The 117,723-nt window shown below is 39.1% G+C and overlaps 2 protein-coding genes and 1 pseudogene across 4 annotated transcripts; all 3 read left to right on the forward strand.

Moving 5' to 3' along the window:
* The first annotated feature begins 5,316 nt into the window (after positions 1-5,316).
* Positions 5,317-19,188, forward strand: RWDD2B (RWD domain containing 2B). 3 transcript variants are annotated; one of them, XM_030915542.1, is made up of 6 exons: positions 5,344-5,480; positions 6,500-6,570; positions 15,255-15,481; positions 15,569-15,636; positions 15,752-16,114; positions 17,206-17,701. In XM_030915542.1, exons 3-6 carry the CDS (start codon positions 15,275-15,277, stop codon positions 17,438-17,440), a joined length of 873 nt encoding a protein of 290 aa, XP_030771402.1. In that variant the 5' UTR covers positions 5,344-5,480; positions 6,500-6,570; positions 15,255-15,274; the 3' UTR covers positions 17,441-17,701. The 3 variants fall into 3 exon arrangements, with proteins under 3 accessions (XP_010363236.2, XP_010363237.2, XP_030771402.1); XM_010364934.2 differs by lacking the exon at positions 6,500-6,570 and having other exon boundaries at positions 5,317-5,480; positions 17,206-19,188; XM_010364935.2 differs by lacking the exon at positions 6,500-6,570 and having other exon boundaries at positions 5,317-5,480; positions 15,752-16,130.
* Positions 19,189-25,007: 5,819 nt separating this feature from the next.
* LOC104663664 lies at positions 25,008-25,462 on the forward strand (annotated as a pseudogene).
* A 5,983-nt stretch (positions 25,463-31,445) lies between these two features.
* LTN1 (listerin E3 ubiquitin protein ligase 1) lies at positions 31,446-99,177 on the forward strand. The gene is made up of 30 exons (XM_010364936.2): positions 31,446-31,636; positions 37,457-37,660; positions 38,154-38,252; positions 39,491-39,721; positions 42,705-42,757; positions 43,764-43,944; positions 53,536-53,709; positions 54,292-54,482; positions 55,399-55,534; positions 57,841-58,650; positions 59,116-59,157; positions 64,328-64,517; positions 65,644-65,883; positions 66,789-66,942; positions 67,831-67,975; positions 68,356-68,542; positions 71,937-72,096; positions 73,054-73,158; positions 78,014-78,156; positions 79,957-80,092; positions 80,294-80,438; positions 81,621-81,834; positions 82,319-82,556; positions 82,889-82,963; positions 84,950-85,136; positions 90,311-90,482; positions 91,376-91,596; positions 94,349-94,543; positions 96,034-96,201; positions 96,832-99,177. The coding sequence occupies exons 1-30, from the start codon at positions 31,595-31,597 to the stop codon at positions 96,892-96,894; spliced, it is 5,301 nt and encodes a 1,766-aa protein (XP_010363238.2). The 5' UTR covers positions 31,446-31,594; the 3' UTR covers positions 96,895-99,177.
* The last annotated feature ends 18,546 nt before the right edge of the window (positions 99,178-117,723 follow it).

Below are 117,723 nucleotides of genomic sequence, written 5' to 3' on the forward strand. Positions count from 1 at the left end.
GTTAGCCACGATGGTCTCGATCTCCTAACCTTGTGATCCGCCCGCCTCGGCTTCCCAAAGTGCTGGGATTACAGATGTGAGCCACCGTGCCCGGCTAACTTTTGTATTTTTGGTGGAGACAGGGTTTCACCATATTGGCCAGGCTGGTCTCGAACTCCTGACCTTGTGATCCGCCCTTCTCGGCCTCCCAAAGTGCTGGGATTACAGGCGTGAGCCACCGAGCCCGGCCACGAGAGTGAATTTTTAAAGCACAACTGAAAGACAGTGTCAAACATAAATTGCGGGAGAGGAGGGAATTTTCAAATATTTACTGTTCATTCTTTGAAAATTTGTAAGTGCAAGGCCGGGCGCGGTGGCTCATGCCTGTAATCCCAACACTGGGAGGCTGAGGCGGGTGGATGACCTGAGGTCAGGAGTTCGAGACCAGCCTCGCCAACATGGTGAAATTCCGTCTTTACTAAAAATACAAAAAATTAGTCGGGCATGGTGGCGAGCGCCTGTAATCCCAGCTACTCGGGAGGCTAAGGGAGGAGAATCGCTTGAACTCTGGAGGCAGAGGTTGCAGTGAGCCGAGATCACTCCATTGCAGTCCAGCCTGGGCAACAAGAGTGAAACTCTGTCTCAAAAAAAGAAAATATGTAAGGGCACACTTTGTGCCAAGCGTTCCCTCAAATGAATTAAACATAGTCCTCTCTGCCCTGGAGTCTTAGTTCAGTAGAGAAAGTAGTAATCGCTACCAAGGGTGCAAGGGTGGGGGGGTTGCAGATATCTATAGAAAAATAGTCAAAGAATGTAAACAGTTCACCATAAAAAAACAATTAATCGCCGGGCGCGGTGGCTGAAGCCTGTAATCCCAGCACTTTGGGAGGCCGAGACGGGCGGATCACGAGGTCAGGAAATCGAGACCATCCTGGCTAACACGGTGAAACCCCGTCTCTACTAAAAACTACAAAAAACTAGCCGGGCAACGTGGCGGCGCCTGTAGTCCCAGCTACCCGGGAGGCTGAGACAGGAGAATGGCGTGAACCCGGGAGGCGGAGCTTGCAGTGAGCTGAGATCCGGCCACAGCACTCCAGCCTGGGTGACAGAGCGAGACTCCGTCTCAAAAAAAAAAAAAAAAAAAAAAATCATAAAATAAATGTCTATTGTTACTAATGAGATCAAAGGAGTTTAAGATGGTGGCATACTAACCACCAGAGTAACATTTGGTTAAATTTGGGGGAAAACTAGCTCTCTTGCTTTTTACTGCTGAGATAAATTTTTTTGTTTGTTTGTTTTATTTTGTTTTGAGACTGGCTTGCACTCTGCTGCCCAGGCTGGAGTACAGTGGCACGATCTCAGCTCACTGCAACCTCCACCTTCAGGATTGAAACGATTCTCCTGCCTCTGCCTCCTGAGTGGCTGGGATTACAGGCACATACCACCCCACCACACCCAGCTAACGTTTGTAGTTTTTGGTAGAGGTGGGGTTTCAGCATGTTGGCCAGGCTGGTCTTGAACTCCTGGCCTTAAGTGATCCACCTGCCTCAGCCTCCCAGAGTGCTGAATTACAGGTGTAAGCCACCGCGCCCAGCTTAGTTTCATCTTTCACTTTATTCTGACAACATTATGACATTAAAGTCCAAGAGATATTGGGCTCGTCCTTGTTTGGTCTCTGGTGATCTAGATGAGGCAGGACTGAGCCCCTCGAATGTATTATCTCAAAAAGTTAGTAGCAGCTACTATGCAAAGTTCCAAGGCTCAAGTTAAATCCTGGGCATATCCACGGATGTGTGGTAGGGCATAGACTCCAGCTCTCATGCAAGAAAGAACAAGAGTGGGATGAGATAATTTTTTTTTTTTGAGGCGGAGTCTCGCTCTGTCGCCCAGGCTGGAGTGCAGTGGCGCTATCTCGGCTCACTGCAAGCTCCGCCTCCTGGGTTTACGCCATTCTCCTGCCTCAGCCTCCCGAGTAGCTGGGACTACAGACGCCCGCCACCTCGCCCGGCTAGTTTTTTTTTTTGTATTTTTTAGTAGAGACGGGGTTTCACCGTGTTAGCCAGGATGGTCTCGATCTCCTGACCTCAAGCGATACTCCAGCCTCAGTCTCCCAAAGCACTAGGATTCTAGGTGTGAGTCACCGCATCCAGCCTCTATACATGCTTTAAAAGTCACTTCCTTCCAGTTACAGGGCAATCTAGGTAACACAGTCATCTGATCACTCACATCACCTTACTTTACTTCTCTGTCCAGCAATTATCCACTATCTGGTAATTTTCTTTCTTTTTTTTTTTTTTTTGAAACAGAGTCTCACTCTGTTGCCCAGGCTGGAGTGCAGTGGTGCGGTTACAGCTCACTGCAGCCTCAGTCTCCCAGGCTCAAGCAATTCTCGTACCTCAGCCTCCTGAGTAGCTGGGACTACAGGCCTACAGGCACAGGACCCCACATCTGGCTAATTTTTGTATTTTTTGTAGAGACAGGGGTCTCTCTCTGTTGCCCAAACTGGTCTCAAACCCTGGGCTCAAGTGATCCTCCTTGGTCTCCCAAAGTGCTGGGATTATAGGCATGAGGTATTATGCCTGCCGTAATTTTCTTTTCTTTCTTTTTTGAGGCTGAGTTTTGCTCTTGTTGCCCAGGCTGGAGTGCAATGGCGTGATCTCGGCTCACAGCAACCTCTGCGTCCCGGGTTCAAGCGATTCTCCTGCCTCAGCCTCCCCAGTAGTTGGGATTACAGGCATGTGCCACCATGTCCAGCTAAGTTTTGTATTTTTAGTAGAGACAGGGTTTCTCCATGTTGGTCAGGCTGGTCTCGAACTCCCAACCTCAAGTGATCTGCCTGCCTTGGCCTCCCAAAGTGCTGGGATTATAGGTGTGAGCCACCGTGCCCAGCCCATAATTTTCGTTTATTTTTACCTTTATGTTTAGCCCTCTTCATCCATACAGAGAAATGTGCAAATATAAGGTCTTTGAGAGATGCAACATCTTTGTGTTGTTCATGGCTATAATTAGTACCTGGAAGTGCCTGGAATATAGTAAGTGCTCGATAAATATTTATTGAAAAGAAATAGTCATGAGAAATAAAATGCTGTACAAGAATGTTCGCTGCTGCTTTATTTATAATAGCCAAAAAACTGAAGATAGCCCAGGTTTCTATCAAAACAAGAATGGAACTGGTATATTCATATGATGGAATACTACTGAGCAATCAAAAGAAACTGATACACATGATAACAGATGAAAATATTTCCCTGAGTGAAAGAACCCTTACACAAAAATATCTATTGCATGACTCCAACCATATGAAGTTCTAGAACAAGAAAAATAAGTATGGTGGGGAAAAAAAATTAGAACAGTGGTTACCTTTGGGGAGAACTGGGTGGGGTCTAAGAAAGGGCATGAAAGAACTTTATGGGGTGATGGTAATGTTCTATACGTTAATATGGCTTGAGTTCCATAGGTGTATGCATTTAAAAACTCACGTGTATTTAAGGTATACATTTCATTTTTACCTTTAAAATCCTTAATTTGGGCCGGGGCACGGTGGCTCATGCCTGTAATCTCAGCACTTTGGGAGGCCGAGGTGGGTGGATCATGAGGTCAGGAGATCGAGACCATCTTGGCTAACACGGTGAAACCCTGTCTCTACTAAAAATACAAAAAATTAGCTGGGCGTGGTGGCAGGCGCCTGTGGTCTCAGCTACTTGGGAGGCTGAGGCAGGAGAATGGCGTGAACCCAGGAGGCAGAGGTTGCAGTGAGCCGGGATGGCGCCACTGCACTCCAGCCTGAGCGACAGAGCAAGACTCCGTCTCAAAAACAAAACAAAACAAAACTAATTTGAATGATGTACATTAGAGATACTTAGAAGCTACTGTCTGCAGTTTACTTTGAAATGTATGAAAACAGATGGATTGATGGGATATGTGACAAAGCTGGTAGAGTAAAATTCTATACTCTCCAGGTCAGTGTTTTTCAACCTCAACACTATCAGCATTTTGAACCAGCAAATTTGTTATTGTCAGGGGATGTCCTGTTCATTGTAGGAAGTTGAGGAGCATCCCTGGGCTCTACCTACTCCATGCCAATAGCATCCTTCCAGTTGTGACAACCCAAAATGTCTTCAGACACTGCTAAATAGAGGGGAAATCCGTCCTTCCCCTTTCTCTTGAGATCTGCTCCACTGTAAAATTCTCTCGACTTTGCTTTACACTTGAATTTTTTCATAATAAATGTTGTAGGAAAAAATAAATTATGACATTGAAAAATGCTCATGAAACACCATGCAGAAGATGTAGTTTATGAACACCTACAATACATACTGTCTTTTTGTTTAAAAAAAAAAAAGCGGCGGGGTTGGGGGGGGAGAGCTAGCAGTGATATTTAGTATTGCTAAATGTCAGTGTCTACAAATCGTATCTATGACACTTCTAAAATGAATATTATAAAGTGTATTCCATATAGTTGGATTGGGAAGAAAAACATTTCCAATTACCCTCCTGTCAGCATCTCCTTCAAACTACCCTTTTATTAAGAGGGATAAATATGCATTCACACGGTTCCTCCCAGGTTGGTTAATGGGCAAGAACACCTAAGATAGCCAAGGCCACCATGCATCCAGGCTCAGATCTCCCTAATTGCCCTCCTCCTCCATGATTCAGGGACAAGGAGGATCACCGCTGTGTGGGAAGATACTAGAAATGCAAAATTTGGAACCCCGCCCCTACCTACCGAATCTTGATCTGCATTTCAACAGGATCCCCGAACTATTCCTAGGCACGTTCGAGTTCGAGGAGCATTAACGGACCAATTCTTTGTCCCTGAAAAGTGCCCACTATACTGACAGTGGCGGCCGCTGGGAAATGACAACGGGGTTGGCATGGAGAGTTATTAAGAAGAAAAACTCCAGCCGGGCGCGGTGGCTCAGGCCTGTAATCCCAGCACTTTGGGAGGCCAGGGGTGGCGGATCGCCTGAGGTCAGGAGTTCGAGACCAGCCTGGCCAACATGGTGAAACCCCCGTCTCTACTAAAAAATACAAAAATTATCTGGGCATGGTGGTGGGCGCCTGTAATCCTTGCTACTCGGGAGGCCGAGGCAGGAGAATCGCTTGAACCCGGGAGGTGGAGGCTGCTGTGAGCCGAGATCGCGACACTGCACTCCAGCTTGGGGGACAGAGCGAGACTCCGTCTCAAAAAAAAAAAAAAAGAAGAAAACTCTGCGACTGAGAAGTACCTAGCAGGGACAAAGCATTCCCTATGTCGTTCCAGGTGCGTACACAAACACTGGCGGACCCGGCGCCGGACAGGCCAGCTCTAGCTTCCGGCCGCCGCCCTGCGCGCGCATGCGCCGCGCGCCGTGTTTTTTTCTGGTAGGCCGCTAGCTGAGGCGGTTTGTAAGTTTTGGGTCGCAGTATACTAGAATTTTGAGGCTCCCTTCCGATGAAAACTGAGCTGTCCGTGCAGCCATGGAACCCGGGTTACAGCAGTGAGGGGGCCGCGACTCAAGGTGAGTCTCGCCTCAGCGCCAGTGGCGAGCGCCACGGGGGTTTCCCACGCTGCCCCGCCGGGCGCAACTCTTTGGGAACGTTCCCGGCATGACTGCCCGCCGCCTCCCCTCACTGCAGGCGCCCATCGGTCGGTTTGGACCTCGGCGTTGCTTCCCGGCTTCAGCAGCCCCCCTCCAGCCGGGGACCTCGCCCCGAGGGCAATCAGGGTGCGAGAGCGGCTGCGTGCTGGGCATTCTTCCTGAGAGCTTCGTGGCTTGGGTCGCGGGGTGCCGTGCTCTGTTTTTCAAAAAAAAAAATCTGCAAGGAAAAGATATTCCACTCAGAAATATCAAGTTTCAGTCTACATTCTCTTAAATATATATATATATATATATTAAATAATAGTAAAGGCGAGGTCTCCCTGTGTTAGCCAGCTGGTCTTGAACAATTGGGCTTAAGCAATCCCCCTTTCTCTGCCTCCCAAAGTGCTGGGATTACAGGCCTGAGCCACCGCGCCCGGCTGCAGTCTATTTCCTTACAGCATTCGCTGAAATCTTGAGTCATAAAATTATCTTGAGGGTTTTTTGGAAGGACTGAAATCTCTTAAGCGAAAATAATTTGGCAGATAAATGACCTGTGACATCACTCCCGTAGTTATCCATTCAAGAGTCCCTCCGTCCCGTACTTGTTTGCTATTCCATTTTATCTTCGCTACCTCCAATTCGATAGGACCCTCTCCCGACTTTGCTCACTCCCTGGGAGCCTTTAAACAAATACATAGCTCCAAATAAGTGTGGACTCCCAAAATTATATCTGTAGCTCAGTCTCTTGTAGACTCCAATTTAACAGGTGCTAGACATCTCTATTTAACAGGTGTCTTAGTAGGCACTTCATTACTTCAGCTCTCCATGAAGCTCTCATGGCACGCACCGTCCAAATAAATGGCACATCCATACTTTCAGTAGCTTAAAGCATTGGAGTCATTCTTCCGTGTCTCATGTAATTCATCTGTAAATTCTGTTGCCTCTGTTCTCTCCAGTATCCAGAACCTGAAGTTTACCAATGTGACCACTATAATCCTATCCAAGCCACCATGGTGTGGGGATCTTCGTAAGTCAAACCTCTCTTGTAGCTCTTACGTATCAGTCGGGATAAAATTCGAAATTCTGGCCATGCTTAACTAGTCCCAACATAAACTGCCCCACATTTCTTTACTAAACTCTTTCATTCCCCCTGTCCCCAGCTCACTGTGTGCTGGCCAGCTGCTCTAGCACCCTCCTACCTCAAGGCATTTGAACATGCTGTTCACTTTCCCTTGAACACTCTTGGCCAAGAAAAACACATGGCGTCCTTTTTCAGTTCCTTAAAGTCTCTTCCCTAGTCACCTTAGGAGAAAGGCCTTTCCTGACAACCCCTGTGCAGTCTCACCCCCTGCTGCTTATTGTTTCCCTTGTCCTTGTTTTCTTCACGTTTCTTCACAGCAGTTATTTACTGGATATAAAAATTCTTTTTTGTTTTTTTTGAAACAGTCTCACGTGTTGCCCAGGCTGGAGTGCAGTGGTATGATCTCAGCTCACTGCAACCTCCGCCTCCCCAGTTCAAGTGATTCTCCTGCCTCAGCTTCCCTAGTAGCTGGGACTACAGGCGTGTGCGACCACACCTGGCTAATTTTTGTATTTTTAGTAGAGATGGGGTTTCATCATGTTGGCCAGGCTGGTCTCAAACTCCTGACCTCAGGTAGTCCGCCCATCTCATCCTCCCGAAGTGCTGTGATTACAGGCGTGAGCCACTGCACCTGGGCTGAGCATATAAATTTGTTTTTGATATCATGGTATCCTCCCACTAGTAGAATTGTTTTATTACTTTCATTCATTGTTATCTTAGTGCCAATGCTTGAACGTAAGTGCTTTAGAAACATTTGTTGAAATGATGACCAGGCCGGGCTTGGTGGCTCATGCGTGTAATCCCAGCACTTTGGGAGCCCAAGACAGGTGGATCACAAGGTCAGGAGATCGAGACCATCCTGGCTAACACAGTGAAATCCCGTCTCTACCAAAACTACAAAACATTAGCTGGGCGTGGTAGCGGGCACCTGTAGTCCCAGCTACTTGGGATGGGAGGCTGAGCCAGGAGAATGGCGTGAACCCAGGAGACGGAGCTTGCAGTGAGCCAAGATCGTGCCACTGCACTCCGGCCTGGGTGACAGAGCGAGACTACGTCTCAAAAACAAAAAATAGTAATAAGCGGCCCGACACCGTGGCTCATGCCTGTAATCCCAGCACTTTGGGAGGCCGAGGCGGATGGATCACAAGGGCACGAGTTCGAGACCAGCCTGGCCAATGTGGTAAAACCCCATCTCTACTAAAAAACCCAGAAAGCAGAGGTTGTAGTGAACCAACTCTGCACTCTGGCCTGGCAGAGCTAGACCTTGTCTCAAATTTAAAAAAAGGTTTTTAAGTTAATAATAGTAGCAAGTGCCGGGCGCGGTGGCTCAAGCCTGTAATCCCAGCACTTTGGGAGGCCGAGACGGGTGGATCATGAGGTCAGGAGATCGAGACCATCCTGGCTAATACGGTGAAACCCCGTCTCTACTAAAAAATACAAAACCTAGCCGGGCGAGGTGGTGGGCACCTGTAGTCCCAGCTACTTGGGAGGCTGAGGCAGGAGAATTTTGTAAACCCGGGGGGCGGAGCTTGCAGTGAGCTGAGATCCGGCCACTGCACTCCAGCCTGGGCGACAGAGCGAGACTCCGTCTCAAAAAAAAAAAAAAAAAAAAAAAATAGTAGCAAGCACACATAAAGTTTACTCTGTTGCCAGGCACTTTCCGCAAATTCTCATCTAATCATCACGGCAACTCTCTCATCCCAGTTACGGAGTTGGGGAGACTAAAGCACAGATAAATTAAGCCACTTGCCTAAGGTCGTGCAGTTGGTAAGTGGCAGAGCCTGGAGTTGCACCTTGGCAATCTGGTAATAGAATCCAAACACTGGTAACAGAGCCACTCCAACAAAAAACAAAGTAAATGCACTTCCTCTAATAACCAGCCAAGAAGTTGTTTTCTGTGTTTCTCAACTCCAAAACAGACTAGCAAATACGTCTATGGAATTCCAGTAAGTCCAGGGATTTTAAGTATGTATGAGGATTTTGTTAAAAAAAAAGAAAAAGGGCTGAGTGTGGTGGCTCACGCCTGTAATTCCAGCACTTTGGGAGGCCGAGGCGAGTGGATCACAAGGTCAGGAGATCGCAGCTATCCTGGCTAACATGGTGAAACCCCGTCTCTACAAAAAATACAAAAAAAAAAAAAAAAAAAATTGCTGGGCGTGGTGGCGGGCACCTGTAGTCCCAGCTACTTGGGAGGCTGAGGCAGGAGAATGGCGTGCACCTGGGACGCAGAGCTTGCAGTGAGCAGAGATGGTGCCACTGCACTCCAGCTTAGGCGACAGAGCAAGACTCTGTCTCAAAAAAAAAAGAAAAAACAAAACACCACCACCAAATGTTTGTACGATATCAAGTTACAAAAGTGGGATATAACATTGTACGAAGTCAGTGGTTAGCAAAGAAAACATTGTCATGAGGCCAGGTAAGGTGGCTCACACCTATAAGCCCAGCACTTTCGGAGGCTGAGGGGGCAGGTGAATCACCTGAGGTCGGGCGTTTGAGACCAGCCCGACCACCATGGTGAAATTCCATCTGTATTAAACACAAAAAATTAGCTGGATGTGGTGGCGCATGCCTGTAATCCTACCTACTTGGGAGGCTGAGGCAGGAGAATCACTTGAACCTGGGAGGTGGAGGTTGCAGTGAGCCAAGATCGCACCATTTCATTTCAGCCTGGGCAGCAAGAGCGAAACTCCGTCTCAAAAAAATAAATAAATAAATAATCTGAAAAAAGAAAACATTGCAATAAAAGGAGGGAGGAATATTTACAGTTCCAACAGTTATTAGAAAAGGAAAACTTCAAATTAAACATTAATAGATGTATTAATAAATATATGTTAATATATGTATAAATATTATCATGGCTACCCACCATCTTCTATGATACTTTAAATGCTTATATTTAAACTACTTAAATTTGGGTGATTACATGGCAAAGCAAGGAATCCTGCTCTGTTCTGTGGAGAGGAGGGCTAATGTCATTTGGCCTGGAAAAACCTGTTCTGGAGACAGACAGAATACTGAACACCCCTCTTGGAAATTCACAGTGCTCCATATTGGGATTTAACAAGACTCTGAGAAGTCACAAATAAGAATTGTGCCCATATAATCTATCGCCTAATTAGGATTGCTTTTGCCTAGGATAAATACCTAAACCATTTGGGGCCGGGCATGGTGGCTCATGCCTGTAATCCTAGCACTTTGGGAGGCCAAGGCAGGTAGATCACCTGAGGTCAGGAATTTGAGACCAGTCTGACCAACATGATGAAACCCTTTCTCTACTAAAAATACAAAAAGTTAGCTGGGCGTGGTGGCGAACGCCTGTAATCCCAGCTATTCAGGAGGCTGAGGCAGGAGAATCACTTGAACCCTGGAGGCGGAGGTTTCAGTGAGCCAAGATTGTGCCATTGCACTCCAGCCTGGGCAATAGGAGCAAAACTCCATCTCAAAAAAAAAAAAAGGTTGGGTGTGGCAACTCACACCTGTAATCCTAGCATTTTGGGAGGGCAGCACAGGTGGATCACGAGGTCAGGAGTTTTAACATGGTGAAACCTCATCTCTACTAAAAATACAAAACTTAGCTGGGCGTAGTGGCCTGTGCCTGTACTCCCAGCTACTCAGGAGGCTGAGGCAGGAGAATTACTTGAACCCGGGAGGTGGAGGTTGCAATAAGCCAAGATTGTGCCATTGCACTGCAGATCCGGCCACTGCACTCCAGCCTGGGCGACAGAGCAAGACTCCGTCTCAAAAATAAAATAACATAAAATAAAATTAGTGACAAAAATGAACCTTATCTATAAAGGAAAACAATTCAAATGAGAGTGATTTCTCATCAGTAACCAGAGAGGCTAGATGAAGAGGCACAGCATTTTTCAAGTGTTGAAAGTAAAAAACTATTAGGCCAGAATACTGTGTCCAGTGAAAGTATTCTGCAGAAATGAAGGGGAAATCAAGACATTCTAAGATGAAGGAAATCTAGGAGATTTGTCACCAGCAGACCTATCCTAAAAGAATGGTTAAAATAGGTTCTCTAAACAGAAAAGAAATAATAATAGAGTTATTATTAAAGAAATATAATTTAGACCTATTTTATTTTAGTTTAGTTTACTTTTATTTATTTATTTTTTTGAGACAGAGTCTTGCTCTGTTGCCCAGGCTGGAGTGCAGTGGCACCATCTCAGCTCACTGCAACCTCCACCTCCCGGGTTCATGCCATTCTCCTGACTCAGCCTCCCGAGTAGCTGGGACTACAGGTGCCTGCCATCATGCCCGGCTAATTTTTTGTATTTTTAGTAGAGACAGGGTTTCACCTTGTTAGCCAGGATGGTCTCAATTTCCTGACCTTGTGATCCACCTGCCTTGGCCTCCCCAAGTGCTGGGATTATAGGCGTGAGCCACTGCACCCGGCCATTTAGACCTATTTTAGACCTGTTGAGACTGAGATGCTCTCTGCTGTGTGGTTTAATGTGTGCCCCAAAGTTCATGTGTTAGAAACTTTCTCCCAATGCAATATAGTGTTGAGAGGTGGGAACTTTCAGAGGTGATGAAGGGATGTGCAGGGATATAACAAACAATGTAACCTTCCTGTCATCAGCGTTCCAGAAGGAGAAGAGAAACAAGGCAGGGTTGAAAAAGTTCTCAAAGAACAGAGCCCTCACGAATGGATTAATGGTGTTGCTGCAGGAGTGGGTTAGTTATTGTGGGAGTGGGTTCCTGATAAAAGCATGTGTTTGGCCCCTTCATCTCTCTTGCTCTTGCTGTCATTCTCTCTTGCCCTCTGCCTTCCGCCATGGGATGACTCAGCAGGAATGCCCTTGCCAAACACAGGCACCATGCTCTTGGATTTCCCAGCTTCCAGAACAAGAAGCCAAATAAATTTCTCTTCATTGTAAACTATCCATCTCAGGTATTCTGTTATAGTAACAGAAAATGGACTAATATACCATCCAATAGAAATATATAGATATAGTTAAATTTACAAATATTGGGGCTCAAGAATTTGGAACATCATAAGAATTTGAGAATTGTGGACATTTAATATTCAATAATACTTGGTACCATGAGACAGTAGAGAAGATAGAGGTCCCCAACTAAACCTTAAGGGATGCTAACATTTTAAAGATCTTGCTTGGCGATAGTATAGTATGGTATATAAATTATACCTCATTAAAGCTGTTAAAAAAATGTTATAAACATATCGTCTTTTTGTGCGTTAATCTTTAATTGCAATGCAATTACCATTTTTTCTTGTTTTCAAAGCTTAACAAAATTATTCTAATGTTTATATGTGAGAAGAGCCAGGAAATACCAAAAAAGAATTCTAGAAAAGAAGAGTGATGGCTATGAAGAGACAGAGTAGGAGCAATTTACTAACCCATCATAGTGATTTGAAGAGTTGAGTATTAGCTGGGTATGGTGGTAGCATGACTGTAGTCCCAGATACGTGGGAGGCTGAGGCAGGAGGATTGCTTGAGCCTAGGAGTTCAAGGCTGCAACAAGCTGTAATCGCACCACTGCACTCCAGTCTGGGTGACAGAGTGAGATTCTGTCTCAAAAACAAAAAAGAGGATTAGGATATGATGTTATAGACAGATCAATATAACAAAATGGAGAATCCAGAAAAAGACTCAAATACATATAGGCACTTAACATATGTTGAAAGAAGCATTTCAAATGTATTATAAGATGTAGTGGTACAAATGGCTAGTTAACTGGAAAAACAAAAATAAGCTGGAAACTTCTGTTACCTTTTAAACTGAAGTATATTGCAGATGGATCAAATATTTAAATGCAGAAATTGAAAATGTATTCCAAATTGAAAATAGAAGTTTTTTTTTTTTTTTTTTTTTTTTGAGACGGAGTGTCACTCTTTTTGCCCAGGCTGGAGTGCAATGGCGCGATCTCAACTCACTGCAACCTCTGACTCCCAGGTTCCAGCGATTCTCCTGTCTCAGCCTCCCAAGTAGCTGGGATTACCAGTGCCTACCACCTCATCCAGCTAATTTTTTTAAAAAATAGAAGAATTTTAAAATAATCTTGCAGTAGAGAAATCCTTTCTAATCAAGATATATTAGGCTGGGCACAGTGGCTCACGCCTGTAATCCCAGCACTTTGGGAGACTGAGGCAGGCAGATCACCTGAGGTCAGGAGTTCGAGACCAGCCTGGTTAACATGGTGAAACCCTGTCTCTACTAAAAATACAAAAAAAATTGGCCAGGCATGGTGGCATGTGTCTGAAATCTCACCCCTTGGGAGGCTGAGGTAGGAGAATTGCTTGGACGCTGGAGGCAGAGATTGCAGTGAGCCGAGATTGCGACACTACACTCCAGCCTAGGCAACAAGAGTGAAAACTACATCTCAAAATAAATAAATAAACAAATAATAAAAAAATACAAAAATTAGCTGGGGGTAGTGCCGGGTGCCTGTAATCTCAGCTACTTGGGAGGCTGAGGCAGGAGAATTGTTTGAGTCAGGGAGGTGGAGGTTGCAGTGAGCTGAGATCATGCCAGTGCACTCCATCCTGGGCACAAAGTAGGACTCCATCTCAAAAAAGAAAAACAAACAAAAACATAAAGCTTGAAACTTGTAAAAGAAGAGATTGATAAAAGGAACTATGGTTTAGGTTGTTTGTTCGTTTGAGACAGAGTCTTGCTCTGTCACCCAGGCTGGAGTGCAGTAGCATGATCTTGGCTCACTACAACCTCCACCTCCTGGGCTCAAGCCATCCTCCCACCTGAACCTCTCAAGTAGCTGAGACTTCAGGCACACACCAACACACCTGGGTAATTTTGTTGTATTTTTAGTAGAGACAGGGTTTCATTATGTTGCCCAGGCTGGTCTCAAACTCCTGGACTCAAGCTATCCACCCTCTTCAGCCTCCCAAAGTGCTGGGATTACAGGTGTGAGCCACCGTGCTAGGCCAAAAGGAACTATGTATTAAGAATTTTCCTTTAAAGAAAGAAGCAGGGGACTGAGTACAATTGTAAACTTCTGTTCTGTGTGGCAACTTTGTGGAAAGCAACTTGGCAGTATCTGTCAAAACTAAAAATGTACCTGTTGATCCAACAATCCACCTCTATAAGTTTATTCTTGAATACACAGTATTCAGTTTACCATACTATATATATAAAAAGAACTTGCATTATAGGATTGTTCATATTAGTAAAAATGTGGAAGCAACCCAAGTGTCCATCAATAGGTAAAGAATTAAATAAGTTATGGCATATCTACATGATTCAGTATAACAGCCAACATTTACAAAGAATGAGGTAGGCCACTATGTGTTGACAGTGAATGGATCTACAAAATATATTTGGTGGGGAGGGAGATAGGAAGTAGGAGGAAAAAGTATATATTACCCCCTTGGGGTACTTTTTAAATATATATACTGTATATATCTCAACATTGTACATATTTTTACATTATACCAGCATTTTTCACATGTATATGTATATATATGTATAATGCTTAAAATGTTTTAATGTTAACAGGGGTTACTTAAGCAACAGGACAATTAGCATTTATTTTCTCTTTATGTTCCTTTGCTTCTTAAAAACTAATAAATGGGCTGGGTGCAGTGGCTCACGCCTGTAATCCCAGCACTTTGGGAGGCCAAGGCTGGTGGATCACGAGGTCAGGAGATCAAGACCATCCTGGCTAACATGATGAAACCCCATCTCTAGTAAAAACACAAAAATTAGCCGGGTGTGGTGGCGGGTGCCTGTAGTCCCAGCTACTTGGGAGGCTGAGGCAGGAGAATGGCATGAACCGGTGAGGTGGCGCTTGCAGTGAGCCGAGATCATGCCACTAAACTCCAGCCTGGGTGACAGAGCGAGATTCTGTCTCAAAAAAAAAAAAAAAAAAAAAAAAGAAAAACTAATAAATGCCATGCACAGTGGCTCATACCTATAATGCTAGCACTTGGGGAGGCCAAGACAGGAGGATTGCTTGAGCCCAGGAGGTTGAGACCAGGCTGAGCAACATAGCAAGACCTTGTTTCTACAAATAAAAAATGAAGTCAGGCGTGGCAGTGCATACCTGTGGTCCTAGCTACTCAGAAGTCTGAGGTGGGAGGATTGCTTGGGCCTGGGAGGTTGAAGTTGCAGTGAGCTGGGATCATGCCACTGCACTCCAGCTGGGGTGACAGAGCTAGACCCTGTCTCAAAAAAAACTAACAAACAATATTTACTTAAAAAGAAGAAACTGACCATTCACATAATCAAACTCTCTGACTTATTCTGTTCATTCTAGATTTCAACCAGTCATATCCTCTCTTCTGGCTACATTATTGATACAGCTTTTTGACTACATAATTGGTTTACTTTGATGAAATTGCCCACTTATGGTAGCTCAAAATGTCCGCTTAACTATCTAGACACAGAAGAATGTGGTGTCTACTTACTATTAAAAGTTTTTTGTGTTTGTTTTTTTATAGATGGTCTCAGTATGTTGCCCAGGCTGGTCTTAGCATAGGACTTAGCATATTATATCTGAAAGTAGAGTAATGGGGAAGAGACTAATTAAATTGTACAATTTACGAAGAAATCAAATACAATTTTAGTAAGTGCCCTTGTTGATGTATTCATTTCTTCTAAGATTGCATATGTAAATTGTCTCTCTTGTTTTTACCTCTTTAGAAACTTACACATGTCCAAAAATGATTGAGATAGAGCAGGCGGAGGCCCAGCTTGCTGAGTTAGACCTGCTAGCCAGTATGTTCCCTGGTGAGAATGAGCTCATGGTGAATGACCAACTGGCTGTAGCAGAGCTGAAAGATTGTATTGAAAAGAAGACAATGGAGGGGCGATCTTCAAAAGTGTACTTTACTATCAATATGAACCTGGATGTATCTGAGGAAGCAATGGTAATTCAGTTTTGCTTTTGGAAGGATTGAAACATGTTGAGACTTAAAACATTGGTTAGTGCACTTTTTCTTCTTCTCTTTAATCAGGCGATGTTTTCTCTGGCCTGTATTTTTCCCTTTAAATACCCGGCAGTTCTGCCTGAAATTACTGTCAGGTACGTTACAGAAGTTCTGGCCAACTTTAGAGGTCAAATTAATCTGAGAATAAAAGCAACTCTCGAATTTGTTTTCTGTTCCAAGACAATTATTTTCTTATATCTTTTCTGTTAGATCAGTAATATTGAGTAGATCCCAGCAGACTCAGCTGAACACAGATCTGACTGCATTCCTGCAAAAACATTGTCATGGAGATGTTTGTATACTGAATGCCACGGAGTGGGTTAGAGAACACGCGTCTAGCTATGTCAGCAGAGATACTTCATCTTCACCCCCCACAGGAAGCACAGTCCAGTCAGTTGACCTCATCTTCACGAGACTCTGGATCTACAGCCATCATATCTACAACAAATGCAAAAGAAAGAATATTCTAGAGTGGGCAAAGGAGCTTTCCCTGTCTGGGTTTAGCATGCCTGGAAAACCTGGTGTTGTTTGTGTGGAAGGCCCACAAAGTGCCTGTGAAGAATTCTGGTCAAGGTTTGCTTTCACATATGTATGTGAAGTCATGTCTAAAATTTTAATACTAAACAAGATACAGGCATGTGCTGCCTAGTGATGTTTTGCTTAACAATGGACCACACATAAAACAGTGGTGCCATAAGATTATAATGGAGCACATGTAGAAACCTGATACATGGCACTTGATCTTCCCACTATTGAATATCAGAGTGATATTCAGTAATCGTGCTGGGACATTTGCTTTTCTATATGAAAAAATATAAATACTAAAAAAGTTCCATCTAGGTTTGTGTAAGTACACTCTACCGTGGTGGTACAATGACAAAATAGCCTGAAGATACATTTCTCAGAATGTATCCCCATTGTTAAGCAACACATGACTATTAGAGATGTGGAGATAAGTATGTCCCAGGGGTTGTATCTTTATGGGGATTCAATCTCAAGTTGATGGATATGGCAGAAATCGCATGTAGTCAGCATTTTCCCCCTCACCTGACAAGTGCATATAGGAGACATTCTGTAAATATACACTGAATGAATTGAGCTCCTGCCCAAGACACTATGACCCTCTCCACTTCCATGGATCTGATCCTTCCCTTATCTTAGTGATGCTGCAAACTGTATGCCCTATGAAGTAAGGGGCTTTCTAGAAGCACTAGAATTGCCACCAGTCTTCTCATTTCTCTACTGATATCCTAAATGAATTTCTGAGAAGATCCATTAATAGTTTGGGATTCAGTAATTCCTATATTTCTAAACTACTGATACAAGGCCGTAGTAAGGGCAACAAATGAGTTTGGGGATGGGATTATGACCAGAATCATATTTGATTAAAATAAATCCCTCTGAGATAAAAGTAGATTTCTTGGGTGGGGTGTGATGACTCACACCTGTAATCCCAGCACTGCGGGTGGCTGAGGCAGCATATCAATTGCAGCCAGGAGTTTGAAACCAACATGAGCAACATAGCAAGACCTGTCTCTACTAAATAAACAAAAGTTATAAAAATTTTAAAAAGTAGACTACTTCTAGGAAAAGTCTGTTTTATAACTTCTGTTTTATGTGCTCTATACATTTTGAAAATGTTTACTTTGGAAATTTCTTTTCAGACTCAGAAAATTAAACTGGAAGAGAATTTTAATCCGCCATCGAGAAGACATTCCTTTTGATGGTACAAATGATGAAATGGAAAGACAAAGGAAATTTTCCATTTTTGAAGAAAAAGTGTTCAGTGTTAATGGAGCCAGGGGAAACCACATGGACTTTGGTCAGCTCTATCAGTTCTTAAATGCCAAAGGATGTGGGGATGTTTTCCAGATGTTTTTTGGTGTAGAAGGACAATGACAGTAAGAGTAGTTGAAAGTATCTTGTCACTGTTGGCCTTCTGATTTTTTTCCCCCACTTTTTCTCGAAAGATTAAGTAATTTTATTTTAGTTCCATTCTAGAATGTTGGGGAGTGGGGGACAAGAAAAAATAGTATAGCTGAAATGCATCTGTTAAAAATGTCATGATTGAAAGCAGAACTGAGTTTCAAATTATAACCTTAAAATTGTTGTTAAATACTTCTTCACATATCAGTTGCCCATTTTGAAAAAGAAATTATCCACAAAGGTAATGTTGGTGCTCCAATTTGCCAGCCATTCCCAACCCCCTTCTCCCTTACCTGCCTTCACTAAAGAACCCAGAAAAGCTAATTGCTCCCCTTTCAGCCTCTGTTGCAACTAACAACTCTCAGTGGCCTCAGGACACAGCTTTGGCCTTGGGAATTCTGGGAAAACTTTGCTTCCTGATTAAAGAAACATATGCAGCTAGGCCACCTCCTCCCCCTCTTACTGCCATAAACGCCAAAGTGATGGCTGGAGCTGGAGGAGTTATTTGAACTACGACAGAAGGAAGGACCAAGAGAACCACGAAGATGCCAGTTGCCACATTGTTGAGCTGCTGACCCAACACCAGCCGCTGCCTATCTCTAGACGTCTTTTTTTTTTTTTTTTTTTTTTTTTTTTGAGACGGAGTCTCGCTCTGTCGCCCGGGCTGGAGTGCAATGGCCGGATCTCAGCTCACTGCAAGCTCCGCCTCCCGGGTTCACGCCATTCTCCTGCCTCAGCCTCCTGAGTAGCTGGGACTACAGGCGCCCGCCACCTCGCCCGGCTAGTTTTTTGTACTTTTTAGTAGAGAGGGGGTTTCACCGTGTTAGCCAGGATGGTCTCGATCTCCTGACCTTGTGATCCGCCCGCCTCAGCCTCCCAAAGTGCTGAGATTACAGGCTTGAGCCACCGCGCCCGGCCATTTATCCATTCTCAAAAGAACTTTCTCATCACAAGATTGGAAAATCTGTACTTCCCTGGCTTAGTATGACTTAATCATAAACGTCTAAATTTGACTGATGTCCCAGGAAAGAAAACTTGTAAAACTACTCTGTTGCATTCTGTGTTTGTGACATTTGAGATCTGCATATTATGCATAACAATCTGGTTTTTAATATAATGTACAGAGACGGAACAAGTTTTAGCGGTTTAGCTGCCCCTTTAGCTGCTTAAAGTAATATATGCATCATCTGCCCCCTTTGGTGGTAGGAATGTCAGATTCCATTCTCTGTAGGGTATTTCGTACAAATCTGTTAGTCACTGGAGGAATCAGAAACTACACACACAACTGGTCCATCTGGCTGTCTGGTGGCAGCAGAGGACCTGGGATTTCCAGGGCAACTGACAGGGCAATAGAATGGGCAGCAGGGAGGAAATCTGGGGAGGTACATAAGATTTAGGTCCAATAGAAGCACTGTGCTTTAAATACCATTCTGACCCTCATTTATGTTTAATAACCTTTATATTTAAGATCTATCCACATTGCCTTCTTCCATTTTATTTCTTCAGATTTCTACATTGTATTACATAATATATGCTATCTTTCACTTACTGATTCATTTTGTGATAAGCATAGTTTGCCTCCAAGTTTTTACTAACTTAATGCATTGTCTCTCACCCCAACTCCATTCCTCAACCAAGTCTGACTGGTCAAGAAATATCCAACACCTGGTATCAACCTGCGTGCTAGCAAATTAATAAATAATAAATGCTTTTGGAACCAATTTATGGAGGTCCTCAAAAACTGGGTGGTGTGTTTAATGGTAGGTCAAAATTTGGCAAAAATAAATGTACGGAAAGCCATTTCCAGAATAAAAAAATGTCAGAATACAATATGCCAAACAAATCTTCTAAATTACTAATCTGATGAATTGTTGATGCTTGTTTAAAAAGTTTAAGCCCTACTCATGCCTCAGCCTTGTCTGAGGCAAGCCCAGGAGCAGGGGCAGAGCATGAGTATACAAAACAAGACGAACTGCAAACTCCACTTCAGAAAAACTTCACCTATTTATGTATCAAAAGGCTGGAGTAAATGCAAAACTAAAGCTCTGAAAAACTCTATTTGACAAACTAGCTTTCAACTGCTAGTAAAAAGCCTAGAAATTGGCTGGGCGTGGTGGCTTATGCCTGTAATCGCAGCACATTGGGAGGCCGAGGCAGGCGATCACCTGAGGTCAGGAGTTCGAGACCAGCCTGGCCAACATGGTGAAACCCCGTCTCTACTAAAAACACAAAAATTAGCCAGGCATGGTGGCAGGCCCCTGTAATCTCAGCTACTTGGGAGGCTGAGGCAGGAGAATCGCTTGAACTTGGGAGGCGGAGGTTGTAGTGAGCCGAGATCGCACCATTGTACTCCAGCCTGGGCGACAGAGCAAGACTGTGTCTATTAAAAAAAAAAAAAAAAAAAAAAAGCCTAGAAATTAAACAAAACTGGTTTTATTTCACAGAGCGAGACTCCGTCTCAAAAAAAAAAAAAAAAAAAAGAATGGATAAATGTAGTGAAATGTTAGAAATGTTAAGAGTATAAGCAATATAGCTTTCTTAGCTTTCTTTCTTTCTTTTTTTTTTTTTTTTTTTTTTTTCTGGAGACAGACTCTGTCTGGATCTGTCACCTAGGCTGGAGTGCAGTAGCACAATCCTGGCTTACTGCAACCTCCGCCGCCTGGGGTTCAAGTGATTCTCCCACCTCATTCTCCCGAGTAGCCGAGATTACAGGTGCGTGCTACCACGCTCGCTATTTTTTGAATTTTTAGTGGAGACGAGGATTGACTATGTAGGCCATGCTGGTCTTGAACTCTTGACCTCAGATGATCCACCTGCCTCAGCCTCTCAAAGTGCTGGAATTACAGGCTTGAGCCACCGCGCCCTGCCCAGTTTCTACCAATGATTATATACTTGATCTATAAACATCCTTAAATGTAAAATGTTCCATATGATTGCACATAAAAAAATTTGTTCAGCAATGACGATTTGTCAACATATTAATGTAATAAATATTTTGAACTGGAATCACCTATAAAAAATGATAAATCCTGAAAAGAAACCGTTTCAAGTCAAATTATGTTTAAAAGTTACATTTTCTAAAGAAAACAAGTATTGGCAGGGAATATTGGCCACATGCCTTGTTTTATTTTGTTTTTGTTGTTTGTTTGTTTGAAGACGAAGTCTTGCTCTGTAGCCCAGACTGGAGTGAGTGGGGTGGCGTGATCTCGGCTCACCGCAACCTCTGCCTCCCAGGTTCAAGCAATTCTGCCTCAGCCTCCCGAGTAGCTGGGATTACAGGCGCGCATCACTGGACCCGACTAATTTTTTGTATTTTTGGTAGCGCTGGGGGTTTCACCATGTTAGCCAGGCCGGTCTTGAACTCTGGACCTCAGGTAATCCGCCCGCCTTGGCCTCCCAAAGTGCTATTTATTTTGTTATTAAGAAAGATGTGTATCAGGGAAACTCAAAAATAACAGACCATTGGTGAAATTCCATAAAAGCGGCAATGCAGCCAAGGTTTAAAGTTATTTAAGGGCAGACGCAGAAATTACGTTCCCGCCCCCTCTCTCCCCGCGATTATTAGAACTACTTGAAAAAACTGAGTCCATAAAATTTCAGCAAAGGGGCACCACGAGCATTCCACTTAAACACAATCTGCCAATCTGAAGCCAGCAGATCGGGGAAGGGATGTAGGTTGTAATGTCCTTTGCCATCCCTGTGAGGGGCAGAGCCGGGCGAGGGAAGATTCCAGATCAGCGTGGAAGTGTCTGCTGACTGCCTACAGACACCTGGGTATCGCAAGGCTCCCAGGCGCTCTGGGGCTGTCATTGACAGCTAGGCTTTCTCTTGTGACCCCGGCAGCTCCCGAGCACTCGCAGGCCTCACCAGCCGCCTAAGAGCGCGGAGTGAAGCGTGCCATACTTCGCGCGTGCGCCTTCCTGGGCCGACGTGGCCCGGAAGCACTAGCCCGTGGGTTTCCGGGATGCTGTGAGCGCAAGGACTTATGGGTAGGTCGCGTCACTGCAGCTGCAAGCGTTGCCTTTCGGATCTCCGCAATAGCTTCCGAACCCGGGCTTGAGTCCTAAGCTGTGGACTCGCCTCCTGAGTGGGCATCTCGCAGGCCAGCCGATGCTGCTTTGGGGCCGAGATGGACTTTTTGTTTATTTTTTGTTGTTTACGTTTAATTATCTTTCGGAAAAAGAGGCATCGATTCCCATTCTCGGGACTTCCCAGATGTTGCTCTAAATGGGGGATTAGAGGAATGGTGCACCCTGGGACCCAGGTAGTGCCTTCGAAGTCCAAGGTGTTCCTCGATTTTAACCAGGGAATTACGGAAATCGAGCCTTTTTTCCCACTGGGGCATTTGGCTTTTCGGATTTTGTAAGCCTGCTGTCCCTCGTTCCTCCCGCCAACAAATTATATATATTATTTATATATTATATATAACGTGTTATACATATGTATTACATATATGATTACACATAATATATATCATTATAAGAAGAGTAGAAATAGCTGGATTTTAAAGTCATCCACAATCCCATGTCCAAAAAGACAATATTAAATTTTGGTTTTACATTTTATTTTCTAGTATCCTATTTTTGCATGAGTGTATATGTGGGGTTTTCTTTAAAAAAAAAAAAAAATTACGGCCCGGTGTGGTGGCTCACGCCTGTAATCCCAGCTACTCTGGAGGTTGAGGCAGGAGAATGGCGTGAATCCGGGAGGCGGAGCTGTGAGCGGAGATCGTGCCACTGCACTCCAGCCTGGGTGACAGAGCTAGACTCCGTCTCTAATAATAATAATAATAATTAATTAATTAATTAAAATTTGAAAAATAAAAAAATTAGGCCGGATGCGGTGGCTCACGCCTGTAATCGCACCACTTTGGGAGGCCAAGGTGGGTGGATCACCTGAGGTCAGGAGTTCCAGACCAGCCTGGCCGACATGGTGAAACCCTGCCTCTACTAAAAATACAAAAAATTAGCCAGGCGTGGTGGCAGGCGCCTGTAATCCCAGCTACTCAGGAGGCTGAGGCAGGAGAATCACTTGAACCCGAAAGGCGGAGGTTGCAGTGAGCTGAGATCAGGCCACTGAACTGAAGCCTGGGTAACAGAGCGAGAATCCTTGTCAAAAAAAAAAAAAGAAAGAAAAAGAAAGAAAAGAAACGGTGCAGCAATGACTAGCCTTGTGCATTCATTCCCCGCCCCCCCCCCCCCCGCCCCGTCTTTTAACACTTCTTTTTTTAGCAGAATTATGGAGCAACTATAGTTGACGATGCAAGGAAGGTTCATGGGAAGGGATGATATTCAACACAGTTAACACCCAACATGACCTGATCACCATCCATTGGACTAGCCACATGTCTAGGGCTGGAATGGGGTTTTGGAAGACTGATAAATCAACAATTAACACTTTAGCCGGGAATCGGGAAGGTCAGAGAAGTCCTAGGGAAATGGCAAGGGCAATGAAAGAATATATCAGAGTGTATCAGATAATTTTACTGTTTTAACAACCATTTAAGTTAAACGGAGTATAATAATCATCGGTCCAATTTATGTGTTTGCTGTTGGAAAGATAAGGATTATAATCTGATTATCTTGTCCTGTGAAATTGGAGGAAAACTCGTCTGTTGAAGTCAAGGAGGAAGGTAGAATGGTCAGAGTTTTGAAGACGTGTTCAGATAATTACTGAGGGTCCTAGAAAATTACAGAAGTATGGTACATTTGTTGGGCTGTAATGAAGACACAACTAAGGCATGGGATCATTAATTCTTAGTGGTCTAAAGCTTCTGTTGACTGCATTGTTTGTTTTCCAGGCAGTGTTCAACTTTTCTCTGGAAAAAAAAAGCTGAAAACAAATAATTGGGTTTGTGTAGTGTTTGGTTTCTCCAGATGAATAGGCTGAAGGAGCAGATGTACAAGAGACTTTGTGGTATTGGCAAGAGAGTGACTGACACAAAAGATCATGAAATCTAAAGTGAACAATGAAGGGAGTAAAGAGAAAAGAGTCCTTAGTGTTAGGGAGAAAATATAAGGGCCAATGCAAGGTCAAGATTTCCTTGAAGAATGTCTAGGTGGAAACAGTTAAATGAGGAATCTGGCAAGGGGATCGTGACCCAAGAGTGGGGTGAAATTGGGAAAATGTAAGTAGTAATATCAGGATGTGACTGTGGTGTGGCAGATGAAGTGGAATAGAGGAAAAGGATATGGGAGATGAAGATTTTTATAACTGAGAGGCCAAGCAGTGGACAGATATGCCACATGAACCTAATCAGGACTTTAAAAAGACCGTCGAGGATGATGTTTGGAATGAGGGTGGAGAGCCAAGTGTTAAGTGTTTAGAGACTAAAAGGGTATGACCAGGAGGCTGGTAAGAGGACAGATGTCAGAAGGTGTATTTTGTTGACAGCAGCAGGTGTATTTTGTTCCTTATTGTTTTAAGGAAAGTAGAAGCAAAGAGGATCCTATTCTTATCTGCAGACCCCTGAGGTAGGTGGGATTTTAAATGATAAACAGCATTCATGAGATGCTGCTGTGGAAGCACTGTCGTTAGCCAACCTGTGAACAAGTGTTGAGGGTGAATACTGGCTAATCACGGAGCTACAATTCCAAATAATATGTGGGAAGGAAGGGCTTTGTAGGGCAGATGGGAGTAGGGGTTAGACCAGCAAGAAAGGACACAGTTTTATGTGGTAGGGAAATATATATACAGGTACCTGTATCTCCTTCCTGCCTTCTTGACTTCCTGAGTCCAGACTCAGTATTACAGTTTCCTTCTGGATTCTGAAAATCTGTTTTTCATCAGTTTTAGTTTTAGTCATGCTGTTTCTGTCTTCTTCAATGTTTTCATCAGTGTGTGTGTGTGTGTGTGTGTGTGTGTGTGTGTGTGTGTGTGTGTGAATTTGGGAGAGGCTGCTAGCGGATGCTATTTTTTTTTTTTTTTTTTTGAGAAGGAGTCTCGCTCTGTCGCCCAGGCTGGAGTGCAGTGGCCGGATCTCGGCTCACTGCAAGCTCCGCCTCCCGGGTTTACGCCGTTCTCCTGCCTCAGCCTCCCGAGTAGCTGGGACTACAGGCGCCCGCCACCTCGCCCGGCTAGGTTTTTGTATTTTTTAGTAGAGACGGGGTTTCACCGTGTTAGCCAGGATGGTCTTGATCTGACCTCGTGATCCGCCCGTCTCGGCCTCCCAAAGTGCTGGGATTATAGGCTTGAGCCACCGCGCCCGGTGGAAATCCACCTATATATTCCTCAGTACTATTATGGTTATTTTCTTTTCTTTTAAATCCCTCTGATATAGTTTGGATATTTGTCCCCACCCAAATCTCGTATTGAATTGTGGTGAGTTATAGCCGATATATACTGAAATTATTCTTATTGTACATTTGTTTTGTAATGTTAGCAAACTATTATATCTTATTTTCTCAATTGACTCTATAGGGATCCCAGTTGACAAATGCTTTCCTGGCATATACTACCTATGTAGTGTTGCTGCTATTTAAATACGAAGTTCGCTTTAAAAAATTTGAAAATACTTTTTTCCTTCTTTCCCGTGTTCAAGATGTCAAAGCGAGGATGTGGTAGGTCCTCTGGTGTGAAATTCCAGATTTCCTTGGGTCTTCCAGTAGGAGCTGTGATCAACTGTGCTGATAACACAGGAGCCAAAAACCTGTATATCATCTTCGTGAAGGGGATCAAGGGATGGCTGAACAGACTTTCCGCTGCTGGTGTCGGTGACATGGTGATGGCCACAGTCAAGAAAGGCAAACCAGAGCTCAGAAAAATGGTACATCCAGCAGCGGTCATTCGACAATGAAAGTCATACCGGAGAAAAGATGGTGTGTTTATTTCAGAGATAATGCAGGGATCATAGTGAGTAATAAAGGTGAAATGAAAGGTTCTGCCATTACAGGACCAGTAGCAAAGGAGAGTGCAGACTTGTGGCCCTTGATTGTGCATTGCGTGATTCTCCAGTATATTAAAAAAAAAAAAAAAGAAAAAAAAGAAAAACTTTAAAGCCATTAAAAAAAGCCATTAAAAAGTATTTGTCCACCCCCAAAAAAATACATCTTAGTAACAGTTGAAGGTAAAGTACCACCAAGTTTAATAAAGACTAATTAATGCTGAGTTTTATCAGCATTTTTTATGACTGTCACTGGATTTCACTATATTTCTTATCTTGGTAAAGTATATCTGAAAGTAGAATAAAGGGGAAATCCTGTCTGTGATTAATTTTGGTAATCAGATACATTTTCTCTAGTAGCCACATTTCTTTATTTTTTTTTTCTGATACAGGGTCTCACTCTGTCGCCCAAGTGGGAGTGCAGTGGTATGATCACGGTTCACTGCAGCCATGACCTCCCGGGCTCAAATGATCCTCCTGCCTCAGCCTCCCTGAGTAGCTGGGACCACAGGCATGTGCCACCACACCTGCCACCATGCTGTGTTTCCCAGGCTGGAAGTAGCCATATGGCTGGAAGTAGCTGTATTTCTATCCCATTGGGTTCTCCCAAGTTTGTGGGTATAAATTCTCTTGCCCTTGCCTCTCTAGAAACTTGTGAATTATAGCTGGGCATAGTGGCTCACACCTGTAATCGTAGCACTTTGGGAGGCCGAGGCAAGTGGATCACCTGAGACCAGGAGTTCGAGACCAGCCTGGCCAACATGGCGAAACCCTGTCTCTACTAAAAATACAAAAATTAGCCGGGCGTGGTGGCTTGCTCCTGTAATCCCAGCTACGCAGGAGTCTGAGGCAGAAGAATCGCTTCAACCTGTGCTGGGGGTGGGGGTTGGAGTGAGCTGAGATCACCCCACTTCACTCCAGCCTGGGCAAAAGAATGAAATTGTCTTAAAAAAAAAAAAAAAAAAGAGAGAGAGAGAAAGGAAGGAAGGAGGGAGGGAGGGAGGGAGGGAGGGAGGGAAGGAAGGAAGGAAGGAAGGAAGGAAGGAAGGAAGGAAGGAAGGAAGGAAGGAAGGAAGGAAGGAAGGAAGGAAGGAAGGAAGGAAGGGAGGGAAGGACTTGTGAATTATCACAGAATGACTGAGATTGCCTGAGTTACAACTGCTGGGTAGTATGTTCTCCAGTTAGAAAAAGTTCACTGTGAATGACAAGGTGGCTACAGAAGAATTGAAAGATTGTATTGAAAAGGGGACCATGGAGCTGAGATCTTCAAAAGTTTCCTGTGACTATAAACCAGGAGATGTCACATATAGCTATGGTACTTTCTTTTGCAGTTTTTAGAAAAAGCAAGTCTATTATGTGTAGAGGAAAAATTATTGAGTACTCTGCTATATTTTCAGGTAACACTTTCTCTGACTTCTGCATTCCCTTTTAAATATCATGAAGCTCTACCTGAAATTACTGTCAAGTGTGTTACAGAAATTCTCTGCCCAGTCCTACCTATATTTTTTGGTATATAAAAATGACTTGTGTGTGTTTTTTGAAGGACCTAAGAAAGCAATATGTTCTTATCAGGTCAGAGTCCTTAAAACAATCCCAGCAGACCCTACTAAACACAGATTTGAGTGTGCACTTGCAGAGCGATTGTTGTGGTGAGTCTGTACACTGAATGCTAGAGGACGGGTTACAGAACATGCCGCTGAATATATCAGCAGGGATGCCACAACTTCCATCTGCAAAGAAAGTACAGCACAACACACAGATCCCATTCTCACCAGGCTGTGGATCTCTAGCCGACAAAAAAGAAAGAATATTGTGGAACTAGCAAAGGAGCTTTTCCTATCTGGGTGTAGCATGGTGGGAAACCTGGTGTCATTTGCATGGAAGGCTTACAGAGCATATGTGAACAATTCTGTGGATTAGGTTTGCTTTTTAATTTTCTTTCCTTTTTCTGTACTATGCAGCCTGTTTAGTACAAACTGAGGTTGTAATAGATGGGAAGGCAAGTGATTATACATTCAGGCCATGGAGCCAAAAGTGATTTTTCCATTGTAATGGCAACAATGGACTGAGAGTCAGTGCCTTTTGGTTCTAGGACTGTTATTGTGGAGCTTATGCCAGTTGCTTAGCTGTTTCTAGACATAGGCTCTTAATAGGTCAAGAGCTTGGAAAGTGTTTGATAAATGTTACATTGATTTCTAAAGCTACTAGATGGTTTCTGAGATATAGTTTGATTCTAAAATATGACTCATCATCTTAGTTTATGTTTTGAATCCCATAAAAAGGGACTTTCTCAGAAGTTTTGTGGTTAAAATCCCATTGAGAGTGACAACCCAACCATCACAAATCTGGGGTCTCCTTTCCTGAAACTGATAGATTAAGAAGTTCAGCCATTTCCACTCTTCCAAACTTATGAGGTAAATGAGGACAAAACAGATGAGTCTGGAATGAGATATGAACTGGATAATATTGGGCAATAAATGTATTTGTATGAAATAAAAATAGATTTCTATTTTATTAGCATTGGTGGGTTAAAAATCAAACTACTTTTAATATTTCTGAACACATCTTACTTTTAAAATGTCTACTCTGAAAATTTATTTTCCTCTGGGTGCAGTGGCTCACACCTGTAATTCCCAGCACTTTGGGAGGCCGAGGTGGGCAGATCATGAGGTCAGGAGATCGAGACCATCCTGGCTAACATGGTGAAACCCCGTCTCTACTAAAAATACGAAAAATCAGCCAGGCGTAGTGGTGGGCGCCTGTAGTCCCAGCTACTCGGGAGGCTGAGGCAGGAGAATGGCGTGTACCCAGGAGGTGGAGCTTGCAGTGAGCCGAGAACGTGCCACTGCAGTCCAGCCTGGGTGACAGAGCAAGACTCCATCTCAAAAAATTAAAAAAAATTATTTTCCAACTCAGATGAATAACCTGGAAGAAAATTTTAATTCACCATCAAGAAGGCATTCTTTTTGGTGGCACTCTTGATAAAATAGAAGAGCAAAAAAAAATTTTCAATTTTGAGAAAAAAACATTTGATGTGATTGAACTCAGGAGGTCATGTGAATTTCAGCCAACTGTGCCATTTTTTAAAGCCACAGGATATGGTGATGTTTTTCGAATGTACTTGGGTATGGAGGGTCAATAAATAAATAAAATAGAATGTGGAAATATATTTTTAAGTGCTTGATGTCTGATTTTCCTCCTCAGAAACTTGTCTGGATGGATAAGATTATTCTAACATCAGGCATCTGTAAGTCATGCCCAATATTTACTTAGGGAAAAAGGCTATAATTCTGTTATATAATTCTTAATCTGTGAAAACAATAATTTATAATATTAATAATCATGAATGAAGAAGGAAGAGTTTCAAATTTTTTTTTTAACTCCCAACCTGATTTCTGAAGAGTTTCTAATCTTGGCCTTAAAAGTATTGACATTTCTTTTTTCTTTTTTTCTTTTGAGACAGTGTCTTGCTCTGTTGCTCAGGCTGAAGTGCAGTGGTGTGACCTCAACTCAGTACAACTTCTGCCTCTTGGGTTCAAGTGATTCTCCTGCCTCAGCCTCCTGAGTAGCTGGGATTACAGGTGCACACCACCGTGCCTAGCTAGTTTTTGTATTTTTGGTAGAGACGGGGTTTCACCATATTGGCCAGGCTGGTCTTGAACTCCTGACCTCAGGTGATCCACCCACCTTGGCCTCCCAAAGTGCTGGGATTATAGGCATCAGTCATCTTGCCCAGCCTGAGTTGATTTTTAATTACATAATTAATACAGGAATATGTTGTCCTTGTATAAAATAAAATCTTACAGATAAAGTTTAATTTCTTTTGACTGTAACTCATAACCCTGATCTCTTTTCTTGCCACTTTTTCCCACAAAAATTAACTACAATGATCAGACTGATATGTTTTCTTGCAGATCTGTATTCTCTGTATTCTTCTTCTTCTTCTTCTTATTTTTTGAGATGGAGTCTCACTTTGTTGCCCAGGCTGAAGTGCAGAGGCACGATCTTGGCTCACTGTAACCTCCATCTCCTGGGTTCAAGCAATTCTCCTGCCTCAGCCTCCCTAGTAGCTGGGATTAGAGCCGCCTGCCACTATGCCCAGCTAATTTTTGTATTTTAGTAGTGACAGGGTTTCACCATGTTGGCCAGGCTGGTCTTGAACTCCTGATGTAATCCACCCACCTCAGCCTTCCCAAGTGCTGGGATTACAGGTGTGAGCCACCACACCCGACCTATTCTCTGTATTTATATTATATATATGCATAAATATATATATATATATTATTGTGTTGTGGGTTTTAAAAACACAAATGCTATCATACTGTATATATTACTTGGTATTTGCTTTTTACTTAAGAATGTGTCATAATTCTTCCTATATATGTACAGATAAACCTTATTCTTCTTAAATGCTGCCTAATAGCCTATTGAATACATATACCTTATTTAGTCATTCTCCAATATATAAGCATAGGTTGCTTACAATTATCTTCCTATTATAAAGTTTTTGTGAACATCCGTCTCTTTGTGTGACTTTTTTTTTTTTTTTTTTGAGGCAGAGTCTGCTCTGTTACCCAGGCTGGAGTGCAGTGGCACGATCTCAGCTCACTGCAGCATTTGCCTCCCGGATTCCAGAGATTCTTGTGCCTCAGCCTCCCAAGTAGCTGGGATTACAGGCACCTGCCATCAGGCCCAGCTAATTTTTGTATTTTTAGTAGAGACGGGGTTTTGCCATGTTGGCCATTCTGGTCTCGAACATCTGACATCAGGTGATCCACCTGCCTCGGCCTCCCAAAGTGCTGGGATTACAGACGTGAGCCTCTACACCCGGCTTTTGTGTGCATTTTAAACTTAGGGTCCAGTCGGGAAAACAGAAATCACATTAGTTATTGAGAAATATTTTAATATGGGAAATCGGTCAAAAGGAATTATAAAAGGTAACAGGTAATCACTGGAGGTAGCAGCTAGCATTCTTAGAGCTAGGAAAGGATGGAACAAAAGAAGTGGTTGGAGTCATCAGAACCTAAAAGCTTGGAGGAGGGCCCTGAACACCTTAGTTCAGGTCTATGAAGAATGTAGAGAGGGTGATGGCTGGCTGTTGCTGGATCTCTGGAGCTCAAAGAAGGGATCCCACGGTGTTGGGGCTCAAACTCCTGAGGAGGTGGCTCAAACATTGGCTATCTCAGGAGCTCAAGGGAGGGGCTCCATGAAAGTAGAATTCAGATCTCCGAGGAGAGCACTGACTGCTGCTGTGATCGGTAAGGGGTGCAATAAGGCTGATTTGTGATTGTTGGAAAAAGGATGGAGATTAAAACCACCTGCTGGCTAAAGCAATTGCTCCTGGCACGGTAAAAGGCAGCTGCTGCTGGCATGATGCTCACAGAATGGAGCAAGTCCCTTCTTCCTCTTGCCTTTGTTTCCCTCTAGTTCACCCTGTCGGTGAAGTCTAGCAGAAGCGCCCCAGTAACATGGAGTATAAAAGGGTGACTGCGTGGACAATAAAAAATAACCAGCACACATTTATTTGTTTCTCTAGTGCGATTGAGTCGCACAATCACTAAGTTACAGGATTCGTACATTTCAAATTTTAATAGAGACTCCCACATTACACTCTTTTAAACTGCACGTAACAGTTTCAATATGAATAAAAGGGGACGGGGGGGTAGATTTACAGAGAATATTGCCTAGAGCAGTAATCACATTTTAACAAGACTTGGGAATGCCGTCAAAATTCAGGATCTGATTCAGGAGTTCCGAGGGGCCCGAGTTAGCCTTTTCTAACAAACGCACAGGTGATACTGATGATTGCATCATGTTGGAAGTCTAACACATTCCCATCTTCCCACAGCCTCTACCACAACATTCTATTGCTACCCTTATGTGAACTGCCTCTCTGGTGTTTCATGCCAGTTTCCTAGCCGCTAAGCAAGGAACAAACCTAGCTTCTGAAAGCGGGGAAGACAGGATTTGGCGCCACGGGTCCAATGCTTGGCTTCCTATTGGCCAGAAATGACATCACTCAGACAGGAGTGGCTTTAACTGTGACGTCTCCGGCGGCGGATGGTCAGGGACACAGCGGGAGGCGGGAGCGGAAGTGGGGCAGCAAATGGACAGGGTGGGTGGTGGAAAAAGGGCCCGGGGGAAGTTATTACAGGGAGTCCTCTTCCGGCGCCAGAGGCCGGAAGTTGTGTTCCAGACGAGTCCACCGGGGTCTGAGTGCCCAGAATACAGCTGCAACCGCGACCATGGGCGGGAAGAACAAGCAGCGAACTAAAGGGAACCTGAGAGTGAGTGGGGGGGGTGGCTCGGTCGACCTGGGAGCCTCGCTTCGAGGCGGCTGGCACCGCCCAGCGCGTTGCTGGAGGGTGTGTGGAGCGCGGCTGTGGGGAGGCGTGCTTTTGCGTGTCGTGTGTGACCTCTCTGTTGTGTGTGCGTCCCTGAGGGTGGTTTGGGTTATCTCTGAGCAGATTGGGGAATCGTGAGAGAAAAGATGTACCATGCCAGAGCTGTCCCCATCCGAGCACACACCCACAATATTCATGAAGAAATGATAATGTATCAGGTTCACTGGAAGGTGATCTGGCTGAGGTAGAGGGTTGGTTGGGGGAGGGCAGCGCTAGGAAGAAGGAGAGTTGGGAGGATGTTAAAGTGAACCCACTGTGGAGGTTACAGCTGATTGTGCCTCTCCTTTGGGCTTCTTCTAAGCTGAAGCTTTTAGGATGGTATATTTGGTTTCTGGACTGCCTGTTACCCCTTTCTATCTGCAGTCCCATCTTCAACTCCCTCCTCTTGGTTTACTTCATCCAGCCACACTGATCTCTTCACTGTGCCTTGACCTTACCTGGCCGGCTCCCAACGCTCTTCAGTTAGGAGGCTCCAAACTTTGCTCTCTACACCTCAGTGAGGTTTTCCATGATCACCCTCTTGCAGCCCTTGCGCACTCCCTGTTCTTCCTACTTTGTTTTAAATTCCATTGTATTTATGACATTTATTGTCTTAGTTCACTAGTATGTAAGTATTTTGAAAGCAAATGTTTTTATCCTCGGAGCCTAGAACAGAGACTGGCACCTAATAGACGCTCACTAAGTACTTGTTTAAAGACGACCTTAGAGTGGATTCGTGTAAAACTACATGATGAGGGGTTTGTAATGGTATTTTTTTATGGTGTTGGATTTATTATAGCACAGTCCAATTTTATGAGAATGCTTTTTTTCCTGTTTCTGATATAGTTAATTCTAGTGATTTCAATGTCACATTTTCTTAGAACTGTCACTTAATCTGTTTTGGAAGATAATAACAGTATTAACAGTTATAGCAACCTATTGTGTTACTGTGCTAAGCACTTGCATCCTCATTTAATATTTTTTATTTAAATTTTCTCAATGTTTTATATTTGAAAAGTTCTTATGAGGAAAAGTTGCGAGAATGTTAGAGTGACATCTCATATACTCTACCTAGATTCACCAGTTGCTAGTACTTGGTTGCATTTGCTTTCTTTCTGTTAATTTATGTATTTTGCTGAACTGTATGAGAGTTAGTTGCAGAAGTCGGGACTCTTAACTCCTAAATACATCAGCATGTATCTTCTAAAAACAATGCCATTTTTCTAGCCTGCAGCAATTATAATAATGGTTATAGCATCCAGAAACTTTGACTTTTGTGTAATACTGTAATCCAGGATACAGCCTTGCATTTAGACTTCTGTAGTTATCCCAGTAATGTTCTCTCTTTTTTTTTTCTTTTCTTTTTTTTTTTGTAAGACAGGGTGTGGCTCTGTCTCCAAACCTGGAGTGCAGCGGTATGATCACGGCCCACTGCAGTGTCAACTTCTTGGGCCCAAGAGATCGATCCTCCCACCTCAGCCTCCTTAATAGCTAGGACTCCTGGCTAATTTTTTTTTTTTTTTTTTTTTTCAGGACAGAGTCTCGCTCTGTTACCCAGGCTGGAGTGCAGAGGCGTGAAATGGGCTCACTGCAATCTCCGCCTCTTGGGTTCAAGTGATCCTCCCAGCTTACCCTTTCCAGTAGCTAGGACTACAGGCACAGGCCATCATGGCTAGCTAATTTTTGTATTTTTTGTAGGGACGGTTTCGCCATGTTGCCCAGGCTGATACTTTTTTTTTAAAAGATAAACCATTTTAACATTTGAGATCCAGTCAAAGATCACTCATTCCATTTAGTTACCATTTGGGTTTCCTTGATCTAAACAGTTTCTCAGTACTGTTTAAGCGGGGAGAGGAGTGTCTTTTTTAACAACATTTGGAAGAGCCTGGGCCATTTGTTTGATTAATTCAGATTCATCTAGTTGTTTCCTTGTGATTAGATTCAGGCTAAACAATTTTTAGAAGGAATTCTTCATAGATGATGAGACTTCCTCAGTACATCACACCGGGGCACTTCGTACCCATTTGTCCCCTTATTGGTGGTATTTGTTTAATTACTTGGTTAAGGTGTTGTCCATTATAAAGTTGTCTTTTTCCATTGGCCAATAACAAATAATATGTTAGTTTGAAACTGTGAAATGTCCTGTTCTTCCACAAACTTTCACCTAATGGTTTGAGCACCCTTTGATTCTTGCTGGAATCAGTTATTACTATGGTGATTTAAAAACTTATGCTTAATTATGAAAACAATCCAAGTAATGAATTAATTACTCATATCTCATTTTAAGTGTGATGAAACTGAGGTTTAGAGAAATTAGCTTGCCTAAGCTTATGTAGCCAGGAAGTTGTGGAGTTGGGATTTTAACTTTAATGTGGCAAAGTCTTCAATAGAAGACTTTGATACTGGATTTCAGGTGTTCAGAGATAATAGATGTCTGCTGTTCTTGAACTATTAGTTTGATGATACAGACACATATGTAAGCAAATATAATATATTAAAGAATTATGATGCAGGTATTAGAAGAAAGAATGTGGGAGAATGGAAGAGACTGGAGGAAGGCAAGTGTTGCAAATATGAGTTTGAAAGATGAGTAGGAGTTTGTCAGTCAATGAAAAGAAAGGAAGCGTTTTCAGGTAGAGAGAAAAGATTATATAAAGATCGAATTGCGAAAGGCCATCACATAGATAACTTTTTTTTTTTTTGAGACAGAGTCTGGATCACTGCAACCTCCACTTCCCAGGTTCAAGCAATTTTCTTGCCTCAGCCTCTCAAGTAGCTGGGATTACAGGCGTGTAACATCACACCCGGCTAATTTTTTGTATTTTTAGTAGAGACAGGGTTTTGCCATGTTGGCCAGGCTGGTCTCGAACTCCTGGCCTGAAGTGATCTGCCCAGTTGTCCGCTTCGCCTCCCAAAGTGCTGGGATTACAGGTGTGAGCCACCATGCCCTGCCTCAGAGAACTTCGAATTTGATTTGGTACTAGGGCAGAATGATGACAGCATAATTTGGAGAAGACAGAAGGAAGTGGGGCAAGGGAAGGAAAGAGCGGCAGGAGATAAGACTGGGAAAAGTTGAGGTTAGACAGTGAAAGATCTTGTAAGTCTTCCTTGGTTTGGTCTTTAAACTGTAGACTCAGGATTGCCACCACAAATACCTCTAGAAGGTAGGCATGAAAGAATGTAGACAAAAGTAGGCATAGTCCAAAAAAAAAAAAAAAAGTGCCATAAATAGAATTGTTTCTTAATTTTTATTGAACTCTGGGTATAGCTCTTAACATACAAAGATCATAAGAGTAACTATATTTTAAATTTAAAGTAGACATTTTAAAAAGTGCATTTAAAAGTAACAAGTTACTTAAATTGGAGACTGGACATTTGATACCTTCTCTTTTGCCCCTAGTTATCACTTTTAATTCTGTTATTTCAGCCTCAACTCCTTTAGATTTTAGCAATAATTACTTTTTTATTGTGTTTCATAATAAAACTGTTTACACATGAGACTGTAGAAAATTCTGATATCCTAGAGTCATCATATTTAGTTTTTAGAATTATAATTCACTAACTACTTCCTTTGTGGCTCTTTATTCATGTACCAATATTAAAAAAGGTGAATTGAATAATTAATTCATTTTAATAAACTTAAAAAATAGAGAACAGCTGCTTTGCCTATGGAGTAGCCATTCTTTTATTCTTTTCTTTTTTTTTTTTTAGAAATGGAGTTTCATTCTTTTTGCTGAGGCTGGAGTGCAATGGTGCGATCTCAACTCACTGCAACCTCTGCCTCCCGGGTTCAACCAGTTCTCCTGCCTCAGCCTCCCAAGTAGCTGGGATTAAAGGCATGTACCGCTACGCCTGGCTAATTTTGTATTTTTAGTAGACACGGGGTTTCACCATATTGGCCAGGCTGGTCTTGAACTCCTGACCTCAGGTGATCTACCCTCTGCCTCCCAAAGTGCTGGGATTACAGGCATGAACCACCATGCCTGACCTATTTTCTTAGTAAACTTACTTTCACTTAAAAAAAAAAAAAAAATAGGCCGGGCGCAGTGGCTCAAGCCTGTAATCCCAGCACTTTGGGAGGCCGAGACGGGCGGATCACGAGGTCAGGAGATCGAGACCATCCTGGCTAACACTGTGAAACCCCGTCTCTACTAAAAAATACAAAAAAAAAAACTAGCCGGGCGAGGTGGCGGGCGCCTGTAGTCCCAGCTACTCGGGAGGCTGAGGCAGGAGAATGGCGTAAACCCGGGAGGCGGAACTTGCAGTGAGCTGAGATCCGGCCACTGCACTCCAGCCCGGGCGACAGAGCGAGACTCCGTCTCAAAAAAAAAAAAAAATGGAGAACCTTTTTTTGGAATTAGTCTTAAATGCTACAGATTGAAAAAAAAACGTAATGCAGGCCATCATTTTCTTTCTTGTTCACTCAATTCAGTTTAGGAAGTAGGCCAGATTGTTCCTTGTCAGGTGAGTTTTCCAAACACACTTTTGCTAGGTATTAGCAATTTTTTTTTTTTTTTTGAGACAGAGTCTTGCTCTGTTGCCCTGGGTGGAGTGCAGTGGCACGATCTTGGCTCACTGCAACCTCAGTCTCCAGGTTCAAGCGATTCTCATGACTCAGCCTCCTGAGTGCTGGGATTACAGGCACACGCCACCACGCCTGGCTAATTTTTGTGTTTTTAGTAGAGACAGGGTTTTGCCATGTTGCCCAGGCTGGTTTTGAACTCCAGGGCTCAAGTGATCCACCTGCCTTGGCCTTCCAAAGTGTTGGGATTACAGGCATGAGCCACCTTGCCTGGCTGGTATGAGCAATTTGAATCACACATTTGGATAACCGTTGGCAAACATCCTTATAGAGAAATAAGAAATAGATGAGTTTAGATGGGTTGTGATGTCAGCTTGGTGGTCAAACTGAAGCATTTTCTGTTTAGCTGACAGTAAGTTAATTTCTTTCAGCAGTTCAAATATTTTCTTTCTCTGTATCAACTAACTTCCTTTTATTAGAAGACTACTATATTGTGTATCGGTCAAACAAAGCACTGACTGTGATTGAAAACAAAGGAGTCTGTATTATAGATTGACCGTTGTATTGATTTTTATGGTTATAATAATGTAATTTTAGCCCAAAGAGGTTAGGCTAGGCATTGGAGTATATGGAAATGAGTGTGTCCACCCTCAAGGAACTCCCAGTCTAGAGGCAGCTATCATTAGACCTGGGCCATTGTGATTGCTTAATAAGTATTTGTTCAATTAATGGGTGAATGAAAGGATGGGTTCTATTTATGAGTTAATTTTACATCTTTACATAGTACACGTATGTGTATACATACTATTTATATGAAAGTTGGAAATAAAAAAATTCATAAAACAGCATTTATGAAAATTTTACCACATGTGATACATTCTGATTTTAAAAGTTTTAGTCAATTACTTTAAAATTCTGTCATGGTCCATTATATTGATATCATGAACCTCTAATGGATTGTATCCACGGTTTACAAAACATTCTAATGTTTAGGAAACGGAATAATTTCTAGGATCAGTATTGATGGATTCTTGGGAACAAAACCATTAATCTTTGGGGAACTTTGCAATAGATGAAATTTTAGGCTAGGAAAAAATAAAATAAAAGCTCATTCTGACCATGGGAATAGCCAAGGAATTATAAAGTTAAGTTTTGAACCCTTCCTGGACTCTGACTTTTTTTCTCCGTAATTTTCTTATCAGCCGTCAAACAGTGGCCGAGCTGCAGAACTCCTTGCCAAAGAACAGGGAACAGTGCCTGGATTTATTGGTTTTGGAACATCTCAGAGTGACCTAGGCTATGTTCCTGCTATTCAAGGAGCTGAAGAAATTGACAGTCTTGTAGATTCTGATTTCCGAATGGTGCTGCGGAAGCTTTCAAAGAAAGATGTCACCACAAAATTAAAAGCAAGTTTTCTTGTTTTCATAAAAATTATCAAGAAAATCCCTTTGTTAAAACAAAATGTCATTAGCATGTTTTATGTAAAGAAAAATGAACAATTGCTAAGTTCTTTTATAATTGTACTTTTTTCTGACACACAGTCTTAAACTTAGTTGATATTTATTTTCTAGGTTGTAAATTCAGTTTGTTATATTGAACTTTTTTAAACTGCTTTAGAATTTTGGCTGTATAGTTTTTCCCATTAGGAAATGTAACTTTGACCTTGTAACTTTAAATGAGGTTTTTTCTTTTTGTAGATGTTTTATTTTTTAAAAAACAACTGAAGAGTTTCTACCATAGTAGTCTGTGAAGGAGCTCTTCAAACTAGTCTCATATGGCATAAACAGAAATAGGGTATTCTCCTATTACATAAAATAGACAAAGCTTCCAGAACAGAATAATTAATAGCCAGTATTATGGTTGTTAATCCTCATGATGTTAATAATGACTTACTTTTAGGCTATGCAGGAATTTGGAACCATGTGTACAGAGAGAGACACAGAAACTGTGAAAGGAGTTCTTCCATATTGGCCAAGAATTTTTTGCAAAATTTCACTTGTAAGTATTAAAACTTTGCTAGTTTATTTCTGTTGTATATTTTTTGGTTGGAGTCATGGAGACTCCCAAATTTATAATGTTGATGTTTTGGTGAGGGTTATTAAATGTTATGTCAGCATTGTTATGCAGATTGAATTGTTAATACTTCAGAAGAGCATGGATATAAAAAAAGAGGTTGGGGCCTGGTATGGTGGCTCATGTGTATAATCCCAGCACTTTGGGAGGCTGAGATGGGCAGATCACTTGAGGTCAGGAGTTTGAAACCAGCCTGGCCAACATGGTGAAACTAAAATGAGGCCAACAAGTCTCTACTAAAAATACAAAAATTAGCCGAGTGTGGTAGTGGATGCCTGTAATCCCAGCTACTTCGGAGGCTGAGGCAGAAGAATCGCTTGAACCCAGGGGCGGAGGTTGCAGTGAGCCAAGATTGAACCACTGCACTCCAGCCTGGACAATAGAGCAATACAACATCTTTAAAAAAAAAAAAAAAAAAAAAAAAAAAGATTGGATTGTGTCGGGTTATGAAGAACATTTAGGAAGTCTGTTTTCAGAAATTAGATTGTTACTAGAGAATTACCCTGGTGCTTTCCAGTTTTAATAAATTTTGATGATGATTTTATTCCTTGTATATTTGCTGCAGAAGAATGAGAGTGAGTTGCTTACTTATTCAAGACCCAACTTTTGTTTTTTTTTTTTTAAACTGAGATGGAGTCTCATTCTGTCACTCAGGCTGGAGTGTAGTGGCACGATCTCTGTTCACTGCAACCTTGTCTCCTGGGTTCGAGTGATTCTCCTGCCTCAGGCTCCTGACTAGCTGGGATTGCAGGTGTGCGCCACCATGCCCCGCTAATTTTTTGTGTTTTTAGTAGAGACAGGGTTTCACCATGTTGGCCAGGCTGGTCTTGAACTCCTGACTGCAAATAATCCACCTGCCTCAGCCACCGAAAGTACTGGGATTATAGGCGTGAACCACCAGGCTCAGCCTCAAGGCCCAACTTTGAATCTGTCTTGAATACAATCCAATCTCATTGGGAGAAAGTGAGAAAGAAAAATTAATAAATTATTTTATATAGTTTCTGATTTAAAAACCTCGAAGTTATTGATTTAAAAAAATGATTTCAGTTTAGCTTAATACATAGGTGAATTCTTGGTAATGGGTTATTATAGCATATCCAGAAGTGTCTGTGATTGTTTTTATGGGCTAGAGCTATTTTAAATCACATTTATATTTTTAATAGGATCATGACCGTCGGGTCCGAGAAGCCACACAACAAGCTTTTGAAAAACTTATCCTTAAAGTAAAGAAACAGTTGGCTCCCTACTTAAAAAGTTTAATGGGATATTGGTTAATGGCTCAATGTGATACTTATACACCGGCTGCGTTTGCAGCAAAAGATGCATTTGAAGCGGCTTTTCCTCCAAGCAAGCAACCTGAAGCCATAGCATTTTGTAAGGATGAAATTACAAGTGTAAGTTCTGGAATTATTCTGAATCTTTTTTTTTTATTTTAAGTATTTAATGGTTATAAGCATAATGACAGCTTTTTTACTTAGGATTGTAGGGGAATGAGTAAGTATAATATTTCCAACTGAAGGCCGAGCGCGGTGGCTCATGCTAATCTCAGCACTTTGGGAGGCTGAGGTGGGAGGATCACGAGGTCAGGAGATCGAGACCATCCTGGTTAACATGGTAAAACCCCGTCTTTACTAAAAATACAAAAAATTAGCCAGGTGTGGTGGTGGGTGCCTGTAGTCCCAGCTACTTGGGAGGCTGAGGCAGGAGAATGGTGTGAACCCAGGAGGCGGAGCTTGTAGTGAGCCGAGATCGTGCCACTGCACTCCATCCAGCCTGGGCGACAGAACGAGACTCCATCTCAAAAAAAAAATAATAAAAATAAAATAAAATAAATATTTCCAACTGAAGATTGATGTTTTAAAATTCTGTTTAGTAAAATTGACCATTTTGGATCTTTAACAAAATTAACATTTTGGATTGGATCTTTCTACAGTATTTAAATTTTCCATTTTAATTTTGAAGTCTTAATTATATTTTTAAAAAGTAGACATGTTTTATGTAATCTAAATAAATAATATCTCTAAAAATAAATCTAAAATTACTTTCTCTCGTGTTTCTATTATCAATCTATATATACAGATCTACCTTAGTGTCTTTTTCTTTTTATTGGGTCTCTGGTATTACTATACATGGATGTACTATAGTTTATTTAACTCTTTTTATATTAAAGTACATTTGGATTTTTTTCCCAATTTTTATCATAACAAATGCTACTTCAGTAAACAATTTTAAGTAGATCTCTTCATACCTTTGTGGGAGTAATACTTACTAGAACTTCTAGTAAGCATATGTTGGGCCAAAGGATAAGAGCATTAAAAATTTTTATAGATAATGATAAATGGCCCTTCAAGGCCAAGTAAATTTATACTCCCATTGTCAGATGAAGTTTCTCCACACTGGGCCAATGCTTTTGCCATAACTTTCTCATAAAAAGTTATCAGCCATACCTGTTTGTGGCTTTCAGTGTGTCTGTTTCTAGTAGTGTCTCATTCCTTCCCCCTTCATTTGCTATTCCCAGTATATGCACTAGAAAAACCAGACAACAAAGTTGTTAGAATTATATTGAGAAATAAAAGTAGATGAAGTAGGAGTGAGGAGGGAATTGATAATTTTTAAATCTTTGCTTGTATTTATTCCCTTATTTAGTACTCCTATGTTTCCACAACACCCTGTGTATAACCCTACTTAAACATGTCCATCTGACCCTCTCTCCCCGCTTTCCTTTTTCCTTTCAATTAGCCATCCTTCCTGTGGCTCTCCATCACAATTTAAGTTCAGATTTCTTGTCTTGACATACAAGGCTCTGCATGGTCAGGTCCCTGCTTACCGGTCTAATCTCTTCACCTAACATCCCCCAACACGTTATGTTTTTTTTTTTTTTTTTGAGATGGAGTCTCTCTGCTGCCCAGGTTGGAGTGCAATGGTGCGATCTCGGCTCACTGCAACCTCTACCTCCTGGATTCAAGTGATTCTCCTGCCCTACCTTAGCCTCCCGAGTAGCTGGGATTACAGGCACCCACCACCATGCCCGACTCATTTTTGTATTTTTAGTAGAGACGGGGTTTCACTACATTGGCCAGGCTGGTCTCGAACTCCTGACCTTGTGATCCACCCGCCTCGGCCTCCCAAAGTGCTGGGATTACAGGCGTGAACCACCACGTCCAGCCTTCTGACACATTACTTGATTCTAGTACCCCATTTAAGTTCTTCCATTCTTCATTTCTCAGGTGTACGAAGTGTATTTTTCTAGGGAGAGGGTTTGTAGCTTTAATCATATGCTCAAATGGAGTTCTCTAATCCATCTGTAACTTAAGAATCATTGGTTGATTTAAAATGCCAAGTCATAAATGTTACAAGAGTGAAGTGTCATGAGTTTGGACACTAAGAGCTTTAGGAAATGGATTTTGAGACAACTAATTTGGCTCTTCATGGGCTTTAAAAAATAAATTTGTTCTTGGCTTTGTCATGGCTGGATAACTGATTGTTGAACATATGGGTTATTTCTTCTATTTTAGTTTCCCTTTAGTTGGCTATGTCACAATTCGTTACAGCTATTGGCATTGAACTGTCTCAAGTTCCAAACCCACGTATTAGAGAGGAGTTAGGCAAATGAAAATAAAAATGTCAGCGTTATAGATAGTATATCATACTGTCTATAAGACATGGGCTCTGGGTCACACTGTTAGTTCTAATCCCACTCTGCCATCAGCTAGCAAATAGGTGTGTGACCTTGGGCAAGTTTCTGTGCCTTCGTTTCGTAATCTATAAAGTGGGAATTAACTTGTACTTCATGGAGTTAAGAGGATTAATTTAGTTAATGCCTAAAATGTGCTCAAAGCAATACCTGGCACATGCAAAAGCTCAATAAGTGTTAGTTATTGTTATTGCTGATAAAGCAGTTGCTGGAACAGTGGACTCCCTTGCATTACACCCCAGGAGGAAACAGACTTCTCCACATTTGAAAACCTCATACCATCCTCTGTGATGGAGCAGAGCACAATGTATGGCATTCTTTGTGGGCAAGCAGGCTTACAGAAAGCGGGGAGAGGAAAGCAGAGCCTAATTTCTCTACCAGATTCACATTCACTTCATTGCTATGTGCAAGATAAATGGAGGAACCAAGTGGTCAGGAGTATTTATAGTTGTGTGGGGAAGAAGTATCTATCCTTATTCCAACAGCAGCTAACCTTGGGAATTGATAGGGAAAGAAAAATTGGTAAAATTCATACGTTTCAGTTTTGCTATTTGATTCTTCTCTCTTAGGTAAGATGAGATTTATGGGGATTTTTAAAATGGATTTTATTTAACTAGGCTCTGTCTGTTCACCATTGACAGTTCAATAAAACCAAAGGCTTTGGTATTTTACCCCCTTTGTAGGTGCTGCAGGATCATCTTATAAAAGAAACACCTGATACACTCAGTGACCCGCAGTAAGTTGTATTATTTCATTGTAACTCATGTTAAGGATTTATTTCACTCATAAGTAATCAGATGATTTCAATGTGACTTTTTTTTTTGAGACAGAGTCTCACCCTGTCACCCAGGCTGCATTGCAGTGATTCAATCTCAGCTCACTGCAACCTCCACCTTCTGGGTTCAAGTGATTCTCATGCCTCAGTCTCCCGAGTAGCTGGGATTACAGGCATGCACCACTGCACCTGGCTAATTTTTTTGAATTTTCATAGAGTCGGGGTTTTACCATGTTGGTCAGGCTAGTCTCGTACTTGTGACCTCAAGTGATCCACCCGCCTCGGCCTCCCAAAATGTTGAGATTACAAGCATGAGCCACTGGACCCGGCCCAATGTGACATTTTTAAAAAGAAGGAATAATATATGTAGAGATGAAAATAATATAATGCTATATGTGAGATGCTGTATTAAGTGCTTTTACTTGCAAGCTGTCCTGATATTTAACTTGAATTATCTGGGAGTTACACATTTGGTTGTATTAGAAAGAGATATTTGTATATGTTTCCTGCATTTACTTTTTGACAGTTGTCAGAGGAAGTAGTTTAAGGTCTGGTTGAACAAAGTTGAAGAATATAAATAGTTCTGTTGAAAGAGTAGTCAAGTATTTTGTTTACTTTTATATTCGAATTAAAGTTTTAAGAGTCCTTGAGGGAAAATAGTCTTAGATGGCTTGATACCCATTTCCTGGGATCGCCCTTGTACATGCTACTGAGAACAGTGATACTTTCTCACTTACTGCAAGCCCTGGCTTTTCGTCTACTTTCACTTTGTATTAGTAGTAAAGTATGTGATTAAATTTCTTTGTATGTTTACATTTTGAGGGGCATTGGCACAGAGGAAATAGAAGATAGAAATAAAGCAACTTTGGTACATACTTAATGATAAAATGTTTTAAAATGGAACTACCAGATATATAGTTTGGCTTATTCTAAATTTTTTAATATATTTATTTTGTTTTATATCAAGAACTGTTCCAGAGGAAGAAAGAGAAGCTAAATTCTACCGGGTTGTAACTTGTTCCTTGTTGGCATTAAAGAAATTGCTTTGCCTTTTACCTGATAATGAACTCGATTCTCTGGAGGAGAAATTTAAGTCTCTTTTATCACAGAATAAGTTTTGGAAGTATGGAAAACACAGTGTACCTCAGGTATATTAATCTTTTTTATCTTAAGGCATTGCTCTGATTCCTTAGCCCCATCTTCTTAGTTTATGTTTTATGTTTATTGTTTATATTTAGAACTCTGCAAGCACATCTCTGTGGTAGGCCATTCATTTACTGAATTGCTTCTCTTACTAGAATGTTACTCCGTTTTTACTTTTTTATTTAGTTTGGGCCTCAGATTCAGAATTATCAGTATGAATTACCATACTCCTTTGTTCATAGCACCTTAAAATTGGTGTGTGCAAGTCTCTACTCATTTAATGTATTTATTTTTTCCCTTTTGTCCAGCTCTCCATTCTCTACTTTCACTGGCTGACTGCTCTACTATGTGTAATATATGTGCTTTTGTTTGTGCAGTTGATTCTCATCATTCGTAGTAGTTACGTTCTATAAACTCATCATGAATACTGACTTAGTGAATACTGAGGCATTGCCCTTACGGGAAATACAGGGTTAGGTTCTTGTGATCCTCTATTCACAGCATTTTTGTCAGTTGATAACTGATACAACCGGTACATAACCTTGTTTTATGTGTGTTTCTGTTTGAAGACACCTTTTTTCATAACTATTGTTGATTCATTATCATTGAACTCACGGCCAAGAGCATTAAAACTCATGCCTGGATAAAGCATATCTAACACATATTTTCTTTGTAAGGCACATCAGAGCATTCTTGTGCTTAGATACAATAGACAGCACTTCAGTGCTGCTGCTTGGAGGCCATTTAAAACATGAAATCACCAATCGAAAGCACAAAAATTTGAGAAAATACTGTGAAAAGGACACTTGTTTACAGTATGAGAACTGAAATAAGGGAATGTTGCCTTGTTCAACCTCAGCTGGGAATGTGCACGTGGGTGACTCAGATTTTTTTTGCCATTCTATGCATGTCCACAAATGACTGCAAGACACTGCAAGTTTTTTTTTTTTTTTTTTTTGAGACGGAGTCTCGCTCTGCCGCCCAGGCTGGAGTGCAGTGGCCGGATCTCAGCTCACTGCAAGCTCCGCCTCCTGGGTTTAGGCCATTCTCCTGCCTCAGCCTCCCGAGTAGCTGGGACTACAGGCGGCCGCCACGTCGCCCGGCTAGTTTTTTGTATTTTTTAGTAGAGATGGGGTTTCACCGTGTTAGCCAGGATGGTCTCAATCTCCTGACCTCGTGATCCGCCCGTCTCGGCCTCCCAAAGTGCTGGGATTACAGGCTTGAGCAAGTTTTTTGTTGTTGTTGTTGTTGTTTTTGTTTTTCCAGACAGAGTTTCGCTCTTGTCACCCGGGCTGGAGTACAATGGCGCAATCTAGGCTCACTGCAACCTCTGCCTCCTGGGTTCAAGTGATTCTCCTGCCTCAGCCTCCCAAGTAGCTGGGATTACAGGTGCCCGCCACCATGCCTGGCTAAATTTTTTATATTTTTAGTAGAGGCGGAGTTTCACCTTGTTGGCCAGGCTGGTCTCAAACTCCTGACCTCAGATGATCCACCCACCTTGGCCCCTCAAAGTGCTGAGATTACAGGCGTGAGCCACCACACCCAGCCTAAGACACTGCAAGTTTTGATTTTGGGGTTACAAATACATTTTAGCAAGCAGGTGAATTGGCAAATATGGGATTTGTGAGGATTGACTGTATTTTTGAAAAATGTGCTTTTGTGTGTGCTTGAGTTTTTAATTAACATAAATGGTACTGTGTTACATTTTATTCCATTTATTTTCATTTATTGCTTTTAAAAAACGATCCCTCATGTTCCTATATGTACAACTGATCCATGACTTCTACCTGCCTTGTAGTATTCAGAAGTTTGCATGTACCTATGCATTTAGCTTGCCCATTCCTCCAGTGATTGATCCTGATTGCCTCCAACTCCTTGCCTTCACAAGTAGTGCAGCAATGAACATCTTCATTCATGTGTCCTTGGATCTTAAGAAACTATCGGAATTGCTGAGTCAGTAAAGTGTGTGCATACCTAATTTCCTAAAATAGTGCCAGATTGCTTTCCTGAATGGCTGCGTTACTCTAGACTCAACCATCAATACATCATGACCCCTTTACTGCATAATCTTATCTTCTAGCCTTTACTAGGCAGCATTCAGCTGCTTAATTTTTCAGTAGCCTAATAGGAATTCAGGTGATATCTCTCTTTAATTGGAATTACTTTCCTTATTGGTGATTTTGCATCTCTTCAAGACTTTTTAGCGTGTTTTTGTTTTTGTGTTTCTTGTTCATTTTTCCTTTTTGGAGTTCGCTTTCTTTTTATGCAGGAGTTCCTTTTATAATCTAAATATTAGTCTTGTTGTCTTTTTTAAAAATTCCAATCTCATGACAGGTTATCTTTTGTCATTTTTAGGCAATGCAAAAAAGCTCCCATTCTGTCACCTCTCCCATGTGTCTTATGTCAGAAAGAAATCTTAATTTTGATGTGATCAAAGTCACTGATTTTTGCCTTATGAAGGCTATTCCCACCTTTAAGTCATAAAGATTTTCTTATATTTTTAATTTTTTTTAGCTTTATAGTTGTAGGCTTTATACTGCAGTTTTACCTTTCTTATAAAATCTTTACTTCATCAGTAATCTACCTTTTCATTTCGTGTTAAGTATGGATCTAGTTACATTTTTCTTCATATATGGTGAGTCAGTTTTCCTAACATTACCTAGTAAACTGTTTATTCCCTGTTCATCTGTGGTCATGTCATTACAAGACATTACGTTCTTAGATATTGCCGGGCACAGTAGCTTATGCCAGTAATCCAGAACTTTGGGAGGCCAAGGCAGGTGGATCACTTGAGCCCAGGAGTTCCAAACCAGCCTGGACAACATGACAAGATCCTGTCTCTACAAAAAAATAATTTAAAAGTTAGCCAGGTGTGGCGGCATACTCCTATTGTCCCAGCTACTCAGAGACTGAGGCAGGAGGATCACTTGATCCCAGGAAGTCAAGGCTGCAGCGAGCCTTGATTGTGCACTCCAGCCTGGGGGAAGAGCGAGAACCTATTAAAAAAAAAAAAAAAATCATACATTCAGAAATTTGCCTCTAAACTGTGTTCTTATGCATTGATCTCTGTTTCTGCTTATACTGGTGCCACTGTCAGTATGACATTATGATATGTCTTTTTTTTTTGAGACAGAGTCTTACTCTGTCACCCAGGCTGGAGTGCAGTGGCATGATCTCAGCTCACTGCAACCTCTGCCTCCCAGGTTCAAGCCATTTTCCTGCCTCAGCCTCCCAAGTAGCTGGGATTATAGGTGCCCGCCACCTCGCCTGACTAATTTTTGTATTTTTAGTAGAGACGGGTTTTGGCCTGTTGGCCAGGCTGTTTTCTTGAGATGGAGTTTCACTTGGTTAGTCAGGCTGGAGTATAGTGGCAAAATCTTGACTCACTGGAACCTCCTCCTCTTAGGTTCAAGTCGTTCTCCTGCCTTAGCCTCCCAAGTAGCTGGGATTAGAGGCACCTGCCACCATGCCTAGATAATTTTTGTATTTTTAGTAGAAATGGAGTTTCACCATGTTGGTCAGGTTGGTCTCGAACTCCTGACCTCAGGTGATCTGCCCACCTCAGCCTCCCAAATGGGATTACAGGCGTGAGCCACTGCGCCTGGCCTTGTGATATGTCCTAATACCTGCCCAAGTTAGTCACATTTTTTGGGTTGTGTTCTTTTTTTTTGAGATGGAGTCTCACTTTGTTGCCCACGGCTGGAATGCAGTGGCACGATCTCAGCTCACTGCAACCTCCGCCTCCTGGGTTCAAGCGATTCTCCTGCCTCAGCCTCTCGAGTAGCTGGGATTACAGGCACCTGCCACCACGCCCAGCTAATTTTTGTATTTTTAGTAAAGACAGGGTTTTGCCATGTTGGCCAGGCTGGTTGCAAACTCCTGACCTCAGGTGATCCACCTGCCTCGACCTCCCAAAGTGCTGGAATTACATGTATGAGCCACTGTGCCCAGCCAGAACTTTATTCTTTCATAAAATTTTCAGTAAATTTGGGCTGGACGTGGTGGCTCATGCCTGTAATTCCAGACCTTTGGGAGGCCAAGGCGGGAGGATGACTTGAGGCCAGGAGTTTGAGACCAACCTGCACAACATAGACCCCATCTAAAAAATGTAAAACAATTAGCTGGGCACAGTGGAGAGTGCTAGTAGTCCTAAGTACTTGGGAAGTTGTGGTGGGAGGATCACTTGGGCCTGGGAGATTGAGGCTGCAGTGAGCTTTGATTGCGCTGCCACTGCACTCCAGCCTAGGCAATAGAGTGAGATCCTGTCTTAACAAAACAAATTCCAGTACATGTATTGAATTTCTTAAAATAGTCTAACTAGATTTTTAATTGGAGTTGTGCTCAATTTATAGACCAATATGGAGAGACTTGCTTTCTTTATGTTATTGAGTCTTCCTATCCATGAACTTCTCATCTCTTTCAATTTTTATTTTTTTATTTTTTTTTGAGACTGTCTCACTCTGTTGCCTATGCTGGAGTGCCGTGGTGTGATCTTGGCTCACTGCAACCTCTGCCTCCTGGGTTCAAGTGATTCTCCTGCCTCAGCCTCTCAAGTAGCTCGAATTACAAGCATGTGCCACCATGCCCAGCTAATTTTTGTACTTTTAGTAGAGACAGGGTCTCACTGTCTTGACCAAACTGATCTTGAACCCCTGACCTCAAATGATCCACCAGCCTTGGCCTCCCAAAGTGCTGGGAATACAGGTGTGAGCCACCATGCCCAGCCTCTCAATTTATTTGGGTACTTAAAAATATCCTACAATAATTCTAAAAAAATCAACTTTATTGAAGTATAATTTGCACACAATCCTGTAAAATGCAGCTGTTTTTACAGTTAAGTTTTGACCGATGTATACACCCATCTACATGTATATATACCCATATAACCACTACAATAAAGAAATAGAACTTTTTTTTTACCCAAAATGCGTTCCTTTTGTCCATCCAAGTCATCCTCTGCCTTTATCCCAGGCAGTCATTGATTTGCCTTCCATCACTACAGATTAGATTTGTCTTTTCTGTGCTTTCATATAAATGGAGCTAGACATTACTGTTTATATAGCTTCTTTTGCTTAGTGTAATGTTTTAAGATTCATTCATGTTGCATATATCAGTCCATTTTATTATTTAGTTTCATATAGTTTTCATGTGAACATATGTTTTTATCTTTCTTGAGTAAGGAGGGGAATTGATATGTCATATGGTAAGTATATCTCTATAGGAAGCTACCAAGATGTTTTCTAAAGTTGTAGTACTCTTACCAGCAGTGTGTGAGATTTTTAGTTGCTCCATATCCTCATGTTTCATATTGTCAGCCGTTTTAGTTTAGGTCATTCTCCTGGGTATGAGATCAGGGATTGCAGTAGCTCGTCTGTCAAATCTTGCACATCTGTTTTTGTTTTTTTCATCCCTATCCCCATGGACACGAGGGAAACATCTATTTTTGTAAATAGTTTTATGTATTATCTATGGCTCGTTTACTTCTACAGAGCAGAGGTAAGTAGTTGCAACAGTGACGTCATGGCCTGCAAACCCTAATATATTTCTGTCTCTTTATAGAAGATGTTTACTGACCTCTGGAATAGAGGTTTCTCATTGTGGTTTTACTTTGCATTTCCCCGATGACTAATGATGTTGAACATCTTTTAATGTGTTTATCGGCCAATTGTATATCTTCTTTTTGGAGGTGTCTGTTCTAATCTTTTGCTTATTTTTTATTTCATATATTTTTTATTCCTAGAACTTCTACTTGGTTTTTTATATTTTCTGTTTCTTAGATGAAATTGTCTATGTTTTCCCCATTGATCCTCATCGTATTTTCCTTTACTTTATTGAGTATAGTTTTAATAGCTTTTTAAAATCCATGTCTGATAACATCTGGGTCATCTTGGGGTTGACATCAGTTAACTATCTTATCCCTTGTGATGAGACCACATTTTTCTGGCTCTTGGTATGTTGAGTAATTTAAGATTGTATACTGGACATTGTGAATGTTATGTTTTGGAGACTGGATTATTTTATACTTATCCAAAGGGTATTGTTTTTGTTAGCGGGCAGTTAACTTGATTAGACCCATTCCAAACCCTTATGCCTGTGGTGGGAAATGGCTTACCTCTCAGTTCACTTCTTGTTTTAGCTTTAAGCTGCTTCTAGTTTACTTGAGGCCAGGAGTTCAAGACCAGGCCTGTGCAACATAGTTAGACTCATATCTCTAAAAAAAAATTTAAAAATTAGCTGGGCATGGTGGAGTGCATATGCATAGTTCAGAGATAAACTGTAGATTTAGGCTGTTAAAATACAGAATATAGAGGTTCCTTTCTGTGGTCCTCTCCTTTGTAGAGTCCCCCATCATTTTCCTGCATCGTCCCATGTTATCCTGGCCTTCTTTCCTGGTTCTTCTAGTTCCTCTGGCCAGAAAGATGTCAGTCTTTCAACTGAAGTTGTAGCTGGTCCTGTGCCTTTGTGATGGTGACCACAGCCACGTGTGGGCAAGGCTGCCAAAATTGGGATCTCAATCTACATGGATCACTTACTCCCAGTTTGATTCTCTTCTAAAATGCATCTGTATTTCAGTCTCCAGAGCCCTCAGGTAGTTGTTTTTTTTGTGTGTTTTATCCACAGAGCCTCCTTTTAGGAGGATTGATATATTGGGCTCTTACTCATTCATATTTTTTGGTCCATTTTAAAATTGCAGTTTGGTTATTTTTGAGTTGCAAGTGTGCTGTATTTATCTTGAGTAGAAGTATTTGTCAGATAAAAGTAGAATGAATGGTTTCTTCCAGTATGTGGCTTGCCTTTTAATTTCATTCATGTTTTTGAAGAGTAGATGTTTTGATTTTGATGAAGTTTAATTGATCGTTTTTATTTTTATGGTTGTGCTTTCGATGTCTTATTTTTTATTTTTATTATTTGAATGGCCAGTTACTAGATTGATGTCTTATCTAAGAAATCTTTGCCTAAGTTTGCAAAGATTTTCTATGTTTTATTTTAGAAGTGTTACAGGTTAGCTCCGTGTAGTGGATTTAGGGTTACTTTTTACATATAAACTGAAGGTGAAAGTCAAAATTAAGTTTTCGGTTATGTAGTAGTCACTTGGTGAAAGACTATCCCATCCTTACTCTGACACCTTTGTCAGAATTCACTTGACCGTATATGTACAACTCTCATTTTAGACTCTGTTCTGCTCCATTGATCTGTATGTCTATCCTTACACCCAGTACCATGCACTCGATTATTAATGTTTTATACTGTGTTAAAAACTTGCAACTTTGTTCTTTTTCAAAATTCTTTTGGTTATCTTAGGTCTTTTGCATTCTAGAATAATGTTTTACAGTCTGCTCAGTCCTTATGGTTTTTGTTTCTTTCATGAATGAGTGCTTGATTTCAAAGCAAAGCAAAATTTTCTTGATTTTTCTCATGTTTTATGATCAAAGTTTTTCAGCATACCTAGAAGTTTGCTGCCTTTTTAAATGTCATATCTTTGAAAATACTTTGCTAACTTTGATTTGGTAATATTTTATATAAAATATACATAAAATATTTTGTGGGGTTAAATATGTGTGTATTTTTAAATCTCACAAAATATTATACTCTCAATCTTTGTTTAGATTTGCTTATATATTTGTTGCTTTGTGTCAGAAGGTGTTTTTATTTCACCCTCATTCTTTTTTTTTTTTTTTGAGACGGAGTCTCGCTATGTCACCCAGGCTGGAGTGCAGTGGTACAATCTCGGCTCATTGCAACCTCCACCTTCCAGATTAAAGTAATTTTTGTGCCTCAGCCTCCCAAATCCTGGGATTACAAGCATGTGCCACTATGCCTGGCTAATTTTTGTATTTTTAGTAGAGATGGGGTTTTGCTATGTTGGCCAGCCCGGTCTTGAACTCCTGGCCTCAAGTGTTATCTGCCCACCTCAGCCTCCCAAAGTTCTGGGATTACAGACATGAGCCACCATGCCCGGCCTTCACCCTCATTCTTGAAAGACATATTTGCTGAGTACAGGATTGTATGTTGGTAGTTATTTTTGTGTTGAAGATACCATTCCATGTCTTCTGATTAAATTATTGCTGTCAAAATTAACTATCAGTCTTATTGTCCTTCTTTTGAAGGTACTTTATCTTTCCTCTTGGGCTACTTTTAAGTTTTTCTCCTTGTGTTTTTCCATTTGCACTATAATGTGTCTTTGTGTGGATTTCCTTTATGTATCCTGCTTGGGATTTGTTGGGCTTTTTGAATCTTTGACTTGGTATATTTCATTGGCTCTGTAAAATTCTCAGCTATCATCATCTCTAGGTATTTCCTTTGCCTCATTCTTCTCTTGTTTTGGGATTCTGATTAAATAGATATTAAACCTCACTGTATCCTCTATGTCTGTTATGTTTTCTTTGTTGTTTTTCGTTTTTTTGTCTCTCCATGCTGCTTTGTGGATAATTTCTTTTGCTCAGTCTTCTAGTTCACTTATTCTCTCTTATTTGTATCTAACCTCCAGCTGCCTTAGTCCATTCAGGCTACTTTAACAAAATACAGTCAGTCCTCCATATCTGCAGGTTCTGCATATGTGGATTCAATCAACTGTAGATGAGGAACCCGTGGATACGGAGGGCCGACTGTATTACACCATTTGATGTCAGGGACATTTTATATAATTCCTGGGAATTTGGCATATGTGTGGGGGTGGGAGGGTGGGGTGTCCTTGAACCAATCCCCTGCAGGTACCAAGGGATGAACTGTACCTTAGACTGAGTAATTTGTAAATAATAAAAATTTATTTCTCACGGTTCTATAGGCTGGACATTTCAAGATCAAGGTGCCAGCAGATTCAGTGTCTGGTGAGGGTTGCTTTCTCTGTTTCAAAGATGGCTGCTTTTTGCTGTGTCCTCACATGGCAGAAGGAGTAAACATGGTCTCTCATACCCTTTTATAAGGGCACTCTGATCCTATTCATGAGGGTAGTGCTCTCAAGACCTAATCATCTCCTAAAGTCCTTGCTTCTTAATACTACCACACTGGTGATTAAGTTTCAACATATTAATTGTGGAGGGAGACATTCAGACCATTGCACTGTTCTTAAACTATGAGTTGAGCTTTAAATTTTAATTATTTTTAGTTTAGTAATTGTGCTTGATCTTTTTCAGATCTGCTCTGTTTTTTCCAGGATCCTTTTTCCTACAAGTTTTAAAAAACTTTTGTTCCTTTAAATGTAATAAGCATCGTATTATAAAATTTGTGACTGATCATTCTAAGATTTAAAGTCTCAGATCTTTTATTTCTCCTGATTGTGGCTCATGGTGTCTTATTTTCTGTTTGTTTGGCTATAATGGAGGCCCCAAATGAAGGCTTCTGCTACTAAAGAGGATTTGTGTTTGCTTCAGTCAAAGAAAGAGAAAGTTGAATTAATTCTTTCAGCCTTCACTTTTGCCTTGGTAATTCCTTATGCCTTTTCAGCCATTTCATACACTAAGATTTTAAAAAGTATTTTTTCTAGCCATTTTAGTTTTCTTAATGGGAGGGTTAGTGTGAATAATCTATTACTATAAATTAAAAATCTTATCAAGTTTTACTAGGTTTTAATTTAATTCAGCTTTGCTTTCTTTTAGATTCGCTCAGCTTATTTTGAGTTAGTTTCTGCATTGTGCCAGCGCATTCCACAGCTGATGAAAGAGGAAGCATCCAAAGTGAGCCCATCGGTTCTACTTAGCATTGATGACAGTGACCCAATTGTCTGCCCAGCTCTCTGGGAAGCTGTACTCTATACACTTACAACTATTCAGGTATGTAAGAGAGGCACATTTAGTACACTGAGGAATCCTTACTTGTCTTTTAGTTGCATTTTAGAACCCTTGGGTATCATATGACCGAGAACCTATGAGATAAGAATATGTAAAACTTATTGGGAAAATGCTTTCTTGGAAATAAAATAATCTAAACTTGGCATAAATCTTAAAGTGACTAAAAATGGCATAGAGTTTTTATTTTATTTTGTTTAGCCAGTATTAATTATTTCTTTAAACCTTATGTGGCCTAGTGCAGTCACCATATCTGAATTTTATATTTAGAATGAAATATAATTAAGATTGAAATATAATTGTCCCTTTTAGAAAGCAGCTTATATAGAAATAGAAGTTAAATAATTATTTCTAATCAATACTGCCTTGTATGCTTGTCAAATATATGATCATTATATGTAATACATTTACAATTTCAGTTTTAGTTTTTAATGGTGGTGAGAGATTTTAGCTTTTTTTAGGTAAAATACTGGGTTTTTCTTTTTGAGAGCCTATATGTTTTCTCTTTTAATTGAGAAAAGTATGTTTATAATGTCTAATTACTACTATAATCTTTTCTTTGGTTAGGACTGTTGGCTTCATGTAAATGCAAAAAAGAGTGTGTTTCCCAAGCTATCAACTGTGATTCGTGAAGGTGGTCGGGGTCTAGCTACTGTCATATATCCTTACCTTCTGCCATTCATCAGCAAGCTCCCTCAGTCCATCACAAATCCACAGTTGGATTTTTTCAAAAATTTCCTCACGTCTCTAGTTGCTGGGTAAGAAATTTAAATTTTTGATTTTTAAAACAGATTTTCCTGGTTTTGTATTCATTATTTTCTTTCTTAAATTTCTCCAAGTTGTTTTACTATTCATTAAATACTTTTAAAGTTTTCAGAGAATTACAGTTGGTATTTTTTCTTGAGTACGTTCAAGACTTCAGTAGTAGCACACAGCAGAAAGTTATATGGTAAAGCTCCTAGTTAGAAATAGGTCAACTAGGCTATTTTTCAAATTAGCCATTTTTTTAACAGCAGAATGTGCTAACCAACTGCACCACGGAGACATGTAGCCATTTTTTATTTTTTATATTGATAAATACAAATGCCTAAATGCAGAAAATTAGCCAGTGAAATTTTTAAAACTTCCACAAATTTAACTACTGTAGATGTTTAAATTCACACTTAAAAAAACCATTTCAGTACATTTGTTGAACTTAGAAGATACATGATTTTATTAATGATTACAAATTTTTTTTACTACACTATTATCTTTATTTGGTTAATAAGTTATCTCGAATTTGCAGGTGGATTGGTTCCTTGAATAGAAAATTAATATCTCGGCTGGGCGTGGTGCTAGCACAAGCTGAAGTGGATTGCTTGAGGCCAGGAATTCACGACCAGTCTGGTCAAGATAGTAAGACCCTATTTCTAAAAAAAAAAAAAAAAGAAGAAGAAAAAGGAAATATTCTCTTATTTTTTACTGATAATTTTTTGCAAAACTTTTTCAAAGTTTTTTAAGTTCATATTCTCATTGGGCTATATGTATTTTCATTGGTATTTAATTTGCAGTTTAAGAAACTGCTTTAAAAATGTTTCTTCTGTCATGATGCCTTTTTGAGGTTTTTATTTTGATAATTCTGAGTTCTTATTTCTTCTTCACGAAAGAGTAATCCAGTTATTAATTATTTCTTAGGCTGTCAACAGAGAGAACTAAAACCAGCTCTTCAGAGTCCTTGGCAGTAATATCTGCTTTTTTTGAATGCTTACGTTTTATAATGCAGCAAAACTTAGGTGAGGAAGAAATTGAACAGATGCTCATCAATGATCAGGTATCTAGTAAAAGTCGTCTCTGTCTTTGCATACTGATTATATAGGATCAACCTCATTGTGTCTTGTTGCCATTTTCAGTAATAAGCCTTCCTTGTAAAAATTTTATTTTTATAATTTACCAATTGAGTAATGTGTATTTCTGACCAGAGAAGTTAAAATTCCATACTCTCAGTTGCTAGCATAGTATAATACCTAAGAAACTAATCAGTGTCTGGATGCAGAAACCCTGTGTTTTTTTTTTTTTTTTTTGAGATGGAGTTTCGCTCTTTGTTGCCCAGGCTGGAGTACAGTGGCATGATCTCGGCTCACTGCAACCTCTGCCTCCTGGGTTCAAGCGATTCTCCTGCTCCAGCCTCCCAAGTAGCTGGGATTACAGGTACCCGCCACCACACCCAGCTAATTTTTGTATTTTTAGTAGAGACGGTGTTTCACTATGTTGGTCAGACTGGTCGAGAACTACTGACCTCAGGTGATCCACCCGCCTCGGCCTCACAAAGTGCTGGAATTACAGGTGTGAGCCACTGCGCCCAGCCTGTAAAAATCCTGTTTTAGAAAGATGTGATGCAGGCTGGGCGTCGTGGCTCACGCCTGTAATCCCAGCACTTCGGGAGGCCGAGGTGGGTGGATCACCTGAGGTTGGGGCTTCAAGACCAGCCTGACCAACATGGAGAAACCCCATCTCTACTAAAAATACAAAATTAGCCAGGTGTGGTGGTGCATGCCTGTAATCCCAGCTACTCAGGAGGTTGGATAATTGCTTGAACCTGGGAGGCGGAGGTTGCAGTGAGCCAAAATTGTGCCATTGCACTCTAGTCTGGGCAACAAGCGAAACTCCATCTCAAAAAAAAAAAAAAAAAAGATGTAATGCAAAGCAGAATTTTGAAGATACTATTTATGATCTTTTGTAGTAAGTTTAAATAAATCATGAAGCAATCATCTTGTTAATTCTAAAATACTCAAATTATGCTTTGTGAAAGTTTGGCTTGGCTTTCAGAACCAGAGATGAGAGAAGGTTATGGAATATGGTTCTTTACAGTAGGAGATTAATGAGATTATAGAAGCCCAGATCCTAGGATTTCTCTAACTACCCTTATTTTTGTAATTTAGGAAATAGGATACCACACTCTGTGGGTTCTAGGTATCTTTCATATTGGCTTATAGTCTCACATCTTAGATTTGCCTGTAGTTAAGGCAGAAAAGCAAAACACTTAAGTCCAGAAGATGCAAAGAAAACTAGATTGTTAATGACCAAGAATCCCAGTCAGTTTTATCACGAAAAAGGAATAATTGAGGTGAAATCATTCAGCTCTTTTATGATATGAAAGACATCTTCAGGTTAACTTTTTCAGAGTTCTAGGGGAAAATTTATGTTTTTCAGTTATTAAATATGAAATTTTATAGTGTTTTACAAATACTTTGTTTAAATTTTATTTCTCTTGAAAATTGAACTTCTCTATTTTTTACCTTCTATGAGTGGAAAAAACAGTTTTTCCTCTACTCTCACACCATAGTAATCAACACAGAAGACTTCTGTGACCAAATATGTGGGGATTTCTCCCCACCCAGCAAGCAGTCAGTTCTGCAGCAGACACCAGCTGTGTGTCCTTCAATTCAATTCTGACTGTCTACCTGGAGATAGTGTCAGATCTCACTGGCTTAGGACTCAGTCCCACAAGACCGCTCCCCACTTCTGATGCCAATCGCAAGCCCCAGGCTGTTTTACGTGAACTTCTGACCAACCAGCTATACATCTTAATTGGGGATCCCATGACCCCCTCCTGGGGTTTGCTTAATTTGCTAGACTGGCTCACAGAACTCAGAGAAACAATTTACCAGTTTATTATAAATGATATTACAAAGGATACGGATGAAGAAATGCACAGGGTGAGATACGGGAAGGGGCGAAGAACTTCCACACCCTCCCTGGGTGCGCTACCCTTCAGGAACCTCTACAAGTTCAGCTATCTGGAAGCTCCCTGAATGCTGTCTTTCTTGCATTTTTATGGAGGCTTCATTACTAGACATGAATGATTAAGTAATTGCCACTGGTGATCAGCTTAACCTTTAGCTGCCCTTGTATCCCTGGAGGTTGGGGAGGTATTGAAAGTTCTAGTCCTTTAATCCTGCCTTGGTCTTTCTGGTGATCAACCCCCATCCTGCTATATAGGTGCTGCCAGCCATCAGTTAACCCATTAGCTTACAAAATGATATCACTTTGGAGATTCCAAGGATTTTAGAGTTGTGTGTCAGGAGGTGGGGTTGAAGACCAAATATATATTTTATGATATTATACCTTTTCTTTCAGTTGATCCCTTTTATTGATGCAGTTCTCAAAGACCCAGGGTTGCAACATGGGCAGCTATTTAACCATTTAGCAGAAACTCTAAGTTCCTGGGAAGCCAAAGCAGACACGGAAAAAGATGAAAAAACAGCTCACAACTTGGAGAACGTACTGATACATTTCTGGGAAAGACTGTCAGAGATTTGTGTCGCAAAAATCAATGAGCCAGAAGCTGATGTTGAGTCCGTTTTGGGTGTATCTAACCTATTACAGGTGCTTCAGAAGCCGAATAGCTCATTGAAGTCAAATAAAAAAAAAAATGGTAAGGTTAGATTTGCTGATGAGATACCTGAAAGCAATAAGGAGAATGAAAAATGTGTATCTTCAGAAGGAGAGAACATTGAAGGCTGGGAATTAACAACTGAACCTTCTCTCACTCATAATTCTTCAGGCTTTTTGTCTCTGCTAAGGAAAAAACCTTTGGAAGACTTAGTCTGTAAACTCGCAGATATAAGTATTAATTATGTCAATGAACAAAAGTCAGAGCAACATCTAAGGTTTCTTTCTACTCTGCTTGACTCCTTTTCTTCAAGCCGAGTATTTAAAATGCTACTTGGTGATGAAAACCAGAGTATTGTCCAAGCCAAACCTCTTGAAATAGCCAAGCTTGCACAAAAAAATCCTGCGGTGCAGTTTTTATATCAGAAACTGATAGGCTGGCTAAATGAAGATCAGAGGAAGGATTTTGGTTTCCTGGTGGACATTTTGTACAGTGCTCTCCGGTGCTGTGACAATGATATGGAAAGAAAAAAAGTCTTGGATGATCTAACCAAGGTATTCCTGTTGTATATCTTTTCAAACTATTTTAATAATAGATGAGTAGAATGAGCCTGCATATTGCTTTCTGGTTGTTTCTTCACTGTGAGTGTCAATTTTAGGACAAGCAGTATATTCTTGATCATGATTTGGGAAATATCTAAGGCTGCTGGGTAGATGTTCAGCAGTATCAGGATGACAAATACTTGTAATGAAAAGGTGAATTCTTTTAATCTATACATTTAAAAGGGTGGATAAGAACATTTTAGTTTTGTATTGGTTTCATGGGTACTTCATTTACTTTTTAAAAGTTTTAGCTGGACATGTTGGTGCATGCCTGTAGTCCCAGCTACTCAGGAGGTTGAGGTGAGACAACTGGCTTGAGCCCAGGAGTTCTAGACTAGCCTGGGCAACATAGCCAAACCCCATCTCAAACAAAAAGTTGTTCTAGCAGATTGTTTCTAACTCTTTTTCTTTTTTCAGGTGGACCTGAAATGGAATTCTCTTCTTAAGATTATTGAAAAGGTATCTTAGGGATTTTTTTTTTTTTTTTTGGTACTTATGGGAATAGAAATATTATAACTATAGTCCTATTCACACAATAAATATGGTCAGTCAGGTTCTGTGTTAGAGAACTTCCTCATTATTGTAACTTTCTTCCTATAATGTGGGAAGATATGTGTTCTTTTCCTTTCCTGTAGTATTTTTCTGGTTACTAATACTAGGGAAAAATGAACAGGCTCTGGAAAATCCAGTGTTTCTTTCCTAGAAGGTAACAAAGGCAGATTTAAACATTTTATTATCTTTTAATTAAGGCTACAACTTTCTGCTCTTATCCTAGTTACTTTTTCTACTGTAGAAATGGATTGGTGGTTCTAGCTTTGGCTAGAACACGAGAAAATTAAGTTTTCTCTACTCTGGAACACTAAGTAGGTAAATAAAAATCTTCCAGTCTTTGTATGATTGCCACTAAGAAAATTAGTGGAAAGAATAATGAAAAGAAATGAAGGAACACAAACCATTTACAAGTTTTCAAAATGGCTTAAGTATTCTTTCCTAATGAGGATGTAAATGTTATAACTAATACTTTTCCAACTGTAGAGATGTTATGACTAGCTACCTAAAATTCGTACTCCTTTTTAAAGCATTTTCAAATGATTTTTCTGTTTTCATAGCTAACTCCAATTTGCAAGTTTTTTTCTATTTTTTAAATTGTAGTAAAAAAACACATAGCATGAAATTTACCATGTTAACCATTTCTAAATGTACAGTTCAGTAGCATCACGTATATTTATATTGTTGTGCAGTTTCCATAACTTAATTCGTCTTGCAAAACTGAAACCCTGTATCCATTAAACAGTAACTCCCCATTTTCCCCATGGTTTTATTTTTACAAAATAAATACAGAATATTTATTATTTTTCAATGAGGAATATGACTTATCAGGCACACTATTTGCCTTAGTTTATCTAGTGCCTTCTTTCCCTGTAGCCAAGTTATATGAAGAGCTAAATTATCAGAAAGCTCCTTGATAAGCCTTGAATCAGAGCAGGGGGTGTAAATAATTTGATAAGAGTAGACTAACGTATCCATTTCCAACTTAGGAATGTACCTGCCATGAAGTGCAAATACTCACATCTGTGTGGAAGAATATCCTCTTCCTGAGCAGTGATTGGAAGTTCCTAGCCAGTGTTTGCTGCCTGCGCTTCCATGACTCACTAGCCTCCTCATCTCCTTACAGCTAGGCAGCTTTCATTAGATATGTTCATACTGGCATATCTCAGAGACATCGTAAGTTCAGTTCCAGACCACAGCAATAAAGCAAGTTACACAAATATTTTGGATTGCCAGTGCATATAAAAGTTATGTGTACACTATAGTCTATTAGGTGTGCAATAACATTATATCTGAAAACCAATGTACATATCTTAATTTAAAATTACTTTGTTGCTAAACAGTGCTAATGATCATCTAAGCCTTCAGCGAGTTGTAATCATTTTGCTGATGGAGAGTCTTGCCTCGATGTCCATGGCTGCTGACTGACCAGGGTGGTGGTATCTGAAGGCTGGAGTGGCTGTGGCAATTTCTTACAATAAGGACAACAGTGCAGTTTACTGCACTGATTGACTCTTCCTTTCATGAAAGATTTCTCTGAAGCATATGATGCTGTTTGATAGCATTTTACCCAAAGAAGAACTTCTTTCAGAATTACAGTCAATCCTTTCAAACCCTGCCACTGCTGTATTATCTAAGTTTATATAATATTCTAAGTCCTTTGTGGTCATGTCAACGATGTTCATGCCTTTTCACCAGGAGTAGATTCCATGTCAAGAAACCACTTTCTTATCTGTAAGAAGGAACTCCTCATCCATCCACATTTTATTATGAGATTACAGCATTTCAGTCACACCTTCAGGCTTCATGTCTCATTCTAGTTCTTTGCCTCTTTCCTCCACATCTGCAGTTACTTCCTAAAGTCTTGAACCTCCCATAGTCATCCATGAGGGTTGGAATCAACTTCTCAACTCCTATTAATGTTGCTCTTTTAGCCTTTCCCATGGTTCATGAATGTTTTAATGACATCTAAAATGGTGAGTTTTTTCCAGAAGGTTTTCAGTGGACTTTGCCCAGATCCATCAGAGGAATCACTGTCTATGGCTGCTATAGCTTAATGAAATGTATTTCTTATTAATAAGACTTGAAAGTTAAAATTACTCTTTGATGCATGGGCTGCAGAATGGATGTTGTGTTAGCAGGCGTGAAAACAACATTAATTTCCTTGTACATCTCCATCAGAGGTCTTGGGTTAACCAGGTGCATTGTTAATGAGCAGTAATACTTTGAAAGGATTTTTTTTTTTTCTTTTTTTCCTTCATTTTTCCCACAGTGGGCTTAGGATATTCAATCAACCACACTATAAACATGTGCTGTAATTTAGTCCTTGTTATTCTACTTATAGAGCACAGGCAAAGATTTAGCATAAGCTTAAGAGCCCTAGGATTTTTAAAATGAGAAGTGAACACTGGCTTCAACTTAAAGTTACCAGCTGTATTAGCCCCTAACAAGAGTCAGCCTGTTCTTTGAAACTTGGAAGCCAGGCATTGACTTTTTGCTAGCTATGAGAGCCCTAGATGGCATGTTCTTCTAATATGTGACTGTTTTGCCTCCACTGAAAATCTCTTTAGTGTAGCCACCTTCATTATTGATCTTGGCTAGATCTTCTGTTTAACATGCTGCAGCTTCTACATCAGCACTTGCTGCTTCACCTTGTACTTTTGTATTGTGGAGATGGTTTCTTCCTTTAAACCTCACGAACCACCCTTTGCTAGCATCAGACTTCTTTTGCAGCTTCCTCACCTCTCAGCCTTCACAGAATTAAAGAGAATTAGGGCCTTGCTCTGGATTAGGTTTTGGCTTAAGAGAATGTTGTGGCTTGTTTGATCTTCTGTCTGGACCACTAAAACTTTGTCCATATCAGCAGTAAGTCTGTGTGACTTTCTGTTACTCTTGGGCTCACAGGAGTGGCACTTTTAATTTCCTTCAATAACTTTTCCTTTGCATTCACAACTTGGCTGTTTGGCACAAGAGGCCAGCTTTCCACCTCTCTTGGCTTGCAACGTGCCGTCCTTGCTAAGCTTCATCATTTCCAGCTTTTCATTTAAAGTGAGAGATGTGTGACTCTTCTTTCCACTTGAACATTTAGAGGCCATTGTAGTGTTATTAATTGGCCCAGTTTCAGCATTGTCTTGTCTAAGGGAATAGGGAGGCCCAAGGACAGAGAAGAGAGATTAGGGAACGGTCAGTCAGCGGGGCAGTCAGAACACACACACAATATTTGTTAATTAAGTTTGCCCTCTTACATGGCAGTGGTTTGTGGCACTCCTAAACATAATCGTAACATCAAAAGTCACTGATTGCAGATCACTGTAACAGATATAATAATGAAAAGTTTGAAATATTGTGCGAATTACCAAAATATGACACAGAGACACAAAATGAGCTATTGTTATTGGTTGAAAATATATTGTTGTTAAATGGTGCTAATAAACTTGCTCGATGCAGGGTTGCCACAAATCTTCAAGTTTTAAAATTGCGGCATTTACAAAGCACAATAAATATAAGCCCAATAAAATGAGGTATGCCTGTACATTGTGTTGAACTTTTTATCTTGCTAACTCGAGAGGCATTTTATTCAGAAGTTTATTTTGTTTGCCAGGATTCTGCAGAATAGATTGGTTTTACTTGGCAAACTACACTGGGAAAGCAGGTATCACAGCCATCTAAATTCTAAAGTAGTTTTTCTTGTTTTATGGAACCTTAATACTTTATGAGCAGAGTCTTAAAATCATCTTTTTTGAGACAGAGTCTCACTCTGTTGCCCAGCAGGCTGGAGTACAATTGCACGGTCTCGGCTCACTGCAGCCTCTGCCTCCCAGGTTCAAGCGATTCTCCTGCCTCAGCCTCCTGAGTAGCTGGGATTATAGGCACCTGCCACCATGCCCAGCTAATTTTTGAATTTTTAGTAGAGACAAGATTTCACTGTGTTGGTTGCTCAGGCTGGTCTTAAAGTCATCTTTTAAAAAAACAATCAATTAAAAAACAGATTTGAAAAAAAAAAAAAAAAAAAAAAACAGATTTGAGTTTTGGAACCATAAAAGGACCTTAGAGATTTTCTAAGTTAATCTTTCCAACTTTCAAATTAGGAGATAGGCCCACGCTGATTAAAAGATTTGTCCAAGGTTGTAGGCTAGTTAGTGATAAAGCTTGGACTAAAATATAAGCTCTGGTTACCTACAATTTTTAAATAAAAGGATAAAGTTTTCCAAGCACTACCCAATCTGCACTTGGATTTTTTTTTTTCTTCCAGATTGCTTTGAAATGAACCAAGTTGCAAATTCCTTTCTTCTCAGCCCTTAAAGCAAAAGAAGCTCTGGGAACATGGATCAGCATGCTTTAGGGGTGGATTTACAGTTTTTTTTTCTTGCTTCCCCACCTCATGAAAATAAACAAGTTGCTGTCAGATATCTGGCCCTAGTAACTCTATCAGAGAATTTGGGGAAATAAATCCCATTGTTCATATTGAAGTTATTTACCATTATTATACATTAATTGTTCTTTAATTTTAGCAAAATTAATGAACAAAAATTTATAGAGCATTTATAAATCTATCTTCAAAGTTTATTCATTATTCATTGAACATATCTACAGTGTTGATAGCAGGTATCAAAGAAGTTTAAGACAGTCTCTACTCTCAAGGAACTTACAATCTCATTGGAAAGACAAGATATACACAGATGAAACATTTAAATAATTATACAATCCAGTAAGTGCTTTAGAAATTCAGAGAAAAGCAGTGATCATTGTGGGCTGGAGTGGATGGGGAGACTCCATAAAGTAGGTGGGATTTGTACTGATTTTCAAAGAATGGATGGGATTTTAAGTAAAAAAAAAAAAAGGTATGGGGGGGAATATTTATGGCTGGGAAGGTAGCATGAGCAAAGCATGGAAGTGAACATCCTCCAGGCTTAGTGGGGAACAGGGAGGATACCAGTCTTCCTAGAACTTCAGGAGGAGGAGGAGGGGGGATAGAATTGGAGCCATCATAACGAAGGGAGAGTAATATGGTACAAGTAATATTTTGGACAAAGAGTATTTGATCTTGCTGTTAATCTTTGCTTTAATTTTATGGTTTTAGGCATGTTCTAGTTCAGATAAACATGCTTTAGTAACTCCTTGGCTAAAAGGCGATATCCTTGGTGAGAAATTGGTCAACTTGGCAGATTGTCTTTGTAATGAGGACTTGGAATCCAGGGTATCTTCAGAATCTTACTTCTCAGAAAGATGGACTCTTCTAAGCTTGGTGTTATCCCAACATGTTAAAAATGGTAGGACTTTTGTTTTCTAATAGGGGATAATCCATTTCAGCTTTGTGGGGGATTCCATGGGGCTCAGGTTACGTGTTATTGGTTGAAAATAACAGGACTTATTCATTCAAAAAAATTTTTTTTCTTTCTTTTTTTTTTTTTTGAGACTGAGTCTCCCTCTGTCATCTAAGCTGGAGTGCAGTGGTGTGATCTTGGCTTACAACATCTGGGTTCAAGTGATTCTTGTGCCTCAGCTTCCCAAGTAGTTGGGACTACAGGTGCATGCCACCATACCTGGCTAAATTTTGTATTTTTAGTAGAGATGGGGTTTTGCTGTGTTGACCAGGCTGGTCTCGAACTCCTGACCTCAGGTGATCTGCCTGCCTCAGCCTCCCAAAGTGCTGGGATTACAGGCATGAGCCGCTGCACCCAGCTCATTTACGTATCTTAATATTGTAAGCACCCTAATTGTTTATTAATCTTCATACCATGACTTGGAAGATATTTAATATTTTTAGTTCTATATCGTAAAGGTTTTTTTCTTTTTTTAAACTCATATAGGCCGGGCGCTGTGGCTCAAGCCTGTAATCCCAGCACTTTGGGAGGCCGAGACGGGCGGATCACAAGGTCAGGAGATCGAGACCATCCTGGCTAACACGGTGAAACCCCGTCTCTACTAAAAAATACAAAAAACTAGCCGGGCGAGGTGGCGGGCGCCTGTAGTCCCAGCTACTCGGGAGGCTGAGGCAGGAGAATAGCGTAAACCCGGGAGGCGGAGCTTGCAGTGAGCTGAGATCCCGTCACTGCACTCCAGCCCGGGCGACAGAGCGAGACTCCGTCTCAAAAAAAAAAAAAAAAAAAACTCATATAAAGTTGACTCATGACTTAAAGCGTTTTCATTGTAGCAAAGTTGCTCACCCTAACTGTGTAAACTATTTCTGTTTTCTACTTAATTTAAAACTGCCTTTTTTATCTGAGGGCCTTTATGTGTGAGAGAATGTGTTGATTTGTTGATAAATTTTGTCTAATACATAAACACCATTTTAAAATCCAGGAAAGACCCATAGAATTATTAATCCAAAGTAAGATATTTAAAAATACACGTTAATATTTTTATTTTTTGTCTGATTGAACCTTTTTTCTCTAGATTACTTGATTGGAGATGTATACGTTGAAAGAATTATTGTTAAACTTCATGAAACTTTATTCAAAACAAAGGAATCATCAGAAGCTGAAAATAGTGATTCATCAGTGTCTTTTATCTGTGATGTGGCCTATAACTATTTCAGCTCAGCGAAAGGATGCTTGCTAATGCCATCATCTGAAGATTTATTATTAACTCTCTTTCAGTTATGTGCTCAGAGCAAAGAAAAAACACATTTGCCAGGTAATAGCCTACTGCTCAAATGTTTTGTTGGGAATCTCCGGCTCTGACCTTCATAGTGAGTGTAAGTGCCCAGGTTTTATTAATTGAATCATAATGTGTTTGAAAGTTGAAAGCATTTTGAGTAAAGGGCTACAGTCTTAAACACTTTCAGCTTTAGAAACCAAGTTAAAGATGTAGTAGATATTATTTCTAAAGATCTCACTTGATATTCAAAGAAATTTGGAATGAGCCCTAATTGATTAGGTAGAATCTTAGTCCATTCAGCGGTTCTGGCATGTTCCTTAATTTCTTGATGCCTTAGTTTCCTCATTTGTAAAAGGGGGATAATAATATCCCTTTATTATAGTAAAACATTCAATCTTTGGTGTATATCAAAATAGAATTGAGATTATCTTTTTAAGGACTAGATTCTTGCCTTATATGCTAATTCAGACTTATTTGTGAAAGGAACATACAACAATACCATCTCTAGAGAGCTCTCCTCCAACCCTTCATTGTTTCTTTTTTTCTTTCCTTCTTCCTTCCTCTTTCTCTCTCTCTTTTTTTCTGCTCATCATTGTCTACCAACCCTGTCTTAAATACTAACTCCTGTATTTGGAAAAGGTGTAATAATTTTTTTTTAATGTCTCCAAAAGGACAATTCTTGTAAATAAGTTCAAGCATAAAAAATGTAACTTTAAATATCTTACCATTTTATATTTATATGATACGAGCTAGCTTGTATGATTGCATGTTTATGACACAGTTGCTTTGTTTGGCAATGAATTTTGAATGGCAATTTAAAATTTTTCATTTTTAAATGGTATTTTAAAAAATCTCAGATCTGCAGAGTTGTTTCAAACATTTCGTGCTGATTAGAGTTAATTCAGTGAGATTACAAATTCCTGTTGACATCTTGATTTTAGATTTTCTTATCTGTAAACTGAAAAATACTTGGCTCTCCGGTGTAAATTTATTGGTTCATCAAACTGACAGTTCATATAAAGACAGTACCTTCCTACATTTGTCTGCTGTGTGGCTAAAGAACCAAGTTCAGGCTTCATCTTTGGATATCAACAGGTAACCTTTTTTGAGCTTCGCTTCGGTATCTTTTTTATATTTGGTCAGTGTCCTTAAATAAGATTCCATGATCAGTGTGAATGCCATGAAAAATGACTTGTAGGGCTTGCACCTATAATCCCAGCTACTCAGTAGGCTGAGGTGGGAGGATCAGTTGAGGCCTCCAGGAGTTCGAGACCAGCCTGAGCAACATAGTGAGATGCCATCTCTTAAAAAAAAGAAAAATGAAAAATGACTTGTTAGGTAACAAGATCCAAACAAATTTTTCCAAAACCATTTTGTTTCAATGACCATCCATTTAAACTGCCAATTAATTGAAGGATAATTTATTATAACATACCTGCTGGACTCATAACTTATAGGCAGTAAAGTGATGGTAATACAATCCTTTGTCATAGGCCGCTGTGCACTGTAGCCTCTCATGGTCACCACATGTACTGATTGTCCTTGGTTATTTATTTTTGGGGGACAGGTAGGCACTGTTTTAAGGTGTTGAATTGCAAGTATATTTTACATCTCATACCTACATCCATATAATAAAGGAGAAGAGAGAATGCATTTAGAGGATATTGGGGTTAGGTAAAATAATGCTGAATTTCATAAGGTAGCTATATTCCTGAAATACCTGGTCTGAAATAGGTCAGGTCCTCTTCATTCTGAGATAGATAGGAAGCAACACTAGATTTCAGATGATAAATATTGGATTACTTCCCCAGTGTGACTGTGTTATGTTGGTGTGTTGTCGGTGGGGGAGCATCACTTACCTCTTTTTATTTTCATCATTTCTTTTTGTTCAGGTAAACTATTATAGGGTATTTAATATGTACTGGGGTATTCAAACTAGTGATAGCATAACTACAACAGTTAAGTTTTTTGCATTATTTTTAGTCTCCAAGTCCTCTTGTCTGCTGTTGATGATTTGCTAAATACACTTCTAGAGAGTGAAGATTCTTATCTTATGGGAGTTTATATTGGAAGTGTAATGCCGAATGACAGTGAATGGGAAAAGATGAGGCAGTCTCTTCCTATGCAGGTATTTTTGAAATTGAAGAGTACGTATCTCATTCTGAAGTTTGGATTTCATGCAAGCTTGAACACTTTTTATTTTGGGGAAGAAAAACATAAATAAAATGAATATTTTGCTTTGCTTTGATGTCTTTGTACACTCATATACTGGATGTTTGCTTTTTGCAAGACACCATTTGACAGTGGCAGTGGCCATGGTACAAAGACTTAAGACCTAGTTCTGTACTTAAGGAGTCTTAAAGAAATAGACATGTTGATAATTTCCTGTAATAGAAAACAAACTTCTAGGTTTCTGTTGTTTTGGTAATATTCTCACAACTTCATTTTTGTTCAGTCTTAATTGCTTAGGTAATAAATAATTTTGTATATAATGTACTCTTTTCACAGTGGTTACATAGACCTCTTTTAGAGGGAAGATTGAGTTTGAATTATGAATGTTTCAAAACAGATTTTAAGGAACAGGACATAAAGACACTTCCCAGCCATTTGTGTACTTCAGCATTATTGAGCAAAATGGTCTTAATTGCACTGAGAAAGGAAATAGTCTTAGAAAATAATGAGCTTGAGAAAATAAGTAAGTATATATGAGCATTTACATATAACATAATGCATGAATAAATATAATCTTGAAATAATCTTGATTATACTGCAATTTAAATCTTTAATTCAAGAATCTTCAGCTTCCTTTTTCCTATTTTAATCATGAGAACCTTGAAGTTACTTAAGTGATGAATATTAAATTGCAAATTAGATACAAATATATTGGAACCTTGCCATAATCTTGTTAACTGTGGATCATAATTTGGTGTTAGCTACTCAGACTGTCATGACATCAATATAAAAAGATCCTGTGACACATACCCTAAAGAAAATGGGTGAGGCTTTGGTGTTTTTCAAGGATTCAGAATTTTCTGTTGATTAAAAAAAATTGATACCTGATAATTGTACATATTTTGGGTTACACTGTACATATTTTGGGTTACATATTTTGGGTTACATGTGGGTTACATATGTACATACATAGAATGTGTAGTGATCAAATCAGGCTAAGTAGGATATTCATCACCTCAAACATTTATCATTTCTTTGTGTTGAGAATATTTCAGATCTTCTAGTTATTTTGAAATATAAATCATTGTTAACTATGGTCATCCTACTGTGTTATTGAATACTAGGTCTTTTATCTTCTCTCTAACTGTATTTTGGTACCCGCCTCTCTTCATCCCCTGCTCTCCTTTACCCTTCTCAGGGTAACCATCAGTCTATTTTACTACTCTGTCTTCATGAGATGCACTTTTTTAGCTCCCATATACAAATAAGAACATGCGATGTTTGTCTTTCCATGTGTAGTTTATTTCATTTAGCATGATGATGTCCAGTTTCATCTGTGTTGCTGCAAATGACAGGATTTCATTCTTTTTTTTTTTTTTTTGAGACAGAGTCTTGCTCTGTTGCCCAAGCTGGAGTGCAGTGGCGTGATCTCGGCTCGCCACAACCTCCGCCTCCCAGGTTCAAGTGATTCTCCTGCCTCAGCTTCCCAAGTAGATGGGACTACAGGTGCACGCCACCATGCCTGGCTAATTTTTATATTTTTAGTAGAGACAGGGTTTCACTATGTTGGCCACGCTGGTCTCGAACTCCTGACCTGTGATCTGCCTGTCTCAGCCTCCCAAAGTGCTGGGATTATAGAAGTGAGCCACCGTGCCTGGCCTCATTCTTTTTTTAATGGCTGAATAGTATTCCATTGTGTATATGTACTACATTTTATGTATCCATTCATTCATTGATGGACACTTAGGTTGATTTCATCTCTCTCAGCTATTGTGAATAGTGCTGCAGTAAATATATGGGGGTGCAGATACCGGTTTTCTAAATACTCAGTGGGATTGCTGGATTGTATGATAGTTCTGTTTTTAGTTTTTTGAGACACTTCCATATCGTTTTTCAAAATGGCTGTACTAATTTGCATTCCTACCAACAGTATATAAGTTCCTATTTCTCTGCATTCTTACCAACATTTGTTATGTTCTTTCTTTTTTTTTTTTTAGAGATGGGGTGTTACTATGTTCCCAGACTGGTCTTTATCCTGGGCTCAAGCAATACTCTTGCCTCAGCCTCCCACAGTGCTGTGATTACAGGCAGTGCTACCATGCCCAGCTTATTTCTTACCTTTTTGACAATAGCCATTCTAACTGGGGTTTTGATTAGCATTTCCCTGACGATTACTAATATTGTGCATGGGATTTTTTTTTTTCCTTTCTTGTTGTTGAGTTGTTTGAATTCCTTATATATTCTGTATGTTAGCCCCTTGTTGGATGAATAGTTTGCAAATATTTTCTCCCATTCTACAGATTGTCTCTTCACTTTGTTGATTGTTTCTTTTGCTGTGCAGAAAGCTTTTAGTTTAATATAGTCCTGTTTGCCTATTTTTGTTGCCTTCGCTTTTGAAGTCTTAGCCATAAAAATATTTGCCTAGACCAATGTCCTGTAGCGTTCCTTGATGCTTTCTAGTTGTTTTATATAATTTCAGTTCTTATGTTTAAGTCTTTAATCCATTTTGAGTTGCTCTTTTTAGATGGTGAGAGATAGAGGTCTATTTTCACTTTTCTACATATGAATATTCAGTTTTCCCAGCACGATTTCTTGAAGAGGATGTCCTTTCCCCAATATATGTTCTTGGCATTTTTGTTGAAGACTTTGTCAGTTGGCTGCAAATATGTGGATTTATTTCTGGGTTCTCTAGTTCTGTTCCATTGGTCTGTGTCTGTCTGTTTTTATACAGATACCATGCTGTTTTGATTCCAGTGGTTTTGAATACTTTTATATTTCATCACGCTCTAATTTTTTTTTCTGGCAAGTGGACGTTCAAATGTTGAACCCTAAGAGGACTTAGGGCCTCAGCAAATTTCCCTGTTTCAATAAATGGTTTAGAATTATAGGTGATGGTGTGACTTTTACCAGATGGTATTAAAGGTAGAGGATTTGCAGAAACCCTGTATCAGTCTTGTTTGTAAGCCCTCAGCTGTAACACAGTTACTAGAAGGGGGAATATATGCTCTGTGGAAGAAAGTTGAAACACCTCTTTTGGGCAGCCAGCTTCACATTCAGTTAAGGGAAAGGAAATTAGCCTGTAGTTTACATTGCTCACAGAGTAAATCTGGGCAAACCCAAAACTAGTAAGTAGAGTAATAATTTTTTGTGTTACTAATTACAAACGCAATATTATTTCTTTAATTTTATCGAGCTCATTGGTCAGATATTATCATTGTTTATGTTACCATGTCTTGATTAGAGTTGCTTAGCTGTTAAGTGTAGGATTAGATTTTGAACCAGGTTGCAATGCTTCTCACTCCAAAATCTATACATGGCTTTATAAAAGGGAGTTGTGACTGTGTATTAGAAACCTATGAGATGCCAGGCTTCATGATAGATACTTGTCCATTTAATTCTCATTGCAGTCCTGTGAGTTAGTTTGTAGTATCCTTATTGATAACTATTGATATAGCTTGAGAGAGAGACGCAGATTTGAATCCACCCCAATCTGTCGCTGAGGCCCCATGTCCTTTTACTGTATCATACTGTCTCCCATCTCTCCCATTTGCCATGGACTTCTCACCTCAGGTCTTGGGTCCCTTAGTTGTTTTTCCTGTCTGGAACTTTTTACCAGTTTTGCCAAAATGGTAGGAAGATTCTTTCAGTATCTCTAGTAACTTAGGTTCTTGTCACATTCTTAACTAATTAGAAAAAGGACCAAGTAAAATTTGGGAAAAGGGTGATATTTTGTATCAGACAAATATTCTCAGTTTTCATTATCCTTGAACATGTCAAAGCAGATCTGAAAATCAGTTCATAGGTGTTTTGAGATGAGTGAGCACAACAGTGTTAGAAAACAAGGCAGAGAAGTGAAAATAATTGAAGGGTTTGTTCACAAAGTACTTTTGATAATTTGGTGCTGTCTCTTCTCTTAGTTGCGGAACTGCTTTATTCACTGCAGTGGTGTGAAGAATTAGATAACCCACCTATTTTTCTAACTGGATTTTGTGAAATGCTTCAAAAAGTGAATATTACGTATGATCACTTACGTGTACTTGGTAATACTTCTGGCCTTTTGCAGCAGTTATTTAACAGGTAAGAATCTCTTTCAATTTCTGTTTTTGAAATGACTGAAATGACTAGGCTACTTCTTTATGGCTTTGCCTTCTATAAGAGGTAACCCTACTTCATGCTAATGTTTCAGTCAGAGGATTGATCTAAACAATTCCTATTCTTAATGATAAATAGTGTATGAATTCTAAATACTTCATTTAACCTTCTCAGGGGAAGATATTTGTATTCCACATGTCTTATTAAATCCATAAATACATTCAGGGATCAGATGACAAAAAAGAAGTAGAAGCTTGTAGAAGTTGTTTTGATTTATTTGTGACTCATCCTCCCAGTTCTCTGATTCATCCTTTATCTTACATGTTATTATAGGTGTGTCTTAATGTTATGACCATAAAGCTCTCTCCCCTAGATTAGGAAGGCAGGTATGAAAACAGTCCTTGTAGAATATATAGTAGTAAGATGTTTAGCTTTTTGAAATTACCATGTTGAACTGCTTTAAGGGTTTATCATTTGCCGATAGTATTTTGAGCATGCTTTGCTATGTCAGAGGACCCAGGCTTCCTTTCCAATCCCATTCTACTTAGTTGACACTCACAACTTTCCTCAGAATCAAAGAACCTCTTTGATTGTTCAACTTAAGCCAGCCTAAGTGTCCTCTGGGAGATGTCTTTTTCCCAGCTACAGCCTCTGGTTTTCAAGCCTGATCTCTAAGATCATCTCCCCTATTGGGACTGAAGAGACTGTGGAGTTTCCTAGGGATGAGAGCTCAATACCAACTGTGAAGGAGTGTTGAAAGCCTAAACTCCCAGTTCTTTGGATAATTACTGGCAGTTGCTTGGGTGCAAAATCTTAGGTGAATTGATGCCATCACAAGGTGCCTTATTTAATTCTGTAAAAGGAATCCAGCTAGCCAGTGTTTAAACATTTTATTCAGTACACTTTCAAAATGGAATATAATTTTTTTCTTTCTTTTTTTAGGTCCAGAGAACATGGCACACTGTGGTCTCTTATTATTGCTAAGTTGATTCTTTCCCGAAGCATTTCATCTGATGAAGTAAAACCACATTATAAGAGAAAAGAAAGGTATTCTTATTTAAAATGTTTTTACTTTGTAATTTACTGTAAATGGTCACTTTGGCAGCCCCTAATTAATGAATAATCTGTAGTGAATCAAGAAAACAGGTTTAGGAAATGAGGAAATTAAAGACTTCAAGGCAAATTAAATTGTTTTAGGTTGGGGACATACCTTTTTATTTATTTATTTTTTTGGAGACAGGATCTCACTCTGTTGCCCAGGCTGGAGTTCAGTGGTGCGAACATGGCTCACTGTAGCCTCAACCTCCTGTGGTCAAGTGATCCTCCCACCACACCCTCCTGAGTAACTGGGACCACAGGTGTGCACCAGCACACATGGCTAATTTTGTAATTTTGTAGGGATGGGGTCTCACCATGTTGCCCAGGCTGGTCTCGAACTCCTGGGCTTAAGCAGTCCTGCTGCCTCAGCCTCCCAAAGATCTGGAATTACAGGTGTGAGCCACCATGTCTGGCCCATACCTTTTTTTTAAAGTAAGTAGTTTCAACTCCATAGCCTTTTGTTGTAGAATTTTATATGGTACTTTTTTTTTTTTTTTTAAGCCAACACATTTCATGAACTTGTTTTCTTTTCCCCAGAAATCTTTCTGATAGAAATATTTACTTCTGCCCTTTCCTAATACTCTTTTTCCATCACTTTATTTGCTATATGGAAATGACAGGGAAAGTTACTCTTCTCTTAAATAACATCATCCTATTGAAGTATGTTCTAGAAATGTAACAAATGTGTTCTGTTCTTCAGACAAAGAGATAGCTTGTGGGTTTGGGTGTGCTGGTGAAGCTCAGCATTCAAATTAATACTTAGCTGAGATTTACCAAGAGGCACTCTGAATTTACAGATTTACCGAGAAGAATTCTGAAATGATAGATACGTGTTTGGGCATAGAATTCTAAATTAAATTTTGATCATTTTTTATCTTAAAAGTTTTAGAAAACTTTTTATTTTGAGGTAATTGTAGATTCACATGAATGTGTAAGAAGTAATACAAAGAATAAAAATCATATATCTACCCAGTGGTACTGTTTTGCATAACTTTAGCATAGTATTACAACCAAGGAAAAGGTGTTGATACAGTCAGTTGACTTAGTTTACATGCACATGTTTGTGTATGTTTGTGTGTGTGAGAGATAGAGTGTGTGTGTGTTCTACGTAGCTCACATCTGTGACCACCACCACAGTCAACTACAGAACAGTTTCATTATCAGGATCCCTTAGGTTATCCATATGTAGCCTCAGCCACCTCCCTTCCCATTGTCCTAATCCCTAGCAACCACTAATCTGTTCTCTTATGTTTGTAATGATGTCATTTAAGAATATTATATAAATGGAATTGGCCGGGTGCAGAGACTTATGCCTGTAATCCCAGCACTTTGGAAGGCTGAGGTGAGAGGACAGCTTAAGCCCAGGAGTTCCAGACCAGCCTGGGCAACATGGCAAAACCCCATCTCTACAAAAAATACAAAAATTAGCTAGGTGTGTTGGTGTGCGCCTGTAGTTTCAGCTACTCATCAAGCTGAGGTGGGAGGATCACTTGAGCTCAGGAGGCGGAGGTTGCAGTAAAGGCAGAGGTTGCAGAGAGCAGAGATAACGCCACTGCACTCCAGCCTGGGCAACAGAGTGAGACCCAGTCTCAAAACAAAACAAAACAAGACAAAAAACAATATTATATAAATGGAATCATACTGTATGTAACTTTTTGACATTAGCTTTTGTAGCATAATTAAAATTTTTTTCTGATTATAAAAGTAATGTGGAATTAGCTAAAGAACTATTGCAACTAATTACTAAGGAGATGGATGTATACCACACAAAAATGAATAACTTTTTTATTCACCCATAGTAATAAATTTAAAAAATGGTATGGGAAAAAAAGATTCCATTCACAATGACAACAAAAACTATAAATACTTAGAAATAAATTTAACAGGCCGGGCGCGGTGGCTCAAGCCTGTAATCCCAGCACTTTGGGAGGCTGAGACGGGCGGATCACGAGGTCAGGAGATCGAGACCATCCTGGCTAACACGGTGAAACCCTGTCTCTACTAAAAAATACAAGAAACTAGCCAGGCGAGGTGGCGGGTGCCTGTAGTCCCAGCTACTGGGGAGGCTGAGGCAGGAGAATGGCGGGAACCCGGGAGGCGGAGCTTGCACTGAGCTGAGATCAGGCCACTGCACTCCAGCCTGGGCGACAGAGCGAGATTCCGTCTCAAAAAAAAAAAAAAAAAGAAATTTAACAAAAAAATTACAATTGTAAAACTTGAATAAAGATCTCAAAAGAAGGTGGGAAGATTAATTGTAAAAATGATTGTGTCAACCTATAATTTCAGTGCGATCTCAATCAGAATTTCAGCAGTTTTTGATAAAACTTAGTAAACTGTTCTGAACATAGTATACATTTGGAGGAAAAAGTTATCAAAAATAAGAAATTTTTGAAAAAAGTGAAAGAAACTGCATGCCAAATATAAAATATAATATTGAATTATAGTAATTAAGCAGTATGAAATTGAAGAGTAGACAAATCAGTGGATACAGTCCAGAAACCTATCCACACATATATGTGAATTTAGTTTTTAATATAGGTGGCATTTCAAATCAGTGTGGTGAATAAATAATAATGATATGAAAATTGGTCATGTGTTTGGAAGAAAAATACTGAGACCTCCTCCTTTACATTATATGTAAATATATATATATATATTTGATTTTGCAAAAATGAAAACTTCTTGCAACCTAAGTGCCCATCAGTGGATAAATGGATAGATAAAAGTGTGATATAACCGTATAATGGAATATTATTAAGCCTTAAAAGGGAAAGAAATTCTGACATGCTACAGTCTGTATGAACCTTGAGGACATTATGCTGAGTGAAATAAGCCAGTTACAAAAAGACGGATACTCTATGATTCCTTTTATAGAGTAGTCAGATTCATAGGGATAGAAAGTAGAAGGTGGTTGCCTGGGGCCGACGGTGAGAGAGGAATGCAGCATTCGTGTTTAGTGGGTAGAGTTTCAGTTTTGCAGAATGAAGAGGTCTGGAGATTAGTTGCACAATAGTGTGAATGGACTTAACACTGCAGAACTCGACACTTAAAAATGGCTAATACATTAATTTTATGTGTATTTTATGATAGTTAAAATTTTGTATATAGTATTTCTGAAAGATGAAAACTGTGACAAAAATATAAAGATTACAGGGACAAATGACAATGGGAGAGGACATTTGCAAATCAACAAAAAGTATCTGTAATATGTAGATAGTTTATATAAATCAGTAAAACCCTCCAAATTGAAAAATTAATCAAAGACTTAAAGAGGCAACTCATAGATGAAATGGTCAAAGGTAGGTCAATACTGAAATGTGAAATATGAAAGGATTTGCCTTACTAATAATGACAGAAGTACAAATTAAAAGCAATGGTTTTATCCACTATATTGCCAAGAATCAAAAAGATTCATTAAGTGTGCAGCTAAACAGTCACACATGCATTTTCAGTGTCAGTGTAAATTGATTATGAGTTTTCAGAAGCAATTTGAAATTGCCAACATATAATACATTCAAACCTTTGAGTTTTCAATTCCACTTCTAGGAATATAGCCTGGAGACGTATTTATACATTCGCAGAATAATATCTTCTTAAGGATATTTATTGCAGCATTATGTGTGAGGGCAAAAATTTGGGGGGGAAAAACCTAATGTTCACGGATAGGGAAATAGTTATGACACATCCATAGTATGGAGTGTTAGGTAGATTTTGTTTATTTTTGTTATATAGCTTTAAAACAGAATAATTTATACATTCTGACAGAAAGTATATATAAGTGGTAAATGATAGAACAATATGTTTAGTGTCATCCCTTTTATATGAATAAAACCCAACTATATATATGCACAAATATGAGTATCAGTTCAAAGAAAGGACACACAGGCCTGCAATCCCAGCACTTTGTGGGGCCGAGGCGGGTGGATAACCTGAGGTCAGGAGTTCGCGACCAGCCTGACTAACGTGGTGAAACCCTGTCTCTACTAAATACAAAAAAAATTAGCCAGACGTGGTGGTGCATGCCTGTAATCCGAGCTACTTGGGAGGCTGAGACAGGAGAATCACTTGTACCTGGGAGGCGGAGGTTGCATTGAGCTGAGATCATGCATTGCACCCCAGCCTGGGCAACAAGAGTGAAACTCCGTCTCAAAAAAAAAAAAAAAAAAAAAAAAAAGAAAGGACACACAACTGGTACTATTTATTTAAGTTGAATCAATTGACTCTTTTTTTTTTTTTTGAGATGGAGTCTTGCACCATCGCCAGGGCTGGAGTGCAGTGGCGCGATCTCAGCTCACTGCAACCTCCGCCTCCCAGGTGCAAGCGATTCTCCTGCCTCAGCCTCCTGAGTAGCTGGGATTATAGGCGCCCGCCACCACACCCGGCTAATTTTTTGTATATTTAGTAGAGATGGGGTTTCACTATATTCGCCAGGCTAGTCTCAAATGCCTGACTTCATGATCTACCCTCCTCAGCCTCCCAAAGTGTTGGGATTACAGGCGTGAACCACTGTGCCTGGCAGTTGACTCTTTTTTTTAAAAGAGAACATGTCGTGTGACTAGTGTAATTTTAAAAAATCATACATGGGGAAACGTTATATATGCTCATTTTAAAAATTTATGCAGAAAAAAGGAGCAAACAAAAAAAATTCAAGTCAGCACTTGTTAAAACCTATCATAGTTTCTTTTTATGTAATTATATGTGATAGAATTATTCATCTTTTTCAATAGTCCAAATAAAAGGAATATGTGAAATAACTGTATGTTTGGAAGAAATCTAACTTGTGCTTTTTCTTTTCTTTAAACAGTTTTTTCCCACTAACTGAAGGCAATTTGCATACCATTCAAAGTCTATGTCCATTTTTGTCAAAAGAAGAAAAGAAAGAATTTAGTGCTCAATGTATACCTGCTCTTTTGGGCTGGACTAAGAAAGATCTTTGCAGTACTAATGGTTAGTTGCTTGATAATAAATATTTCATTAATTTAATTATTGCTTGAGATAAAGAACTATTTCTAATTTATAAGACCATATCTATTAGAGGTAAATTGAATTACAGCTGATTTGTTCTGAGATTATATGGATGAGTGTCATTAGACAATGGCTGTTACCATTTTACAGTACAAAAATGCTGGGCCTTGAGGGAAGACTTACACCCAGAAATACCTTCTAACCATTTCTTTTCTATCTATAGCTTTTTAAAGTTGTGCCTCATTTCTCCCTAGCCAACCAATGACTGAACATATAAAGGCAAAAATAGCTTCCGCCGTATTTAAAACACTGCACTTTTCATTTGTTTATAAATTTTTTTTTTTTTTTTTTTTTGAGACAGGGTCTCACTCTGTCACCCAGTCTGGAGTGCAGTGGCGCCATCTGAGCTCACTGCAAGCTCCGCCTCCCAGGTTCACCCATTCTCCTGCCTCAGCCTCCTGAGTAGCTGGGACTACAGGCGCCTGCCACCACGCCTGGCTAATTTTTTGTATTTTTTTAGTAGAAACGGGGTTTCACCATGTTGGCCAGGATGGTCTTGATCTCCTGACCTCGTGATCCGCCCGCCTTGGCCTCCCAGAGTGCTGGGATTACAGGCGTGAGCCACCGCGCCCAGCCTGTTTATTAATATAATCAGCACTTATGAGCACCCTACATGGTAGTTCCTGTTGTAGAGAAGACAAACATGAAGTTGTATCGTGATAACTGATGTAGCAAAAAGATGTTATTACGTATACAAGTGGCAGAAAGGAAGGAGTTTTCACTCTGCTTTGAGGGTGTTAGTGGCGATTTCATAAAGAGAAATATTTCTACTGGGTGTTGAAGGATAAATCGTTTTCCATATGGACATAGTTGGGGAAGGGCATTCCAGGTACACAAAAACATACAAGAATACAGATTGTTCATTTTGACTGGTATGTAAGATAGAAAGCTGAGGACAGAGGGTGTTAAGATACACCAGTGGATGCATTTTGAGGAATGGTAGAGATTCTAAAGAGAGGGTCCACATCAGAGCTTAGCGCATATACTAGCTGCTATTTTTTTTTTTTTTTTTTTGAGACGGAGTCTCGCTCTTTCGCCCAGGCTGGAGTGCAGTGGCCAGATCGTAGCTCACTGCAAGCCCCGCCTCCCAGGTTTACGCCATTCTCCTGCCTCAGCCTCCCGTGTAGCTGGGACTACAGGCGCCCGCCACCTCGCCCGGCTAGTTTTTTTTGTATTTTTTAGTAGAGATGGGGTTTCACCGTGTTAGCCAGGATGGTCTCGATCTCCTGACCTCGTGATCCGCCCGTCTCGGCCTCCCAAAGTGCTGGGATTTTAGGCTTGAGCCACCGCGCCCGGCCAACTTAGCTGCTATTGAGTGAATGGATGTGTAAATTATGAAACACTATGTTCTATTTTCCATTTGCTGTTTCCAGCTACTCTGTAGCTGTAGGTTTTTTTTATTTGAATGATGAGTTTGCTGAATATGTCCTGCACTTAAGAAACCAAAACAAAAACAGCATAAGTCCGTTTAAATTCCAGTATCATTCCCTTACATTCCCCTCCCCCAAATTCTCTATTGTGTGCTAGGTGCTGGGTATGGAGACAGAGTCCCTACCCTTTGCAGCTTATAAGCTCATTTGTTGACTCTTACATAAAAGCCATTTTTAGAGTTCTTAACCTGAGCACTTCTCAAGAAAGTTTTTTACTTCTCAAAGTGGACTTTTTAAAAATAGCCATATAGTTCTTAAAAATTTTTAATTTTCATTTTGAATTTTACTTCAGGAGGTTTTGGACATCTTGCCATTTTCAATTCTTGTTTGCAAACCAAAAGTATAGATGATGGAGAGCTATTACATGGAATATTGAAAATCATAATATCCTGGAAGAAAGAGCATGAAGATATTTTTCTTTTCAGTTGGTAGGTGATGCTTTATACTATGTTTTTCCTTCAGTATACAATTCAGATGAAGATTACGTATCTGTGTCACAAATTTGTAGAGTAATTATGGTAGACATTTAAGTCAGTTATTTATGAGTACATAAGATTTAAATAACATTTTCTAATTAAATGTCAATATAATTATTATTTTGTTGTCATTTGTTTTTATCTTTATCACAGTAATCTATCAGAAGCAAGTCCAGAGGTACTGGGTGTAAATATAGAAATAATCCGGTTTCTTTCCCTATTTCTGAAATATTGCTCATCCCCTTTGGCAGAGAGTGAGTGGGACTTCATCATGTGCTCTATGTTGGCTTGGTTGGAGGTAAATTAACCTGATATGTCATCACCTCTTGTGGGTCTTTGTACATACTTTTGCATCAGAACTATTTACCAATCTCATTCTTTAAGTGATGATTGTAATTGGTTCCTTTGCGTAATTTAAAGCACTTTATAGATGTTCTTCTTACCAGCTACGATTTGACAGAATAGTAAGATGATAGATTTTTAATGACTACCAGCATCATTCAGTGATCAAATCTCCTGTTATTAAAATGCTTTCTCCATTAGCTTATTATAATATTTGCAGCACAGCCCTTTTAGGTTTTATCTGTTAATGACAATTATTTTGGTCTTTTTTTGGTTATAGTTAGATTGTTTCTAAAACATACTGTATGAATATTGTGAGAGTAATGCATTAAATAGCAAATTCAGAGGGAATTAGTGTAATTTTATGACCCAGAGCAACCAGAAGTATATTACTTGTGGGCTCCAAGGCAGCAAGTCGGTCAGGGTCGAATTGGTCTCAATCTCTGCTTTGCCTACTATTAGCTATGTGACTTCGAGTTTTAAACTTAAACTCAGCTTTCTTTCTTTCTTTTTCTTTTTTTTTTTTTTTAATTTGAGATGGAGTCTCTCTCTGTTGCTTAGGCTGGAGTGCGGTGGTGCAATCTTGGCTCACTGCAATCTCCGCCTTCTGGGTTCAAGCAATTCTTGCGCCTCAGCCTCCCAAATAGCAGGATTACAGACACTCACCAGCATGCCTGACTAATTTTTATATTTTTAGTAGAGATGCAGTTTCACCATTTTGACCAGGCTGGTCTCAAACTCCTGCCCTCATGTGATCCACCCGCCTCAGCCTCTGAGCCACTGCGCCTGGCCGATTTTCTTATTTTAAAATAATAACTTACAACTTGTAGGGCTACTGAGAAGATTAGAAGTGTGTATTTAATGTATCTGACTTAGTGTTTTCTTCCATAGTTTAGAAATTAAAAAGGGCATTTGAGAATAAATTATTTATTAATGATTCTAATTCATGGTATTTAATTTTGAAGAAAAAAGTTATTTTGATGTAAAATTGTTTTATTTCTCCTGAGACTACACACTTCTACTACTTTTCATTTTAAAATTCAAAGAAATGAAAGAAAGGCTTTTCTTTATATTGGCTTTATTTGTAGTGTTCTGGTAGAAGTCTGTTTACCTATTTCATTTTTATTGTTTTTTTCAGACAACAAGTGAGAATCAGGCATTGTATTCTATTCCACTTGTGCAACTGTTTGCCTGTGTCAGCTGTGATTTGGCCTGTGACCTCAGTGCTTTCTTTGATTCCACAACTCTGGATAACATTGGCAATCTTCCTGTAAATCTAATCAGTGAATGGAAAGAATTTTTTTCCCAAGGCATCCATAGTTTGCTTTTACCTATTTTGGTGACTGTTACAGGCAAGTGAAAAAGGGAATAATAATGAGATTGATTCACTGAAAATGACTTACTGAAAATTCAAAACCAAAAATTTTGATGTTTAAATCAAATAATACTAAATAATAAAAGAAAAAGCCAGAAAAGAAAGCTTGGCTTCTCAGAAGCATCACATATGCTTCTACTTTACAGACAAAAATTGAAAAATGGCAAAGTATCCAATGACTGTTGCAAGTTAAAATAGTAGTAATTCGGATAACGTGAATGGATCACGTGAATAGAACCTGTTGAACATTCGCTTTCTTTTTAGATAAGGATCAGATAAAAGTCATGAAAACAGTTGAGATTAACTGGAATATATATTCAGGTCATGTTTCCAGTTAAGAGTGCTTTATTGTTGATGTCTAGTTTTTATTTCGTTTTCTTAAATGATACTTGATTGTGAATCAGTTAAGCTATACTAACTTTCTTTTGGGACGGGCATGTTTCTTTCCTTTTTGTCATTAGGAGAAAACAAAGATGTGTCTGAAACATCCTTTCAGAATGCAATGCTGAAACCCATGTGTGAAACATTAACATATATCTCAAAGGAACAGCTACTGAGTCACAAACTTCCTGCAAGATTAGTTGCTGACCAAAAAACAAACTTACCAGAATATCTCCAGACTTTGTTAAATACATTGGCCCCATTACTTCTCTTCAGAGCTAGGCCTGTGCAAATTGCTGTTTATCATATGCTATACAAGTAAGAATTCATCCAATTGAATCAATGTTACAGTGGTCTAAAAAATAGAATATATGCTTAGTTTTTACTTTTAATCATTTAAAAAAGTGAAATTTTTAAAAGAAGGAGATCTGACTGCTTCACTTATAGGGACACTAAGTTGCCTGTTCTTTTAAGTTATTGTTTTCTATACACAATTTATATTTTAATAGTCCTGGCTATAGTAGTTATTTTAGAGAAAACTCATTAAAACATTTACTTATTATAAAATAAGTATTGGTCTTTCTGCTCTTGAGCATGACTTAATAAACAGTTTAATATCACGTATTTTAAAATACTGTTCTAATTTCTAGATTGATGCCTGAATTACCGCAATATGATCAGGATAATCTAAAGTCATATGGAGATGAAGAAGAAGAGCCAGCCCTGTAAGGTTTTTTTAAATAATTTGTTTTATTAAATTCTTATAATCCATCTCACTTATGATGTCTTTAGAGGACTGAAGCAGCACAGAAGCTATAAATTAGAGTTATATTCATTCTACAGATAGATCTTTTTAGTTATCTGTAAGATATAAATGAAATCTAGATTTCACTCAAAAGATTGTTTCTCTCTCTTAATTGTTCTTAAATCATATTTTCCATTTGCTTCTGTTCAGTAAAACTGTCCTTGGCCATATGGTGGCTGTGGAAAGAGTGTATCAGTTCAAATATCTATTGAGCATCCACTTTGTGCAGAGTATTAATTAAATGCTGAAGGGAGTATGCAGTGTTTAGTGAGCACTTTCTTTTTCTTAAGGAATTTATCTGATACAGATGATACCGTAGCCTTATAGAAAATATAGTATATGGTAAGTGCTAAGAAGACGGATAGATAACATTTTTTTAAATGTCATTTAGACCTATAGAAGATAGCATGTGATGAGGGCACAATTAATGTACATCAGGAAGGGAAGACTTTCTTTAGAGGAAGAGGCATTTAAACTGGTCCTTTAAGGTTAGGTAGCATTTCTGCAGGACAGGAAAGACAATATACGTTACAAGAACATCATGTACAAAGGCACTGAATCATGAATGTCAGGATGTGCTTGGGCAATATTGAGTAGTTCCCACTTAATGTATACTTTTATTGACGGTGTCTTTCTTTCCTGGAATTTAAGTTCTGTGAGGGCAGGAATTTCTGTCTCTCATTTCTGAGAGAGAAATAGGCTAGATTGCTATAGGCCAGAATGCTTCCTGGTCTATAGCAGACATCATGAGTAGTATGTTGAATGAAAGAATAAATGAACCAGTGTGTATAGAGTAGGCAGGGTATAGTGGAAGATAAAGCCGAAAGGGTAGTTAAGGAGGTCCGATAAGGAATGGCCTTAAAAATGACTTTTTTGTGGGGGATTTGGGCATCATTTGGTAGGAGACAGGGCACCATCAGCTGATTCTGACACTAGTGTAGTGTGAAACATGAATTGTAAAAAGAAGCAAGCAGAGGTGGAGGTCGTTCCAGAAGTTAAATAACAATGCGTGGAGGGCAATGTGAAAAGTGGAGAGATTTTGGAGCTGGTGTTTTATAAGATCTAGTGACTATCAATATGGAATATAGAAGGCTGGGTATGTGAGATGGAGGGGTTGAAGGAAAAGACCTGAGAGCAGAAGTTTGGAGAAGGCCTATGCTTGTGGGCTGGGAGAAGGAAGCCACAAGGGAAGAACGATCACAGCAGTGAAAGGAGAGAACCAGGCTAGAGTATCACAGAGAAGAGTTAAGCATTTTACTTTTTGAGAATCTCATAAGTTCACCTGAAAGTATAAATGAGTAGAGTAGTTCAATAAAGAAGAAAATTAACTTACTTTGTTGTGAAGTAATCTGAATGGTACATTTATTTTCCTAAAAAGATACAATCACGATTTTTTAAATAGGCACATAATTATTTTCTGTGTTTATCATTCTGATTAATAGTACCATTGTGATATTTCTCAATAGTGCTAAGTAGACAATATGCAGTAAAACAGAAACTAGAACGAAGTGACAAAGTTCGAAGCCTTAGTCTTCACGTTGTCTTTCATAGGGTGATAAAAGGCCTGGTAGGATTTAGAATCCCTAACCGTTTCCCCTACTAACTGAAAGACTTTGGACTAATCATTTGGCTTCTCTGGGTGTGTGATTTTTTTTCACTTATAAAACAGAACATTGAAATAGATGTTTTATAAAAATGTCTTTCCTTCAAGTGCTATAATATGTCTTTTTGATTTTACTGTTACGTGAGATTAGGAGTTAAAATTGGATCCATAGAGGGGAATTTTTAAAACGTTTTTTGGAAAATAGAGAAATTTTTCTAAAATGCTTGAAGTTTACAAGTACTGTCAGTTTGTTAAGGGATGAGTTATAAAGAAAACTTGTGGTGTTTAATCATTGATTCTTAGGTCACCACCAGCCGCACTGATGTCTCTTCTTAGCACTCAAGAGGACTTACTAGAAAATGTTTTGGGGTGTGTTCCTGTTGGACAGATAGTTACTATTAAACCACTGAGTGAAGACTTCTGTTATGTTCTGGGATACCTTCTCACTTGGAAATTAATACTCACTTTCTTCAAAGCCGCGTCATCACAGGTAAATAAATATGTGACAACTTTCGATAGTTCTGTCCTAATATGCTTCTGATACTGTTCTAAATACCTTCCTTCCCTTCAGTTTAATAAAGGGGAAATCCTTATGTTTTAATCTCATCCTTTTTTTTTTTTTTGCATTTGAGACAGGGTCTCACTCTGTTGCACATGCTGGAATGCAGTGGCACGATCTTGGCTCACTGCAGCCTCTGCCTCCTAGGCTCAAGCGATCTTCTCACTAAGTAGCTGGGACTACAGGTGCAAGCCACTATGCCTGGCTAATTTTTATATTTTTTGTAGAGATGGGGTTTCACCATGTTGCCCAGACTGGTCTCATACTCCTGAGCTCAAGTGATCCACCCTCGTTGGCCTCCCAAAATGCTGGGATTACAGGCATGAGCCAAGGTGCCCGGCCTAATCTCATTTTATCCAGCTAACTTCAGACAATCTGCTTAATAAGTTTACTTCTGTCCCTTATACCGTACCCCTCCAAGCAAAAGTAATTACTCTGATATGTGGCCAGATCAACTTTTTTTCTAACTGAATGTAGTCACCAGGTTCTTTTATATCAAGAAATAATATTTATATAATTTAATTGTGTACTATCATAGTAATTATTTCAAAAGAATTGAATCTTGTGTTTTTTCTGGTTTTTGGGGGGGGGGGTTCAGTTTTTCACTCTGTTGTGGAGATTTCACTTAATACATCATTGGCAATTTACCTTACTTGAAAATCACTGTTTGGAGAAAGATCTGTGAAACATTACCTGTGTAATAATTCCAGCTGTTACCTAAGTGGTAAAAATATCTGAAATATTTTGCCCAAATTATTCTAGCAGCCACTAGATGTCTCTGTTGTCTCATGTTTAGGAAGTAAGACCTTGTCCAAGAAGAAACTGGAAAGATCTCTCTAGTTTTTATTTCTTATAGAAAGATCCCCACTTGAGGGTAGTTTGAGCCCAGGAAGCGGAGGTTGCAGTGAGATGAGATCATGCCACTGGCACTCAGGCCTGGGCGACAGAGCCAGACCCTGTCTCAAAAAGAAGAAGGAAGATCCAAATCTCTGTCAATCTTTGATTGAATTAACCTAGTAAAATATGTGCCTTCTTTGACAGGTCAATACAAAAAGATTTAGTTTATCACTTAGTGTGATTAAGTATTCATGGCATTCATTTCCAATGTGACTTTTTGGAATTTTTAAATTATAATTTATGTTGTTGCTCATAACCTATACCTTGGTACAAAGATATCAATTTTTGCATCTTTGCATTTGTACATCTAAGGGGAAAAATCAAATCACAGAAGTAGCATTGATCTAGTTGTTAAATAGATTAGTTTTCTTTTTAGGCCTGTCATGTATTTTTGTGACTTAAGCTGGTTTTATTTGCTGATGATGTATTTCAAGAGCTCCTTATTGGGCTTTTACATCAATTTCTTAAAATATTGTTGATCTCTAAAAAATAGCAGCAGATTGAGGCTTTTGTGTATAAGAGTTTTGTTCTCATTTTATATTCAGAAATTAGGAAAATGGCCATGCATCACCTTTTTTATTAGGCTGGGATTGGGTTAGGGTACAAAATTATACAGCAGCATTTATTATTATTATGTCTGAAAAACTTGAACTGAGCTGTAGGCAGATAAGCCAGAATAACCCACCTAATAATTAGTATTATTAGGTGGGTTATTCTGGCTTATCTGCCTACCTAATAATTACATGAATCCTAAAATAAACAATTTTTCTTCAGAAAACTTTAAATGTTCCTAAATCATGGGTTAACTTTTTTCTCAAAAAAACTCCTAGCAAATCAGATTGAACTAGAAAAAGTTGTATATGTACATGTGTATGTTTATTTGTCTGTTTTATAAAGCTTTACTGAGATATTGCACATACCACAAAATTTACCCACTTAGCATACACAGTTTGGTGTTTTTTAAATTTTTTTTTTTTTTTTTTTTTGAGATGGAGTCTCGCTCTTGTCCCCCAGACTGGAGTGCAATGGTGCGATCTTGGCTCACTGCAACCTCCACCTCCTGGGTTCAAGTGATTCTCCTGCCTCAGCCTCCCGAGTAGCTGGGATTACAGGCGCCTACCACCATGCCTGGCTAATTTTTCTATTTTTAGTAGAGACGGGGTTTCACCACGTTGGCCAGGCTGGTCTCAAACTCCTGACCTCAGGTGTTCCGCCCCCCTTGGCCTCCCAACGTGCTGAGATTACAGGCGTGAGCCACCTCACCTGGCCACACAGTTTGGTGTTTTTAGTATATAGTCATCCCTTGATATCTGCAGGGGATTGTTTCCAGGCTCCCTCCCATGGTCCACAACCCAGTGAATACTCAAGTTCCTTACATAAAATAGCATAGTATTTGCATCTAACCTATGCACATCCTCCTGTATACTAGTTAAAATCATCTCTAGTTATGTATACAATGTAAATGCTATTGAAATAGTTGCTATACTGTATTTTTAACATTTATAGTATTTTTATTGTATTGGGTTTTTAAAAATCACTTTTTTTGCCCCTCAAATATTTTCTATCTGCGATTGGTTGAATTCTCAGATGTGGAACCCGTGGATGTGGAGGGCTGACTGTATTCACAGACTTGTGCAACTATTACCACTATCTAATTTTAGAACATTGTCAACATCCCATTGTATTTGGTAGCAATCACTTCCCATTTCCTCTCAAACCCTACAGCTCCTGACAGCCATTAAACTGTGTTCTGTCTCTATGCATCTGCCTGTTCTGGACATTTCACACATCTGGTCTTTTGTGTCTGGCTTTTATCTTAGTATATTGTTTTCAGGATTTATCAGATTGTAGCATGTATCATAAATATTGCATTTCTTTTTGTGGCTGAATAATACTCCATTTTATAGATATCACATTTTGTTTATCTGCTTATCTGTTAGTGGACATTTAGGCTGTTTCTGGTTTTTTTGACCATTGTAAATAAAGCTGCTGTGAACATTAATGTATAAACTTTTGTGTTGAAATGTGTTTTCATTTCACTTGTGTTGTATACTTCAGTGGGATTGCTGGGTCATATATGTGTGTTTTTTAAAGTCCATTGATATTGCTGATTAATTTTTAAAATATCTCTAACTTTTTATTTTGAAAAAAATTAAACAACAACGTTGGAAGAATAATTCAATGAAAAGTCACATACTCTTTTAGATCAACACATTTTTAACACGTGGCTACATTTGCACATACTGTCTCTGTATGTACTCTTTTTCTGCTGATCTGCTTGAAACTAACTTGCAGACATTACGATGCTTTACCAAAAGCATTTAAACATGTATCTCCTAAGATCAAGGACATGTTTCTACATAAGCAGAATATAATTTTTATATTCAAATTCAATTTCGATGCAGTAGTACCTAATTTTTATTTAGATACTCTCAGTGGTCCCAGTAATATCTTTATAGTTTTGTTTTCTTCTGTGTTGAAGATCCAATCAAGAACCATGTTTGTATTTGTTTGCCATATTTCTTTAGTTTCTTTAACCTATAATTCCTATACCTTTCTTTTCTTTCTTGTCATTGTTTTGGCCAGCTGTTTTTACCCTGTCATACAGTTTGAATTTGTCTGATCGTTTCCTCATTAGATTGTGGTTGATTTTCAGCAAGACTACTTACTGCACAAGTTGTTACATGTTCTCAGAGTCTTACCTCAGGAGCCATATAATCTCGTTGTGTTCTTTTACAGGTTGAGTATTCCTTATCCAAAATGCTTGGGACCAGTAGTGTTTCTGATTTCAGATTTTTTCAGATTCTGGAATATTTTTGTTACACGTACTGGTTAAGCATCCCAGATCCGAAAATCTGAAATGCTCCAGGAGCATTTCCTTTAAGCATCATGTTGGTGCTCAACAAGTTTTAGATGATGAAGCATTTTGGATTTTCAGATTTGGGATGTGCATCCTTCATTAGTGATGTTAAGTTTGATGATAAGAGCCCTTTGGTCAACATATTTTAAAAATCAATTCCAAATTCTATTACTTGATCCTTGTAAGTATTCATAGTGTTTATAAAATAAAAGGCCGGGCACGGTGGCTCAAGCCTGTAATCCCAGCACTTTGGGAGGCCGAGGCGGGCGGATCACGAGGTCAGGAGATTGACACCATCCTTGCTAACACGGTGAAACCCCCTCTCTACTAAAAAAAATACCAAAAAACTAGCCGGGCGAGGTGGCAGGCGCCTGTAGTCCCAGCTACTCAGGAGGCTGAGGCAGGAGAATGGCGTAAACCCGGGAGGCGGAGCTTGCAGTGAGCTGAGATCTGGCCACTGCACTCCAGCCTGAGGGACAGAGTGAGACTCCGTCTCAAAAAAAAAAAAAAAAAAAAAAAAAAAAGAAAAGAAAATGTTGTAGTTTACACAAAGAAAGGATAAATGCTTGAGGTGATAAATACCTCACTTACCCTATTACATATTATATGCCTATAAAATACCTCATGTGCCCCATAAATATCTACTGTGTACCCACAAAAATTAAAAATACAAAATTTTTAAAAAGAAAAAAGAAAATGGTATCTTTGTCCTATGAGGAGATATGTGATATAGTAGAAGAAATTATCTTAAAACCAATACAGATACCAAAGAACTGCAAAGTCAGTGTGGAAAATGCAAGCTGTGTTACTGAGGGAAAGCAGGAGTTGTGAAGCACAGGTCTGACAGATACCTGCAGTGCTCCCAGTGGTGGCTCGTTTTTCTGTTTTTAAAAGAGAAACCAGAAATCCGTATTTTTATGTGAAATCTCCTGATTGAAAAAACAACTCTGAGAAGACCCCCAAGACATCTTGGACTACTAGTTTGTGCTCTCTGTCCTAAAGGAATGTCGGAGGTTTGGATACCGGATGAGGTCAGCCATAAAAACGGGATAGTTTTAAGCAGGAATTTGAAAGGTTAAGGACAATGGTGTGGAAGACTTGGGAGGAGAGTGAGGGAGTCATCTGTGGGAATGGTGAGTAGATTTTCTTATCTCAGACACTAAGCCAAGGTGAGTGTATTCTAACACAGGAAGACAATTTGAGAAAAATATTAGCAACTTGTTCTAATAATGAGGGGATAGAATGTCTGTTCGTTTACGAGGAAAGGACATTTGTTATACTTTGAGTTCTTTTATACCAATTGTCTTGGTGTATTTGGTTTACTAACAAATTCTTTGCTCTCCACCAGCTTCGGGCTCTGTACTCAATGTATCTTCGGAAAACAAAGAGTTTGAATAAATTGCTCTATCACCTGTTCAGGCTTATGCCAGAAAATCCAACCTATGCCGAGACCGCAATTGAGGTCCCAAATAAGGACCCTAAAACATTCTTTACTGAGGAGCTCCAGCTGAGTATTCGAGGTCAGTAAGATATGTGTTTATGTTCTTTCTTGGATGCTAGATTCACACTAGGTTGAATTAAACTTTTCCCTGGGAATGTGGAGAATAACCCCAAAGGTAGGTCCTGGCTATGAAAATGTTGAATTTGACCATTTTCCATATTTCTCTAAATAGGATGAATAATTCGATTTTACCCTAAAATAAAGGACTGTGAGGAATTTAATATATTTTTGAAGCTTAGTGTGGTGGGACTATTAACTTTTGACTCTGTAAAACATTTCTTATGTGATAACATTTTATAGGCATATAAATAAGGGGAAATAAAGTTGAATAAAATGTATTTCATTCTGGGAGCTCGTATGTGAGCAGAGAGGATAGATATGCATATATGTGGTTGTACCACAGTATTGGAAACAATTTACTGAGAATATGCTTTTTTTAAATGCCTTGGAGATCTGAGGATGGACTGCATCTTGTGAATATTGAGTTGGGTATTCTAAGACTTCTGCACAGCAGCACAGCGAGCTCTGGGGAAAGTAAAGGAGGCCAGACTCCTTTTCATAATTTATAATACCAAGCATCTTTAACTTTTCCTTCTTTTTAAAATGTGTATACTCTATTTTATTTGTGGTCTTTCATGTTTACTATAGAATTCTGTTTCTAGGTAGATTTTTTTCAGTGTCAATTGGGATTTTCACTTAAAAAAAATTATTTTGCCATTCTTATGGTTCATTTTGAATGTGTGGAAAGATGCTGATACTCCAGAGTTCTGGTTTCTCTGGTATATTTGTTTGATGAGCTATAGCACTATCGTTGAGGAATTAAGGATCACTTTTTAAAGAAAATACTAATATTAGTCTGTTATTCTATGTAAGAAATACATGTGACTAATCAGGAATTTGTTTTTTCCTCAGAAACAGCAACTCTTCCATACCACATTCCACACTTGGCTTGCTCAGTCTATCATATGACATTAAAAGATTTGCCTGCCATGGTTAGGTTGTGGTGGAATAGCAGTGAGAAGCGTGTTTTCAATATTGTAGATAGATTTACAAGCAAGTATGTCAGCAGTGTTCTTTCTTTTCAAGAAATATCTTCTGTACAAACAAGTACACAACTGTTTAATGGCATGACGGTTAGTATTGTCTTGACTTTCTCTAGAAAAGTTGTTTTAATATTGGGTATGTCTGTCATTGTTAATATCAAAACAGACTGTAGCTCTTGGCTCAGAATTTATAGAAACTGGTGGCCAGGATTTGTGGCTCATGCCTGTAATCCCAACGCTTTGGGATGCCAAGGTGGGAGGATCACTTGAGCCCAGGAGTTCAAGACCAGCCTATTTTGTTTTCTCATTTGTGTGTCAAATCTCAATATTACTTCATGTATGGATTGAAACAGTGGTATAATTTTCATTCACACACTACAGTAGTCTATTCTCACATTTCTATAAATGCCTGAGACTGGGTAATTTATAAAGAAAAGAGGTTTAGGCCGGGTGCAGTGGCTCATGCCTGTAATCCCAGGACTTTGGGAGGCCGAGGTGGGTGGATCACTTGAGGTCAGGAATTTGAAACCAGCCTGGGCAACATGGTAAAACCTCATCTCTACTGAAAAAATACAAAAATTAGCCATGCGTGGTGGCGGGCGCCAGTAATCCCAGCTACTCAGAAACTTAAAATCGTGGCGGAAGGCAAACGGGAGTCAGCATCTCACATGGCCAGAGCAGGAGGGAGAGAGGCGGGGAGGTGTCACAGAATTTTAAACAACCAGATCTCATGAGAACTCACTCACTATCACGAGATTAGCACCCGTGGGAAATCCGCCCCCATGATCCAGTCACTTCCCACTAGGCCCCACTTGCAATATTTGGGATTCAGCATGAGATTCAGGCGGGGATACAGATCCAAACCATTTCACCCAGCAGATAGTTTTTGAGCATTCATTAGTTCATTCAAAATCTGTATTGGAATACTTACAGATGCCAAGCACTGTGTCCCAGTCACCAAGGATATGAACAGTGTAGTAGGACTAGACTCTTGTCCTGTAATAACATACAGTCTAATAAAGGGAAAAGAGCGATACTGATAATGATTTTTGCCTTGGAAAGTAGCATGTTAAGAGAAAGAGTTCCTCATGATCTGAGTGGGAAAGATTCATCTGGCTGAGGGGATTAAGTGAGATTTTATGGAAGAAAATCACCTGGAGGTGGGCAGGATTTTGTTATGGGGAAAATGAAGGGAAAGGCATTTACTATAGAGAAAATAGGCCGGGTGCAGTGGCTCACACCTGTAATCCCAACACTTTGGGAGGCCGAGGCGGGCGGATCACCTGAGATCGGGAGCTCGACACCAGCCTGGCCAACATGGAGAAACCCCGTCTCTACTAAAAATACAAAATTAGCCGGGTGTGGAGGCACATGCCTGTAATCCCAACTACTTGGGAGGCTGAGGTAGGCGGAGGTTGCGGTGAGCCGAGATCATGCCATTGCACTCCAGCCTGGGCAACAAGAGTGAAACTATGTCTCAAAAAAAAAAAAAAAAAAAAAAAGAGAGAGAGAGAAAAAAATACTATTGCAAAAAGCACAAAAGTGAGAATGTCATTTCAGCTGTTGCCCAAGAAATGATAAATAACGCAGTACTCCAACCCAAATAATGAGTAGGAGTCCCAGAGGTGAATAGACTACTCAACAGTGAGTTAGAGGTATGTTGGGAAGGGCCTCAAATAACAATCCAAAGTGGTACAGTTCAGCCACTGAACATTTTTCATTCAGGCCGTAGCATGGTCAGAGTTATGATCTTTGAAATTGCTCTGACCATAGTCTATAGCATGATCTGTTGGCAAACAGTTTGGATTCAAATGAATGGTTAGAGGAGACTGTTGGGGTAGACATTATGAGCAAAGGACTAGGGCATGGGTGAGGCAGTATCAGTGGGAATATAAAAGAGTAGGGATGTGAGAGATGTGCTAGTGATTTAGTTAATATCTAGGATGAGGTAGAAGCAGAAATTTAAAATGGTGTGCTATGATGATTTTTTAGCCTGGAAGTAGGAAATTCAGAAGATGAAGTTTGTAAAGGATGATAATGTGTGCATTTTATGTTGAGTTTGCAATGTTGGTTTGAAAACCAAACAAATAACTATAAATGTTCTGGCAGTTGATGGTTGGCTCCAAAGCTCAGGAGGATAACATGGTAGAGGAAGACTTATTAGACGTAGAAGTGATATTCGATACTCGGTGTGGAAGAGAAGGGATAATAACCCATTCTGTCACTTATCTAGTCAAGGTTTATTGAACTATTATGTGACAAGCCTAACACAATAAAACCTTTTTTTATGAGCAATTAATGTCTTTTAAAACAAACTTTGAATATCACAAAATCACTGTAAAAATATACCAGGCAGGTATTTAAACCTATTTCCTTATCTTTTTTTAAAATTTTTATTTTTTTGAGATGGAGTCTCACTCTGTCACCCAGGCTGGAGTGCAGTGGCGCGATCTCGGCTCACTGCAAGCTCTGCCTCCCGGGTTCACACCATTCTCCTGCCTCAGCCTCCCGAGTAGCTGGGACTACAGGCACCCGCCACCTCACCCGGCTAATTTTTTGTATTTTTAGTTGAGACGGGGTTTCACCGTATTAGCCAGGATGGTCTCGATCTCCTGACCTCATGATCTGCCCACCTTGGCCTCCCAAAGAGCTGAGATTACAGGTGTGAGTCACTGTGCCCAGCCTAAACCTATTTCTTAATTATCTTATGTTAGATAAGTGAATGTGTTTACCTGCATTGTCCTTGAATGAAGCCTTTAGCTTTTAATAGTCAACCTATCAAAATGTTTTCTGGATGAAAGAAAGGAATTTGGCAAACAAAATATCCTTTGTTGTACTGCAGGTTAAAGCTCGAGCTACTACTCGAGAGGTAATGGCTACTTATACTATTGAGGACATAGTTATTGAACTTATAATACAGCTGCCTTCAAATTATCCACTGGGTTCAATAACAGTAGAAAGTGGCAAAAGAGTAGGAGTGGCTGTTCAGCAGTGGCGGAACTGGATGCTGCAGTTAAGCACTTACCTAACCCATCAGGTAAGTTTCTGTTTATACATTTGGCTTTATAAACTTGAAAAAAATGATCTATTTAAAAGGGCATTTAAACATAAAATACATCTTTTCTGCTTAAGGTAAAAATAGATATTAAACTTCCTTGGATAAATAAATACAGATATATGCCTAAATGGATTAAACCTGCCTTTCTGTTTTAATTTTTTTTTTTTTTTTTTTTTTTTTGAGACGGAGTCTCGCTTTGTCACCCAAGCTGGAGTGCAGTGGCCAGATCTCAGCTCACTGCAAGCTCCGCCTCCCGGGTTCCCGCCATTCTCCTGCCTCAGCCTCCCGAGTAGCTGGGACTACAGGCGTCCGCCACCTCGCCCGGCTAGTTTTTTATATTTTTTAGTAGAGACGGGGTTTCACCATGTTAGCCAGGATGGTCTCGATCTCCTGACCTTGTGATCCGCCCGTCTCGGCCTCCCAAAGTGCTGGGATTACAGGCTTGAGCCACCGCGCCTGGCCCTTCTGTTTTAATTTTTAAGGTTCTGTCATTTATTTTCTGGTGTTTGCGAGGGATTGACTTTATTTCATTAACATTGTAGAAGATGTGGAACGGTGCATGGTATTAAGGAAATTGTTTCAGAGAGGATCTTTTGAAAGATACTGGACAGATGAATACCTTCTGAGCTACTTTCACTTTTATCCTTACATTTCAACTCCTCTTTGCTTAAAGAAGTCCCAGTACCCTCAAAGACCTTTGACCTCTCACCACATTTTAACTCTTCAGTTCTGTTTGCACACTGTGTATCTCAGGCGTTCTACAGTAAGGAAAAACTTTTTTTTTCCAAGACAGAATTTTGCTCTTGTTGCCCAGGCTGAAGTGCAATGGCACAATCTCGGCTCACTGCAACCTCTGCCTCCCGGTTCAAGCGATTCTGCTGCCTTAGCTTTCAGAATAGCTGGGATTACAGGCACCCACCACCACACCTGGCTAATTTTTTGTATTTTTAGTAGAGATGGGGTTTCACCACGTTGGCCATGGTGGTCATCGAACTCCTGACCTCAAGTGATCTACCCACCTTGGCTTCCCGAAGTGCTGGGATTATAGGCGTGAGCTACGGTGCCCGGCCAAGAAAAACTATTTTAAACAAATGTGCTCACCAGTATTGTAGAGCTGGAGCAAATAATTTGAGATAATTTCCTCATTTTCAGTTAAACATTAGAACTAACCTAAATGATTTAATTATTAAGAGAGTTTTATCAAGCAATAAGCTTGGACTATTACACTTTAAGTATTGGTCCAGAAGCCTTTAAAGTCTGACTTTAATGGAGAAAAATTACATCTGGTTCTGAAAACTTGGGAGGTTATTTTAGAAACCAACATTCATAAAAGTTAGGAGATATGAACATAGCCAAGCAGATTGTCTTCTTTCAGAATTGTGATTCAACTTTAAAATTTGTGAAATTGAATAAAAATAAAATTGGTGGTCATCAGTGTGTTGTGACTTACTTTTTCTTCTTGTTAACAGAATGGAAGTATTATGGAAGGCTTAGCTTTATGGAAAAATAATGTAGACAAACGTTTTGAGGGTGTTGAAGATTGCATGATCTGTTTCTCAGTCATTCATGGTTTCAACTATTCCCTTCCCAAAAAAGCCTGTAGAACATGCAAGAAAAAATTCCATTCAGCTTGCTTGGTAAGTCTAAAGAGAAATTAACTTACTTACATTTTATGTATTTTATACACATAAACACACGCATGTGCACACACACACATACACAGTGTCTAACTTTGGAAGAGAAAATGTATGTTAAACTTAATTGTAGCTAATGGGAGATATATTAAAAAGTGATTTTTTTAAATCTGCAAAAGATAATTAGCAGTTTACCGAGACTGGTAGAATCAAGGCCCTCTAACAAATGGGTGTTTCCAGTGACCTTTTACTGCTCAAGAAGTAGAAGGTCTTCTGAGATCTAGACCATGAAGGAGACTACAGGAGTTGGTACGTACGGGAAGCCATCTGGCATCAGAGCCCTATGCTCTTTTTAAACATACGGAAAAAGAAGTTGCCATTTGTTCATTTGTTTCACAGGAGATTTCTCATATCTTAGTGGTTGTGTGCATGAGCCTAAGTAGAAAGAACTTAGTGTAGCCATCGGAAGTAGACTCATTTGTGTTGATTTTGGAGATACAGAGCAAAAATTTTAGTATTCTTCCCTTTTCACTTTATCATTTGAAGGTTACTTTAGATGTATATGTACTTTATGATATATGTAAGAGGAGAGCTTTAAAAAGTCTTTGATATTTAAAACCTTTTCTTTTTCAGTACAAATGGTTTACATCTAGCAACAAATCCACTTGTCCACTGTGTCGTGAGACGTTTTTCTGAGGTTTTCTTCACTGGAAGGGATCCCTGAAGTACATCAAGCAGAGGCATTGGATTTGGATCCATCTTAAAATGTGGATGTGGGGAAACCAGTGAGCATTACTTTTAAATAGGACCTTCTCTGGAAAATTATTTTGGTTAATGTAATAATCCTAAAATCAGGTTTACTTAACTTTAGATTGCTTTGTAAATGTTTGGAAACTTCCTTTTACAAGAGAATATTACATATTTGAGAGAAAATATTTCTATTAATGGTTTAATCTCTTTGTATATTTAAAAATAAATATGAAAAACCCTAAATTACAGAATTGGAATTTGTGAAAAGATTGTACAACTATATTATTGATAAACCCGTTCCATTTGTCAATCTGTATTTTAGAGTAGTCCAAGTGAAGCAAAATGAACGGAGAGAGCTGATTTACATCTATAGATATTTTAAGTCTTATTTATTAGTCATGACAATAAATTAGTAGTATTCTGATATTTGTAGATTATTTTAATGATAAAAATGACACTAAGCTATTAATATGGCTTAAGATATTTGGAAGCATGCTCTGAAATCCTATATAAAAGAGTTCCAACTGAACTTCAAGGTGCCTCCATTTATCAAGGGTTATGAAACTCAGAAAATTAAATTCTTGATGCTGACCTTATTGCTTGTGGAAGAATTATTTCTATATATTAGTGAAATTTGAATTGTAAATGTGTAAGTGAATTTATTACTCCGTTTGAGTGAGTATCTAGAGGGTGAGAATTTGAAATAGTAATTTGATTATTTCATTCATGAAGCAGAGTGGTAGTTATCTTTCTGTTGAGAGGGAAGAAATAAATGAGTATTACTGAAACTTAAAGATCAGTGGAGAAAAAAACATTTAAAAATGTTGTAGGAGACTTTCAATTTTGGAAGCAAACTTAGCTATTCTTACCAGCCAAAGTTATACTAAATAAGAGACTTGGGGGAGCAAATGTTTTTCAGCCTTCAGAAATGGAAAGTTAAGGATTTTAGCACTTAAGTAAAATTCAGTATAATAGGCTGAAGTGGAGTAAGTGAAAACCTGCCTTTTGCCACTCTTAAAAATTGTGCCCAAAATATAAAAGTATGGAAGTTTAGAACTTGGAACAATTTCATTGCAGTCTTCCATTATATCTAGGTTACTTGAGAGACCAGCTAATCATCTCTGCTGCACATGTTTAATTGGCAAAAAGCAATTCATGATAAATAAAATTACTGCTTTCCATCTACTGGGTAAAATGACTATTGAAATAGTATGAATGTGGTCAGAGGATTATAGTTGAGAGTGAAGTGCTACGTGTGGGTTATAGATCTCTCAAATTTTATTTATAGATGCAGTGTCTTGCCCAGTTTTGTTTGCTTCCTACATTTTTCTGTAAAATATTTATTGTTTTCTAGCCTTGAGACTCTGAGGGTAAGTGAAGTACAGATAGCAAAATTTTACTACCTCGTTAGCCCTTTTCTTAAAATATTCTCTATCTTTCTATGTCTCTCTGACATAGTAATCCCAAAGGATTGTGTTACTCCCCTGTGAAAGTTACTACTTTTCCTTTAAAAATGGTTTTATAATAAGACTGTTTAAAACCTTTCCAGTATTGGTACATCTTGGCTTCTGGCCCATACCCAAGCAGACAAGAAAACGGAATAATGGAGCATTGTTTTTCCACGTTAGTATTAGGGCATCAGATTCTTGGTAAAACACTGTAATTAAGTAGTTATAATTAAATAACTGTTCTTCATACTTAGGACTCGTAATACGTTTCTTTAAGACTTGTAAGTATAATTGTAAAGCTTGTTAACTGTTTATATATTAAAGAAGAAGCTTTACAAAATAAGACTGAAGTTCAGGATACCACATTAAAGTTTTATCTGTACAGCGTTGACAACTCTAACAAAAAGGATAGCAGCCCTTAAAATTTTAGCTTAAGGACATTTTAAAATTGCATGAGTTTAGCAAAATTATTAATTTAAAACCTCAAAGTAAATTGCAAATTTAAAAATTTATTTTTGACTCTTTTATCACATGCTCTAATGTATGTACATAAGTTTCTGTGGCTTAAATATGTTGTTATTTGATACATTTTTCTGGTGCGAGTAATTAATGTTATTATTTGATTGTTATACCATATGTGCCCATTAAAATTCTTTTTAATTACAAATATTTCAAATATACAGAAAAATAATAATATAAATGCCCTTGTACCCTTCACATACTATTTTGCCATATTTGCTTCTGATTTTTAAATAAATAAAATGTTACTCTTTTGTACTTCTCCCTGGCGCCATTCTCCTCCTTCTCTCCCTAGAGCTAATCTACTATTCTGAAGTTGGTGTGACTCCTTCCTATTTAAGATTTTATACTTTACCATGTGTTTTTATCCAGAAACAATATATAATAATTAACAAAAATTATGTTAATGATGTTTTACTGTATGTAATCTTTTGTAGCCTGATTTTCCACTTAACATAATATGCTGTTTAGTGTCATGTCAGTTTACTTACCAATTCCCTTACTAATGGTTGTTTAAATTGTTACTTTTTTGCCATTTTGAACAGTGCTGCAAGTGTACATTCTTGATCATGTCACCTCATGCAGATGTGCTAGATATTCAGGACATATGTCTAAAAATGGAATTTTAGCCCAGCATAGTGGCTCACACCTGTAATCCCAGCACTTTGGGAGGCTGAGGTGGGAGGATCACCTGAGATCAGGAGTTCGAGACCAGCCTGGCCAACATGGTGAAACCCCGTCTCTACTAAAAGTAAAAAAAAAATTAGCCAGGCATGGTGGTGCACACCTGTAATCCCAGCTACTTCGGGAGGCTGAGGCAGGAGAATTGCTTGAACCTGGGAAGCGGAGGTTGCAGTGAGCCCAGATCATGCCACTGCACTCTAGCTTGGGCAACAGAGCAAGACTCAGTCTGAAAAAAAAAAAAAAAAAAAATATATATATATATATATATATATAAAATAAATAAAAATGGAATTTCAGGTAGTAGGATGTGTATATTCTGTCACTTATCAAATTGCTCTCCAAAGTGATATGCAAATTTGCTTTCCCAACTGCAGTTTAAGAGAATTCTGGTTTTCCTATCTTGTCACCAACACTTAGTCTTATCAGAATTTTTAAGTTCTGCAGTCTGAAAGCTATGAGGTAGTAGCTCTTTGTTTTAACTTATATTTCCTTAAGAAGCCTAGTTTCATTTCATATATTTATTGGTCATTATTTGACAGATTTTCGTCCATAATCTATGCCTATTTTTCTGCTAGGTTACTTCTATTCTTACTGATCATAATGCTTTATCTCATAGGACTTCTAATATGTGGCTTGTCTTTAACATTTTCTGTGACTATCTTTAATACCACAGAATTTTTCAGTTAAATTTAATCAGATCTTTTTTTTTTACTTTTATGACTGAGCCTTTTTTATGTCAGGTTTTAAAAATTTGTTACTTAACTGAGGTTTAAAAAATTCCATTATATTTTGTTAAAAGTTTTAAATTTCAAAATGTGCCTAATTTACCTGGCATTATTTTTTTTTTTTAATTTTACTTTAAGTTCTGGGATACATGTGCAGAGTGTGCAGGTTCGTTACATAGGCACACATGTGCCATGGTGGTTTGTTGCACCTATCTACGCATCATCTTGGTTTTAAGCCCCACATGCATTAGGTATTTTTCCTAATGCTGTCCCTCCCCTTGCCCCCCCGCCCGCAACAGGCCCCAGTGTGTGATGTTCCCCTCCCTGTGTCCATGTCTTCTCATTGTTCAACTCCCACTTATGAGTGAGAACATGCAGTGTTTAGTTTTCTGTTCCTGTGTTAGTTTGCTGAGAATGGTAGCTTCCAGCTTCATCCATGTCCCTGCAAAGGACACGAACTCATTCTTTTTTATGGCCGCATCGTATTCCATGGTGTGTATGTGCCACATTTTCTTTATCCAGTCTATCATTGATGGGCATTTGGGTTGGTTCCAAGTCTTTGCTATTGTAAATAGTGCTGCAATAAACATACGTGTGCATGTGTTTTTATAGTAGAATGATTTATAATCCTTTGGGTACATTCCCAGTAATGGGATTGTTGGGTCAAATGGTATTTCTGGTTCTACATCCTTGAGGAATCACCACACTGTTTTCCACAGTGGTTGAGCTAATTTACATTCCCACCAACAGTGTAAAGGCATTCCACAGCCTTCCTATCTTCTATTGTTTCTTGACTTTTTAATAATCGCTATCTGATTGGCATGAGATGGTATCTCATTATGGTTTTGATTTGCATTTCTCTAATGATCAGTGATGTTGAGCTTTTTTTTCAAATGTTTATTGTCCACATAAATGTCTTTTGAGAAGTATCTGTTCATATCCTTTGCCCACTTTTTGATGGAATTGTTTTTTCTTGTAAATTTAAGTTTCTTGTAGATTCTGGATATCAGACTTTTGTTCAGATAGGTAGCTTGCAAAAATTTTCTCCCATTCTGTAGGTTGCTTATTAACTCTGATGACAGTATCTTTTGTGTGCAGAAGCTCTTTGATTTAATTAGATCCCATTTGTCAATTTTGGCTTTTGTTGCTATTGCTTTTGGTGTTTTCGTCATGAAGTCTTTGTGCATGCCTGTGTCCTGAATGGTATTGCCTAGCTTTTCTTCCAGGGTTTTTATGGTTTTGGGTTTTTTACATTTAAATCTTTAATCGATCTTGAATTAATTTTTGTATAAGGAAGGGATTCAGTTTCAGTTTTCTGCATATGGCTGGCCAGTTCTTCCAGTGCCGGGGTCCAGCCCTAGCGTGGCCAAGGTACCCCAAAGGGGAGAGGCAAGGTGGCGAGAGACAATAAAGACACCAGACACAACATGCAAGAGGACACAGACAAGACTGCAGCCCAGCAAAAGGCTGACAGCCCTGAATGATTTTTACTACAGGCTTATATAGTATCTTATAGAACAATTGTCAATCAGCAGAGCATCAGGCGATTACATAATTATATATAGAGTATCAGGCTATTCTCAGAAATTCATCAAGAACAGTTCTCTTCATGGATGGTCAGTTTGTTCTTCTTTCCTTGGTTACCCTTTTGGGGAATCCTGATCTTATTTTTTTTATGGAACTAGGTAAGCAAGCTTAATGGTTAACATAACAAAGTCTTCTATCAGACTTGGTGGCTCTTGCGGTTACAAGTGCTAGACGGGACCATTGTGTGGTCTCTGAGGAAATGGTCATAGGGACAATTATAGCAGCACAATTGGTTATAGGCTTAGAACTGGCACAGCAGTCTCTATTAAGTGCAAGGTTGTACTTTAACATTGATTATATGACTATGTATAACAATTTTTCTTTTTTCTAATTTCAGTATTTAACTTTCATTTTTGTTTAGGGCACCAAATTTAATATCCTTGTCGTCTTACTGTGTCCCACAAACTTAAATCTTTTCATAGAATTAACCTCCCATCTATCCACGCCATTTTTTCACCATTTATATAATTCTCAGAATATGAAATAAGTTGGGAACTTAACCATGACAAATTTTGCATAGAATTTTTGCCTTTAGGGAAATACCATATTTCCTTTTTTCCCTTATGTGTTCCCATCACATACCCCCACTGGCCATTAACCCATATTGTAGGGACAGGCCCAGGGCCAAATTTTCCGAGGGTAATGTGGTAAGATTTTTCTTCTATCTTTCCAGCTCATGGGTATTGCCCCATTTTCCAAGATCTGGAGTGGGGGTGGGCAGTACTATTACCGAATGAGTAACACTCCCCAGACCTCACCGTGAATCCCCTCCAATAGTTGTCTGCATATATATGATCAACCAAATGCAAAGCGAAATAGCATAGATTATTCCAGCGATACAGAAGAGCCCACCAGCGCCACCTGCTGCACAGGCCTTGGAAATGGCCTTGCCAACATCCAGAGGGCTCAGAGCCCTGCTCGAGAGCAGCCTTATGCGATCAGGGTCCGGGTCGTCCCTCTCCTGCATGGCCTGCGCCATTCCAGCACTATTTATTAAATAGGGAATCCTTTCCCCATTGCTTGTTTTTGTCCTGTTTGTCAAAGATCAGATGGTTATAGATGTGTGGTGTTATTTCTGAGGTCTCTGTTCTGTTCCATCGAAGACTACAGTTTTCTAAAGTATGTCTTTAAAATGTACAATCATTTCTATCCAGTGTGATAATTTTTCATCTTAATTGTAACATTTAGTTCATTTATATAATGTAATTACTAAGATAGTTTATAATTAGTTTTCTAATTTTTCCATCTGTGTTGTATTCTATTTCTTTTTCTATTTTCCCCTCCTATTAGTTTTTCACATCATAAAATATATTAACTTATTATTTAAGATTATCCTAGAGATTCCAACATTAATACCTGACTTATCAACATCTCATATAAGTTCTTTTTGTCACTTCCTGGAAAATTCAAAGCACACATCCTTAATCCCAGCCCTTTGGGAGATCAAGGCAGGAGGATCACTTGAGCTCGAGTTCAAGACCAGGTCGGGCAATGTGGTGAAACCCCATCTCTACAAAAGAAAATACAAAGATTAGCCAGGCATGGTGGTGTGCACCAGTAGTCCCAATTACTTGGGAGACTGAGCTGGGAGGATTGCTTGAGTCTGGGAGGTCAAGGCTGCAGTGAGATGAGATCATGCCACTGCACTCCAGCCTGGGTGACAGTGGGAGACACTGTCTCAAAACCAAAAAATAACTTCAGTACTATCATCATCATTATTATTATCATATTTTGTGATCAAGTCTCACTCTGTCACCTAGGCTGGAGTGCAGTGGGATGAACTCAGCTCACTGCAACCTCCACTTCCTAGGTTCAAGTGATTCTCTTGCCTCAGCCTCCCAAGTAGCTGGGATTACAGGCGTGTGCTACCACGTCCAGCTAATTTTTGTATTTTTAGTAGAGACAGGGTTTTGCTATGTTGGCCAGGCTGGTCTCGAACTCCTGACCTCAAGTGATCCTCCTGCCTTGGCCTCCGAAAGTTCTGGGATTACAGGCATGAACCACGATGCCTGCCCCAGTACTATTTTTTTTATACTATTGTTTAAATGCCACAGGACATTATTGTTGTTTTATGAATCTATATATTCATTTATATTTTTCTTCACATTTACCCTTTGTATATTTCTTCATTCTATTTTGCATCTGGTAATTCTTTCATCACCTTGGCAGTATTACTCCTTTGTCTTTTGGAGTTCTGTCGTTTCTGTTACAAAGTCATCTGTGAGTCTTATTCCTTTTAAGAAAATGTGTACTGTACCCCACTCTACCCCCAGCTGCTTTTATTTTCCCTTTGTTTTGGGTTTTGAACAGTTTTACTATGATGTCTCTAGGGGTATCTGTGATTTGGTGTCTTTCATTATTTTTGGAAAATTCTCAGGCATAATCTCTTCTTATATCACTTTTGCCCCAATTCTCTCTTTCCTCACCTACTCAATTAGGGCTTTTCACCATTAGTCATACGTGTGTTAGATTCTTTTCTGTTTTGTTGTTTTATTCGTTTTTTCTCTTCATGCTCATTCTGGATTTTTATTGACCTATTTTGTAATTCACTGAACTTCTCTTCGGCTATGTCTAAGCTGTCATTTAACTCATTTACTGCATTCTTAATTTCAGTTCTATTATTTTCAATTTCTACAAGTTCCATTTAATTATTTTTACTGATTTGGACCCTCTGCTGAAATTCATCAGCAGAGTATTTTGTATGTTGTAACTTTTCTAGAGCATATTAATTACAGTTACTTAGAAGTAATTTGGAAGCCCACGCTTGATAATTCTTAATACAGTTTCCACTTTTCTCTCTACTTTCAGTCATTTGGTCTTATCTTTTAGTATGGTCAGTAATTTTTGTGTGAATGAAAAATTATTGAGTTGATTATTGATTAACTCTTGATGCTATCTTTTTTTCATAGACAGTTTACTTTTTGCTTCTGGCAAACAGTTTGGATAAGAGCAGATCAGTGTGGCAGTTAGCTAATCAAACAGCTGAGCTTTAGTCCTTTTGAAGGTTGGTATATTTACTTTTCATTCAAGGTTCTTTCACCTCTACTAAAAATACAAAAACTAGCCGGGCGAGGTAGCGGGCTCCTGTAGTCCCAGCTACTCGGGAGGCTGAGGCAGGAGAATGGCGTAAACCCGAGAGGCGGAGCTTGCAGTGAGCTGAGATCCGGCCACAGCACTCCAGTCCGGGCGACAGAGCGAGACTCCGCCTCAAAAAAAAAAAAAAAAAAAAAAAAAAAAAAAAAAAACCAAAAAGGTTCTTTCACCTTGATTGATCCTGAACTTGTTTTTGTATTCCCAGACATGTAAGACAGCCTAAAGTTCTGCTCACCTTTTCAACCTCCGGGCCTCTGTTTTCGGCTCGTTATTTCCCACTATTTAGCTTCTTAGCCTTAGGCTACTGCTTATGAATTGGCAGTTGCCTCAAGGGGAAAACAGGTGCTAAATGTCATTCTCACCTTTGCACTTCGCTTTTGGACGTGGTCTTGACCCTTCAATTTCTTACTGCCTTGGTGGCTCTCTTGCTTAAGCAGATATCCTCATCTGTGTTTCTGTATCTGTAAGTATATCTAATTTTTGAGTAGAGTCACTGGCCTGATAAAAGTACATTCTAGCCAAAATGAGAGAAGTCCCCACAATCTGTTTAATGACAAAAGCTCCACTAGAGAGAAGCAGTTACCTAGATAAGTCTTAGAATGTCAGTTCCATCCTTTCTCTTTGCTTTTTATGGATAATTTATAACCTTTATAGCAATCATATATGCACATACAATGTTTTGGTATCCCTGCTTGAGCACTTTTGGGAAACCTGTACCATCTATGCCTTAAATCCATGTAGAGCTTGTGAACACAAAATATCTGAGACAGCTCTCAGTCAATTTAGGAAGTTTATTTTGCCAAAGTTAAGGATGTGCCCATGGCACAGCCTCAGGAAGTCCTGAGACACGTGCCCAAGGTGTTTGGGGGTACAGTTTGCTTTTATACATTTTAGGGAGACATGAGACATCAATCAGTATGTGTAAGATGTACAATAGTTCAGTCCAGTTAAAGCAGGACAACTCGAAGTGGGGGCTTCCACGTTAGAAGTAGATGCCGGGCGCAGTGGCTCACGCCTGTAATCCTAGCACTTTGGGAGGCAGAGGCGGGCGGATCACGAGGTCAGGAGATCGAGACCATCCTGGCTAACACGGTGGAACCCCGTCTCTACTAAAAATACAAAAAATTAGCCGGGCGTGGTGGTGCGTGCCTGTAGTCCCAGCTACTCGGAGGCTGAGGCAGGAGAATGGCGTGAACCCAGGAGGCGGAGCTTGCAGTGAGCCGAGATGGTGCCACTGCACTCCAGCCTGGGCGACAAAGCAAGACTCCGTCTCAAAAAAAAAAAAAAAAAAGTAGATAAGAGGCAAAAGGTTGCCTTCTTTTAAGTCCTAGATCAGCCTTTCCACTGAATACACAATTACACAATTTAGTCTGGTTCAATGGATCTGCATTTTCACATAAACAACAGGAGAGAGGAAGGAATCAGATATGCATTTGTCTCAGGTGAGCCTCAGAGGGGTTACTTTGAATAGAGTGGGAGGCAGGTTTGCCCTAAGCAGTTCCTAGCTTGACTTTTCCCTTTAGCTTAGTGATTTGGGGGTCCCAAGATTGATTTTGCTTTCATGAGGTTTTATATGCATTCACCAGCTCAAGCTTAGCTGGACAGAGGCTGGGATGTGAAAGCACTGGTCGAGTCAGCTGTGGATCGCACATGCCCTTTCTATCTGATCTCTTCAAACCAGGATGCCATCTGGCTTGGTTCAGAAACTTTCACTGTATACTTTAGTTTGAATTTAACTTTTTTTTTTCCTTTTTTTTTTACCTTGGATACTTTGGCAGACTTTATGGCTATTTTAATTCACAAAAGAGACTCACCTTAAGAGACATAACATTCCATTTATTGCGGGGTAAGAAAACATAAACAAGTCAATCCGTGGGTTAAAGTTTTTCTTTGGCCAAATCCTCACCATCGTCTTTATTGTTAAGACTAGGACACCCTTTAAAAGGGCTTCCTGACTAATGATTGCCTTTCACTTCACTGTACACCCCTCCACTCTGCAGATAAGTTCATCAGTTTAACTTCAGCCAATATGCACAAGTGAATGCACCTTAATTCATTAGCAGAAATACTAATTGATACACGTTTATTCTTAAATCCTAGATGCAGTATGTACCCTTATATCTAAAATGGGTTAGCACAATAGTGCACACGAAGACATTTCAAGAGGTACTTGTGCAAGGAGAATTTTAACCCATTTTCATTTCCTCCACTTCCTCGGTACTCTTTCCAAAATTTGATCTCATGTATATACCTGTCTCAGACTGGTTCTTTTCCCACCTGCCCCTTTCACATGTGTCCTTCTTTTTTAAAAGAAAGGCATAATTTCACCCATCTTTTTCAGTTTCACCATTGTCAAGGTGGGATGGGAAAAGCAAAACAAACAGAAAAAACCCTTGGAGTCTATACAGGTCATTTGAAAATGGGTTGAGAAAGAGGTTCCAATAATGGCTAACCCTTTTTTGCAACTCATTGGTTTTCAGTTATTTGCTTTCAATAAAATTAGAGAAAAGCCTAGGCAGGCTGTCAGCCATTAAATCATTAAAATTTGTTTCATCATTGACATATTACTAAAAAAATTGATGGATGCAGTGGTACCGAGTGACAAATAATTGAGTTATTACAAATCCCCATTCTCTGAATAAAGAAAATGTATTTGTACACAGTGGATGGAACTGGATGTTGTTATAGAGAAAATGTATTTGTACACAGTGGATGGAACTGGATGTTGTTATAAAGAAAATGTATTTGTACACAGTGGATGGAACTGGATGTTGTTATGCTAACTGAAATAAGCCAGGTACAGAAAGGCAAACATTGCATGTTCTCACTTACTTGTGGAATCTAAAAATCAGAACAATTGGACTCATGAACCTAGGGAGTAGAAGGATGGTTACCAGAGACTGAGAAGGGTAATGGCACAGGGGCGGGGTCGGGGGTGGAGATGGGGATGATTAATGGCTACAAAAAATAGAATGAATAAAACCTAGTATTTGATAGCACAACAAGGTGACTATAGTCAATAATATAATTGTACAAGTTAAAATAATTAGAGGAATATAATTGGATTGTTTGTAACACAAAGGATAAATGCTTGTGGGGATGGATGCCCCACTTTACATGATGTGATGATTACACATTGCTTGCCTGTATCAACATCTCATGTACCCCATAAATATCTACACCCATGTACCCATGAAAATTAAAAACAACAAAACTATATTCTCATCTATTTGTTTTACATTAAAAGTGATCTCATCTATAGATAGGAAAAATGGGAATATCATTTATGTTGACTGCTGTGTCATTCTAGTTATACATAATATATACCCACGGAAAAATGAACTAAAAAAGAAACCAAAAGAATACTACAAATTGGTCTTGATTATCAGATGAATTTCCAGTAAGATTTTTAATGTTTTATGTTTAATACTTATGTGTAAAAATATTCATGTTTGTGATATTATCTACTGTGTTCTAATAGTTATTGTAATAATTTAGAAAAAAAGTTATTTTTAATACAGCCTTTTAGTAACAGGAAATTTTTTAAATTTCAATTTATATTCGTTGCAGAGAAATACCTTAGGAGATAAATATTTTAAGTAGTGAAATATACTATAATTCTGTGAGGAAAGCAAAATATAAACAAAGATCCGGTGAATGATGCTTGCTTATGTATTATGTTGATAATGGTGGGAATCAAATTGCTGTGGTACTTAGATTCTGTGAGATACATTTAAAAGAATGACATAAAAGTTTTTATTTTTGAAAATGTAAATATTTACAGTATACCCCTGGAATTTATCTTATTTGCACTTACTTAAATTTATGATGATAAATGTTAGTTATCAACTTAAAAATACATGAAAGTGTACATACTTTCTAAATTTTATTTAGAGGTATGTAGGTGATAAAGTTTGAAGATACTCTTCTGGCAAATATGGTAAGTGAAAGTTTAGCGGGTTCCCAGACCAGAGTTAAACACACCAGCAGATCTTTATTGACCATCTTATATAATTTTTTTTTTTTTTTGAGACGGAGTCTCACTCTTATCCCCCAGGCTGGAGTGCAGTGGCGCGATCTCCGCTCACTGCAACCTCTGCCTCTCGGGTTCAAGTGATTCTCTTGCTTCAGCCTCCCAAGTGGCTGGGATTACAGGCGCCCGCCACCATGCCCGGCTAATTTTTGTATTTTTAGTAGAGATGGGGTTTTACCATGTTGGTCAGGCTGGTCTGGAACTCCTGACCTCAGGTGATCCTCCTGCCTCAGCCTCCCAAAGTGCTGGGATTACAGGCGTGAGCCACTGTGCCTGGCCCATCTTATAGAAATTTAAAAATATCTCTCAACTTTAGATTTGGTGTTAGGGAATCTATCATGAATAGCATCTCACACTGTCTTGCAGGTGAGCCAACCAAGTCCTAATGCTGGAAATGTTGAAAAAACTGCCTTACTCCTTGGGTGAGATCTTTCAGAGACTCTGTTGCTAGGAATGTAGCCACTGCTGGAAAAAAGGGAGAAATGAAATAGAAATTCTATGTAATCAAAGCCCAGTTCTTCCCTAGTAATAGAACTGACGGCTTTTACAAAGTGAAAAGATTACATTTTCTATCACGGAAAGAATGTATTATTAAAAATGGTTTTGTAGTTGTTTGTCACAAGATTATAATTAAGTAGTAACATTTTTGGAAAGCACTTCCCTTCATTTAACATCCCCTTATCCCAATACATAATCCCTCTCATGCCTTCATAACATGAGCTTTGTCATGGTCTGCTTGACAGTAGTTTTGAAGACAGTGCCTATGAATTTCACATCTTATTTTGTTATCTTAGCTGTGAAGACTTCTTAGTAAGCAGTTACTTTTGTCTTTTGATCGACTTTAAGATGGAATATTTTAAGTCATTAAATGTGATGTACCCCAGCTTTGAGCCACTTCCACTATATTAGGTTAGGAAGTTTCTATTTGCTTATATTTTTAAGTCCTGAGTGGATGAGTTTTATAAAATGCTTTTCCTACATCTATTAAGATGGCAAGTGTTTCCCCCCCTTCCCCCCTCTCCCTATTATGGTTGATTACATAATTTTGAACCATCCTTGCATTCTGGGATAAACCCAAATTGGTCATGATCAGTAGTATTTCTAATAATATACTTGCGGATTTAAAATATTTTATTTTTCAAATTTTGAATCTTCATTTACAAATAAACTATAATTTTTCTTGTTCTGTATATTCATAAGTGAGATTAATTTTCAATTAATTATATTTATAATTTGGTTTTTGTCATTTTTGTTTTCATTTTTTGAAATAAATGTCTATATGTACTTCATGTTGTTATTGTTTTCTCCCTCCCATACTTTATTCCTTGGAAATGAACCACGAAGTCCAGCTCACACTCAAGTGCTAGAGAAGTAGACTTCACGTTTTGGACAGAGAGGTGTCAAAGAATGTGTGGACATGCTTAAAATCCCCACAATGCAGGTAATGAATGCATGTATAGATTATATGCTAAATGCGGTGTTCTTTCTAACTTAAGAAAGCTATGATGCCAAAATGAATTTGAAATTGATTGTGATGTCTATATAATTTATAATTTTATCCAAAGTCTGATGCTCTATCAAAAATAGCTTTGTAATTATCAATTTACACACAGATATTTCATACTAACGGAGCTACAGAACACTTAAAACAAGCTGGTATTCAAACAAAAAATATACTTCAGCAAAGCAACACATTCTTTTTCTCTTCGCTGCTTGTCATAAATTAGATTTTAAATATAGTTGAGCCTTTTTGAACCTGTGTTGTAATTGACTGTAAGTATTCTGTGACAACATCAAACCTTTTCCAACAAGTCCTAAGTTTTGGTTTCATTTTGTCTAAACTCAACTGAAAATCTTTAATGAAAGAAAATGACATTTACTGTACATCAGGGGAAGGAGCCAGGGAGATATCAGTACTTAGCAAATTTTGCAAAATAAGCAGTCTCATCTACTTCAAAAATTTGTAATTATTCAAAGATGACTGAGCTCAAAGTGATTTATCACGTGCTACTACAAAAGGTACATTTGCATATCATGGTGAAGCATGATTTTTCACTAAGATGATTCTAAAATTATTTTCTAACAATTTTATTTCACATATGAAAAGCAATTACTCTTGATGCATTTCATTAGCAGAATTTTACAGTTACTTGATGCCAGTTTTATATTAATGTTGTCAGATATGTCAAAAGAAATCAATTTTTTCATCCAATTCAAGGAAGAAATAAACTCTTTGAAAATTTTATTTTGAAAGTGAAACATCTGACAATATTATGCCCCATGTTACAAGTTAAAAGCCCAATATTAAATGGCCATTTCTAATGGTTGTATTAATTATCTATTACTGTATAACAAATCACCAGACAGAAGCTATTGACCTTGAAGAAGTCACTGACCCCCTGGTACCTTTTTGGGAAAATAGGAGTAATAACCTTCCACTCCAGAAAAATATACATTCTGATGACATGAGGAAAATAAAGAATATATAAAAGAAGGAATGGGCCTGTGATGTAAGTTAAAATTATAGCTTACATTTTAAGTTCTCACTAAATTATCTTTTTAGCCATGAGTATTAGGCTAGGTGATCTCTAAGTTCTCTTCTAATTACACAATTTCTCTTTATTTTAGGCCAGGTGTGGTGGTTCATGCCTGTAATCCCTACTTTGGTAGGCCTAGGTGGGCGGATCACTTGAGGTCAGGAGTGCAAGACCAGCCTGGCCAACATGGGGAAACTCCATTTCTACTAAAAATACAAAGAAAAAAAAATTAGCCCCACATGGTGGTGCATGCCTATAATTCCAGCTACTCATGTGGCTGAGGCAGGAGAATCATTTGAACTCAGAGGTTGCAGTGAGCTGAGTTCACGCCACTGCAATTCATCCAGCCTGGGTGACAGAGTGAGATGACTCCATCTCAAAAAAAAAAAAAAAAACAAAAAAAAACTTCCTCTATTTTATTCCAGCTCTAAAATTCTGGTATTTCTGTATCAAATATTGCTTTCTAAATCAAACTATAAAGTCTTTGGAAACCATAGCTGTGCCTCAGACATGCCCTCACCTCCCACAGAATCTACGTTTCTTTGCACAGAAGGTTTTGTCATACACAGAGTAGACACTGACACACTGATTGATTGCTCAGTATTTTGGTCTCTGGATTTCTCCATATCCACTTAATTATTTCAATAATTGACATTACCCACAACGGACCAAAGGTGATACTTCTGGCAAGTGGAAGCATGAGAGTGCTATTTCTTACCGACATTCATTTATCCTTTTACATATGATCCATTCATTTATCCTCTTCATTTGTTGAGCACTGGAGCTCCATCTATTTTACATGACTTTTTGCAGTTATTATACCTATTCATAATTATTCCTGGCATATGTTGCTTAATGATGGAGATATGTTCTGAGAAATGTGACATTAGACCATTTTGTCATTATGCAAATATCATAGAGTATATTTACACAAACATTGATGGTATATGTATACATATATATTTAATTTATACATATTTTCCTATGGAAAAACAAATGTCTCAGAACCTTAAGTGAATTATCAGTCATTCCCCTACTTATTCTGCAGAGCCAATATCAAGTGTTACATATCAGGTTTCTATTTATGTTCCATTATAATCTTATGGGACCACTGTCTTACATGCGGTCATTGTTGGCTGAAACATCATTATGCGGCACATGACTGTACTTGTGTTAAATAATTATTTTGGCTATAAGACTTGGCGCAGAGGAATTTCTGGGGAATAATAATCAACTGCAAGAAACTGGTGACCCAAAACAAGCTGGTCATTAATTTTGTTGAAATGTCAAAAGCTCATATCTGAAAAGGGTGAGCAAAATAAGCAAATAGGTAACTTTTAATAGGTAGCACACTGTTACTGCTGCTCACATGAAGATGCTAATAAATGTTCACAATCCAACCACAACAGCTTCTTAGCATTCCATCCAATAGAGCAAGGAATCTTTATTAGCTTCTGAGAAGATCTCGCATCCAGAAATTATTTGAAGTGTTTCCACCTGATTTAGGGTTTATTAGGTTTTTTAGTTTAGTTTTTTTGTGTTAGTTTCTTGGGGGGTTTTGGGATTTTGGTTTTTGGGTTTGTTTGGCTTTTGTTTTTGTTTTGGTGTCACATAAGTATTTCAATTTTGCACGACAATGTTATGGACTAGAAAGGGAATCTGCAACAGATGATTCAAGTTATGGCCTTGGTAATTCCAGACAGAAGCTATTGACCTTGAAGAAGTCACTGACCCCCTGGCACTTTTTGGGAAAATAGGAGTAATAACCTTCCACTCCAGAAAAATATTATACATTCTGATGACATGAAGAATATTTACATATTTGTCTTCCTCGGAATACACCCCGTAAAGGCATAATGTTATTTCTAAAAACTGTATTTTTAGTGGCAAAGTCTTGCACTTATGTTACCAATTAAGTCTCTGAGGATAATTAAGTTTGTTATAAATATACTGGTAGAGACAAAGGCCACTAAGATTCTAGTGAAGTCACAGATGCAAATCAAAAACTGTGGGCAGCAAGTTAATGATTAGAGTGCTGGTGTGTACAGTATAAGGCTTGATGGGTAAGTTTAATTTCTACAAGAAACATATTCTAACAAATATAATTTTTCTTAACCAACATAATAAGAAAATATACTTTTTTAAACCAACAGACAAGGACAGCAAACACACAGGTTGCTTTACACAGGCACATTTAAAGTCAGAACATCCAAAATTAGGTCAGTGGTCTTTGGAACTATTAAATCAAATCTCTTATGATTACAGCAAAGCTCTTTTCCATTTGTAACAAACAAACTTGGAAAAAACTCAATTATATTACAAATAGAAACTAGCTATGGATAGATATAATTTAAATATTATGACAACTAGTTCTTCATTAAACTGCTGCCACTTGCAGCTGCTAGATTCAGTTATAATTTTGAATTAGGGCTGAATTAAGTATGAGGGTTATAATGTTCTATTGCCAACCTGTATGCCAATAATAATTATTATTATAACAACAATTATAATAGCAAAAGTAGGTAACATTTACAGAGTGCTTACAATGTGCCAAGATTTTAACTAAATATTTTATTTAATCCCCAGAACTACCCTATGAGGTGGGTACTATTGTGATATTCATTCAACAAACGAGAAAACGACAGTTTAAAGACATTAAGGGCCAGGCATGGTGACTCACCTGTAATTCCAGCATTTTGGAAGGCTGAGGCAGAGGATTACCTAAGTCCAGGAATCTGAGACCAGCCTGGGCAACACAGTGAGTCCTTGTCTCTATAAAAAAATTTTAAAATTAGCTGGGCATGGCAGTGGCTTGCCTATAGTTCCAGCTACTCTGGAGGTTGAGGTGTGAGGACGTCTTGAACGCAGGAGTTCAAGGCTGGGGTGAGCTATGATCAAGCCACTGCACTTCAGCCTGGGTAACAGAGTAAGATCCTGTCTCAAAAAAAAAAAAAAAAAAAGTAAGGCCACAGAGCTAGGAAGAGGTAGATTCTTATCTAACTCATACCCTTAAGGGCCAAACCAAGTCAAAGGGCCAGGCATGGTAGCTCACACCTGTAATTCCAGCACATTGAGAGGCTGAGGCAGGAGGATTGCTTGAACTCAGAAGTTCAAGATCAGCCTGGGCAACATAGTGAGACCTCGTCTCTACAAAAAATATTAAAAATTAGCCAAACATGGTGATGCGTGTCTGTAGTACCGTTTACTCGGGAGGCTGAAGCAAGAGGATTACTTGAGCACAGGAGGTTGAGGCTTCAGTGAGCTGTGATTGTGGCACTGCACTCCAGCCTGCGCAACACTGGGCAACACAGCAAGACCCTGTCTCAAACAAAAACAAACACAAAACAAAGGGTACAAAGTTTCAGTCAGATAGTATGAGTAAGTTCTGGATATCTATTCAACAGCATGCTGATTATAGTTAGTCATGATGTATTGTAGACTTGTAATTTGCTAAGACAGTAGATAAGTGTTCTCACAACACACACATAAAATAACTATGTGAAGTGATGGATATGTTAGTTTGATTCAATAATTTCACAATGTATACATATACCAAAATACCACATTGTATACCATTTAAAATATTAAATAAGATAAAAACTAAATATATAAATAAAATTTAACCAATAAAGCAAATGAGTTAAAGCACTTGTACCTCTCATCATTCTATAGCCTGATGTTCCTGAAATGCTCTCTCTTCATAACAGAATTTCATGTGATGGTGTTTTTAATGGAGCATTCTGCCTACTTGATATGGGGTCATCACATGTTTCTTTCCACAAAATACTACTTTCTGATCTCTTTCTCATCACCATACTGCCTTCCTTTATCTCTCTTTCCTTTATTGCTTTTATCTGTTATTTCTTTCCTTAACCTATTCCCATTTTCCCAACTTTTATCCCATTTTCCTTGTCCATGCAATTAGCTTGTCAGGAACATGCAGCATATCCCAAAACTCCAGAAAGGTGATTCTCAGGGCTCCAGAGGGTGGTGGTCCTCGAGTCAGAAATGGGAGACCAGGAACAGAGGCTGGGAAAACAGAACTGTTTCCCCTCCTGCTTATTTTGTTTTGAAAATTGCTTCTAGCTCCCATTTATCTTAGTGTAATTATCAAAATAAGAATAGCACCTGTTTCACATAAAATTAATGGGTTATGTGTAAATTTATTTGCATTTGGGGGTAGAATATTCTGAAAAAAATAGAAATTGAGATCAAATGGTCATTTATTTTGGCTCTTACCTTTTAGGAGGTAAGTGGTTATGATCTCATTTAAGCTTAATTACTTCCTTAGAGGCCCATCTCCAAATATAGACACATTGAAGGTGTTAGGGCTTCTGGGTATGAATTTTGGAGGGATACATTCAGTTCATAACACACAACTTAATTTTTTTTAAAGAGTGAAATCATTTTTTAAAATGATGGAAAAAGCTAAAATATGCTAAATATAAATCCAAAAAAACTTAAGAGTTATGGACTGAATTTGTCCCTGCAAAATTCAAATGTTGAAATCCTCACCCCCAGTGTGATGGTAGTAGGAGGTGGGGTCTTTCGTAGGTAATTTAGCACAACAAGGTGGAATCCTCATGAAGAGAATGTTTGCCTTTACAAAGGGATCCAAGAGAGCTCTCCAGCTCTCTTTCTGTGATGTGAGGATACAACGGGAAGACGGTAGCCTGTAACCTGGAAGAGAGCCCTCACTCCAACCCAACCATGCTGGCACCCTGAACTCAGACTTCCAGCCTCCAGAACTATAAAGAGTAAATTTCTGTTGCTTAGAGGCCACTCAGTCTATGGTTCTTTGTTACAGCAGACAAAACTGACTCAGACACCTGCTATAGCTATATTAACGTCACACAAAATAGGTGTTCAGGTAAAAAGTTTTACTAAAGATAAAAAGGAACATTTCCACAATGATAAAAATTCAATTCACCAGGAAGATATAATTATTTTAAATTTGGTCACCTACTAGTATAAGTTTGAACCCTATAATGCAAAAATTGAAACAGCTAAAAAAAAAAAAAAAAGAATTATCCACAATCATAGTGGGAGACTTCAACACACCTCTCTTTGTAACTGATGGAACAAGCAGACAAAAATAGATAAGTAAGGGCATAGAAATGTCAAACAATGTGGAAGTCATCTTTAAAGGGCTAGGACCAAAACAAAGAAAAAGATTAAAATGTCCATATATATTATAGGGGCAGTAGCTATAGTGGCATATATTATCTTTATTTTCAGTTACAATTTCATTTTATAGAAGAAGAAATCAAGGCTCAGAGAGGTAAAATAACCTTATACAGTCCAAGTGGTAGAGCCAGAAAATTCATTATTTTTTAAGTTTAGTAGAACTCACCAGTGAAACCATCTGGGTGGGCTTTTTTTTGAGAGGGGAAGCTTTTGACTATCATTTCAATTTCCCACTTTGAATTGAATAGATTGACATTTTTTCTCTGGGCTTATTTATTTTTGAGACGGAGTCTCACTCTGTTGCCCAGGCTGTAGTGCAGTGGTATGATCTTGGCTAACTGCTACCTCCATCTACTGGGTTCAGGCAATTCTCCTGCCTCTTTTTATATTTTTAGTAGAGACAGAGTTTCGCTGTGTTGACCAGGCTGGTCGTGAGCTCCTGACCTCAGGTGATCCACGGGCCTCGGCCTCCCAAAGTGCTGGGATTACAGGCGTGAGCCACTATACCTGGCTATATTTACTTTCTTCTATTGAGTTCTTACATTTTTCAATGCCTTTATTTCCCCGAACTAAATAATTTAGTGGGCTTTATGTCACTTCGAAATGAAATCGTAACTGAAAATAAAGTGCTTAGCACAGTGCCTGGGTAGAAAGCATCCAGTAAATACTGTCATTTCTGCTACTTTTACTACTGTTACGATTGCTATGTCTACTACTATTATTTATGCATCTTTAGAGTCTCCTGAGTCCCTGACAGCTACTGACATTGGGGCAAAGATAAGTCTATCAATATTTTTGAATTTGACTTACGGAAATAGATACTAGCTCTTGCAGGCATGAGAAATGTTTCTCAGCATGATGAAATCTGGAGAAAAAAGTTTGAATTAATTCCAAAGAAATCAGAAGTAATATTTGGTGGCACTGCTAATGGAGCTGAATGCATTAGAAAATGTCAGTTATAA

This window comes from Rhinopithecus roxellana, chromosome 13, assembly GCF_007565055.1.
Source record: "Rhinopithecus roxellana isolate Shanxi Qingling chromosome 13, ASM756505v1, whole genome shotgun sequence".
Lineage (NCBI taxonomy): Eukaryota > Metazoa > Chordata > Mammalia > Primates > Cercopithecidae > Rhinopithecus > Rhinopithecus roxellana.

Excerpts from the sequence above, each read along its gene's own strand:
- LTN1 (XM_010364936.2), top strand. The coding sequence starts at position 31,595 with ATGGGCGGGAAGAACAAGCAGCGAACTAAAGGGAACCTGAGA. Across the intron at positions 80,439-81,620 it reads CTATGTTGGCTTGGTTGGAG|ACAACAAGTGAGAATCAGGC; the intron begins GTAAATTAACCT and ends TGTTTTTTTCAG. Across the intron at positions 85,137-90,310 it reads TCAAAGCCGCGTCATCACAG|CTTCGGGCTCTGTACTCAAT; the intron begins GTAAATAAATAT and ends GCTCTCCACCAG.
- RWDD2B (XM_010364934.2), top strand. The coding sequence starts at position 5,414 with ATGAAAACTGAGCTGTCCGTGCAGCCATGGAACCCGGGTTACAGCAGT. Across the intron at positions 5,481-15,254 it reads TGAGGGGGCCGCGACTCAAG|AAACTTACACATGTCCAAAA; the intron begins GTGAGTCTCGCC and ends TTACCTCTTTAG. Across the intron at positions 15,482-15,568 it reads ATGTATCTGAGGAAGCAATG|GCGATGTTTTCTCTGGCCTG; the intron begins GTAATTCAGTTT and ends CTCTTTAATCAG.